General features: G+C 39.8%; 1 protein-coding gene across 9 annotated transcripts; it reads left to right on the top strand.

Annotated features, from left to right (window-relative positions):
* The first annotated feature begins 4,232 nt into the window (after positions 1-4,232).
* Positions 4,233-80,673, top strand: IL15 (interleukin 15). Of its 9 annotated transcripts, none has more exons than XM_048212115.2 (8): positions 4,263-4,449; positions 4,528-5,399; positions 66,752-66,850; positions 67,932-68,029; positions 69,368-69,452; positions 74,796-74,840; positions 76,846-76,983; positions 79,674-80,673. In XM_048212115.2, the coding sequence occupies exons 3-8, from the start codon at positions 66,839-66,841 to the stop codon at positions 79,779-79,781; spliced, it is 486 nt and encodes a 161-aa protein (XP_048068072.1). In that variant the 5' UTR covers positions 4,263-4,449; positions 4,528-5,399; positions 66,752-66,838; the 3' UTR covers positions 79,782-80,673. The 9 variants fall into 9 exon arrangements, with proteins under 9 accessions (XP_026355177.2, XP_048068072.1, XP_044240272.2 ...); XM_026499393.4 differs by lacking the exons at positions 4,263-4,449; positions 4,528-5,399 and adding exons at positions 38,764-48,850; positions 65,042-65,105; XM_044384338.3 differs by lacking the exons at positions 4,263-4,449; positions 4,528-5,399 and adding exons at positions 38,764-47,246; positions 48,741-48,850.
* The last annotated feature ends 63,506 nt before the right edge of the window (positions 80,674-144,179 follow it).

Genomic DNA, 144,179 nt, shown 5'->3' on the forward strand with positions numbered 1-144,179 from the left:
CGTATGGTTTGTCTCCTTCTCTGCTTTCTTCTTGTTTCATTTTTTCCTCTTTCCCCTATGATCCTCCGACTTGTTTCTCAAATTCCACGTATCAGTGAGATCATATGATAATTATCTTTCTTTAATGGACTTATTTCTCGGCAGACATTTTTATATATCACCTCTAAATTGGCCATTCATTGGTGACATCCAATATAGTCCTATTCCAGCCTCACATGTTCTGTGTCCAAAAAATGTAGGAGGCTAATTGGCAATACACAGCTTCAATCCTATGTCTCTCTAATAGGGTAAACATGTGTTTTGGCCCTAGGTAACTTTCATCTTTGTATCCCATCCTTATTCACACCTCAACTTTGATCTTCATCACTACACCATCATCAGAGAAGGATAATGTGGCAGAGAGAGAAAAAGAGAGAGACAGAGAGAGAGGTTATATGAACGATGTATAACCCAGGATTTGGGGCGTGGGGTCTTCTGCCCATGTACTCTTCCCTAAGTGTATTTAACCTGGTGTCTGGTCTCTCTCTCTCTCTTTTTTTTGCGTCTCACTGTGAGTTTTATATTGATTTGATAAATCATGTTGTTTATGTTAATTTGGTCTGTAAGCGTTTTCATTTTGATTCTTCCAGAATGGTAATTGGAGGCTAGCATTTCATCACAGTCATTTCCTATACAACAATACCTATAATAATGAAACTAATGGTATTTTAACAGATGATTATAACCTTCTATTGGCATAGTTGATATTTGTCATAGTGTTTCTGAAAATTGATTTTGATAAATGTTTTGAAGACAGTTTAGCTAAAAACTCAATAAAAAGTGATTGTAGTATTAAATATACATATAGACCACAGAACTAAGTTATGTAAATTATCAAATCATTTCATAATACTTGCAAAGAACTATTATGTACTTTTATACACATATACATATATAATATGAATGGACCTGTGTATTTTGTATATACGTGTTTATATGCACATACATACCCACATATCTACATGTAGATCTATAAGTTCTCAGATTTTGATTCTAGCAAGAATTTAAAACCGTGAAAAGACAGGTGAAATTATTTCTCACCAAAATAAATTCAACAAACTTTTATTCAGGACCTATTTGCCAACCACAGAATCAAAATCAAAATCGATGTCAGTTTAACTGTTCTTTGCCACATGTGTCGACATGCACTTATCATTGCTATTGACTTTGGTTCACACCTTTTTGTGTGAAGGTGGTTACATGTTGTAAAAAACACATAAATTTAAGAGGAACCAGCTGCTCGCCCCGCTGTGTCTATTCTGCCGACGAGCTCCACTAGCCTTTGGCCACTTAATTCAAATACCCATTTGTAGTGGGGCTGCTACATCCATAGTGGTTTCATTACAGAAGTACAATGAGATCAGGAAGTGGAAATTCATGGAACTGATGAGTTTCCTTCCTAGTGGTGGCTAAAATTACTCTAGAGCAAACAAAATTGGACCAAGAGACACTGCCTGGAAGTCAATAGCTTCTTTCCTCATGAACCCCAACCTCAGAAGCCCTTTGTTTTACAAGAAGTGGAGGGTAGTGGTCAATTCAGAGGTGGCAGAGGGGAGGGGTGTATATTTAAGCCAGACCACCTAAATTCAAATCCTTGCTGGGCAAGTCACTTGTATGGGACCTTAGGCAAGTCGTGTAATTTCTCTGGGCTTTGGTGTCTCCATCTGTAAAATGGAGATAGTTCGTATCTCATGGCATTGCTGTGAGAATTTAATATTTGAGAGCTAATATTTGTGCTTAGCAGGCACTCAGGGAGCAACAGGGACAGTAAGAATATTAGCTAGTATTGCTGCACCTCTGAAAAAGCAGAAATGTAAGAACCTCTTGAAACCTTAAGTAATCCTTCATAGAAAGAGTATTCCTCTATTATCAGGATCACCAAAGAAACAAAAAAACAAAACAAAAAAACACCAAACTAAAAAAGCAAACAAGCCCCCCAAAACAAAAATCAGAGGTGGGGGGCAACCTTGACCTAAAGCTGCATTTCAGGCATGTTTTAATCAAAATGGAAACTTGAGGGGTCTGGGGCCAGGTTTTATAAAGACCAGAAAGTCAACTTAGTTGTTGCCCTGTTGTTTATACATAGGATCGTAAATAAGGTCACAGTCGTGGACTTTGAACACTAACTCAGATGAGCTTTTAACTTCTTCCACGTGGTCTCAAAAGCTATTAGGAAACATTTATTAGTGATTTCTTTTAAAGACAACTGCCCAATGGGCAACCATTGTCTTTGGAATGAAAAATCAGATATTAAAAATGTATTGAACTATGATTTTATTATTAATTCTGTAAATTTGAAGAATGGTTTTTCTAGTCCCTTCTGTGAGGTTTAGTTAATTTTTACATCTTTCTACATTATAATTTTATGAGTTATCTTACAGTGGTTTCAAATTATTTCATCAATCTTTGTCTTTGTTTTTAATTTATACAGTGGAATTTACTTGTTCATTGGTGTGAGTAATTTTCAATATCTTGCCAAACACCCTGTGGCAACTGAAAATACAAGTTGCTTATACGAGACTTTTCTGTTTGAGAGCAGTGCAACAAAAACAAATTATGCTGAAAACCTAACATCATTGAACTGTAGGCATTTATATAACTAAATCAAAAATACTTTTATTTTCTGTAATTAAGAAAACGAATTTGACCTACATCCTTGGGAGGCAGATAATAGGGCAAAGCATATCTCAGGGCTAGCATAATTTTCAATTTCACTGTATTATTACTTATGGTTTTTTTTTTAATCTCCCCAACTTGACCAAATGCTTTATATCCCACTCAGCCCATCTTGTTTTCAGAACACACATGAAACTTAATATTTATAGACCAATATGTATTCTAATGTGTTCAGATTGTACTTCAAAACTCGGGTGTATAAGAATATTCCCACCGGTTTCCCAGAGTGTTGTGAAAACCTCTCCAGTAGCTCATGGTGATCACATGCTCAAAGTGCCCTGTCTGACACCGCTGCTGCTCAGCCCCGTGGGCAGCTGGAGCCCACAGGCTAAGAGCGAAGAGCAGCTTACTCTCGTGCTCCTGGGCAGCCCAAGCACAGCAGGATCTGAGCGGTGATGATGTGTCCTCTGGCGGCAATGATATCTGGCTCTGCTGGTTGATTCTCGGTGTAGCCGATAAGGTGTCTTCCTGTCTGGACATCTATCTGGGCTACCAGCTGCACTGTACACAGCATGCGTAAGGGTGCTGAAGGAGGTGCGGGAGGAGTTCGGGAGTTCACTTTGCGGGAGCCCAAGAAGCTCTGGCACCGTCCAAATTGATAGGACACAGATCCACGTCTCCATTCCTAATCTGTATAATCACGGGTACGCATACCACCCTCCTAGGGCGGCTACCATCTTTGTAACAGAATCCAATCCGGCTGCAGGCCTGCTCTCACAGTGAATGCCCATTCTGCAAATCAGAGCTTCAGCACATTGCTGTGAAAAAGTCTGATGAGATTTGAGATCGTTGGCATTATCACAAGAAAATTTAACATCACATTGTCTTGGACAGAAAAGAATAGTACTGTTTGATTTCTTTAAATATAATTTAAAACTATGGTAAATTTTTGAATTGTAAAAAATGGGTTTTACATTTTTATATATCACCTTGTTTGTTGACCGTGACTATCTAGAGATCAACTTTTTCATAAAAATATGAAATTATTTTAGGTGGATTTTTATGCATATTTAATATTTAAATCACTTCTATTATTTTTCTGTTTTTTTCTTAACACATAGTAATTGTAAAGAAAATGTAGTTAAATGTTTACTAAACGCCAGGGAGCCATATCATTTTTTCTGTGACATAACTGGAAAATTTGGGGAAGTACCTTCCATGAGGGATTTTCGGTGATTCACATGTGTTCAAGGTTCTTCAAAGTGTTTTCAAAACCGGGCACAAGGACTTCTTTGCTGACTCTGTGTGGCATAAGGATCGCTCAGCTTCAAAGAATTTAGTCCTTTCTTTCAATTGTAAAATACTCTAATAACATTTCACAGGGTCCTATTTCATGGGGCCGTGTTCAGTGTTTACACTCCAGATGCACTCCACTGGAAAGGTGAGCGGCTCATTTCTGCCAGTTCACCCTCCGCGCTAGCTGCCTTGGACAAAGTAGTCAACCAGGCGTCTTAATCCGTCTTCTCCAGTAAGACTTCACCTGAGCCTGCCTTCTTCCAGCCTGCGCTGCGGGCAGGGGGAGGGGTGGGGGTTGGTGTGGAGTAGCCGCCCAGCCCAGCCCAGCCCGATCCTACTACACTTTTTTTCCCTTGGCTCTGGGCCCCTTGGATGCGCAACCACGCGCCCAGATCTCCAGGACTCTCCGGGGAAGTCTCCCGCCTCAAGCCAGACTAGGGGGGTGCGGGGGGGTGGTCTCCGAGACTTCTCGCGCTTTCCCTGCAGGTGCCCTGGAAGGTACAGGCACAGGCCGAAGCCGCGGTCCGGCGTTCCTGCGCGGCGGGCCGGCGCTCCCTGACCTCCTCCTCCCTCTAGGTTCTGCGCCCCCGGACTTGGCAGTGGCAGAAACCTGCGGAGCGTCCCAGCCCAGGGGCGGGGAGCTGCGACACCTGGGGCAGTCCTTCAGGGTCTGCTGCCACCTCCCCCTCCCCCAGCCTCCGCTGGTGATGTTTATCTTGCCCTCTGCTCCTTGCTCTTTTCTCTTTCACTTTTCTTTTCGCTGGGGGTTGGGACTCCCTGGGTTCAGGGCGCCCGGGGGAACCCCGGCTGACTGGCTCTTTGCAGTCGAAGCCCATCTCCGGGGAAGGGAGCCGGGTGGCAGCGCCTGTCCGGCTGCGCCGCTTGCCGCCCCCAGCCCTGCAGCCCGGACTCGATGGAGGTAGAGTTCTGCTTCTCCGCTCTGGGAGGGGAGGTGGTGGTGGTTGAAAAGGCGATGGAATTTTCCCCGAAAGCCTACGCCTCGGGCCTCTCCCAGCTTCGGGCGGACCCACCCGTTTCCCGCCACCGGCTGCGGGTCGCGCCGCCCCGCCCTCTCACGGGGAACACTCGACCGCGACTTCAGTTTTCGGTTGCACTACGCACAGAGGTTTTTCCCCTTCTGACCCTTTATTCCTCCCGTGCGCTCCGCTCGCCATCCTCGGCTCCCAGAGGTGCGCAGCTTGCTCGTCCGCGGGCGGGTCCCGCGCGGCTCCTCCGCGCGCTCGGTCTTTCGGTGTTGCAGGCAGCGGAGCGGCGGGAGGCAGCGCCCGGCGCCGGGCTCTCCTCTTCGCTGACTCTGCAGCTGACCCGCGGAGAGCGAGGGACGTGCGTGTCTGGCCGCCCCTGCCAAGCGGCCGGTTTCCGAGAAGACGCGGTCTGGCAGCACGGAGCGCTGTTTTGCACCTCACCGAGCTCAGAGTTCAAGAAAGGTACCGCAGCACCGGGCTGCTTCCCCGCCCCCTCCCAAACTCCCTGTCAGTCGGCGCAAAGGTGTGTAGGACCCTGCGCGTCTGTCGCTACCTTTGTTTGCAAAAATCCAGTTACCCTCCCCTTCTTTGATGAGGACCCTTGTCCTCCTAGGGAGAGGAACTTGCAGAAATGGTTACTGCTGGGCAATCAGGCCTGGGTCTGTATTCTTAGTTCCAACCCTGGACAAGTCACTCATCTCTTTAAAAAGCAGTATTGGAAGCTTGGAAGAGATGCAGGGGACTTTAATTGCAGTAAAATCTTTATCCAAGGTGGATTTAAATGAAAATCCGGTTGATGTTTTCCAATGTTATTGAGATTGCATTTTGCGAATGTTTACAATTCATTTAATTTAAGATTTTGATAGCTTCAACGGATCCATAAAGCAAGGTTGTTCTTAACCGATGCGTATAACAGATTCCTAAACAGGGTGAGTCAGAAGTTTCAAAACTGGAAGTAAAGTGGTTGTCGCTAGCTTTTTTTCCATTGTGTTCTTTAAAGCTACTTTCTAATGTTATGACACGGGTGATGACATCTACTTGTAACTGATAGGCATCCTCATCTTGTCAGTGTGCCTAAAGAGGTTTATTGACTCGATTGAATGAACAGGTTAGACCTGGATGGTTTGTGGCATCCTGCAGTGGGATGGCTGTGAGGTGGACTGTTCGTTCTCCTGAAAACAGCAAGGCGCAATATGGATTCAGTTTTTAAACTCCTGTTGCTTTATTGAAAAGCAGTGTGGTGGGCATTGTAGACAGAGGAAGGAGATGCAAAGGAAAGAACCTGAAGATACATAAAGGAAGGGACTAAAGAAAAAAGCAATAGCCTTCTTAGTTTAAAAAGTGATGAAGAATATAAAATTTTATGTAATTAAGTTAAGAAATCTCAAAGTTGTAAAGGTTTCTTACGGATTGTGTTTCAAGGTCACATTCTTCCATCTCTCCCTGTGTTTTCTCCTCTCAAAGTTTTAGTCATACCTAGAATGGCCTTTCCTACAGTATCGTCTACTATGACAGTGACACAGACGAGTTAGGTCGGTCGCCGGTCCTGAACCTCTAGTAGGCAGTGCTTCCGTACTTTGCTTTTTAATTTATTATTAATCTATTAATCTGTTTATTCATTTTTATTAAGTAAGCTCTACACCCAGCGTGGGGCTCGAAGTCACTTCCCTGAGATCGAGAGTCACATGCTGTACTGATTGAACCAGCCAGGTGCCCCTTGTCATACTTTGGATTCCTTGTCCCCTGACAGTGTGGAGTGGGAACTCCAGAACCCACTTTGAAGTTGTAGTCCTGAAATTCGGAATTTTACTGCAGAGTTTGGTGGGCTTAAGTAAGAAAACGATTTGATGCTTTTCGTTTTCACCGGTGAGATTCAGATATAAATGTCAGCAGCTATATTGCAAGACATACTAGTTGTGAATGAAATACTTGTTTGTCCACTAAAATCAGTGATTTAAAGTTTGTTGAAACAGAGTTTGATAGTTTAAGGATTTTAAACCCCCAAGAGGTTCTCCATCTCAGGCTGGCTGGCTCTGAGTAGATTTCAGGAAGGCGAGGATAGAAGCCCTGAAATGTTGTGTGTAAGTGGATTTTTCTTAGGAAAATATCCACAACTCTACTTAGGTTTTTAAGTGGGTCTTGAACCCAGAATAGTTTTTAGAACATTTTAAAACTTAGAAAACTGTCCTTTTCTTCATTTAGCTCTTAGAGTTTACTGTTAAGTTTGTTCATTAGGTAACTATTCTTTCGAAGGTTAGTTAATGATAATACAGAGAGTTCTGTCTTTCCGCCAGCAACTTGAATTATGGGAAATAATATGAATCATAGCTAATATTTGTTGAGTTCTTATTATGTACTGGACATTGTTCCAAGTATGTATTTTTTAAAATCATCATAATAAACTTATGTGGTGGTAGAGACTGTATTATAACTGCTAAGAAAATTGAAGCATAGGGTTATTAAATAACTTTCCCAAAGTTCCAGAGCTAGTTAAGTGGTAGAACTGGGATTTGAACCCAGACAGATTTAAGATCACAGGTGTTTATGAAGAATGTTATTTCCTCCGTATAAGTATTTCCCACAATTTGGCAGTGACAACTAACCACGACTTCATTTTGACGCAGTGTTTTAATGATTGAATGTTGGTTTTCAATACTATTGCTTATATGGTACTTGCATGATTGACATCAATCATTAATTATATATTTAAAGATTAGCTCTATGATCAACTAATATTCACAGGAGTGCCCATATGTGTTGGTTCCTTGGAGAGATTTCTTTCATGGTTCCTGCATGAAAACATTTGTCTAATTTGCATCAGTTTTTGCTGATAGAGCTTGACATGTGGATTGGAACATGTGGATTGATTTATATGGTGAATTTATCCATCTACCCATCCATTCATCCATCCAAGTAGGAAGCTGGGGTTCATGGAGAGATCAGAACAGAAGCCTTTCCCATTATATCACACTGAAGTGGTGTAGTCAACTATTTGAAAAGCTTTTTCAGAGGCTTTATGGTATGAGGGTTGGCAAGAAGCCAACTGCTTTCCTTAGTTCAATATTAGCTCTTTGGTTTACTTACACAGCGATTGTAGATTACTACATGAGGCTATTTAGATTGAATAATGCTTAAGTGCTTGCTGCTATCCTATTTGAATGGATTGAGTGGAAAAATTCCACAGGGGAGTTGAAAGAACCTTTGTGGTTTTAGCTAGTACTGCGGTATACTCACTACTAGCTATTTAATGGTGAATTTTACTAATTATTATTAATTATATTATTTTTATTTATTATTTTGCTTTATTTTTTTTTTTTCCCAAGTTACTCAGTACTGGAGTCAAATGTAGGAAATAAGAGGCTCTTGGATCTCATTTCAGTTCAGCAATGTTATTTGTACTCATTTTATATCTGGAGGCATGGTATATGTATACATGTCTTTTTCAGTGTTTTATCCCACTGTGACTCTAGTAGTGGCTTGCGGGTCATTTTTGGAAGGACCAAAATATACATATACATTTATGCATATATATGTGTGTGTGTGTGTGTACAAAATGTATATTTTGTGTATAGACCATATACAAATAGATAAAAATGTCTGAATGCCTATTAGCTCATCATGTTCTAACAACACATAGTTGCTTCTTCTCCTGATGCTAAGGTTTCTGTAAGTGCTTACAAACTGCAGAGGCGATCAGGAGAGTGACAGAAAGTATTTTGTTAAATAAAGGAATTGAAACTGAAAATGATCCTACAAGAAGAAAATATGATGGTTGTAAGTTTGGTGGGGGGAAGCTCTACTCATCACAGCGACATGGGAAAGAAGCCCTGTGACACATTCAATAATCCCTTGTAATCATTTCATTCGCACTAAGCATTTTGCTCATACGCCTTCTAATAGAAATTCGAGAAATGGAATACCCCTTGTGCACTGTTAGCTCTGACCCCTAAAATTTTCAATTTTTCTTTAATTGAACATTTTATAGTTAGAAATTTTGCAATATATTTTTTCAACTTCTGTGCTCTTCTTACGCCTCAGCAACAAAAAAGTATATACATTTAAATTTAATTTTTAAAATAATTTTGTTAAAAATTATTCTTTATGTTATTTTAAATATTAGTACACAGGTAACCAAAATAATTCATTAACTTTTGATAAGTAATTATGAGGCATAAAACTAAACTATTATTGGAAATGTATATCATAAGTGTAGGTATGGGTAGTGTTGACATCAATGCTTACCTGAAAGAAGGTTTCTCTAATACCAGTTTTTCAAATCGCCCCTTTATTTGGCACCCTGGGGAGGCAAGGCATATGGTAAGATTCTGAATGGGAGAGAGATGTGCCTTTCTTTGGTAAAATGGGTGAAGGGTAATTATGAAAGGGGAAGCGGGAAAGGAGAACTTGCCAGAAAATGCTTGCTGTTCGCACATTTCAGGCATATCACTTGTAAAAAAGAGTTCCTATGGAAATAGTGGATCTGGAAACTGGTTCCTTTAGAACTCTGTGTCCATACAGATCTTGGAAAGCTGTGGGGTTCCCCAGGGGTGCCTCTTGTTCACTTTGAAGATCTCTGATCTGGCTCAACCTGTTGCCCGCCCCCTAAGGTTGATTTGTAGATTGCCATGCCTCCTTGGGCTTAAAAGAGAGAGAGAGAGAGAGAGAGAGAGAGAGAGTGTGTGTGTGTGTGTGTGTGTGTGTGTGTGTGTGTGTGTTTGAAGAACTGGCAGCAGCAGAGACTTCCCACTGAGAGCAGATGGGATACAGTTTCCAGCCAGGCTTGGGTGCTTGGATAGCCTTCCCAGCCTGGGCTGCTCTTCCGTGCTAGTCCCAGTCATACTTCCCTGTGCTCTAGACACACTTGTTATTTCTGCTCACTCCTTGCCATCCTTCCTGAGCCCAGCTGAGAAAGCATTCGACCTTCATAACTTTTGCTACCCCCTTCTATTGCCCAGGTAGAATTATTTTCTCCCTTACATGAATTTATTTGGTGCTGTGATGGTTTTTGTCTCTGTAAATTTACCTTATTATGTGTGTTTCTATAGTCACATTTTGAATATAGACAGCGTGAGCCCAGCCAAGGGTTGGTTCCATGGTTGATTTGTGTTGACTTCAGTGACAGTCAGGACACTCAGCAGTTTGACAACTAAGCAGAGGAGTGTAAAACAGGTAGGAAACCATAGAGCGAAAACGATGGTGGACTGTTATCCAAAAACCAGTATTTTGGGGAAATCAGTCTGGGGTAGGAGTTATTGAAGAAAAAACAAATTGAAGATAAGGAACCCAGCCAGAAACCCACTGCAGTCCTTCAGACTTGCAGTCTCATTCCTGTTATCTGCTCAAGAACAGAGCTCTAGTAATTCATTCTATCAATGGGTCTTTCCCATCACTATAATTTCTCCCATAAATAACAACAAAAACAACAAACGGCTGTCTTTGGCCTCACGTTGCTCTCCAGCCACCACCTGATTTTTTGGTCCCCATTTTATAGGAAAACTTTCACAGTCAGTTCTACTTTCTGTCTCCAGTTCCTCTCTTCTCATGGTCTCTTGAACGAGGCAGGCTGTCCTCCCCACTGCTCCACTAAAACTGTCCTTGCCAGAGGTACCAACCCCCCCCCCCCCCCTTACATCCAGCGGTTTGGGCTTGATTCTCTTCCGGTGTGCTCTTTCAGCAGAGTTTTTTTCAGAGTTTTTCATTTGGCTTCCAGGCAGTCCCCCCATCTCCTGCCTGTCCTTCTGCCTCACCATCACCCATTTCAGTCTCTTCCTGGTTCCGTTTCCCTAACCTGTAAACAGAGGAGTCAGAGGGCTCAGTCCCTAGGTCCTTTCTCTGTGTCACCCACTCCCTTGGTGACCTCATCCAGCCTCGTGGTTGTTGATGCCTTCCTAGAGCGGCGGTTTCTATGTCCAGTCGTGAGCTCCCCCTGAATTCCAGACTCGTATGTACAATAGTCTACTTCGTATTCCTGAGGAGCTGTCTGGGACCCACTGGATTCCTGGCTTACCCCCCAAACTGCTTTTTCCACTGTCTCCGTCCTCTCACGTGGTGGCAGTTGCATTCTTCAAGTCGCATAGATAGTCCCTTAGTCCATCTCAGCAGTGTCTTTGCTTTTTTTTTCATACCCCACATTTTAATCTGCCACCAAATCGTTGAGCCGTCCCTTCAGAGTACATCCCACAGCTGACTTCTCGCCAGCTTCACTGCTGCCACATGGCTCCAAGCCACTTGTGTCATGCCTCGTGGTATCACTGCAACATTGGTCTCCCTGCTGCTCTGCTTGCCACCCCGCGCCCCCAGTCCGTTTTCAATGGGACACAGCAGCCAGAAAGCTTCCGTTATCTGCCCTGCCTGCATTAAACAAACAAACAAACCCACAAAACAAAAAAGCAAATTCTTAAAACAAACAAACAGAAACACCCAGAAACCACTGGGTTAACAAACAGTAATTTGTTACTTGTCATGATTCTGGCGTCTGGGCTCCATTCAGCTCCTTAGCTCTTCCTAGGCTGCTGGGGAGGGAACATTCCGGAAGGTTTCTTCATTCCTACGTCTGGCACCTCATCTGGGCGGGCTGGAAAGTTAAAGGCCCCCTCCTTTGAGTCTTTCTTTCTTTTCCATAAGAACTAGCTCTTCTCAGCAGCTCAGTAGGCCACTCCCTGCTCTGAATTTGGGATCTAGGGACCTTTGCTTCCTTCCTTTTGTTACCTGGCGATGGGTGTGTGTGTGTGTGTGTGTGTGTGTGTGTGTGTTAAGTATAATTTTCTTTTAAATCTTGAAGGCTTCCTATACATTTTATTGAGGTTCACTCTGTTAGAGAAAGATGTACCCACAAGACTCTCATGACACAGCCTCTTTACTTGGGCTGTGAGTCAGAATGCTGTAGGAGAAACCCTTCAGGTTTCTCGAAGCATTTTTGTCCTGCTGCCTGGGTCTATGAGGCACAGCCCTCACCTGAGGTCTTCATGATCCATCTTCCAGCCACGCACTTGATTTGATCTTTAACCTGAGATCACATTGTACAAATAGACCTTGGATTTGAACTTTGTCCTAGACTGCTTCTTTCTTGGAGAATCTTCTGCTGTCTGGAGAGGCAAAAATGACAAAAAGTTTTGTTTTCTAACCTGGCAGGTCCTGGGTTGAACAATTTCCTCTAAATTCCATTTGAACACTTTAGTTCATCTTTCTCTTCATGTAATGAATCCTAGGCAGCTAAATGAAGCCAGTTATCACACTCAGAAATCTTAACCAGGTCCACAAGTTCATTAGATCTATTTTCTTTCTTCCATATTACTGCAGTGTTGCCAAGCATTTGGCCACAACATAGTGTCAGTTGCCCTCTTTCCAGCTTCCCGTAAGAAGTTCATCATTGCCTTTCTGACTTTCACTAAAAAGAGTAGCCTTGCTGCTGGGCAGGTGTCTACCCACCACCTGGTCTCATTTTCAATTTTAGTATCAGTTTCTCTAATTGCTGTGTAATAAACTCCTCCAAAATTTCATGGTATGAAACAAAAACCATTTTATTGGTTCAAGGTTTGGAGGTTGAGAATTTGGATGGTACATGGTGGCAATGACTTATCTCCATTGCACAATGTCTGTGGTCTCAGCTGACTCTGGTTGTCCAAGGACTGTCTGAGATGGCTCAAGACATTGGGTCAGGCTGTTGGCTGGATTCTTTCATTCTCTTCCACTTGGCCTTTCCACTTGGCTAGGTTGGGCTTTCCTATAGCATGGTGGTCTCAGGGTTGTCAGACTGCTTACATAGTATCCAGCTGCCGTAAAAGAGGAAGCGGGAGCCGCAAATCCTCTCAAGGCCTGGGTATAGAATTCCCAGACTTTACATTTGTTTCATTCTATTGGAAAAAAGCAAGTTAGAAGGCCATCCCAGAGTCAGTGGGAGAGGACATAAGTCATGGTCCTCCTCTATTCAAAACCCTCCTTTGCCTTCTCATCTCACTCTAAAAGCCAAATTCCATTACAAAGATCAGTGAGGCCCTAAGTGATTTTTATCTATATTATCTTACCTACTGTTCTTCCTTTATCTCACTGTTGCAGTCACACTGACAGCCTTTCTCCTCATCACACAGACTGCTGCGTTCTTATCTGAGAGTCTTTGAACTTGCTCTTCCCCTACTTCGAGTGCTCTTCCCTCAGACCTCCCCACTCCCTTACCTCATTGGCTTGGTTCAATATCCCATTGGTGGTGAGTTTTTCCGAAGCCATGTACTTCCTCTTCCACTCACACCAGCACTGTGTTTAAACTCTCCTCCATACACCTGTAACTCTCCGACATACTACTAGGTTTATAGTACCCTATCCAAAACTCTCAGGGTCAGATATGTTTGGAGTTCAGATTTTTTTCCGTTCTTGGAAAGGTAACAGTTATGGACTGAATGGTGTGTCCCTCCCTATCCTGCCCAGAAGCCCCCATGCAAGAGAGGCTTACTCTTTTAGAAACTTTCAAACATGCGGTACAGTATTAATTATCGCCACCATGCTGTACATCACATTCCCATGACTTATTTCTTTTATAACTGGAAGTTTGTACCTTTTGACTCCGTTTACCCATTTCGCCCCCTCCTCAACCCCCTGCCTCTGGCAACCACCCATCTATTTTCTGTATCTATGAGTTCATTTTTTTTTTTTTTAATAATACCAGTCTTTAAAGAGTCACTTCCTCTGTGAAGTTTTCCAGGTAAAGCTCCAGCGTTACCACTTCTCAAGCCCCGTGGAAATATTGACATTTCTCCTTTGTTCTGTCCCCTCCCGATGGATACCTCTCTAATAGTAACTGCAGTATTTTATTATATTGACTTGTGTTCATATTGACTCTCCCCTGGAGTGAATGACAAAAGTGGTACCAAGGATGATAAGAACTGTGATGATGGAGTTGGAGTTGAAAGGGCTGGCTTTTGGGAAAGACCACATCCTTGTGTGCCTCGCACCTTGCCTGGCACATTAATAGACCTTTAATAATGTTATTTTTGTTGTCAGTAACCTATCACATATGGCTGAGGGGTGAAGTGATATAGGGTTTTGAGAAAAAGAGTGTGACCAGATTTGACTGGAAATAAATCATCAGTGATCAAGTAGCTATTGGAAAACCATTCCCAGGAAATGGAAACCATTTCCCAGCGTTGGAAAACCAATACCAGCATATTGTCAGGGTCAGGAAGGGAAATAGAATTTCCCGAGGATTTAATTTGGGCCAGGCTACTGATAGACTCTTTACATTCATTTTTAGGATGATGCATATGAGCTTGTTAGCTTAGCATGAGCCTATTGAAACTAAAAAAAAAAGGAGGGGTGCTGTTTAATATTTTGTGCCAGTTTTTATTGAGGGGATAATTTATAAATTGCGAAGTAAATCCTTCAGTAAATGAAAGGAAATAGAAACAAGAAACTCCCTATTCTCTAAATTTCTTCAAGTAGAAATTTTTTCATTTTCTTAATTCTATTTGCCAAGTATTTTGAAAAAAAATTCAAAATACAAAAAAGATGAAAAAACATTTGTAAAAATGGTAGTACTGTTAATATTTTATTTAGTGCTCCTTCTCCTGGGAATCCAAGGAAACAAATACATAGACATAACAACTTTATTTTGTCACTTTAAAATTTGAGGTAACCCCAAATGTCAGATTTTTAAGACTCTATATTTTATATCATTAGACTTTACCCCCCGGGAAGCAAGATACTCTTCTCACTGTCTTGTGAAGGACCTCTAAAACTTCAGACGTATGGCTTTATGATGGCTGATTTAGATTTGCTCTTGAGGTATCTCTCGTCTAAACCTTGACCTCTCTTAATTCAAGACACATTACTCTTAGCCTCTGCAGTTTGTGAAGTACTAGCTCCCAGGCTATGCTTTTGAATCAAGTAGGGTTACAAGGGACCGGAAACCTTCCTAAAAATAGCAGGTCTTTATTGAGCACTTTTTCAGTGCATGGCTCTTTGCCAAGTGCTCTGAGGGACAAACAGCTGAACCAAACATCACTCCTTTCACAAGCTCGTTATCTACTGGAGCAATCAGTAGGGGTACCCAAGAGCTGAGTCATCCTGTATACTTACACTGAACAGCTGTCCATTCTCTAAACATGCTGCGCTTTCTGTCATTGCGGAGCATGTGGACACGCACGTCCCTCCTCGGGAATGCATGATTGCGGCCAATAGTTTTTCCTCTCCGCTTTCTTCTGACTCATCCACCTGGTCCAGGGGTTTCAGTTTCATATTGTTTTCTCGGGGAGATTTTCCCAAACTTCCAAGATTGGATCCTTGTACTTGTTTTTTTTTTTTTTTAATTTTATTCTATTTGAATTCAATTAATTAACAGTGTATTGTTAGTTACAGAGGTAGAGTTCAGTGATTCGTCAGTTGCATATTAACACCCAGTGCTCGTGACATCACGTGCCCTCTGGGATCCCCTATTCCTAACTTTATTTAGTAAATATTTCAATAGTTAACATTTATTGTTGGCCACGTGCCAAGCATTTCAACTTGTGGAATCCTCGTCAACTCCTTGAGGTGCTTTTCTCACTACTTTTCAGGTGACTCAGACACACCGAGACCTTGTGCCCAGGGTCCACAGCTAAGTCTCTCCCCAAAGCCTGTGGGCTTCACCCACATGCTACCTCGCTAGAAAAACTGAGAGGCATAAAGATTAAAAGGGTGGAGATAAAATTATCATTATTTATAAGTGAAAGCCATGACAATTAACAAACTATGAAAACTAATGTGAGTTCAGCAAGACAGCCAGACGGAGTAACAAAAACTCAGTAGCATTTTTTAATACTCAATAAAACATTAGCTAACGTAACAATAAAACGCATGGCACAACCGCCCCCACCAGGAAGACATGTATCATAATCAGATGGGATTTACTTGAGCCTTGTATGGATAGTCCAATATTAGAAAATCTACAATATAATGCTAATGGATGCATACTGGAAAAGTTATTATCAAGCTTTTGGATAAGAGCTTCGTAAGATTAAAGGGGATCTTCCAAATGCGTGAATGAATGAATGATATCTGCTAAATAATCTCTAGTAAATGTCATTCTTTAATGATTTTATTTATTTATTTGAGAGAGAGAACACGAGTGAGAGAGAGAGAGAGAGAGATCATGAGCAGGGGAGAGGGACAGAGGGAGAAGCAGGCTCTCTGCTGAGCAGGGAGCCCGACTCTGGGCTCGATTCCAGGACCCTGAGATCATGACCTGAGCCAAAGTCAGACGCTTAACCGGCTGAGCCACCCAGGCACCCCTAATAAATGTTATTCATAATAAAGAACTTTAAAAAGCATTTCCTTCGGTTTGGGAGAATGATGAGGATGTCAGGATCCGTGCAACTATTTAACGGAGTACTGAAAACAAAGGTAATGGCTGCTCATTTTTCCTGAGTACTTACTATGTGCATCAAGCAGTATTCTAAGTGCTTCGTAGGTTTTGCTTATTTAAACGACAGTAAACGTTAAATTCTTCACTTATCTTTGCTTCCTATATCTTTTCGCTTTCTCCAAAAATTACTTCAAATGGGGCTTAAAGGGTGAATTTTTCTGACGTCTTATATGCCTGTGAATATATTAATTTTGCCTTCACATGTAAATAAGGGTTCACCCAGATATTTAATTCTAGGTACAAAGTTATGTTTTCTTCAACATTGTGGGGACTCTGCTCCATTATCTTGCATCTGTTGTTTCTTTCAAGAAGTGTGATGTCATTCTGACCCTGTCTGCTTTCACTCTAATGAATACGGTTGAAGTTTCTCTTTGGCTTGTATTTTTTTTTAACATTCCAGTATACTTACCATACAGTTTTAATATGAGTTTCAGGTGTACAATATAGTGATTCTGCAGTTCTATACGTTACTCAGTGCTCATCATGGTAAGTGTACTCTTAATCCCCTTCTCTTGTTTGCACCCCTCTCTGTTCGTTCTCTATAATTAAGAGTCTGGTTTTTTTGTTTGTTTGTTTCTCTTTCTTCTTTGTTCATTTGTTTTATTTCTTAAATTCCACGTATGCGTGAGATCATAGGGTGTTTGTCTTTCTCTGACGGACGTATTTCACTTAGCATAATACTCTCTAGCTCCATCCATGTTGTTGCAAATGGCAAGATTTCATTCATTTTTATGGCTGAATAATATTCCATTCTATAAATATGCCATGTCTTCTTTATGCAGTCATCTATCAATGGACACTGCATTGCTTCCATAATTTGGCTATTCTAAATAATGCTGCAATAAACATTGGGGGTGCATCTATCTTTTCAAATTAGTGTTTTTGTATTGGAATTACTGGATCGTATGGTAATTCTAGTTTTAATTTTTTGAAGAACCTCCGTACTGTTTTCCACAGTGGCTGCACCACTTTGCATTCCCACCAACGGTGCAAGAAGGTTCCTTTTTCTCCACACCCTCACCAGCACTTGTTGTTTCTTGTGTTTTTTATTTTAGTCATTCGGAAAGGTGTGAGGTGATAGCTCACTGTGGTTTTGATTTGCATTTCCCCGATGATGAGTGATGTTGAGCATCTTTTCACGTGTCTGTTGGCCATCTGTATGTCTTCTTTGGAGGGCTTGAATCTTTTTGGATGCCACTAAAAAATGCCTGGCTGTGAGTGGGCTGTGTTTTTAATTTACTTTCTTTGCTACTCTTACGTTCCTTATTTTGAGGTCTTATGTTTAGAATTTTGGAAGAATCTTGATTGTTATCTTTTCATCTATTGTCTAATTTTTTTTCTCAGACTGCAAGTAGACAGAGTTATAATTCCTACTTTCATCTTCCATCTATGCTTCATTCTTCCTTTATTCTCCCCCACCTAATTTTTAGTTTCTAATGCCTTGCAGGATATTGCCTGATCTAACAGTGCAGCTCATTCTGCCACTTTCCAGCAGTATTCATTCTGACATTTAGGCTATCTACTTAAATCTTTACTTTTATCACTTGTGGGTTTTTTAATATTTATTATACCCAGCTATTTCTTCATATTTCTTGCTCCTGATTCATATTTCTAAAAGTCCTTCTTACATTCTATCAAGTATTTTTTAGTTTTTTAAATTCTTGTTTTATCTGTTCCATTTGGCTTTTCCCATCTGGCTTACTTTTTTTTTTTTTTTTTCAGTTTTGTGTCTCTGTTATAGAGATCCCACTATATATTCTTCCCTGTAAACTTCTCTTTCTTAAGTTAAGATTATCATTGGCTAACATTATCAGCCAAGAGACAAAACCCTTGACTCTAGCTTATGTCCTCCGACTGTCTGGGTGTGGGGTACGTTTCAGGTGGAAGAGCCTATGCTGTTGAACAACTGCAGAACTCTCCCACCAGTCTAATACCTTGTTCTCCAAGGCTCTCTCCCAGTCCCGTGTTCTAGGTACCCCCTCTGTCTTGCAGCAGTGATGGGAAGAGCACTTAGTTGGATCCAGGGTATGGGCTTAGGCAGCCATGTTGCTGACTTTCCAGGTTCTGAATGCCCCGCAAGCCAGGCCCAACCAGAAAGTGCCAGTCAGGTTAACACATGCAGTAAAACAAGCATCTCCTAACGGTACTTTTCAGGGAAAATAAGGGAGGAAACAGGGTACAGCAACTAGAACCTTCTTCCTCATGTCATCCTTTACTTCTGGCCCAGGCTGTCCAACTCTGGTCTGCCAAACTGAGATACAATTTCCTCCTCTCTCCCAAGGGAGTTTTTACAGTTTGGGCATTAGCTCCTGAGCATGGGTTGACATTCCACAAACCATCGTGTTTCTCTGGAACCTAGAGGGCAGATTCCTAAAGAAAAAACTAGTTGTTCTTACCAGTTCTTTATTTAATTTGGAACTGTCTGGGATTAATTATTTTCCCTTCTCCCAAGTGATTCATCCAAGAAACAGTAGGTATGTGAATATATGGTGATATTTACCATTATTATCATCCAGCCACATTGGACAAAGATCTCAAAGATCCCAGTGTAGAAACAAGAGGGGGATTGATGGTGTAGCCACAGGGTAAAGGAGATTATGAAATTTCTGTCTCCCCTTCCTCCAAGGTAGAAAGGTGTCAGGTGGGCTACTGTGGGTTAGGATGACACAGAGTTGTCATGGGTGACATGTTTACTTTAGTTGTTCTGACCCAGAAAGTAGCAATTTGGAAATAAGTAAATTGAATAATTGCAGGATTTTGCTGATGGTGCCGGTGCTGTTACAGGATAGTTGGATCTAAGGTATGAAATTAAAACAATTCAAATTCCACTAATATTGCCCTTTAGTTATGATCAATACATATCAGATTGTAAGCTCCAAGCATTTTATAACCCTTGATTTTAAGGATAAGTAGACCTGTTTTGAAATCGAAACTAATATGGAGAGGCAGCCCAAGGCATGTGCTCCCTGTAAACTGAATGAACTACTAGTGAAGATTTAAGCCGGGAAGCCAAGACAACACATGGGAAGCCCCAATTTTACCTCTTTGTGTAAAACTGGACAATGCATTTAGTTTCTCTGCACTTCTTTTCTCTTCTGGAAAATTAAGATGATTAGAGTAGAGGAATTTCCTCAGGTGTCAAATCTGATGATACTGATGATTAATATAATGTGGATAGATTTGACCATATGCTGATAAGCTACCTGTGACCTTAATAGATGTACTTAGACACTGGGAAGGACTTTGGACACCTTCCAGTCTAGTTTCTTTATTTTAAAGATAAAGACATTGAGGTTAAGAGACACAATGTACCTTGCTAAGGTCACATAGCTGTCTAAGGACAGAACCAAGACCAGGGCTGGGTTCTCTAGGCTTTTAGTCGATTCTGTGGTTTTGGTAAGATTAGGGAGGCTCCCACATTTTTATCAAGGAGACTTCAGTCTAATGTTGTGTAAACCGTAGTTTTGGAAATTGCAACATTTTAATGATGAATAGTTTGTCAAGACAGTAGTCTGCATGGCGTCTGGTAAAAGAAAAGATAGTGAACACCACTGCTGTTGTTTACACAAGTCCAAAGAGAGAAATTCTGTGTCTATAGAAATGAATGTCTGTGGTCCCAGCACATCGTCGTGTCACTTTTAATGGCGGTTGCCTAGAAGGCTGTGTTCTGTCTGAATGGAGATTATTTTCTATGCTGTTTTCTATTCCTGATGATATATCCTACAAGGCTTGTGGTTTCGTTTGCTCCCATTCCACGTTGTTCAAAAATCTTCTCGTTAGTAATTTGGTCACTGAAGTTAATAGGACAGCCTCTGTTAGGTGGGGATGGGATGGCTCTGGCGCAAAAAGCGGCCCCTTACTCTGTCTCTCTATAAGCCCCACTGAGGGGGATAAAAGAGAAACAAACAAACAAAACAAAACAAAAGCTTCAAAAGAAATGTGACATTTTAGGCCACAAAAAGGCAGCCACTTGGGGGTATTCTGTACAAACTCCGCCAACAGAAAGGGTTGGAATTTGAAATGCTGTTGACAAGTGTGTAAGCCCATAGAAGGAATGGGGCACACTACGTTTTTGAGGAGGTCTGTATTACCATTTTTCTCTGCACACAAGCTGAGGAGCATGAAAGAGTTGATAAAAAGCAGAGAAAAAGGAAAAGCAAAGGTTAGAAAAGAATGAAGGAATGGCCATCTATTCACAGTAGTAGTTTTGGTAACTAGTATTTAAATAAGAATATTTTGTGAGACCCGGGAAAGAGGAGATAAAGAACTGCAACAGCTGATGAATGTCCTAATCTAGGGTCAGGCATTCTGTTAGCTGTGTCCCAGGTGACTGCACGCAGGCCTGGTGCAGAGGGAAGGGCCAGCAGTGCCGTCAAAGGTAGACAAGTGCTGCGTCCAGCCCAGGGATAAGGAGGCCAGCAGCCACATGGGCCACCCTAGAGCTCAAGGGTCCGAGCACTCTGCCCATTGCAAGTACATTTTATGAATGGAGACAGTCTGCCTCTTACCAGTTTTTTTTTTCCCCCAAAGATTTTATTTATGTATTTGAGAGACAGAACGAGAGAGCACCCTCTGGGTGAATAGCAGAGGGAGAAGCAGGCTCCCTGCTGAGCTTGGAGCCCGATGTGGGACTCCATCCCTGGACTCCAGGATCAAGATCTAAGCTGAAGGCAGACTCTTCACCGACTGAGCCATCCAGGCGCCCAACCTCTCAGTTTTCTTTTTCTTTTTTTAAGATTTTATTTTATTTATGTGACAGAGAGACAGCCAGAGAGAGAGGGAACACAAGCAGGGGGAGTGGGAGGGGAGGAAACAGGCTTCTAGCGGAGGAGCCTGATGTGGGGCTCGATCCCGGAACGCTGGGATCACGCCCTGAGCCGAAGGCAGACGCTAACGACTGCGCCACCCAGGCGCCCCCTCTTAACAGTTTTCTAAGCACTACTGCTTTGCTATGGAGACTTGAGAAGTTCAGGTTACTCTTGAGGAAGGAGCCCAGCAATGCTTTAGAAACAAGACGTTTGGGACGACTACAGCAAATTTGTGACCACATTCTGGTGTTCAGAATAAATTACTTGATGCAGCTCATAACCAGCTGGGTATTTGGAATGGGAGAGACCAAAGGCCTAATCAGCCAGAAAAAAATGAAACATTAGAGGAGCGAGAGCCAGCTCTGGTGAGACTGCCTGGAGACGGGGCTGAGAGACTATGGGCCTGGAGTGCATCTGTATTTAATATACAAGATCTACTTTGCCTTAGACTCTTTTACTTAATGATCAGTGTTATTTCTGGGGACTGTGGTCATCTTACCTCTTTGCTTCTGTAAGGGATTGGTGAGAAGCCATAGGAACGTTTGAATCCAGGCCACCAGGAGATGTGCTGTATAATTAAGCTGTCTTTTCCCTGATAGGTCACTATCGGCAGGTAATAAGAAGTGTGCGTCATTGTAAGTTGTCATGCGGCATTTCATTCTGCAAGCAGATAAGCTGTCTTCTGTGCCAGCACTGAGCAGTCACGTGGTGCGATCATGGCCGCTATAAATCACAACATACACTTTAATAGTTAAACAATTACCTGTACTGACAGTCCTGGAAAATTGGCTAGTAATAATTGGCTGAGTTTTATGGTGAAGAATACTTTTTATATAGGTCTTTTTATATAAATACCCAAAGACTTCAAAAGAAGAACCCTCATTTAACACACACACATGAGCAATTTTTGGTTTTTTGGCTCGTTTATCTTTAACTGCAAATGTTTGAAGGGTCAGAAAGTCACCAGAATAGCTTTCCTATATATATGTTTCGAGTTCAAAGTGATATATATTTAATATTCCTATTATAATATATGAAGATATACCACACAGTAGCACTGAAGAGACCAAAACTGGCTACTAGTAAATTCAGGTCTATCTGGCTTTCTGTTGTTGGAAGCCACAGACTAGCGAGGGAATGGCTTGGCCTCTGGGATTAAAGGAAAATATTCCTTGATTTTTGAAGGGCTAAAGCTACGAGTCTTCTTTCACTTCTTTTTCCTTTCCCTTGGTATTGTTCCTTGGCCATTCTTCTCCATTTCTCTCTCTCCTCTCATCATGATTTATGTTCTTCAAAATTTAATTCACATTTACCAGCTATAAAAACCTCACCGTGACTGACCCAGCTGCCTCTTCCCCTTCGGTTTTGCTGGACTAGACTTTGGTCTTTATGTGGCAAAGTATGACAGATGCCTTCTTTGTGAGAATTTCAAAATCATATCCCACTAGGCCATTGCAGTCCAAAGTATGAAAATATTTGTTTCCAGGATTTGACCCAATAAAGAGCTCACACCAGAATGCAAATTCACCACACCACTAGCACACGTCTTTACTTCACCCAACATTGTTTCTTCACAAGTCTTTCCTGAAGAAGGAATTCGTGTAAGCTTTATTCTCTGGAGACTGGTACTTTAATAACTGATAGTGAGGGTGATGATGACCGGTTCGTGGTGAGGTGTCACATTCACGGTTGATAATCACAGAGAAGTAACAGCTTCAAGTGCTCACTGTGTGCCTGGGCCTGTTCTGTGTAGTTTTCATGAATGAACTCACTTGACCCTTACAATGACCCGGTGAGGGGAGGCACTATCATTTTCCCCATTGTACAGATGAAGAAACTGAGGCCTGGAGAGATTGGTTAATCTCCACTAAAGCTTATTGTCAGTTATAGTGGCTCAATTGGAACTCAGCCAGACAGGACCGAAACCACAGTCTCTGCTATGCCTGCATCAGTGCTGTCCAAAAGAAGTTTTTGCAGTGGTGAGAATGTTCTCCGTCTGCTGTGTCCACTGAAGTAACCCCAAACCGTATGTGGCTTTTGAGCCCTGGAAACGTGGCTAGCTCAACTGAGAAAGTGAATTTTTAATTTAATTTTATTGTAATTAATTTACATTTATATTTAAATAGCCACATATGGCTAGTGGCTGCTGTATTGGACAGCCTAGCTCCGGACACTTTTCAGGTGTTGCTGACTGAAGGCTAATAACAGAAAAACCAAACCAGGAAAATACATTAAAAGAATGTGCTATTCTTCCTCCATTTCTAGCGATTCCCTGGTTCTACATTAATTTTTTTTCATTTAATATTAAAAAAGAAAGAAAGGAAAAAAGGGCTATTTTAAATCTGTTGCTGTATGGAGGCAATAGAATTCAATGAAAAAACACATTATTGACTGCCTCCCCCGGCTCGGGCAGGCTGCTAGGCTTTTGGCACTATATCAAATAAATGAATAGGAAGACATAGTTCCTGTCTTCAAGGAGCTCATAATCTAAGGAACTTTGTAGAGATGTTACACATTTGTTTTCCGGAGTCTCTTCAGATATAACTAGACAAAGTACTGAAGTATCTGCTATTTAATACTTTGCATGTTTTGTTTCTAATATTTAATATTTTAATTTTTTCAAAAGGTAATCTATTCAGGTTTAAAATTCAGAGGGGACCAAGTTGCTTTTAATTCCCTTTTATGGAAACAACCACTGTTATCATTTCCTAGTTCATACTTTATAAATATTTCGTGCATGCACAAGGACACATAAACATATGTTCAATCCTTTTTTTAAAAAACAAATATGCACTATGGAGTAACCTTGCTTCTTGCACTTAAAAATATATATCTTGGATACTTTTGCATACTGGTGCTTAAAGACCTTCTCATTTTTTCCTATGGTTGCATAATATTCCATTCTATGGCTCTGTCATAATTTGTTTAAGCAGTCCTCTGTGGAGATTTAAGTTATTTCCCATCTTCTGCTATTACAGGACATAGAGACATGAGTAACTTTAGCAATTATATTCTAATGTGAGCTAGAGGGAAGAGCATTCATGTTTCCCAGAGCACATTCCACCAACAGTCTCAGAAGGTGTTCAATATAAAAAGAGGGTTCTCTGGCTAAATAACTTTCTGTAACTCCTGGATATTCACTGGGGATTCATAGTGCACCTTGTTAAATTAAAAGAAATCCTGCAATAATCTATGTCAATGTAGGCCAAGTGTTTCCCAGCGTTCCATTTTCTCAAGTACTAGAATAGACTGTTTTTGTAGCTTGAGTTCCTCGGGAAGCAGACTTTGATCTAGAAACTCATGCAGGAGGTGTACTAGGGCGTATTCCCTGGGAGGACACCTGATGGAAGTAAGCCATCTTCCTAAGGTAGGCAGAGGGAGCAGGTGCAGAGGGATGCAGTTGGCCAGTGGGCCCCGTGGAGAGTGAGTGCTCTGCAGCCCAGATGGCACTTCCGGGACATTCCAACTCCTGCGAAGGAGGCCAGGCCCCCACAAGGAAGTGGTGTGATCTTGCTAGCCAGCCGCTTCCACTGGGGCGTGTCTGGGGAGAGAACCCACCCTGAGCTGTCAGCTGGCATAGTGAGGGCCTTGGTATTCACTACAACTCTGAATAGCACCTTCACATCTTAATGGGAATGCGTTTCAATTCCTTCATAGCCTTGCTGTTCAGAGCAAGTCACTTAATTTCTTCATGACACAATTTCTTTCTCTATGATATATGGACACCCAGCTGCAAGTTCTTGGGAGTATCTAACATTCTTTGTTTCTAGTTCCATTTAAATAGGTGCTCATTAAAGTCCAAGGGAAGAGAGAAATTTTTCCAAACATGTATTTGTCCACATAGTGGCCCACGACCTAGCTAGGTCAGCCCTCATCTTCTGGTACTACTGCTGTGCCTTTATGGAGAAGGCACCTTGTTACAGCGTTTTTAAGAGGATGTCACTTAACCTGGGGCAGATTCTTGGGGCAAAATGGCAGAAGAACTGAGTTCGAGTTTCTTCTGTTTTTTAAAATATTTTTGTTGCCTCTTCTTAGGTGTTTCTGGAAGAAGCTACCCTCCGATCTCCCCGGGCTAGGAAACATGAGTCTGCCTTGCTACTAGGTGAAGGATTAGAAGGTCCTGAGTCCAACCAGCTTTAAACCACAGTCTTAGGTGCTCTTATTCATCCTCCCCTTTGAAGCTCAGGGGTAAACAGCTGTAGCCAAAAAGCCATAGATGTTTCTCAGGGACATTGTTTGAAAATCGGAGGGGTCTGAGTGCCCGTCCTGTGGCTTTCCATGTGTTTGCTAATTTTATTCCCCTGCCTATGCAGAATTCATCAGTTGCTCTGGCTGTCAAGGAAGCTTGTTTCCTGATAGGAGAGGGAAAAGGGTCCAAGGAATGGGCCTCGCTTAGGTGTGCCTGATAAAGTTGATGGAGCTTTATAGAGAGGATAGAAAAGTATCCAAGAAGAATCTCAAAGAAGTTCTTAGGAGATGATGGAGGAGACCAGGGAAGTGGGAAGCAAAACCAGGATTAAGGGCTTGGCTGTTACATGAGTACAATGCACAGGTGGAGATGAAAAAGAAAAAAACATGCTAAGATTGATGGCTACATCCAAGACCAACTTTGAAATTGAACATTTTTCTCAAAAACCTTAATCTTTTCTGTCAACACAAAGCTTAATAAGAATTCTTGTTATTCTTATTGTATAATAGTAATGCATCAGGTGAGAGATTGTTAAAAAGGGGGATTTGAAAGGGAATAAACTTGGAAAAGATATTGTTAGAGGATGGGAGAAAATGATGAAAATAGGAATTTGCCTTAAATAGATCCAAAGCAAATTAGTCTTTTCTGACCTATCATTGACTCTTTCCTTTTCCTCCATAACAGATGGTATCTGAGATATATTTTTGGTAACTCTGAAATGTTTCTGGAACCAGTGCCCTCATAATCCATTTGCAATGATTCATTTGCAAACTGTCAAATCCTACAGCATGCTGGTTACTTCCAATGATTTAACCGTGGAGTCCATTTAAAATCCCAGTCTCACCTTCATGCATTCTTCCAGTTCAAGTTAGACCTGTGGGACCAGTAGGGGGAAGACGGTGTGGTTCACAATTTTCATGCCTTCTAGCCTCCCGGTTGTCACTGATGGAAGCTGGGACTGAGAAGGGACATAGGGCAGAAGGACCAGAGAGCTTCTGATTTGAGGTCATTCTCTGTTGGTTGTTGCTTCTCTTCCTGGCTAACAGTAACTCATGTTGAAACCTTCTGTGGGGGAGGGTTCCAAAGTTGGGCATTTCTGTGGGACATGTGTGAATTCTTCCTCACACCGGCCCTCTCTGTGTGATTAGTCTTAACCTCTTCCTTCCCTCTCAGATCCCTCCACGAGTGGGATAGCCCACCAGGTCTGATGATCTGAGTCCCTTTGCAGAGGACAGCTTTGATCCATAGCTTTGCTGAATCAAACACTGGAAATAAAATCTGATGCTTTTTTCCATTATTATTATATTTTTCCTTTGGTCAGGTAAGTTTAACAGCAAATCAGCAATCCCTTGAGCTGATATGATGTCTACCCAGGAGATGAGATGCCAGTCTGTATAGTCAGCTCAGACTACCATTAACAAAATATCACACCTGGGCTTCTGGAGGCTGGGCACTCCAAGATCAAGGTGGCAGCTATTCACTTCTCTGGTGAGGACTCTTCTTGGCTTGCAGATGGCTCTCTTCTTGCTCTGTCCTTAGTGGTGGAGAGAGAGGGAGGAAATAAGGTCTCTGGTGTCTCTTCTTCTAGGGACACTAATCCCATCATGAGGACCCCACCCTTATGACCTCATTCAACCCTAATCATATCTCCAAATACCACCACAATGGGGTTAGGGCTGTGACATAAGAATTTGGGGGGAAACAATTCAGTCTGTAGCACAGTCTCTTTTATGTGTAGTCCCATAGCGTTTCTCATCATTCCCTTGGCTGATGATTCTAACCATTGCCTTTCTCTTCCTTCCTGGTATTTTAATGTTCTGTGTATGGACTCGGGAATGGTTCTTGGGGTGAACTTGGTGATCTGGAGGAGATAAAAGTAATAAGGGCTTGCTTATCTCTGCGTTAGCACTGGAGCAGGCGTCTGGACCTAGCTTAAAACTCTCTTTAGAATGTGGGGCAACTTAATGCTTCTTTATCCCCCAGCACTGGGTTCTATTCACCAAATCCAGGGCAAGAGTAAAGCCACATTCAAAATCCTCTTAAAACATCATTCCTCATCCACCTTCTTGAATTCTGAGCCTCTGCGGGCAGCATTCGCTTTACTAGAGTAACACTGCTCATCCTTAAAGGCCCGCTCCAATGTCACCTTCTCCCTGAAGCCTTTCCTAATCCCTCATCTTCTTCGTCTCTAGAATTAATTGTCTCACACTGTGTTTTGACATGGGCCTTTCTTTATTTTTCTATTCAAACACTAAGTGCATTAGTTAGTTGTTTGCAGTTTTCCCCCACTGGTTGGCAAGTTCCTTAAGGATCAGAACCAGTTACTAGGTTCTTATACACGATAAGTTTTGAATAAATATTTTAAATAATTCAGGAAGGTTCTGAATATAGGCATGTATATTGAATAGCTACACTTTTGGACTTAGAATTATATGGAACTTTTTAAAGATTTGTTTTTTTATTTGATAAACATAGAGATAGAGCACAAGAAGGGGCAGCTGCAGAAGGAGAGGGGGAAGCAGACTCCCTGCTGAGCAGGGAGCCCCATGCGGGCCTCGATTCCAGGGCCCCGGGATCATGACCTGCATCGAAGGCGGATGGTTAACTGACTGAGCCACCCAGGCACCCCAAAACTTTTATTAAATCAGTAAGATTTATAAGATTATATAGGTAATTTTGTTATTATTATTAACATAAATATCCTGTATATCATGGGACATACTGAATTTTGGTTAAAATGATTCTTATTTTAGAAAATAGGAATTATACTGCTTAACTTTTAAAAATGTTTTAAGTTTGACTACCTTTTTTAAAAATAGGAAATATCCGACTTTCGGGTTTTCTAATGGTGTAATCTGTTGGCATAGTCAAACCCCTTCAAAATTACATATTCCATGAAAATATGTTATAATGTTGTGTTTCACCATTGAGCGTCTGAGTGGAGACTGTGCTACTCCACTCTTAGAATAGATATTTGTAACTTATTTTCAGCGTCTTCCTTGGAGTTGGTCAGTATCTTGGTTTCAAGTCCACAAATACATTTGAGGACATCACATTTGCTTTGTGCTATTTTTGGGGAAATGAAAAACATTTTACTAGAGAACTGTGTGAAACATTATAGTATATTTAAAATGTTGTGTGATTATTTGTCTTCCAAAATGAAGTGGTGTAGTCAACATGGATGTGAGTTAAATTATGGGGAAGTCTGAAGATTTTAGGAAAGATTAATCCAAAAAAATTCCCATGGACTTCTTCTGAAGCTTTCTCCATATGAGTCTCCCTGTCTTTTCTAGCATGATCAGGTGTGGAAATAATCATAAATCTAAAGAAGGGAGTATTATTCTATACATAATTATAAATCTTTTAATCCCTACCTTTGACTCCTACAGAATGCATTCCTATAGACTGCCATCTGGTTCTTGAAAGCAGTAGCCCTTCACGTGCCATGCTGGTATTATCACAGAAAGCATAGAAGTCAGTGTTAGCATAGAGCCAGCCCACAGCAGGTTGTACCAGTAAGTTTTTAAGAATTATATCATGTAGTAAGACCCTTTTATGTAATAATGTAACTAATAATAAGGAAGATGTGGAAAACCAGTTGAAGTTTTATATATACATAAACATACTCAGAAATTTAAACATGAGTATCTTGGTTATAAAAGAAAATGCTATTTGTCATAAAATGTTTAATGCATTTTCTGAGGCTAGAGAACACCGTACATAATAGAGGTAGGCAGGGGTTTTTTTCCCTGAAAAGAGTCAAATAGTAAATATTTTAGCCTTTATGAGCCAAATCATCTACTGAAACTACTCCACTCTGCCTTTATTCCTGCCATAGACGTGGATAGGTGTGACTCTGTCCCAATAAAACTTTATTTACAAAACAGGTGGTGGGTGAAGTTTGGCCTGTGGGTCATGGTTTGCCTGCCCAACGCATATAAGATGAAGAAATTCTGTCTCACTTTCTTCTATATTACTAGTTTAATTTTAAAGGAACTGAGATGTTAAAGCCAAACAATATATGTAATCCAACCACTCAGTTTCTGAATGATTTCACCAGTGTAAGGAAATTAGAGAATAATGTAGGTCAGATTTTTTGAATGACTCATTGAAACTTTTGAAAAATATTGAGAACAAGGTGAAATTAAGTTCAGTCTCAAGAATGGAACAAAAAGTCACAGATAGGGAAATTCAAAGAACTGACTTCTTTTTGCTAAAGTGAAAACACGCATTTTATTTTTACTTTGTTATAATTTGCATTTATCCCTTCAGAAAAAAATTCCGTAGCATGTGTGTAGATCAGGATAAACAAAAGAGTAAGTAAAGGTGTTTATGAAAATTGAAAACTGTAAGCATCCTTGGAGGAAAAAGGTAATTCCTCTCTTGTGCAATCATTTCCGGCATCAAAAAATAATAAAGGAAATATAAATTGAAAGAAAAAGTATGAAGAGCATGTGTCATATGCTTCCCTGAAACTGCTCTGTTTCCTGGAATTTTTATTAAGAATTCCCCAAACTCAAGAAACAACTCACTGACAGTCTTAGGGTAGACACATATTAGAAGTAGTGACCACTGAGAACTCAGGGAAGAAGCAGGAGGGCATTATGGATATTGAGGGATAGAACTTGTGACATTCTTACAATAGCAACGTAGCTCTGAGTTGTCTTGTCACTATGGGAGATTTATGAAAATGAATAAACACATTATTTTTTTAAAAAACCATTACGGTCAACTCTGGGGGCAAGAAATGGGAATTTTCTTTAAATGAAATCATACTTGCAATATGCAAGTTAAACAGGCACCTCCCTTCAGTTGTTTTGAGGTCATAAGCAAAGTGTCATGTGCTTTCTGTTTTTCTCATTCTCCTTGATTCTAGATTTTTAGTTATGGCTTCCTTTGGGGTACTTCCAGACAGAGGCATTTTGATGTGGTGGTTTTGTGCAGGCCTGTGATAGTTGTTCTTGTCTCATGTGAGAGAGGGTTGAGAAGAATGGTGGCTGGGTAGAATTAAAGATATATCTCTTACAATTTGCATAGTCAAAGCAGACCATCAATTGTAAGATGCTTCGTAATGAGCACGGGGGTTACCGTAAGGAGGGTCCAGAAAGCTGCTATTCCTATAGGATGTTCCTTTGAAGGTAGCTTTTATTTTGGGGAATCCGTTGGGAAGCATGCTAGACTCTGTGCCCAAGAAATTTTGGCCACATTGACGTTTGTGCTAACTGAATGTCACTTGCAGTATTTATCATTATCTTTGTTTTCTTTTTTTAGATTCTGAGAATAAATGCATTTAGAAAGCTGAATTTGGGTGTAGAATAAGTTATGTAGGATCTCATTTGTACATGCTTTCACTCAAAGCCTTCTCTTCCTTTTATTTTGGCCGGGACTTCAACCTGCAGGCGTGGGTGGCCTTGACTCACCATCTTTAACTCAATTTATATCAAGTTTTTAATTTTTTTCTTACTGTTTTTCTGATTATCAAAGTAATATGTGCTCATTATAATAGTAAGTGAAACTATAGGAAACCGTAACGTGGGGAAAATATCAGATCCTGCAGTGCAATTACTAAGAGACAACTCGTTGCATCGTTATTTTTTCTGCATAATGGGTATAAAAAAGTTTGAACATTTACCTTGTAGTTTTGTTTTCTTAACAGCAGACGGTGACATTTCCCTGTGACATTACATAAGTAAATATTATTTTTAATGTGAGTATAATACTCTGATTTAAAATGTATTACAATCCATTATGATTGTTTAAATTCGTGGTTATTAAAAATAATACTTATGAGGGTGCGTGGGTGGCTTAGTCGGTTAAGTGTCTGCCTTCTGCTCAGGTCATGATCCTGGGGTCCTGGGATCCACTCCCACATCGGGCTCCCTGCTCGGTGGCGGGTCTGCTTCTCCCTGTCCCCCTCATCCCACTCTCGTGCTCTTTCTCTCTCTCTCTCAAATAAATAAATCTTAAAAAAATAAAGCATCTTCTTTAAAAAAAATAATACTTATGTGAATATATCTTTGAATAAATCTCCGTCCAGATTTCTGACAATTTTGTTAAGAACAATTTCCTAGGGGGAGAATTAAGATGTCTGACATTTTAAATATTTTAATGGTGCTCAACACATATTCCAGAAAATATGTATAAATTAATACCTTTGGCACCATTCTGTGAACTTGGTGACACCGCATCCTCACTAGTGCTGACATCAGAGAGGTTTTAAAACAATTCTTCCTGGTGCCGTGACAAAGAGGGCAGTAGTTTGGTCCCAGTGTAATTTCCCTCCGGGAAATCATATAGCATGGGATTGCAGGGTGACTCACAAACCGAGTCCATGACAAACCCCAGAGACAGTGAAAAGCCATAAAATCCAAACTGGTGTCCGTGTAGGCAAAAGCAGCTGAGGCCAGCAGAATTTGTGCGAGAAGCCCTACTGAGTGACACAGAGGAACGGCAAGACGGGAGGGCCCTGTGACGGCAGATGCCCCCAGTCGCCAGGAGGTCAGTAGTCCAAGAAGTGGGAAAGAAGTTCCAAGAGGAAGTCATTGCTGTAAGAAATGGAGAAAGATTCTCTGTTCCCACTGGTGTCAGATCTCAGAGAGCACGTTCCGAAAGGAGGGGAATGCACTGGAAGGAAGGGGTTGTGTTCCTTGGGGGCAGCTCCCAGGGGTGAAGGTGGAGGGGCTCAGAACAGAGGCCTACGCCGCCTCTTGGGAACCCCGAGGGACTTCACATGGGCTTCTTGCCTGGGCTTTCCTTCTGATGTGGAGATGGGAATGAGCTGGCTCTGTGGCTCATCGTTGACCAGAATGATGCAGGAGTTGGTAGCACATTCTTGACCTTTTCTCTGGCGGGGAGTGACCCCTTATGGTGCAGTTATGCCCTGTGCACCCTTAGCAACAGCCAGCCCCACAGTCCTCCCTTCTGTGGGCTCTCTCCCCTCTCCTGCTTCTTGCCCATTTTCACTTCCTGCTGCTTGCCTGGAATCGCACTCCTTGATGGAATACTTCTTCTGTGTCTAATGATGATGTCATATCTTTATTGTTTATCTGATTTCCACTGGGATTTCTCCTCTGATTCATTGGTTATTCAAAAACGTATTGCCTGATTTTCAAGCAATTAAGAATTCCCTAGTTATCTTTGTTGTTATTGATTTCGCAGCCAGAATTCTGTCAGAGGATAAGCATTGAATAATTTCAGTCCTTTTAATTTTGTAATGACTCGCTTGATGGCCCAGCATATGGTCAACTTTGGCAAACATCCCCGTAGAACTTGAAAACAGTGTGAATTTTGCCGTTGTTGGTGCAGTGCGGTGTTCAAGTCAGGCAGGTCGGGTGTACTGGTTTTTTTTCAGACCTACTCTTTGTTCCTGAATTTATATTTTATTGTTATTCTATGAACTTGTGAGAATTCACCACTATAATGGTGAATTTGCCTATTTTTTCATCTAGTTCTATTCATTTTCTTGATAACATTTAAAGCTGTGGTTTTAGAAGGTTATCTTTTGGATTGTGATATCCCGGGTGGACGGACCTTTTCATGGGTATGAAGTGCCCTCCTGTCTTGCTAGTACAGTTATTTGGCTTACTGTGTTCTTTTTCCAAAATTAGTATAGCTACCCCAGATTATTTCATGTAATGTTTGCATGATACATAGTTTCCCTTCCCTTACTTTCAACCTGTCTTTGTCCGTATGTTATAGGCATGTCTCTTGTAAACAACATGTGGCTGTTTTACATTTTTGTTTTTAATTTCACCTGGCAATCTTAGTCCATTTTCATTTAATATAATTACTGATATAGTTATGTTTCTATCTACCATCCAGCTATGGTTTTCTATATGACCTATCTCTTTATGTAGCTTTTTCTTCCTTTCTTGCTTTTGTGTGGGTTAATCAACTTTTTATTATCCCCTTTTCCTCTGTAATTTGTTAATTAATATTATTTTACACTTATGTGTTACCTTAAATATTACAACATATATCTTTTTAAAGTTGTTACTCTGGGTATTAGTTCTCTAGATATGATGATATTCATCATTTGTATATTACATTCTAACTGGTGATTTTTTTTTTTAAAAGAGATGGTTTCAGTGTGATTTAACCCCTTTCAGAGTAATACAAACTTTAAATAATTTTCATGAGGTCATAGTATCCTTGACCACCTAAGCTTGGTCAAAATTTCACAAGAAGAAAACTATCCATGATTTCATTTATGAATATCAATGCAAAACTCCTCAGAAAATTATCAGGAGAAAGAATCCAGCAACTGATTGAAGGAGTAATGTATCATGACGAAGTAGAATTCATTCCAGGAATGAAAAATTATGAACTCTGTTAAAAAGAATTCATCATATTAATTGATCTGAGAGAAAAATTATATGCTAATCTCTATAGATGCTGAGTGTTCGTTTGACAAAATTCAACAGCCATTTTGGATTTTTTTTTTTTAAAAAAGAGACAACCCAATAAAGTAAGAGTTAAACATTTTGTAACCATAACAAACTATGCATTCACACATACATACACACACCAACTCAGCCCAAAGACAGTATAATAATTAATGGCAAAATGCTAGAGGCACTTCTGCTCTTTCTGCCAAAAGACAGACAAGGTAAGGGTGCCCAGCTCTCACACCTACCAGTGATGCTTTACCGGAGTTGTTAGTCAACAAACACAGACAAGAGAAATTGTTATTGTAGACGACTTAATACTTAGAAAACCCAAAAGAATGTAACTGAAAAGATTTCTAACTATGATTCAATTCTAACTTCTAAAAGAGAGAGAGGAGAAAAAGACAAATCTGACTCATTAAATCCCTTGGTTTGGCAACAAAACAAAACAAAAAAACAGCTACTCTGGAGAAATTCTAAAGAATGATAAACGGGGAAAAAGTATTTACCTCTGAAATCACCAAGAGTTTTCTAATATGTTTTAGAAATCGTGGGGTTGGGGAGAACTAAAAAGCAGTAGAACAATGGACAAAGATGATGAATAGACAGTTTGCATCACAAGAAATGCAAGTAGTCTTTCAATTCATAAAAATTCAACCTCATGCAAAATGCTAGTCGTTTTTTAAATTTTATTTATGGAATGTGGGAATATAAGTATATATTTCTCAATTTGCTTGCATTTCGTCAGGAAACTTGTCAAAGATTTACAGGAGCTAATAAAAATGGTTGTTTCGTAAAGAGAAGAGGGTGGAGGGAATAGAGGGCGGACAGGGAAAAGAATCGGGGCATGATTTCTAAATGAACACCTTTTCATATTGTTTTGTTTCTCAACCATGTGAATATATTACCTGTACAGAAAAAATACAATAAAATGTAATTTTTTGCAAATTTGTTAAATGGGAAATTTTATCTCATTTTATCTTGCATTCTTGATTACTGTAGATACTGAATTCCTCAAAGTGCTCATTTGTTGTATTTTCACTCTTTGACTTATCTATTCATTTCTCGTGTTTAGAGATGTTTTTTCTTACCAAATTTTAATATATAAGGAACCAGTACATTTTAAATTTTTATTTCCACATTTTAGTCTGTTTATCTTATTATTTTATTCATTATACATTAATTTATAGAACTTAATCATTTTTATTTTGTTAAATCTATCAAAAATTGCCTTACGCCTATCCAGAAATCAGAAGCTTGCATAACATATTTTTTTTCTAGATGTCTTTCTTTAAAAGCTGGAATTTGTCATATGAAGTGAGAGGAGAATATAATTTTTCTCAATAGCTAACCAGTAGCTTCACAGAATCTTTGTTAAATAGTAACCGTTCTCTTACCTGCTGCTTCAAGATTCTTTCATAGAGACATCTGTCAATATGTCAATCGCTCATTTTCATTTTGTGGTAAATTTTAACATCTACTAGGACTGGTTTTTATTTTTTTTTCAATCTTTCTATTTCAAAATTATTTACACCAGTGGATTTTAACACATGAACTTAAAATCATAGTGTCAATTTCACTTCCTGTATCAATTTTTATGTCAATTTCACTTCCAATTTCATTTCTTATGAAATAATTTGGAAAAATTGTACCTCTGTAATATATAGTGTTACCATTCAGGGATAAAATATGCTTCTCAAATTATCTGATTGTCCTTTTTGCTTTTCAATCTAGTTTTATTGATTTTTTACATCGTTCTAGTATATTCCTTATCATATTCATTCCTAAGTATCGTATAATTTTGTCAGTAATGTGAATTAGATAATTTCCTCTACATATTGCTAAGATACAGAATGATGAACATGAAAATAAGTGGTTATTTAATTTTTATTTCTCATTCATTTTGTTACAAACTATCTCATAGAACTTGCTATTTTAGTTCATATGATGTCTCAGGTAATTTGCTTATTAGCTTTGTTAAATAATTGTAGAATCAAAAAAATAATTGTAGAATCTAAAAGTAATGGTTTTATGTTTTTGAATAGTCATAACTGTATATTTTTACGCCTTATTTTTATTAATCAGAAATTCCAGGGGCTCCTGGGTGGCTCAGTTGGCTAAGCGTCTGCCTTCGTCTCAGGTCATGATCCCAGGGTCCTGGGATGGAGTCCCGCATCAGGCTCCCTGCTCAGTGGGAAGCTTGCTTCTCCCTCTGCCCGCTGTTCCCCCTGCTTGTGTGCGCTCTCTCTCTCATAACTAAATAAAATCTTAAAAAAAAAAAAAAGAAAAGAAATTCCAGAAATTTCTTCCAGGTGCCAAAGAATAGCCACCCGAGTATCCTTTCTTATTCTTGAGTACAGTGGGGATACTTAGAGTGATTTGCTAGTAGGTTTGAAGTTGGAATTAGTTTAAGGAAGATTTGATTGTATTAAGAAATTATCATCCTATTCCTATTATTAACAATTTATTATTTTAAAAAAATGTGTAGCGAATTTTGCCAAAGGTATTTTTTAGGTCAAGACTGGTGCAGTGTTGATGAGATTGGACTGACTGGAATTTGAAGCCCAGTTCTGCCACCTAGCATTGCATCACAACCTCGGGCTAGCTGCTTACGCTCTGCTCTCAGTTTCATCTTTTATAAAGTGCAGATAGCAATCATAGGCATTCTGTAAATGGCACATGAGCTAAAGCCTGTAATGTGTTTGGCATTGCCCTTGGAATATAGCTGGAATTCAGTAAGCGATGACTATTGTTGCCATCTGTTGAGACGATGGTATGATTTTTCTGTGGGATAACTTAAGATGAAAGGATTCGAGCAGAGCAAGTCTGGGATCTGAGATGGCATGGCCCATCTTCGTAAGAGCACACATCTGTCCATCCTGTGTTTGAGCATCTGTGGTTTAATTCTTACCCTTTTTTTCCGCTCTCCTTATGCCAATCACCTCAAAAAAAATATGTACTTGCTTTGTCCAGTCAACAGGATTAAGAAACAAGTTCGTCTTCTACTTTTCAGAGCTCTATTTATTCATTTATCAGCAGGAAGAGTGGAGTTGAATCAAATACTAATTTTTCAAACAGTGTTTTTTTCTTCTAGTTCTCTTACAGTGGGTGATATTGGGAAGGGTGTTTGTTTTTGTCTTGGTATTGTAATGCACATAATATTTAACGAGTTGTCTGAACACTCTGAGGGTTAGCCATAGGCACATACACACCGAGGGTTGGTCATGTATGTACACAAGCATCAACCTCACTTTCATCATCTACTGAAGTAAGCTTACTTAATTCTCCATCTAAATTTTAATTTTCTGATGCAATCGTTTATTTAAATATTCTGTGGAAAAAGCTAACCTGACATTAACATTTTTTTGGGGACACTAGGCTTTGTCTGCCATCACTGTTATTAGTAAAGCTCATTTTACAGAGATGGAATTTGTGCATTAAAAAAGTATGCATGATGTGTGATTCTCTTTTCTCAATATGTATTTTACAATTGTGGTTAAACCATTTTGGAATTTTATTAAAATTTGGTAAATGGTAAATGATTTCGTGATAAGGATAATACTTAGTGCCACATATGCTAGAAAATATATGCATATCCTTGCTGAGATTTTCTTTAAAGTGGAAGTCCTTTGAAAAGATAGATGCTGCAGATGATCTGAGCCTCAGTTTACCTTACTGGGCCATGCTTTTAAGCCCTCTTTGTTCTACTGTGGTCGGCTTCCTTCATGCCACCTCCCCGCTGCTCTCTCATGCATGCTGCTGGCTCTTTCTCTGCCAACTTTTATGTTCTCTTGTGGGTTTAGGCAGAAACTTCTGAATTCCTTCCAGAGAGGAGGCTTCGTTATGTTAACTCAGTCCTCTTCTCTGCGTACCTAATCCTCACCTTTGTTTTTCTATCACATTTCACTGCCTCTAGAATGGGGCTACCCTTCCCATTGGTATCCATTAAGAATTTCAAAGCAGAGAGGCAGGACCAAGCTTTCCCCCAAGTGTACTCTCCACTCACTTTCCCAAAGATATCAACCCCCGGAAGGAGAATTTATTGCTCGCATGTCTTCTTCTCGCTCTGTTTCTCTTAGCCTTCTTACCCTCCTCGCTGAAACACCTACTTGCATCATGTCTTTCTGACCCCAAGGGTAACCTGTTGTCTAGTGCTTATACCTAGATCGTGTTTCTAGTTTCTCCAGAACGTAGGAGCCTCTGGAATGCTAGGTAGTAGGGATCTTCCAAACAGGAGTAAACATTGGTATAATTGAGAAGAGCGTAGTATAGCAGTAAAAACTCGGATGCAAGCCAGGCTGCCCAGTTTCCTGCTGTGGTGCTGCCATCTATTAGCTGGGTGACTTTGGGCAAATTATGTAATTTTTCTGTTCCTCAGATTTCTCATCTTTACAATGATGATAATAGTATTACCTTCCTTATAAAGTTGGCATAATAAAAAAGTTAGTTAAAAATATATATATAGCTTAGAACAGTCACTGGTAAGTAGTACTTGATTATTTGTTAGCAATTATTCTTTTAATATTATTAATCAGTAAAAAATTATCCTTCTTTTAGATATTCGAAGGCATGGAACATAAGTAGAATGTGGTAAAGTGATCGACCTAACTGGAGGGAAATAAGAAACTTGCTATTGTCAACTAAATGGAAAATTTGGAAATCCAGGTGCCTGAGTTAAGTGGGACTTTGAAAGTGCCATAGTATGTATGTATGTATGTATACATGTATTTATTTATTAAAAGTGCCATAGTATTTAGACGTATAATAGTAAGCAGTAGGAAGACTTGATAAAATTTGAGTGACAGCAATGATGTTGTTATAAATGAACCCACAAGGAATACAAAGAGTAGAATCAAAGAGAGAAAGATTGTAGTTAAGACAGTTCAACCTTAAGGACACACAAGCCCAGGTTAAGTTGTTGCAAATAGCAGCAGGGATCCAGGAATACATAGAGATGGCTGGCTGGGGTCACAGAGAGGCTCTGGACAATGTTGAATTGGAGAGAAATGGAGAGTTGTCAGAAGGTGGTGTTGTCTAGAGAGAATTTTTTTTTTTTTTTTTTTTTTTTTTGGGAGAAGGGGAGTGTGTGCTGGGAGGTATTCTTTTCTCTCCTATAGTCTGTAAGAGTTTTTATAGGTCTGGGCAGAAAAACTTTGGTTTTAGGTTAAGTTTGAGATAGTGATGGGTACAGGTAGCAACATCCATTGGTCAGGAATTGACAAATGTTTTGTGTTAAGGGCATGAAGGTAAATATTTTAGTCTTTGTGGGCCAAATATGGAATCTGTTATAGAATCTTCTTTTTAAATGTTTTAAACTCTTCTTTTAATTATTTTAAAAAGGTAAAATTATAGAACAAAAACAAGCTGCAACCGATTTGCCCTCTAAAGACATAGTTTGCCAAGCCCTGTGTAATTTATTGCAAAAGAGCAGAACCTTGGCAGAGTTGTTGAAGTTAGAGATTTCGATTTTGATTTCTTCATCGTCAGCATCTATATGATTTGAGAAATCATTAGTGAGCATGGATACATGTATATACAGTATTCTAACTAAAATTGAATAGTGTCATGAACATAAAATTATATAAATATTTAAAGTAAAAGAATTTTTGCCTAGAAATAGATTTTATAAAATTATGTTTTTCTTCTTGTGAGTCCTATAAAGTTACTTTGTAAGAACTTCTCTTTCAACTGGCTACGGAAGTCAGTTCAATAAAATTAATATAGGTATGTTTTTAACATACTGATGAGAACAGATATGTTTTTAAAATACTGATGAGACCTTAACCATTTCAGGGATTTCGTGATTTCATAGTTCCATGGAGATTAACGCAGAATTATGTTTGACTGGGTGTGGCAGAGATAAAAAGTGATACTTTTGGTCTGTGATGCTCCCATTATGATAAATGATAGAATACAACAGGACATAAGAGTTTTAGCCAGCTGTGCTTGACTTTAAGACATTGAGACTATTTATGTTGTTGTATTCTTTTAAAACTGACCGAAGTAAATGTGCAATAGAAAGAATTTAATAAAACAATTTGAGTTCTTTACTTCTATCCAAATTAACCAGAATCGATGGTACAATTTCAAGAAGGCCCTTAAGCAAGCCAAAATTAATGAGTCCATTTATTCCCTCGATTCAAGTAGATTACTACAGAGTCAGTACATTTTCCTCACTGAATTTTATTGACTGTAAATTTAGCCAAGGCATTTTGGTTTTACAACAGATTTCTAGAGTGATTCGATCTTTTCGTGTTAAAACCTAGAAATTATTTTTGTTTTATTTAAGGTGATGCTTTATTTCAGACGAACTTTTGAAATCCACAAAGAATATTACTTTCTTAAAGATGCAGAGTTCAGATTACAGAGAGTAGTTTTAGATAAACTCACTATTATGTTCAGTTTCAAGTTCTCAGTTTTAAGAGAAACATTGAGAAATAGAATTTGACTTCGGAGAAGACAACCAAGAATAGAAAATATCTAGGTACTAACTCAAGTGAAAAACAGCTAAAACAACAAGCATGGAAAAGAAAGACCTTGGAGGTGCTGGGCCTGGGGGAGGGCTACGTGTGTATTAGTTTTCTTAAATATTTAAAATAGCAAAGAAAGTGCCAGTTGATTCATTCATCCGGCTGTCTATCCATGCATTCATCCATTCAGCCTTTGAAAAATACCTTCTTTATTTTGGTCACCGTGCGTGTGCTGGAGATGCAAAGTGTTAGTTAGATAAGCCTTCTCTAAAGAAGCTCACAGACTAATGGGGAGGCTCCGTTTTGTGGGCACACTTACTAGCTGGGTCAACGAATCAGCCTTTGTTTCCTCCTCTTTAAATCTGGATAGTAATAATAATTAGCTCATAGGTTATGTTAGGAAAAAATGAGGTTGTGAAAAGTACTTCAGAGTGCTATGGAAGGTTAGCTGATTTCATGTTACAGAGGGCTATATTGACAAGGAATTATGAACTCATATTTTCTAAATCTTGTGATTGAAAAATTTATATATAGTGACTCAGTTATCTGTTGCTATGTAACGAAACATCCAAAATGTAGTAGCTTAAAGCCACCACACTTGGTTATTTCTCGTGATTCTCTCTGTTGGCTGGGCAGCTTTTCTGCTGGTCTTGTCTGGTCTTATTCAAGGTCTCCTCACTCACATGTCTGGGAACTTGGACTGGCTGTGGTCTGAATTTTTCTCTCCATGTAGTTTCTTAGTTAGTAGTTTCTCTGGATTTTCTTTCATGGCTGCAGAAGCATTCCAAGCTGGAGAAAACACAGTGGCAAGGCCTCCTAGGACCTAGTTTTCAGATTGTTCATTGTTTCTGTCACATCCTCTCAGTCATAGCAAGTTCTAGGGACGGGGCCAGCCCAGATTAGTGGGAGGGGAAATAGACTCCACATCTTAATGGGAGGAGTGGGGAAGTCACATTGTATAAGGGCACAGGGATGGCAAGGGTTGTTATGGCCAGCTTCGTAACAGGTGGGTTTTTATTTCACATTTGATAAAATGTAAATATTTTTCTGGATACAAGGGTTAACAGTTGTATATATTTTTTCTGTACTTCAGCAATCATTGCTAGCAAATAATAATATGAAATAAGATGTGGTTTAAGTTCTATACAGCTCATAGTAATTGTTTATAATTAAAGAAAAATTGTAGCTACTTCTAACTGTTGTGTTGAATGAAGGATATGTTTGTATCTATGAGGAAATCTACTAGTTTGAGAATTTTAAAGTCTTGTTAGTTGAGCATTACACTATCTTCAGTGGTTTAGCAATAGGAAATAAATTCTTAATAGCTGTCAATTTTATTCCTCGATGACAAAAAGATAAATATATTTTAGTTCAGTTTTTTTTTTTTCTCTGTGTATAACCAAGGCTTAGAGAGCATAGACTAGGGATAAGGACTTTAGTTTTTTGTTTGATGTTTTAATCTGTTAGTTTCAATGTCATTTCGATTGGTTAGAATTTCCTTACTTTTTAAATGACTTCACAACAAAATATTTTGTTGCTTGTATCTTTGTTGTTTCGTAGTCTCGGTGACTTTATAATTTATATACTTCAATATCTCGTGGGTATGTATGACAAAATGGAAATACAAACTTGCCCCTTTTGCTAAGAACAAGGGTTTTCAAACATTTGGGTGTAGCAAGAATTTTTCCATCGAAAAATGTTCACAGGATCTAGACTGAGCAGTAGATTTCATACATAAGAGCAGACTTCATACATAAAATCAGGGAGAGCTCCTAACCACTTCTACTTTGGCACTGCCCAATTTAAAAACCTACATAAAAGCAGTAATAACAAAGTAAAAGTATTCCAGTTTATAGGCAAGTATATATGTTGAGTATAGCCCTAGCTTTAGGGAATGTCTTCATTTTCTCAAAAACACAACTCAGTTTCTTACCTTCTAGCTTTTCGGTATGTGGCCCCCTCCACTTGGAACGGTCCCATCCCCTTCTCACTTAAGGAATGTCTGCTTGCCCTGCAGGTCCCAGCTTCCATGTTACTTCCTTCAGAAGGTCTTTTTCAGGCTAGACACCTCTCTCATATGTTTTCGTAGTGTCCTCTTCTAGTAATTCCCACTATTATATAATAGCTGTGGGTTTGTCTTCCTCACTGGATGGTGAGTTCAGCGAGGACAGGTATGACATTGACCTTGATCACCGTTGTATCTTTACATCATAGCCAGGACTTACAGCATTGTAGTGGGCGATCGATATTTGTTGAATGGGTTACTTTGGGGTAAACCGATGAAATTTCCTTCTTTCCTTTACGTATTTTTCATCCAATTACAAATACAATAGAAGCCCTGTTTTCTGGATCAGGACCCATAGTTGTTTGGCATTGAAAAAGAAAAAGCATACAACGATCCATCTCTTCGTTGTGTGCAAAAGGTCAGACATTCAGCCCAATGACACACGTGGTCTCTTGTTAAATGGTAGCGTTATGTGATCCAGGATATGATTTTATTTGATTGACTTTGTGTTTTTGGCAATTCCCGTAGCACATTGCTCTGGGAATTATGGTCACCCAAATCAAATACCCCAACTTCGCCTTACCTCCTCACCATATTTCCTATGTGGACGACGTTTCTCTGCTCCCAACAGCTTCCTACAGCTTCTTTGCACTCTTTGGATGGATAATAACCTCCTGGGACCGCTGTCCACAGAGCTCCCCACTATTAGATGGCAGTTCTCTGAACACACCTGCCTCTTATGACATATAAGAGGTAATGTTTTTATTTCCTTCTCACCGTGTGTTTCCACTCACATTCTGTAATTTGCTACCTGTTCCTAACTGTTGTCCATTACCCTGTCATCCTGACAAAAGCCTCATGGATTCACTCCTTTTCAATTTTATGATATGGTTTCTCTCTCTCAGAACAAACACCGTAGTTTCTTATTCCATTCCGAATAGTCCAGCCTAATTAACTATCTGCCCTTCTCTCTCAACACACATTTGTACTTTGGTAACTGCACAGTATTTGGAGCAGTTTCACAACTCAACAAATTGAACATTCACAAAGCACTTGATCTTTCTGCTTGGGGGCCAATATTTAATATGTTTCACTAAAGTTGATACCAGATTTACGTAGGTTTCAGGTCATTCTTCAGGTGCTCTTTGTTGTAGTAGAAAGCCACAACCTAGAGCACTTGGGACCTTTGTTTAAGGATTAGGATGAGGATCCTTTTTGTTCTGGGTACTTAATGGTCACCCGAGGGCGCATAGAAATTAACAAGACTGCTTTTCACGTGTGCTTTGTAGAATCATCTGATTATTTTATTGTGATAGCTCATATAAAACTTCACTTTAATTTCACAAACCTGTAAATCTGTTCAGTTTATAGGGGAACAGAGGCAGAAGTATTACCCAAACAAGTTTGCAGAGGGTCTCAGAAAGGTTGACTTACAAAATGTGTCAGAAATCTCTGAAGTGTCGTAAAATGAAGTGTTTAAAGGTACAGTAATCGCATCTTAAATTCTCCCTGCACGTCAAATACTGTGCCAGGCACATAGTGTGCCTTCTCATTAAAACCATTAAGGATTTGTGTTATTATGTTTTTCAGAAGCTCGGGAAGTTCAATAAATTTCCTTCTATATTATGCTGTATAACAAATGTTTACAAACTTAGTGACTTAACACCCATTAACTATATCACAGTTTTGGAGATCAAAAGTCCAACAGGCTCAACTAGATAGTCTGCTCAGGGTCTGAGGGTAGAAATTACGTTTTCTGCCAGGCTAGGCTGTTATCTGGAGGCTCTGGAAAGAATCCATGCCAAACTCATTCAGCTCGTTGGCAGAACTTAGTGGTTGTAGGAGTAAGGTGCTTATTTCCTTGCTGGTTCTCAGCAGGGGTCATGCACCACTCCTAGAGGCCACCAGGATTGCTTCTTACTCCCTCCAAGGCCTGTGTAGTCCTCCTTATGATTTGAGACTCCCTGGCTTCCCCTTCTGCCACCAGACAGGAAAAATTCTCTCTTTTAAAGCCTCGTGTGATTAGATTTGCCACCTGCTCCACCCCCTTCAATAATTTCTCTCTTAAGGTCAGCTGTGCCCATATAACATAACACAACCCCAGGGGTGATCCTTCATCATATGCACATTTAGGGTGGGATTTTTGGGGTGATGTGGAGTGTATAATTCCACTTGCCACATCCTATTACTCAAAACAGTAATTCACAGGCTTGGAGGTCAAGCCCGGGTTTTAGTTGAATGATAGACCTTTGTGCCTGCGTCACATTGATCAGAGGGTTGGATGTTGTTATCCATGGGCGTTTTGGAGCCTAGTCTTATTGCTATGTAGCCAGACTGTGCTGGTGCCACATAGTGCTGTAAAAAGTACTGCCTCAGAGGGTTCCAACACAAGCTTTCCATGCACACTGGTCCTGTAGAACAGGAGACCCAGATGGCCCAGAATCACATACATTAGGTTTTGTTAGCTCTCCACATTTCTGTGATTCACACTACTGTTGGTTTAGTCTGCCCCGTTTGACCTCAAGCTTTGGTTTCTCCTTTGCACCCTGCTTATCTTATAAACACACTTTAAAGAGTCGGTTAACTAAGAGTCATGCTCATTTCCGTTTCTTTTGGAAGTTTGAGTGCAATCGTGGTTTTTATTTATATACTTTTAAGAAGCAATTGAGTTGGGTGACTATCATTCCTATAGCAATGTGCTAAAGATTGCTGCAAACTGCAGAAGATAGAAAGTCAGTTAAGAAAAATCCCATTCTTAATCAAATGAAGCTGCCATTGACTGGAGACCACATGGATTTTTATGAAGCAGAATACTTGAAGTGGTGCACACTGTGACAAAGGAAAACAGATAAGTGTTATTTTGTTGATTTTAAGTAACACAAACCGTTATATGGCATATATTTCTTGGGCTGTTGAGGGCAACTTTTTTTTTTTTTTAAAGATTTTATTTATTTATTTGACACAGATAGAGACAGCCAGTGTGAGAGGGAACACAAGCAGGGGGAGTGGGAGAGGAAGAAGCAGGCTTCCAACGGAGGAGCCTGATGTGGGGCTCAATCCCGTAACGCCGGGATCACGCCCTGAGCCGAAGGCAGAGGCTTAATGACTGAGCCACCCAGGCGCCCCGAGGGCAACTTTTTTTTTGAGAGAACCATTGATTTCTTTATTGGCATCTTTGAATCTTCTTATTTTCCTCTTCATTAAGACGATAACAGGCATCTGCTTTTTTCCCCATGACTTAACCAGGTCAGACAGAGCCTTATCGGCTATAACCTGCTCCCTTGTATTAGGAACAGTGTAGTTTGTGTGTGAAACAAAGTCCAGTACTGGTTTTTCTCAATAACTATGTAATTTGGGATAAGTCATAGACATCTCTGAACTTTATCGTCCCCAGCTATTAAATGAGCAGTTCTACGTTTCTATTATTTTAATCACATCTATGATATATTTTGGTCAGTTTCCTCATTGCTGGAAATATTTAATTTATTTTGGTTTGATTGCTTAGAAATTTGTTTGCTGGATCTCATAAAGACACATGAAAAATTTTATAGTTGAACGTGCTTGAATATTATAGTAAAATTCATTGGAATGTGTATGGAACTTGTCATACTTAAGTTATAGGATTGTTTTTCTTTTCTTCACACAAGAAAACTTCCCTGGATTTCAACTTTTATGCACACTTTGCTCTTCTCAAATAAGTGTTCCATTTTTTTTCTTGTTTCTCTTTATTTCACCAAAATATCTTTTATTTGGCATGTTATGAGTCACAATATATGCGTGATTGTTCTTTAATGAGAAATTCCTATATCTGCTCTTGAGGGTAAAGTACGGAATATTGAAAACACAGACATCGCGATGGCAGACCATTGCCAGAGTTGTTATGTGTTGTCTTGGCAAAGTTGATTTTGCCTTTCTTTGTGAAATATGTCGTATGAAGCACTGGTATTGCCATTCTTATGGGTTCTCCTCCAACTTGATGGCCCGGTTGTGACAAGTCAAAGCATCCAGTTGATATGTTAAAGTGTTAAAGAAAATTAAATGAACAGTTAAATTAGAAATGGGGTCTGAGCTATAACTTCTCTCCCTGGAAGGGAGGATATTATGGGCAACATGCACATAGGGAATGATTTTTTCTGGTAATAAAGTTTGGGAAATAGCAGCCCAAACAGAACAAGACTATTCATGCTGTCATTCAGTATGTAGAGAACAAAAAGAGTTTTCACTGTGGAAGAACCTATACTCCTATATGTTTGCAGCGATGCCTCAGTGCAAGAGAAAACAGCTGTTTGTCTGTTTTTCTTTCGGTTTTATTTTCTTTTTACACAGCCATTCCGTCAGTACGTGGCTTCATAAAGCTGTAGGATTCTGATAGGAAAACGACTGAGTCCATGTGCTTCGGAAGCCAATGTGTTGATTTTCTAGCTGGGTAGCAATATTTTATTATAGCTGGAGGGAGAGTGTGACTCTGAGTGTTCAAGGCAGGAAGCCGAATGCCACCAGCACCATGTCCACAAGTGAGCTATCTCCTGTGTTTTATGTGCTTCATTCCACTGAATGAATATTGTATCACTGTTTTTATTTTTTTGTTGTTCTTTGGCTATCAGAGACTTGTCGGTTGGTTCTGTGTCTGTCAAACACTTGATGGAAAGTTTTGTTGTAAAGCTTCCTTTATGGAGATGGCTTTATGTCTTGGCTGTAAAGGAAAGTCTTATAAAATGTGATCGGAAATTATCTTTATAAGTTGCCGCCCTGGGTGCCATTAAAAACTCAGAACCTGAGTGTTAGTTTTAACTCAGAGCTGTGTTTGCCCAGTGTATTTGGACACATCCTTCATCTGACCACTGTCTTCCTTACAGAACTCCTCTCCCACCAGCCTTCCTCAGGGGCCCCATAGTCTTGTTGGACCCATCCGTGCTGTACATTAGACCCACGCTTTCTGGGTGTCTTCCTTGGATATTTACTCTGCCAAAGACCAAATATCATTTATGGTCAGTAATTCACCTCTTTTGTTACTCTAGGCATAGCTCCCAAGGACTGCTTCGCACCAGGGTGTCCTTAGTGAGTATTAATCAAACATTTTGGGGGAGATTTCTTAACTGAAATTAGCATCTTTTAATGCCAATTCTTCTGTATTAAAACTTCTTCTTCTCCACCTACATTCTGTGGCCATGGCACCCTGTCTTTGTGGGCTGACATCTACAATATTCAGCTCAGCCAGGGCGCACCTAAATTCTCCCTGTAATTCTGTAACGTATTCGTGGTTGTACGTTGCCTTCCTTAAGCAGAGCCTGAGAGACGGCTTGTTTTCCATTAGTGTATATTTTTCTTCTTTCCCCAAAACACCTTTTGATTTTTCTCTGAACTCTTCCATGAGATGCACTGTGAAACATGGTTTCTTTCCCTCTCTCTTTTTCGTATGAGTTGGTGTGTTTAATCAACATAAGTAAAAAAGGAGGAGAAGACATCTTTTTTAAAGGGGAATAGAATCCTCTGGACTGCTTTGCCTGGCAACAGCTTGCTCAGCAGCCAAAGGGAGTCTAAACTATACAGGTATTTCTTCACATTTTCCCTTAAAAATAAATAAAGGGTACGTGGCAGTCCAGGCAGGCTGCTCCATTGTGCTTTAATGGCCCATGGTAGCCCAGCTGTTGAAATGCTCTAAGTGGGAAAAGAATTTTCTGTCATCTTCTTTGCTGCTAATGGTGTTTATTTTATGTAAATATTCAGTTCTAGCATGATAATGGGTGCCCAGGGGAATCAAAGTGAAATAACGGGCTTCTTAACATATTTCTCATTCCCATATAATTTATGTTTCCTATATGTCTAGTGGAAAGTGAGAAAACATTTTTTTTTCCTAAGGCAATTACTCTGCGTGGCCTTTTTACCCTATTATAGAGCCTGCTTTCTTTTCAGATAACAGAATCTCTTTGGGTGCTCCAGTGGAGTCATTAATTGGCTTGATAGGGGTTGTTAGTCACAGAAAGTCTATTCTCTCCGTTTGTTGTATGTAACTCCCAGACTTGAAGTGACCCATTTTGTTGTTCCTGAGACCAAGACTCATTATTTTCCTTTGGCACCATACAGACTGTGGGTTTCAATTTAATCCACAGATTTAGAGCTCATGGCGAAGTAATTTCTGCTGAGAAGTGATTTTTCTAGACAATTGTTGAAAATTTTTGATGAGGAGTCAACATTAGATACAACATTTGAATGCGTGTGCTCTACTATGGAGATTGTTAATGCAAGACTTCTAGTGTACCTTTCCTCCTTCAAAAATAGTTTCTGCTGAACTGTGGAGTTTTTTTTCTGAGTGTTTTTTCAGAGTTAATAGCAAAGGCAAGTTTAACTATTAGCTCCCCGTATAAATTATTAATACATTAATATCCAGCTTTGTTCGCCCTCTTCTTAAATTAAGATCCATATTTGTTGAAAGAAAACATGAGCAGTAGGAAAACTTTACTTACTGGTGATTAACTCTGAATTTTCTTTACTGAGTCTAATCTTGGAATATATTGGTAATTGAATTCCACAAATAAAATTAATGTTATCAAGTTACAGATTTTTCCCCATCAAACTTCTGAAACTGAACCAAATGAGAGTTCGTCCACTCAACGCACAGCAAGCCAGTGCAAACTGACACCGCGCTCTCACAGTGAACAAAGGTAGACTATTTTATTGGTGTGGCCCCACCCAGGAAAATGGGGAGCCAATGCTCAAAAATCCCAAATTCTCTGATGCCTTGCAAGTGAGGGTTTTTTGGTTTTTGTTTTTTTAAGATTTTATTGGGGCACCTGGGTGGCTCAGTCATTAAGCGTCTGTCTTCAGCTCAGGGTGTGATCCCAGAGTCCTGGGATCAAGCCCCGCATTGGGCTCCCTGCTCAGCTGGAAGCCTGCTTCTCCCTCTGCCACTCCCCCTGCTGGTGTTCCCTCTCTCACTGTGTCTCTCTTTGTCCAATAAATAAATAAAATCTTAAAAAAAAAAGATTTTATTTATTTGTTTGTCAGAGAGGAAGAGAACAGGAGCACAAGCAGGGGCAGCAGCAGGCAGAGGGAGAAGCAGGTGCCCCACCGAGCAAGGAGCCCGATGCGGGACTTGATCCCAGGACCCCAGTATCATGACCGGAGTCAAAGGCAGATGCTTAACCGACTGAGCCACCCAGGTGTCCCCAAGTGAGGGTTCGTCAGGGCAAAATCTCCCAAGGAAGGTGGACACTGCTGATCAGAGGCCCTGAGGGTCATGTTAGCAGAGGCTACTTATTCACTTTTGATGTCGCTCGATCTGGTCCTTTGGAGGTGTGTTTCGTTTCAGGAGACTTGGAATCTGAGAAATATCTTTGTCTGTATGTCAGAGATTTCATTAGTGCTGATTAACTACTTGTCCTATAGGTTACTTTGAGTGATGAGTAAGCATTCCTATCCCTTGAGTCTAGGCCTCTGTGTTCCTTGGCTGGTCTGGCTGTGCCTTGGCGGGTGATATGACCTCTAGTTGTTCATTCTTTCATTTGAACGAACAACATGAATGCCAGCTTCCTAGGTAGAGTATTACAGGGGCTATCCCTCAATCATACTGTGAGTGGAGTTGTGGAGAGATTGAATAATGATGAGCTTTACTAGCCAGGTCAAAATACAGAAACAGTACGAACGCTTGAGAAAGCAAATTAAAAAAAACTACACTTAAGGAAGCAACAGTAACAAAGAGGGCCACAATCCAGAAGTGAGCTCCTATTAGGCATATGTGCTGAGGAACTGGAAAATTTCATATAGGATCTGAACTAATTATGACCCAACACTGTACTTATCCAGCTAATAATTAACACATGGGCTCAGCATTAAATCAATTACAAATTCTCACTGTTGAAAAATCAAGTCTTTTCTTTCCCGTAAAAAGGATGACTGCCGAATTACCAGGAATCACAAACTTGTTATTCAAGTAGAAGGACTATTTATCAGATGAGGGCAATAGTCTGATTAATAGATGAATGAATGGTCTGAGTTGTTTATACAGGCTGATGTTAAAACATGATATGTGACTTTTTTCTCTTCAGTTTTGCATTTAATGATTAATTTCTGTCAAGGACAACTGTCAGGTAACATTACTGTCTAAGAATCTGGAAAATCAAATCAGATTCCTCAGCTTCACTTACAGGTCACATGTAATCCTACTCCAGCCTGACTACTCAGATGTATTATATTGGTGAAAAACTTTCCTCTACCCTTCACGATTCTTGAGGCTGGTCTAAGAATTAAATTGACACGAGACAGATTAACAGGAGAAAATTAAATTGAATTCTGTATGTAGGGGGGCTCCCTAAGAAGCTGAGGCCGACAAGCAGTCAGGCAGTTGAGGCTTAGAGGCCATCCAGAGCTAAGGAGAAGGGGATGGGGTCCGGGACTTCAAAGGGAGGGAAGACGATTCACAGGAAGATGAAAAAGACTACATATTTGTTTTGGGAGGGGGTACTGAACAGGTGGGGGCTCCCTTTATTTATTTATTTATTTATTTATTTATTTATTATTTATTTATTTATTTTCTTCAAATTTTTATTTAGATTCTAGATGTTTAACATATAGTGTAATGATGGTTTCAGGAGTAGAATTCAGTGATTCCTCCCCTTCGTGTCATACCCAGTGCTCATCATAACAAGTGCCTGCAGAAGCACTGGTTTTGTTAGGTTCCTCCCCGTCTACCACCAGAGCTCATATTAGACTTGTTATCCATGCTGATAGCTTCCTTCCCAAGGCAGGTCCTCTAAATTCTTTTAGGTGGTTGGAGGGAAGGCCAAAGGTGTTTCCCTGGAACCTTCTGTTTCTTAAAAATAATCAACTTAAAATAATCCAGTGCCGAAGAGACACATTTTGGGGTGACACATTTTGCTTCCCTACAGTTTCCTCTGACCCCCTCCAATACTTTCTATTCAGTGGAAGCTGTTGGGTTTTCTCCTAATCAGATGGTATTATTTATGCTGGGTCTATATTAGCTGGAATATCCTACTTCCTATTCAAATTTTATTCACTTTTTTTTAAAAGTTTTTATTTAAATTTCGGTTAGTTAACATACAGTGTAATATTAGTTTAAGGTGTACAGTATAGTGATTCAGCACTTCATACGACACCTGGTGCTCACCACAACTCACTCTTCAATACCGACCGCATTTGCCACCCCATCCAGAAGCCTTCTCCTTTTGCAGCAGCCTACATTCATCTTTTATTATTCATGTATTCACAATCACCCTACAGATATTTATTGAGTATTTTCTGTTACAGGTGCTGTCCTTTCCTAAATGTGAATTTTTATTGCATGTATAGTCCTATCCAAGTGGTTATACTGAGTTTGTGTTTGAATGCTTATTTTACCTCCACTGTAAAACTGAGCCCACAATGGTAATGATTGTGTCCTTTTTTTTTTTTAAAGGTTTTATTTTTTTATTTGAGAGAGAGTGAGAGAGAGATAGCATGAGCTAGGGGGAGGGGCAGAGGCAGAGGGAAAAGCAAACTAACTGCTGAGCAGGGAGCCTGACAATGGGGCCTGAAATCATGACCTGAGCCAAAGGCAGCCACTTAACCAACTGAGCCACCCAGGTGCATTCCCCCCCCCCCCCCGCCCCGCCGTTTTTGTTTTTAAGAGAAATCATGAAATAGTGTAAGACATGACCAGGCAGAGAGTGATGAGGCTGTTTCTCTGTCTTTAGTTGGTTGCAACTTTATTCTTGGATAACTCAAATCAGTGGACATTTACTAAGCTTCTGCCATATTTATTGCAATGTTAAGCACTATAGGAAATACACAGATAAATGTAATTTATGCATGTATTGTGGGCATCTATAAGAAAAAATCATTTCATGAAGCCAACAATCTAGAAGAAAGATCCTTAACCTGGGAGCCTGAGACCTTTAGAGGGCTGAATGTTTAATCTTAAGATGATTTTATTTAAAATTTTGGATATGTGCTTATGTGCATTTTTCTGAGGAAAGAGTCCATAGCTTTTACATGTTAAAGGTATCATTGATCATTAAAAAAAAAAGAGTTAAAAAGCTCATGACCTCAATATGTATAAAACAAGTACCCAACCAAAGAACAAGAGCTACAGACCGAAGCCTAAGTGGAATTTAGAAACAGGCAAAATGGTGTGTGACTGTGGTCATTTAGGGAAAGGCTTCCTGAAAGAGATGACTCTTGGAACATATGCGACATATCCTTTTGCCCTCAGCTTCCTCGTTACAAAAGAGGGTAGATTCTAGCATCTCTGACGAAATTTTTTTCTCAATGTGATCAACAAATACCTATCAAAATGCCAGTCACATCATAGGTACTCAAAACATCTGTTAATTCATCCTGAAATGAAACTTTAAAAATGTGTTATCCCAAACATATCCACTATCTTGAGTTGAAATTTTAAGATATTGTAACATTAGCTATCCAATGTTCCATGAATGAAAGGAAGACTTAGCCTATGTTTATACGCCATTGCTCACGGTCTCACTTGGCAGATGCGAATGTTTAATTCATTATTTCTCCTTTATTTATTTGTGGCACCTTTTAATACCTTTGATTTTATTATGCTTACCATTGTATTTTTGGGTCTCCTTATTAGTCCGTATGGTTTGTGGGGGCTAGGAGCTTTATAGTATCCGCCTGATATTATCCAGCACCTAGCACATTCCCTGAACCAAAAAAGGGACTCAGTGAGTGTTGAATGATGAATGAAAGGCTGCATATCAAAGTGCATCAAAAGAGTCTATAAATTGCTTATTTCAGTATAGTGTAGAGTTGAAAGAACATGAGCTCAGGAGCAGGACGTGTTCAAATCTTGACGCTGCCTTGTCCCCCATGAGTCACTGTTGGCAAGTTCCTTGAAGTCTTTGTCCTCAACTTTCTCATCTAATGAAAGTATCTGCCTCATACATTTACATGATTAAACCAATCGAGTGCTTGGAAGAAGTGTCTAGCACATCGTAAATAAGAACGAATCCAGGTTTGTCAGGCCTCAAGCATTTACAGTGTCCGAGCCCTCTTTGAGAGAAAGAGTACTAAATTATGAACACAGAATTAGTCAGCTAGCACATTTGGGGGGTATTATTTAGAGTGGGAAGAGCAATCGCAAATTACAGATACTAAAGGAACTGAAAAATGCCACAAACATCACAAAATGTTAATTTTGTAATAAATTTCCTAACTCATCTTTATATACTTTATTTCCTACAAATCTTTGTCTGTGTAGACTCAGGTGTCCTCTTTTAGATGATCACGATTTTTAATATTTTTTTATAGAGCAACTAGAGAGAAAATTTATTTTTTCCTATAGCAAAGTGGGTTGGGGTTTGTTTCTTTCTTTCTTTTTTTTTTTTTTTTTAAGATTTTATTTATTTATTTAACAGACAGAGAGACAGCCAGCGAGAGAGGGAACACAAGCAGGGGGAGTGGGAGAGGAAGAAGCAGGCTCCCAGCGGAGGAGCCTGATGCGGGGCTCGATCCCAGAATGCTGGGACCACACCCTGAGCTGAAGGCAGATGCTTAACAACTGAGCCACCCAGGCGCCCCAATGAGGATGAGGTTTGTTTCTTATTGATGGTTTAGGAAGTATTTGTTTACCTTGATAAGGCATTACTGGAAATATGGTATTTCTGATTACCCCACAAATTCCCGTCAGGCAGTCCTTGTTTAGAGGGAAGCGTCAGAGAAATGCAGCTTTTGGGTTTCACTTGACCCAATATTGGACAGGCCAGTGCCTCCACAGCTCGGCCAGGTCCTTCCTGCTGCTTCTTGACTCCCTATCCCTACCCTGTGGGCAGGTCTTGCTGTGAGAGATGCAGGGAGGGAGTGTAAAGTGGCTGACAACCTGGGACATCATGGCCCCGATGCGTTGTATTGACATCCTTAAAGTCACTGATAAGGTCCGATTCCTCATGAGGTCTGCTGAAGTTAGATTGTCAATTGGAGTCCAAATGGATGGAAGGAAGTGTTGGCAGCCTGCCTAGCAAGCAGTTAGTCCCTGCTTGCTTACCCAGTATGACCTCTAGAAGGTAGGTGACCAAAAGCTGGGGCCACCCACCCTCGGTGCCCCCGCGACAGGGCTAGGACTGTCGCTTCCCCATCATTGGCAATGCAAGACAGAGGTGTTGGAGCTCTGCTGATTTTATGGTAAATCTGCCAAGATCTCATTCTGAGCGCTCAGTAACTTAGCACTTGCCATTATTATTTTACTCTTTCATTGCCAAATAATTTTCAGTAAATCCCTAGGAATTTTGTAGTGAATGTCTTTTTTGATCGTACATAATTTTTTTTTTTTAATTTTCAGAAATAACTCTTTATCTACTTTATCCCAAATAGGGTAGGATTTCATATGACCTGTACTTTTACTAAAAATAGATCTTAAAATAAGTTGTGCCAGAGAAAATTTATGTTTAATACTTCATGATCATAGTAAGATAAAATGATATTGACATAAAAATGCTGCACTTCCTTCATTCATAAATGTCATTTGTAATGGCTGCCATGCTACGGCCATATTCTCCGTAAGGGATGAAGAAAGATTTGGTTACCACCACAGCCCGGAGTGCTGCTCGCTAGAGTCTCGGGACATTTGTCTCTGGGAGAAACTCTCCTTGTCCAAGGTCATGCCCACAACCCAGAGGCAGCCTGCATCCAGTGTTTTGGGAGGAGGGGAGTGTTTTAAGGCCTTTTGCCAACTTGGTACCACTCCAGGGAGCCATCCCAGCTTTCGAGCTCCTCGAAGCCCAGTTGGTGAGGCGCAGTGGCCTCTGCCCAAGTGCTCTTTCTTCCCCTCCCTCACAGATACTGATCCTAAAGACATTTCTCTATATACGTCCTGCCCATAAATCTGTCAGAGCCTCCTTCCCAGAGAACCCGCGGTGAAACACCATCAATTTTTTAAGAAGCACAATCTTTTTAATAACAGCTTTTCTGAGGATGAGGATAGAGATCATTTCTAAGACACGACCCTATTTCAGAAACGTTCACATTGAAAAAATGTGCTTCTTGCATTCAAGGAGATGCGCCGTCAGAGTGCATGAGAGCGCTGTAATTGCTTGCTGTGTGATCACGTTAGCTGTGACCAATAACCTGAAGCAATTAGAATCCTTTCACTGAAGCCATTATCTGAAGAAAGGTTAAGGATGGCTGTTCTCTCTTTCCTCACTGCAGTTTTCTCTTTACATGCTCTCCGAGCTTGATCTTCTCTGAACTCACGGTTTTAAGCCAATGCAGTCTGTCTCCAGCCCTGCCATCTCTTAAGCTTTAATTTGCATAAAATGTTCAGGTCTGCCTGAACATTTTCTTTGGTATCCCACCAGCCTTCCGAAGTCAGCATTTGCAACACGGAGTGAGTCATCTTCCCCTCCCATGAGCCCTGCCTGTGTCCAATCTCAATTAGTGACCTCACGACCCTGACATCAAAGCATACAACCGGTTCGGCGTCCTAGACTCTTCCTCCTCCCTCACCCAGCATTCCCAGAGGGCCAACCAGCCCTGCCAATTTTGCTGGGCAGTATTACTACGATAACTAATATTGTGGCTACTTTTCAATTCCTATTGCTTCTTCCTCAGGTTAGGTCGTTATGTTGACAACTGTAATAATAACTGACCTGTTTTCCGGTCTTGCTTTGCTCACATACACCCTCCGCACATTGGTCAAGATGATCTGTATCCAGTGCAGATTTAATCACGCCCCGGCCCTCACGGACACAGTGAACAGCACATTCTCCCGTCAGACAGGGCTCCCCAGGACTCATCCTGGTCATCCTTCACGCTACCACTACCACTCCCTTTCTCTTTCTGACTTGTGCTGGGAAAGTTGCATGCTGGAGTTTCCCTTCCTATTGTTCTGTGCCTCTGCCTTTGCCCATCATCTTCCCTGTGCCTGGAAAGTCCTTTTCTCCTTCCCTGGATTGGCTAATTTTATTCATCCTCTCAGGTAATCTATTTTAGTCGTATCCTCGAGGATGTTTTCTCTCAACCTCTTAGTATTTATAATATTCTAATGAAAGTGTGCGTGTGTTTCTATAATTTCCTGAAGAACGGGGGCTATGGTTATTCCCCTTTGTAACCCTTAGTGCCGCGCACACAGGGGATACCCAGTAAATGTTGTACAGGACTGAAGAGTGAAGCCCAATAGGCCTCTGGTTCCCTTCGCCTTCACTGATCTGTTGCTTATTCAGTATATTATCAATATTCCCATAATTCTTTCTGGGATCTCTGTGTTGAAATCCAACTCTCCTCCCAACATCTTGACAAAATTGAATGTTTAATAATCATGAAACTTAATCTTTTCGAAACCGAGCTCCTGACTGTTTTCTCAGACCTCTTCCTTTCTGTTTCAATCAACGGCAACCCTGCTCTTCCCATTTCAGGCCAAAACCTTCAGAGTCATCCTTCGCTCTGTTCGTCGGTTTGTTGGGATATACACCTCTCTCCATCTCTGTTACTAGTACCCTGGGTTACTGTAGCAACCCCCCGGCTTGTCTCCCTGTGCCCACAGTCTTCCTCAATATGGCAGCCAGTGTGTGGCTTTTAAAGTCTAAGCCAATTCCCATTTTCCCTGTGCTCAACATGCTTCAGACAAGTTTTCCAGTTAAACCCGAGTCCTTACCTGATGACATACTTCCCCGCCACCCTCCCTTACTTGACCCTGTCCCCTTACCTCCTGGATATCTGTCTGAATGAGCCTCCTTGCTCTTCGAGCACGCTTCTTCCAAGGCGTCTTTGTATTTCTTTCTCTTTTTTTGGTCTTTGTATTTCTTGTTGCCTCTGCCTGGAAAGCTATTTCCTCAGATACTGTTTGCAGACTCTAGGGCTCTACTTCAATATCATGTCACCTTTTGTGAGGTCTTTCTTGCCATCCTACGCAAAATTTCACACATGCTGTATTTGCTCTTCTCTGTGGTGACTGAGGACACTGTCCGTGGTACTTCAGAATTACTCATTTTCACCTTTTTTTTTTTCAGAGCTGTGTCCTTAGAAGAAGAGTTACTGACACATAGTAGGGACTCAGAAAATATTTGATAAATGTGTACATGAATGAAGGAACCAAGACTGAACTAAGATGTGTTCCTTGTCAGCATGTGTGATGTTGGGCAAATTACTTACCTTCTGAGTTTTACTTTCTCTATTTGTAATTTGAGGCTGATAATAATGGTGCCGCCATATTTTCTCAGAGGTTCCTGATGAGTTGCCAAGGTAGTATTAGTAGATGGTATTATGAATCGTTCCCATCTTGTGCAAGGTCTAAAGTGCTTTCCATGTAAAATTGCACTTAATCTTCACAGTAATCATAGGAGGTATGTTCTGTGCTCATCTCCATTTTACTGACTTTAAAAATGACTAAGGTATAGACATGTTTTAAGATAGTGAGAGAGCAGGCTTTGAACCCGGATAGCTGTGACTGCATATCGGTGTTCACAAGAGATTCCCATATGATTTTTCTTTTGGGGGATATCATTACACAGTATTGATATCAGATTTTGGTGCCCCCAGTTTTTTTTAATGAAGTGTAATTTTCATATTAATTTTGTCTTTTATACTAGTATTTAAAAGTATCGTTTTACTGCAGATTTTACAATTTTTCTCCTTTTATTATGATTTTAATCCAAAATTTTTAACATTATTGTAGCTCAATATGATTCTTTTCAGTAATCCAACATTACTGATTTGTGATCACATAACGTGGCAGGTATTATTTCAGATTTTTATAATTTTTGAGACTTATTTTAGGTCTGGCACATAGACATTTTAGATCTAGGTCATAGACAACTTTTATGATTGTTCTATGTGCTGCTGTGTAGGGCAGAATGTTTTCATCTATCTATATCTATTTAATATAAATACATACTACATAAAACATTATTCATTGTGTTTTTTAAATTTACCATAGGCAGTGGTATGCTGGAGAGCTCTAATTGGCTTGTGAAAGCCTTTCAGGCATTTAGTGAAGTTCTTAAACCACTGGTGCCTTGAAATGTGAAACATGCTCATGATGATTGATTGCAAAAAAATCAACATAAAAGTTTACTACAGAAAAAAAAAAACGAAATATAGCATTATTATAATTTCCAAACCAGAAAAAAAAAAAAGGAAAATAAGGCAAAGAAAATTAAGAAAACTTGAGCAATCTAACAGAAGGCAGTGGAGGCAGAAAAGGAAAAAAATTCGGTAAAGGAAGCACAGTAAAAAATACAAACTAAAGTGGCATGGTAAGCCTAAACATACAAACAAGTCCCTGTGCACATGCAAAGATGTGATAAAAACTATCTGGTTACTAAAAGAAAAGACACTTAGATTGAGTTTAAAAAGTAGAGAGGCAGAAAGGCAGACAAATTTTAAAATAGGCTATGTATAACAAATGTAAATAAAATGGTACAGAAAGCGTCAAAATGAAAGAACAGAAAATGATATGCTAAGCAAATATGAGTATAGTAATGATAATTCCAGGAAAATCAGATTTCAAGTGACAAGTACTAAGCAATACAAAGGATAATGCACATGGGTAAAGTTACAGTCTACGGAAAGATAAGATAATGACAAAACTTCACGCACCTAACAATTTAGTGATAAATTGAATAAAGGAAAAACTAATAGGAAAACAAGGAGTTATTAAAGATTTTAGAACATTTTTGAGAAATTTAAATACAAAAATGAGTAAGGCTATGGTCCATGGTAAGCAAAGCAGCTGGTTCTTAAAAAAAAAAAGCAGTGATATGTAGCATTGCCAGTTTGAGTTGTGTAAATACCCATGCCGTATGCTTAAAATGGGTATAATTTATTAATGCTGAAATTATTCCTCAATAAGCTGATTTTAAAAGTGTGGAGAATGTCAGAGAGCAAGAAATTATTAGCAAGATGTAAAGAAGGTCCATTGGCAGTTATGTCTCAAGAAGTTATAATGGCAAATTTTTTCCAGCAGTACTTTGTAACTTGTAATTTGAATTTAGCAAAATTAAAGTAGCCGAATGATAAAATGCAGAAAGAACTTAGGGTGCTAGTTAGGGTAGTTTTACAGTGACTCACTGCGACACCTGCTGGATGGGGAAGCAAGTGTAGCTAAGAGGTTGATGGTTGCAAGAAGGAGAACACTAATGACAAACAAATGAAAAACCAAGTCCAACAAACATGGAATATGTGGTTATTATATTAAGCTAGTATGCTTTATGTGTTGGAGGTACAGTAATGGACAAGACAAACAGGGTTTCTAATCACAAGGTCTTACGTTTTTGCAAAATAAATCAATGAATGAAGCAGGTAAATACTTTGTACTTTAGAAGAACAGTGCCTTTATTTAGACCCAAATATAAATGTTATTTGTTATATGCTTCATATTTTTATATCCCACATCTTTTTCTATTTTTTTGACATTTTTACTTTTCCAAAATTCATTTTCATACTATTATTTCACATTCTGTGGATCTTATATTTTTGAAAGTCTGGTATGAAAGAATTATTTTTTGCCCTCTTTCTTGAATACTAAAATCTTTCTAGGTTCAAATTAATTTTCCCTTAAACTTTGAACATTACCTCTATTGTCTTTTAAGTACCATGATCAGATTCATTCTGATTCTTGTTTTTAAGTAACCTGGTTTTACTCCATGAATTAGCATGGTTTACTTTATCATGGAATTAGAGAATTTAAGTTAAAAAATACCATGTTTTTCATCTGTACTTTTTATGCCCCTTCAATGTGAAAGCTAGTGTCTTTTTCCAACTCTATAGAATTCTTAAAAATCACTTTGTAATTATTTCCTCCTCTTCATTCTCTTTGCTCTTTCTGGAGTTCTGTTTCAATCCTATATTGGAATTTCTAGATCTATCTCATAATTTCCAACTTTTTGTCCTTTTGTGCTCTGGTTTGGGAAATTTTCTTCATCTTTCCTAAGTGTTCTGAGTACAGTACTTTTGGAAAGTGGGCTAGAAGAACAGATCTCATTAACTATTCCTAGACAGTAGGTGAAATATTAGAGCTGTGCTATTCTGGGCTAGCTGTCCATTGTATCTGCCCTAGAGAATTATACTAGCTAGCATTTTTCAAAAACACTTACAGAGCACATTTTTCAAGAACCTTTGCACCAAATGATTAAAAAAAGCACATGCACGTATTACTACATGGAACTGTGGCCAGAGCACATATGCCCTCCAGGTACATGTATGCATCATTGAGTTTCTTAGATGATAAACTTCCTGAAGTGTTTCTATATTCATTTTTTATAATACCAGCTATTTAATTAATGCTTTTTGAACAGTCATCATAACTAAGTGTTCAAATTTTATCACTGCCTTTGTCTTTGGTAGTATAAACATTTTTTAAAAAGATTTATTTATTTTAGAGAGAGGGGGTGCGCATAGATGTGCACGTGAGCAGAGAGAGAGGCAGGAGGAGAGAGAGAGAGAATCTTACGCGGGCTCCATGCCCAGCATGGAGCCAAATGTGGGGCTTGATCTCCCCACCCTGAGATCACGACCTGAGCTGAAGTCAAGAGTTGGATTCTTAACGGACTGAGCCACCCAGGCGCCCCCTTGGTAGCATAGACATTTAAATGGTTATGATTTGTCTAGGAGCATTTCAATATAATTAAGCAGTTTGTCTTTACTGTTCTCCCAAACTTAAACATTGGTTTTATTAATATATATATATATATATATAAAATAAGTACTTTGTAAGCCTTATAAAAGTATTTTCAAAAGAAGAAACATCTTACTTAATCATTTTTTTTGTTGCTTTGATAAATTGTGAGATTTATAGGCCCTGTTAACATGTGTGGCCTTATGAGAGAATTAAATACCAACTTCAGATCTTATGTGAATTAATTTTTTTTAAATCAAAGTAGTACCCATGGTAACATACATACATAGTATGAGGTAACATACATAGTCCATATTGGGTTTTTTGTTTGGTTGTTTTTCGTTTTTTGTTTTTTTGTTTTAATACTGAACACAGATTGTGTTTAATGCAATTTTGTATTTGAAAATTTCATAATATTACTGTCAATTGAAAACAGCTTAAAAGCGATTACTGAAAAAAATGCCAGTACCCTTACTAATAGGACAGTTTGAGACATTTAAACGTATCACTTTCTCAACTATATTCCAGTTGGGACTAATTAAGAGATCCCCAGGAGTCCTAGCCCGTGGGTCAAATTCACCAACTGTCTGTTGCGAATGCATTCGCTGATGCGTTGTCTACGACTGTTCAGGGTTGAGTAGCTGTGGCTGAGAACACAAGACGGAGGCTGCCAATTCTTACTCTCGGGCCCTGTAGAGACTGTTTGCCAGTCCGTGCTTCATACACCCACGACGGTGTTGTCCACTCCTACCCACCCCTGCTTTCACACCGTTAGCCAATGACACACTTTCATCTGAGTGCACACTGCACTTGTTTCGTATGTCCTTGCTCGGGCTCTTTCCTCCACCTAGAGTGTTGTCTCTCTCTTAACATCTAACATCTATGCGTTCTTTATGATATGATTCGAGGAACATTTCCTCCGTGAAGTTTTGTAATAAACACAGAAAATCAGATTTCCTGGACGTCTCTCCATCGTGCCCCCTTACATAGACTCCGAAGTCCCTTGCCTCTCTCTCGCTTGTGCGTGCCGGCATACACAACCCCAGTTAAATACGGTTCTCCACCTGTGCCGGGCCTGCCTCTTCCTCGCAGTTTCATGCGGCTGGAGAAAGCGCACACGTGCCGACGAATCTTCCTTTCTGACCATTCGCGACCCCGGCCTTCCGATGGGCATGGCTCTCACACTGTACTTACATTTGTCCTTCTCCGACGTACCTCAATGGCTATTTCATATATTTTCCTCTGTCCTCAACCCCCTAACACTCCCTCCCTGTCCTCACTCTTTGTCGATGACTTTTTGTCCTAATTCACTGAGAAAATAGAAGCAACAGTCGAGGACATACACCACCACGGCTCCGTACCCCCCAGACACTGCATCTTCCCTGACCCTCAGCCTTCCTCCCATGACCGTGGGTGACCCAGCCACCAGCCCAGTCGTGCATGAAATGCCATTCTCCTCCCTTGCCTATTCAAGAACATCAGCGGGCAATGGTCCTTTCTCCCTCTAACATCCTCAGAGGTACAGACCTGCTCGGCACCAGACATGCTGTTGTCCCCCCCACCTGCTAGTACCACTCTCCTTCTCCCTTTTGGAGCAGTATTCTGCAAAATCTTGCCTGCGTGAACATTTTTAAATTCTTTCCTCCCGTTTTTTTCCTCAATCCATTTTGGGCAGTCTTCTGTCTCCATCTCTCCCTTGAAAATGCTCTTGTGAGAGTCACCCCACACCCCCATGTTACTAAGCCCACTTCAGGGCTCAATCTGTGTCTTCTTCCACCTGTCAGCACCTTTGACGTGATCATCATTTCTTTTCCTGGATATAATTTTCATTGATTTCTAGACCATCACACTCTCTTCATTTTTCCCCTTTTCACTGGTCTTTCCTTTGAGTTTTTCTTTGCTGGTCCTTTTTTGTCTCTCTGACTAGTTAATATTGAAATACCTTGGCTCAGGTTTGGTCCTTTTTTCCACCTTTTTGTGGGTGATCTCAACCAGTGTCCTGAATCCCATGTGGATTTCAGGCTCAAACCACTTTCCTGAACTCAAGATTCTTGCGTCTATCTGCCTATTTGACATTTCCATGTGGATATGTACTAGACGTCTCAGACTCCACACGCCCAGATCAAAACTCCTGATCTGCCCCCTCCCTTCAAAGTATCTGTTCCGCCCACAGCCTGTCTTGTTTCAGCTGATGGCCGTGCCATTTCTCAGGTGCTCAGGGCAAAAGACTTGGGGGCATTTCTTTCTCAGATGCCCCACATCCGGTCTGTCAGGAAATCCTGTTGGTTCTGTCATAACAGTGTTTCCAGACTCCAACCGCGTGTTCCCGTCTCCACTGCCATCCCCCACATGGCCGGCACCGCCGTGTGTCACCTGCTTGGCTGTAGTCACAGGACCCCTGCTTCCAGCCTTGCCCTCCTGGCCCCGCCCTGCCCAGCCTGTCCTTAACACAGGAGCCGAGACAGATTCTTAACAAGGTCGTTCAGACGGTATCAGTTACCTGCTTCGACGAAGTGCTGCAGTGATTTCTCATTTTAGATGTTTCCAGTGGCCTAAAGGACCCAGTCTGACCCAAGCCTCCCTGTCTACCTTTCTGATCTCGTCTCCCACTACTTTCTCGTGCTCGCTCCCTCGGCCTCTTTTCCGAACCTCAGACTCACAGGCTTGCCGCTGCCTTTGTGCCTTTGCTCCTGCTCTTCCCTCCGCTTCAAATGCTCTTTACTCAGGTACCCTTGGGGCGCATTCCCTTGCTGTCTGTCCATCTTTGATCTGATTTTGTTCTCACTGAACTCGACCTACTCCAGATCGCAACTGCATCCTTAATGCCTTATTCTATATTTTCTTTCTCTTCTATCATTTATCTCTCTCTAATAAAACATTAAATTAACCAGTTTATGTATATTATAAATGGTCTGTCTTTCCCTCTCAAATCAAGGTGGTTTGTCCTCTTCATTCATTGATGTGTATCCCAAGGTCATAGAGAAATACCTAGCGCATAGTAAATACTCAATAAATATTTGCTAAATGAGTATAGGGCAGCAATGCTGTCTTCCATTCTTTTTTAAAAATATCTTATTTATTTATTTATTTGAGAGAGAGAAATCACAAACAGGGGTAGGAAAAGAGACAGAGGGAGAAGCAGACTCCCCTCTGAGCAGGGAACCTGATGTGGGGCTCCATTCCAGGACCCTGGGATCATGACCTGAGCTGAAGGCAGACGCTTAACCGATTGAGCCACCCAGGGGCCTGCTGTCCTCCATTCTTTATAGTCACATAAGCATGCGACATTGGGTTGCCTTCATTTTTCGTTTTTGTGTGTGTGAATAGATGAATGTGTTTACCAAACTGAACAACACTTATAACTCTTTTTCCCTGCTAGACCTTTTAAAATTTACTCTAAACGTGTGACTAGGCGAGTAAATAATTAAACAGAATAAAACAACACAAAACAGCCCTGTGCTAGATTATATTTCCTCGCCAGGAAGGACTACAGTATTGGTTTGGAATGCAAGATGTGTACAATTATTTTCACAAGTCACTCCAGAATTAGAGCTCTTAGAGCTGCCCAGCTGTGTTGATTTGTCAACTCCTCCCGATGTCTTACCCCTGGGCGGCGACATCCTGCTAGCGTAGGGGTGTTGCCATAAGGTCAACAGCCATCCTGCAGTGACACCCAATCACAAGATCGGGGGGGGGGGGGATATCCCTGCTTAAACTTTGTCAGCAACTTGAGCATAAGGCTGGGATTCAGTCTTTTTTGTGCCTGGATCCAGGCCCGCAGATGAACGAAGGACAAACCAGAGGTGCTGATGGCCAGCGCATTTCATGACCACACACAATTAGTATGCCAGGATTAAACCCTGCTTCCCTGGGTCTCCAAAAATATGACCTAAAAGGAAATAGATAATTTATTTCATCCCTAGATTTGCCTTCTCAGAAAGTAATTAACCTGGTTTCAGCCACTTCTCTCTAACAGGTATTTTGTGAAAATCAAATGAGCTAATGGATGTGAAAGAGCTTGAGTTCTGTTTCATGCAAGGACTTTGAAAGACCGTTTTTAAAGCGTCAGTAGAGCAGTGGCTTTTTCTTATTTGCAAGGGATGGGTCAGCTACTTCCTGGAGGAAGGGGCCTGCACGTGTCAGTTTCTGGTAGCTCTCTTCCCTCTGCCCCCCTTGGATGGTGAGGTCAATTTTCATGGCCACACATGAGACATTTACCTGAAGCAAGTCACTTAACCTCTCAGAACCTCCATTTCTTCGCTGTAAAATAAGAGTAAATCTTCCACAGGAAGAAAGTGCCAGGATTGAATGGGGTCATTATAGGAAGTACTTTGGAAACCTGAAAGCACCAGGTAAACAATACTTATTTATAATGTTCTCATTATTAATGCTAATTAATTATATGAATTGTTAACCTTGAGTTCCGGCTAAAGAGACAAGAATATTTTCCCTTTTCAGGTTTCTTTGACCCACGCTGAGTTTTGACCCCCACACACGTGCACGCGCGCCCACCTACACACATTTCTAGTCAATTACTGGTCCACAAAACTAGTAAGTGGCAGGTTGAATGCTTCCAAAGCTGCTATAAAAATCGGATTCTTTGCTGTTGGCCCAGGAAATCGCATCAGTTCTTCTGTCAGTGGCAAAGCTGTAAAAGTTCCCTTTTTCGGCTACCCTGGCCTTCGGGATCCTCGCTTTGCCTGCAGCTTCCGAGGCGGGCTCCTGCTGCATTCCTCTGTGCTTGGCAGGGGCCTTCTGGGCACGGCGCTAGTCGTCCCTGCCGGGCGCCCGCGGGGGTGGGTGGGCAGGGCGGTGAGCAGCAACCCGCTGCGTGTGCGGAGACTCGCTGCGCAGTCCTTGCTGCTGATGCAAGTAGCTCCCTGACGGCCTTACTGACGCCCACAGCACCCGTAGTATGGCTCGGGCTCAAGTCAGTAAGTACTTCTGTTTGAACAATGTGGAGTTTGGGGTACAACTCAAAAGGATGTAGGGAATTTAAGAGGCTTTGGCTAATTATGATAAGGAAATTGTGAAGTTTTGTAAAAATTTGAGGCCCTGCGATAATATAGACAGGATGATTCTAAGATGAGAGTAATGAGGGTTTGCTGTAATTTAAATCGTGTGCATGAGTCAGATCGTATGTAATAGGATTCGATTTCATATAGTGTTGCTAAAAAAAGGCATTCCTGTTGAATATACTCTCATAGTGTCTTGTTTAATGCTTAGATAAATGCTAGTTTTTTTTTCTTTTAAAGATTTATCCATCATATATCATAAAGCAGTCATCTGCAAAATAAAATAATTGCATTTACAGAACTTAATTGCAGTGAATATTTATGCCAAGGCCATGGCAGATTTTGATTTTTTGGGGAGGTCAGTAAACACATACTATTTTAAAAGGATGGCACCAATAACTTTACCTTTTATGTATCTTGGTTTTAATTTTTGCTTTAATAAATGGAGTTGAAACTGGGAGTGTGTGATCTTCACATTCGGCATTGCCTTGAATTAGAAAAAAATAGGATTTGTTACTTATGAAATTCTCAAATAGTGTTTTAATACACAGTGATCCATTTCAAAGACTGAAGACAGCTGTTCAGTGTCTATGGACGTAGCTAGTTCTGTTGTGAATTACATGAACGGTCAGTAGTTTATATGAAGCCATGTGTTTGGTTGCTTCTGCTGTTTACTAATGGAATTTTGGAATTTGCCAATTCAGGAATATACTATAGTGGAGAGTCTTTAGGCTTGGTCATCAGACGGGCCTGGTCTCAAATCCTGGCTGTCGTGTACTTGCTGTGGGGCCAGGGCAGCTTACCCAAGTGCTGCTAACCCTGCCCCGTAAGACCCTTGTGAGGATGGAGTGTGATATATATATTGAGTGACTAATAGCCCATGAAAAATAAGTGCTCAGTGAATATTAATTTCCTCCTTTCCTTTCCCCCGCTAGTCCACTCGTGTTTTTAATGGATCATTCCTACCCTGGATTGTATTGTAGGAAGCATTCTGGATGGACAGCTGCTGGAAACCCATTGCCGTAGCCAGCTCTTCTTCAATACTTAAGGATTTTCCCTGGCATTGAGTAATGAGAATTTCGGTAAGAAAAATTAGATAAAGATAGTAGATGGACTTTTCATAAAAGATCGCTTGAATCTCAGATACTTCATAATAACTTATATGACTCTTCTCCAAAGACCTTGAGATGTCACAGATCTCTGTTCACATATGGATTATTCTTATTTTGAGAGTAAATACAAGTAGGTCTTTTAACTCTACTAACACCCTGATGTGCTCTTCATGTCATTGTAAATGTATTATTTCACTTATCTTACCTTATTTTGTTCTTGAATTTTCATCTAGTCTTTGATGACAATGTCTGGGTATTATTCATCTCTTCGGTGTAGACTACATGAAGCACAGATTTTTAGTGGGTAGGGTACTTTCTGTAAAGGTTTTGACAGTATGAGAGAGGCAGGCGAAAGTATCAAAACTGAGAAATTCTATGGTAAGTATGTTCCTAAATCACCAAGAAAAATTATTATATATTACTTGTTAAGATGGCATAGAGTATCTTTAGTTGGGTCTATTTTTATCCATTTTTTCCCTCCAAATGATATCAATATATAATTAATTTTCAGATAGTTACATGAAATTAATATATAACTAGTACACCTGTATTAGTAACTCATGGTATTCATCTGTGCTATATAAAATGTGTTGAACTACTATTGTCAACCACACCCAAATAAAAAAATAAAAAATGAACATGCCATAGAGAATTAAGGGCAATCAAACAAACATTTGCTGAACTATTAAAAAGGAAAAAAAAAAAAGATGAGAGGGAGGATAAGGATAATAGAAACAGAGTAAGTGGTGATATGAGTATATATGTGTAAATTAGTAAATATGTGAATTTTCTTAAAATTATCATTACTGAAATGCACCCGGAAAAATACATATTAAAGAATTTTGCACAGAGGAGACAGAGCTGGAGGTGGGGAGAAAGCAAGAAGGATAAATTCTAGCTTCATTAATTCTAATAATTATAATAATAATCAGCATTCTGAAATTGTGATAAACTTACCTTTTAGAATCTAAAAATATGATAACATTATTTTAAGTATGATTTTTTTAACTAGAAAAGCTTTGACCACTTTGCCTGTGATTCTGTTTTTCAGAAACCACATCTGAGAAGTACTTCCATCCAGTGCTACTTGTGTTTGCTTTTGAACAGTCATTTTCTAACCGAGGCCGGCATTCATGTCTTCATTTTGGGGTAAGTTTCTCTTGCAACAGAAAGGTCATCATGCTAATGGCCATGACCATGGTTCTTCAGTATCTTCTCTGTTAAACTGGCTTATGTTCGGTTTGCTTAAATCCTTAGGAACTAAGTATTGGGGGTACAGTAGAGGGCAGATGATGGGGAGTCCGAGGAGGTTTGGTAAACACCCAAATGAACATTTCTACATTTGGGCATATTCCAAATGAGTGTTATAGCCTTCCGATGAATTAGACCTCTTGGTATTTAAGTGAACGTGGAAGTCCATTCCTTATTAATAGCTTACATGATTTCACAGCAACAAAATATAGATATTTAGGGCTTGTCTGTGTTGCATTTTTATCTGTCCCTGGCACTGACATCTCCCATCCTCTGAACGCTATCCTACATCAGTTGGAAATGTTTCTTTATTTAGGGCTTTCGTTTTTCCTCCTAATAGATATTCAGATACATACCCATGCTTATTACTTTTTTCTTCTCTCTTAGATGTAGCTAATTCACTGCACACAGCTGGCCCAGAGCACCCAGCCTGTAGTTACGTAGTGTGACCCTCAGCTCCGTTTTCCTTACTGATGCCTTCACGGCGTGGGGATCCATAGATGGGTGCAGGTACCTCTCCTCCCAGGGAAGATTAATGTCGGTCCTCTTGCTTCCATACGATATCCATCAGGGAGCAACTATTTTTCCTCAAGCTTGAGGAATCCTTCCACAGTCACTTGGTCAGTGTATGAGTCTTTTGTCCTGATGTTAAATGTCAGTTTTACGGAAATGAGTAAATATATGATCATTCAGACTAGATCGGTCTCGAGTCTGTAATATTTCTGAAGAAAGCCGCTGCAGGCATAGTCACAGTACGAGTGGTGTGCCAAGGGGTGTGTTTAAGCTATGGTAAAGAATACTTACTATCAAAGTCTGTACCTGAAAATGATTATTGCTTATTTTAAGAATTTTACCTATTGGACTTAAAAGCCATATAAAGAAAGAAAACTAGCAATTCATTCAAAAATATTTACTGGGCACTGCCACACATCAGGTGATGTTTATTCCATTTGGGAAATTACACCAGGTAGTTTATAAGTTATCCTTCCAAATTAGGTATTTCTCTAATCCCAGTAGGTCAGGCCTTAAGTTAGCTTCAAGTGTCAGGGGGTCAGACTATATGTTTGGTGTTTATATTCATCTACAAGTCTGTTGAATGTACAAAAGCAAGGATAACACTTATCTTTTCACGGATTAAAATTTAAAAATTCTTGATTGCTCTTTTGCCTGTAATATTCATCAAGTCAGTATTATTATGCTCATTCAAAATGTTTTGCTGTTTGGTTTTGCTTTCAGCTGTATCAGTGCAGGTCTTCCTAAAACAGAGGCAAACTGGCAGTTTGTAATACGTGATTTGGAAAAAATTGACAATATTATTCAAGTGAGTACTCATTTTTCCATAAACCGTCTGGTATGATTGCTATGGAGTATGCCTCTCCCTACGTTCTGCTGTCAGTCTTAATGAAATCCCACTTGAAACAATATTTTTGTAGAAATTCATGAGCCTGGCAAAGCCTTAAATGAAATCTTTTCCTTACAATTTTCAGATCCTAATTATCTTTAAAACTCAATTTATAAGTGGACTGGTATGAAGAGCTCTCTGTCACCACAGTCCAGAGACTCCCGTCTCCAGCAAAGAAACTGGGCAGCTTGGCGGCTCTTGTAGGGAACATGACCTGACCCAGGGAGGAGCGCTCTGTCCTGTGGCTAGGAAACCGCCTCTCTCCCTGGTGGTGAGACCACTGGCAGAACTTGCAAGGAGAAAGAGAGCAGGAGCCCCACTGAGGACTACGGCCAGGGGGCCAGGGAATTGCCTTCTACCGCAGGGGGTGACACAGCAGGAGCCAGTGGGAGTCCCAGTGGCACCAGGTGAACCAAGCAATTCAAATTAGCACCACAAAGATTCTGAAAGCCATACTGTCATTTGGAACCGCAGCTTACAAACAGAAGTCTGAACCTAAACTAAACAGGGTGGCTGCGTGCCGATGCAGAAGATTTAAGTGGAACCAGGGTCTCTAACATAAAGCTGCAATACCAGAATACAGCCGACACTCACTCATTAGACCAAGAAGCAAGCACATCACAACGTGACTGAGAAACGACTCTGAAATAGACTTTGACAGGGAGATGGGTTAGATGTTGGAATTATTTGACAAGGATTTTAAAGCAGCCGTCGTAAAAATGTGCCAGCAAGCAATCACAGGTACCCTTGAAACAACTGGATAAAACAAAGTCTCAGCAAAGAAATATAATATAGAAAAAGAACCAAGTGGAAATGACAGAACTGAAAAATACAGTAACTGAAATACAAAACAAACTGGAGAGATTCTCAAGCAGAATGAATATGACAGAGGAAAGATGGTGAACTTGAAGATAGGATAATAGAACACACACTGAAAAAACAAGCCTCGGGGATCTTCAGTATAATAAAAGATCCAGCATTTAAAAAAATTTTTTTTTAAATTTATTTATTAGAGATAGGAAGGGCGAGGGGGGGGGGAGGAGCAGAGGTAGAGGGACAAGCAGACTTTCTGTTGAGCATGGAGCCTGATGCGGGGCTGGATCTCATGACCCTGAGATCATGACCTGAGCCAAAATCAAGAGTCTGACTTTTAACTGACTGAGCCACCTGGGTGCCCAAGATCCAGCATTCTTAGCCTTAGCATCTCAGAAGGAGAGGGGAAAGAGAATACAAGTAAAAGACAGAGATTGACCAAATTGATAACAAAACACAAACCAGTGTTTTGCTGTCTACAAGAAATTCACTTCAAATACAGTGATATAAGTAGGTTGAAATTGAAAAGAGAAAAGAATATATCATATCGTAATGGGTTGTGGAATAGTGCCCCCCCCCCAAAAAATCGTGTCTACTCGGAACCTCCAAACGTGACATTCTTTGGAAATAGGGTCTTTGCAAATGTAATTAGTTAAGATGAGGTCCTACTTCAGTGGGGTGGACCCTAACTCCATGACTAGCTCTCCTCCTAAGAAGAGGACAGACCACAGAGAGAGTGACAGGGAAGAAAGCCAAGTGAAATTGGAGGCAGCTACCATTGGAGGCCATGTGAATTGGAGGCAAAGGACACTAGGATGACGCAACTAGAAGCCACAGAAGGCCCAGGATTGCCCGAGTTATGAGGGATGTGGGAGAAGTAAAGAAGGATTGTCCTAGAGCCTTCAGAGGGATCATGGCCCTCCTGACATCTTGATTTTGGACCTCCAGCTTCCAGAGTTGTAAGAGAATAAGTTGTTGTTTTAAGCCCTCATTTTGATATTTTGTTACTGCAGCTCTAGGAAGCTGATACACATACACACAATAATTTTTAAAATCTGAAGTAGCTCTCTTAATATCCGATAAAGTAGACTTTACAGCAAGTAAAATTACTAGACTCATGAGATACATTACAAAATGGCGAGAGGTGAATCCACCAGGAAAACGTGATCTGTATACACACCACACAGCGGAACCTCAAAATACAAGATGCAAAAACTAGCCAAACTGAAAGGTTATAGGCAGATTCACAATTACAGTTGAGGACTTCACCACCTCCTAAGGAGCAAACCGAACGACAAGCGAGAAAATCAGAATGGGCATAGAAGCACCGGACAACACAGTCAGCCAGCAACATCTGATTTACATCGATGAAACATTTCACCCACTGACAAGGAATTAACATTTTTTTCAGGCCCCATTCACTAAGACTAACCAATCATGGGCCATAAAACAAACGTTAACAAATTTATCAGAATTGGAATCATGCAGGGTGTATTCTGTGACCTCAGTGGAATCATGTAGAAGTCAATGATATAAAGATAGCAGGAAAATCTCCAAACTTTTGGAAATTAAATAATATACTTCTAAATATTTCATGGGTCAAAGAGTAAATCTCAAAGGATATAAAAACGTACATAGACCTGAATGAAAATGAAAATACAACACATCAAGATCTGTGGGACTGAGAGGGAAATTTATAAAACTAAATGATGATATTAGGAAAGAGGAACGATCTCAGATCAACAATCTAAGTTCCCACCTCAAAAAACTGGAAAGAGAAGAGCAAAATAAACCTAACACAAGCAGAAGGAAGGAAAAGTAAAGACAAGGGCAGAAATTAATGAAATTGAAATCAGAAAAATAATAGAGAAATTTAGTGAAACATAATGCTCATTATTTGGGGGGAAAATCAATAAAATTGATAAACCTCCAAAAAACTGTCAAAGATTAAGAAAGATGACATAAACCATTAATATCAGAACTGAAATTAGAGACTCACTACAGAATCCACAGGCATTGAAAGGATAATAAAGAAAAACTGTAAACAACTTTCTTCTCTGAATTTGACAACTTGGAGGAAATGGACCAATTTCTCAAAAACCACAAACTCCCAAAATGTAACGAAGATGAAATAAACAATCCCCAAACTACTATAACCATTAAAGAAACTGAATTCACCATAAATTAGCTCCCCAGAACAAATCCCCAGGCCCACCTGCTTTCACTGGAGCATTCTACCAAACACAGAAAAATTAACACCAGTTTTACAGTCTCTTCCAAAAATAGAAAAGGGAAAACTTTCTAACTCGCTTAGGCGAAGTATTACCCTGATGCTAAAACCAGGCAAAGATGATACCAAAAGAGAAAGCAACAGATACCTCTAATGAACTTCGATGCAGAAATTCTCAATGAAATGGTAGCAAATAAATTCACCAATGTATTAGAAAAATTATATACCATGACCAATGGGATTTATTCCAGGTATGCAAGACCTGCTTACTATTGGGAAATCAGTCTCTGTAATCCACCTTACCAACAGGTAAAGTAGATTATCATATGATCGGATCGATTGATGGAGAAACAGCATTTTAAGAATATACTTATTCCTAGTAATATTTCTTAGCAACCAAGGAAAGAGGGGTAACTTTTTCAACTTGATCTAGAGTATGTACAAAAAACCTAGAGCCAACATCATACTTAATGGGGAAAGAATGTTTTTCCCCAAAGCTTAGAAACGAGATAAATATGTCATCTTTCACCACTCTTACTCAACTCTGTATTGGAATTTTAGCTGAATTGACAAGGCAAGAAAAGGAACTAAAAGTATGCAGATTAGAAAGGAAGAAATTATAAACCACCGCAAGTCTTTTTCTGGGAGAAAGTGCCAATAAATGGCTGTACATTATTTAGAAAATGCAAATTAAAACCACAGTGACATCACCATGCACTTATAAGATATGTAAATTAAAAAATAGTAATAATGCTGAGCGCTGGCAAGGATTGGAGGAACTGCATCACACATATTTTTGATGAGAATATGAGATTTTACAGCTACTCTAAAATAGTTTGGCTGCTTTTTATAAAACAAAACATGCATTCACCATATGATCCAACAGTTGCGCTCGGCAACATTTCTATCAGAGAAATGAAAACTCATGTCCACACAAAAACAGGCACATGAATGTTCATAGACCTTTATTGGTAATAGCTAAGAACTGAAAACAATCCCAGTTCCCTTCAAGGGATGAATGAACTGTGGTACGTTACATCATAGAACAACACTGAGCGAATATAAGGAAAGAATTACTGATACAACAAGTTGGATGGATCTCCAGAGTATTCTTATGCTGGGTGAAAAAAAGCCAGTCTGAATAGGCTAACTGTGGTACATCCATACAATAGAATATTCTCCAGCAGTAAAAGCAAATGAGCTGCTAGATGTGAAAAGACACGGAGAAACCTTAAAAGCATAGCCACTAAGTGAGAGAAGCCAATCTAAAAAGGCTACATGCTGTGGTTCCAACTCTATGACATTCTGGAAAAGGTTCAACCATGGATACAGCAGAAGCATCAGTGGGAAATTTCCAGGGGTCACGGGGGGAAGGAGAGATGAGTAGATGGAACACAGGTGATCTTTATGGTAAAAAAACCATTTTGTATGATACCGTAATGGCTGATACATGTCATTATGTATTTGTTAAAACTCAGAATGTACAGTGCCAAGACTGAATCCCAATGCAGTCTATGGACTTTTGTTACAAATGTATCAATACTGACTCATCAATTGTAATAGATGTACCATGCTAATGCAAGATAGTAATAAATAATAGGAGAAACTGGGGCAGGGGGACTTCTGTACTTTCTGCTCATGTTCTGTAAACCTACAACCACTCAAAAAATAGTGTATTCAAAAGGCCAATCTCAAAAGATTACATACTATAGGAGTCCACTTATATAACATTCTCGAAATGATATAGGAATGGAGAGAAGTGGTTGCAAGGGATTAGAAAGGTGGGGGGGTGGAATGTGTGTTAAGAAAGGTGGTTTGGGCTATAAAATAGGAGGAGGAGGATTTTAATGGTGATGTTCTGTATTGTAACTGTGGAGGTGGTCACATGAATTTACACATCTGGTAAAATGGAGTAGAACTGCACACACCCATTAGTGCACATGGAAGTGGTGAAATCTGAACAAGGGGAGTGGATTGTATCAATGTCAGTTTCCTGGTTGTGATATTGTACTGCGGTTATGCACGATATTACCGCTGGGGGAGTGGTGAAGGGGACACAGGATCTCTATTTTTTCTTACAATTGCATATGAATCTGAAATTATCTCAAAATAAAAAAAATTAATTTAAAAAGCTTAATTTAATGTTTTCAGTAGGTTGTTCTCACTATACCTAAAGCAGGGCATAGTTTTTCATATTATCTAATTTTGTTTCCTTTCAGTCTATACATATTGATACCACTTTATATACTGAAAGTGATGCTCATGTGAGTATAGTTTATTTTTTTGAAAATTGCTATATTTTCCAGTTTTCAAAAGTTGGAGAAGTATATTTTCATAAATTTACTGAAGGATGTGTAGTTTTTAAATCTAACTTTTGGTGTGTTCTGACAACATATGATCAATGAATTTTGTAAGTAATTGTTGAGGTTGTGGGACTTGGGGACAAAGAGCTACATAGATGCTATTTTCACAATGGTACCAAGTCAAAGTATAAAACAGCCTTTTTCATCAATGTCAAGCAAAATCTAATACATATTTTGTGATACAATTAGATCATGATGCAATTAAATGCAAAAATCAGGTTAACTGATTCAATTTAAAACTATCTGCCATATCTGTTATTTCCAGTGCTGGTAGTGTATTACCACCCTTAATCAAATTTTCTACAAATCGCTTAAATGCATCCATGTTCTACATTTTGCATGAATCTCTACAGTTGTCAGAAAAGGATTCTGGCTGGTTACCCTCCATGTGAGAAAAGAAATAAACACAACTCATAAAACCTCTCAGAATTCAAAAATCATCTTGAACCTGTTTCATTAATACCCTGACACTGCTGAAGGCATGTTATGATTTTAGCCATGTTGCTGGTCCTTCCCTCTGGACTGGCTACTAAAAAGCAAGAAACAAATCCCTGACTTCTTCACCTCGTGGAAAACAAACTCTATGTTGTGTGGGTGGAGAACTGTGAGTCTGCTCTCAATTAGTGCTCAGTTGGGACTTCTCGGACATAGAAGCTTTTGCTCCTATGCAGACTTTCTGAGCTTTGGGAGGAAGGATTCACCATAAACTAGAAAAAAACAGATAGTCATCAACCACGTGGCTAGTGCTGCTACACCTGGAAATCGTCTGCCTCTTTGGCTTCAGCACCTCTTCCATTTTTCCAAAGTACAGAGCAGTCAATTAACCACCAAAAGTCAGCATCCTGAGATTGCTTTTCTTGCAAGAAGAAACTTTGTAACTCAGGGGTTGTAGAAAGAAGCTGAGGTTGAAATTTACATTTAAACTCTGATTCACCTACTTCCAAGCTGTGTTACCTTAGAAGTCACTCAACATTTCTGAGCCTGTTTTATTTATTTATTTATTTATTTATTTATTTATTTATTTATTTATTTATTATTCCTGTCTATCATCTATCTATCTATCTATCTATCTATCTATCTATCTATCTATCTTTGTGGGGACAGTATTCACCCTTCCATCCTGAGCAGCTGCTGTGTGACATAAGGCATATTCCCAGTGCCAGACACATGCGTGGATTCCTTCCTTCCTTCGTCCACGCACTAAGCATCTGTGAAGTGCCTGCAGGGTCCCAGGCGCTGTGCAGGCAATGAGAACAGAAAGTCAAACAGGTCGTGCTCAAATCTCCAGATATTCATCAATGCTTCTTTTACATTTAGGCTTTTGTTCAAGTGACCATTGTGGGAAACGTACTTCTGTGGTATCTGAAAGGTACCTCTGTGATTTGGCCAGCCCGTGAGTGGGCAGTACTGCTACGCTGATTTTTCTGATACATTTCTTGGAATCACTTCTGCCTCTGGAACTTTGGAACTTGCAGAAACAGCACGATCAGCAGCCATCACTGTTTAAAATGTTAACAACACAATCTGATTCTAAAAGTTCTTTCTGTGCACTATCCATACTAATGTTTTGAGAGTCTCAGGCTGGTATTATCACCGTTTTACAAAGAGGAAATGTTCTCAGTGAGAAAAAGTGGCCTATTATTTCCATGTTTTCTAGATTTATGTTCGTTCTTCTGTATAATATTACCATCCCCTTAGATTGTTTTGTCGTTTGGGTTTTGATTTCAAAGCCAAAAAAAAAAAAAAAGCTGTCTTTTATGTAAAACTTCTTAGGGGTATTGTGTTTCTTTATAAAATATTTGCATTGACTTTTTAAAAAAAAATCAAAATTATTTCTATGTTAACAGGCATAATGGAAAGATCTTTTTTTTTTTTTCAAAATGATTTTCTGTAACTCTATTTTTAGCCCAGTTGCAAAGTAACAGCGATGAAGTGCTTTCTCCTGGAGTTACGTGTTATCTCGCTGGAGTTCAAACATGATGTCCTTAATGAAACGGTGGAGAACCTTATCTTCCTAGCAAATGATCGTTTGTCTGCTAATGGGGTGAGTTTTCCAATAGTCGGACGGAGCTTTGATGCTTTGGGCGTGGGTTGGGAGCAGTCATTAGCTGGTTATAAGGAACAAGCCGATCCTCGGGAGAGAGAATTGATGCTGGCTCAGTGGCCGCCATCAGCAGCGTGAGCACAGTCCTAAATTGGTTTATCAGTTTATTCATTCAACAAACATTTACTGCCTGACGCCAGGCGGTGCATTCTGGTGCTGGAGTGACAGTGGTGAGCCAGTGAGGTCATTGCCCTCAAGGCGTTTCTCCCCAGGTGCAGTGGATAGACATGAATCTAATTACATAGTTAAGTGTTTGGCATCAGGAATAGCAATTCGCATTTATTTGGTTGTTACTCTGTACCAGACACTGTTCTTCAGCGGTGACATGGTAGTCCATTGCGTCCCCACAATAAATCTGTGAGATAGTTATCCTTGTGTCTGTTTAAGGTTGAAGCACTAAGGGCTTGAAAATCAGTCACTTCCTCCAATTCGCACAGCTGGTAAAATGGGGAGCCAGGATTCATACCCAAGCAGTTTCACTTTGGGGGACGTCTTCTTCATATCCACCAGCAGGACAAATGCTGCAAAAAGAAAATAGTAAAAATATTAATAATTCAAGTAGAATTGGGGCCATGCCAGGCACCACGAGCAGTGCGGTTCCGGGAGAGGAAATTGGAGGGATGCCCACAGCAGGCGTGGGGGTGAGCTGCTCAGAGGCCCTCAAAGAAAAGCATGATGGCTTTCCTGGCACAACACTAGTAGCCAAAGTAGAGTGGAGAGAAAGAAGTTTTATAAACAAAGAAGACATAAGAATAATTCATTAATTTAACAGATACTTTTTGGGCCTCATGGCAGGCCCTCAGGATAACAGACGTGAAAAAACACACCTGGTCTCTGCTCGTAAGGGACTTAAATAATCCATAAAGCATAAATAAAGCAATCAGAAGGAAATGAATAATAACCCAGGTATTTATTAATTCCAGTGGCCAAAGAGAAGGCAGGTGAGAGGGCTGGGACCCCACTTTAGAGGCTTATCTACTAAGCCAAGAGGAGAGGGACTGGGCCTTGTCTCTGGGGAAGGACGTTTAGGCAACTGAAAGTGCCAAGCCCCTGAGCTGGGGTGGCTGGACACCGTGGACTTGCCCAAAAAATGCCAGGTTGCTTTAGGTCTTTGCTGAAATGTCACCTTCTCAGTGATGTCCACTCTTCACAATTGCGATCCGTCCCCACGCCCCGTCCCCTTGTCTGCATGCCCCACTAGCTGGCATCTTCCTTAATGGCTGTTGTCTGCTTTTCCCTACTCGAATGCCGGTTTCAAAGGGGCAGTTATTTTTGTGTTTTGTTTTGTTTTGTTTTGTTTTCTTCAGTGCCATATCCCAACTCCCCGAACATTGCCTGGCATATTCTAGACACTTATGTATTTATGAAATGAACACACTGATATTTAAAATACTCTGGTGATATGTTACTTCTGTGGAATCGGTAGAGAGGCTGAGCTGGGCAACAGATAACTCCTAACGACATCGCTGGTGAGCTCTTGATGCCCGTGGTCACGGCTCCTGTGACCGCGATGTGGTGTGTTCAGCACATGTAGTGGAAGGAGCGGGCAGGCCGCACAGTCAGAACATTTCACTGATTATGTCAGCTGAGATGGATCGTGCAGTACCACTGCCTCGCTGGCTGACGTGATTATTTTCAAGGAGGACAGCGCTCTATGGAATATGACAGTGCCTGGCATAGAGTACGTGCTTGATCGATGTTGGTGAATCTGAATTTCAAGTGCTTAATGGATGTAAAATCTCATTTTGATGTTTGCTGGTACGGCTTTCATGGTTCGGATGATCTCTAAATAATTTATCTGTGATGACTACATTTGGAAGATTCTAGTTATCCAGGAAACTTTGAATTACAACTTGTGGTCTTTATCTCATAGTTTAATTCAACCAGTAACGACTGGGTGAATACTGTGCGCTGGCCCCTATGCTAAGTGCTAGGGAAACAAAAATATGTGGCTTTGCGCTCCTGGAAAAGCCTAGAGAATAGTAGCTTAAAAAGCATGAAACTCCCTCCTATCAATATAATACAGGGTGTGATAGGAAGGAGGGTCTGAGAATGTAGAGATGGAACGTTTAGCCCAGCCCGGGGAGCTCTTCAGTTCAGGAACGCCTTCGCGGTGGAGACAGCACCTGACTCATCTTAACCTGAGTCGTGGTAACTAAAATAGCAATGAGGAACATGAAGGAAAAAAGCCAGCACAGTGGGGTAGCCAATAGCATGACGTGTGCATGCGGGTCAAGGCAGGGACTCAGTGTACTTAGGCCACGTCCTTTGAGGTGGTGGGGACAGGTGAAAGAAACAGGTGAGGAACACCACAGGGCCCCTGGTGCCGTGCGGGGAGGCATGGACTTGTCGCTAGGGTTGGTGACCAGAAAGCCACCCAAGGGCGCTAAGCAGGAAGTCCATGGTTTGATAGACATGGCTTATTTTTCCAATATCTTTAACCCATGATAGGAAAAATAAGCCTAAATCAAATCTCCCAGTTCTCTTTTCCAGTGGTTCTTCCTACTATGATACCAATTCGCCAGAGTTTTCGTGTCTCAAGACCTCACGCTATGGCTCAAATGATGTGATATGCCAAGAAAAGAGGTCTAGTAGACTTTCCAATCTCATCCTTTCTTTTTATTTGGCAGAACATAACTGAAACGGGATGCAAAGAATGTGAGGAATTGGAGGAAAAAAATATTAAAGAATTTTTGCAGAGTTTTGTCCATATTGTACAAATGTTCATCAACTCTTGATTGTAATCGATCCTCTTCAGCATTTCTGCCATTAACAAGCATCTTCCCGTGGCTTAAAGGCAATGAAACTCTCCGCAGTTCACATGGGCTGCCCAAACCAATTTTTCTAACACAAGGATGATCCGGAATCTTGGATCGGATGAACTCTTGGAAATGAAGGCAGAAAAATGGCATTGAGTAGCATGATGTCTATGAACTGTCCTCCTACTAATTTTGTTCACTTATTCTTAATTTATTATTGAAGTTGTACATATTTGTAGCATAACATAAAGTATTGAATAAAATTGTGTGCCTTCTTTATCCGTTGAAATTACACTGATACTTACCCCTTTTAAGGAAATAGGGGACATTCCTTCAAGGGCAGGAGTTGAATTACACAGCTGGTGGGACTGAGCACCACTGGGGCGGGTAAACTGTGCTCCAGCCAGCGAGGAACTGCTAACCACCAGCCTTCACTCACTTCTCCAGTGGGTGTCGCACAAGGAGGAAGAATTGACTCCCAATGAGAAAGGAGAAAGAGGTGTGAAATGGGTGCTTGACTCTGTAACGTAGTTATTGGTCTAGAAAGCACCTGTTATCAAAGATAGTGCTTGAACCTGGCCTGTACTGTGCAGCAGTAAATCTTAGGTGGGAGTGGCAATAATAAACCTTCACCGATAGGTAGAATCGTGTATAGAGAACTCTTAGTTGTAATGATGTTAATACTTCATGCTTTTCTGAGTGCAGGTGTTTTATATTTTCACATTTTTTTGCCATGTTTGTATATAAAAAAGAAAACTGCTGATTTGTTAGAGCCAACATTATCTGATAAAAAATAATTGTTTATATATTTTTGCACTATACTGTCCGAAATTTTCAAGCTCTTTTTTAATAAAACTATGACTGAAATGAACTATTTTTGTCTCCTCACGATTTCTTTCACCCCGTTCACTTCTGGAGTTCTTCACCGAGGGGCTACAGGGTAGGAATTGATGTCCTACGGATTCGATTTCGCTCCGTTCCACAGTACGAACCAGTTCTCTATCGAAACATTCTTGCATCCCTCAGTACCCCGTCCATGCCATGTATCTCGTTGCTGTAGTCAATGTATGCTTGAACATTTCTTTCGAGATAGTTTTGGAGAAATCTATATCTTACCTGACTTTTGAAGAGTCATGTGTCAGCTATCAGTTTGTTCCAGACAAATAGTATTTGGCAGCTATATTTTAAAGTTTAGGGATTGAGACTGTGGTGTTTTGTTTGCTTGTTTAATTTCCTTTGAAATGGATTTTTAAAAACCTACCTTTCATTTTTTCCCCCTAGCTTTTCTATTGATGGAGAATAGGAAAAATGCATCATTTTTAACTGCAAGTTGCCAATCCAGTCCTTAGACAAAAGTTAGCCTCCTTCCGGTGTTTGTTGGGATGGGAAAGGAAAATCATAATGGCAGTCACATCACCAATACTATTTTATAGTGACCAAGGATTTCTTCTGGTTATATAAGCACACAAATGGGTTTAAAATTTGGCATTTCCAGTGCTCAGAATTGGAATTCCTCCCCCAGTACTTCCTTAGTATGGGTCACTTCAGTTAATCTTAAGGAAAAGGGGCTCAAGGCATCGAGGGACAGCTCTTAAAACATTCTTAGCTAGCTTGAGAAAAGAACTAATTATGTAAAACCACCTAAGTTTTATTGTTCAGGCCTGAATTCTTAACAAGATCAGTTTTTCGTTTGTGTTTCCAAGTTTTTCCTTCTCAAACTCTCCTCCTTGATTAGCCAGCCTAATGTTATTTGTGTAGACTAGAATACGTTGTTTTTATCTCACCTATTGCCCTAAATGCTGAAAGCTTTTGCCTTATGTTACATACAAGAAAGCAAGCACGAATCCATAGACTTAGAACGTCCAATAGTCAAGGCAAGCCTAATAAAAATTAGGTTTACAGTCTGGAGTCATTTTGATGGATTACATTCTTACCTCTTTACAATTTCAAATGAAGAAAAAGATATATGAGAAACTATCATTTCTACACTCTCCCTGGCAATAAGCAAAAAAAGGGTTAGAAGGCAGAGGACATGGAAATGCAAACTGAACCAATACATAATTTGTGAGCTCAGAGATTGTTAAAACCCAATCACAAGCCTAGCTTTACATACTCTCATTTTTTACCCTAGAACAGAGAATCAATGGAATTCTTTTCTTTTGCTGCTATTACTCTCGTTGTGAGAAGGGCTTATTATGTGTTTCAATGTGTTACTCTTTCTGTCCGTCAAATTCAAGGGCTCATAAAGTCAAGCCGACATATATAATATGAGAACCAATTATGTGATCGATCTCTTTCCCCCCACCCAGAAATACTAGAGAATACATTTTTGTTCCTTCATCTGTGTTATCTCAGGCTTAATGTGAGTTCTCTGCATGCCTATGTGAGTCGCAGGTAACATATGCGTGTCATGTATAAATATTTTGCCCAGAGGAAATCCCATTTCCATAGAGATTTAGTTCAATGCTTCTGCATGTGCCTGATTGAATTTTATTTTCACTAAGGAATTTATTATGCAAGGCAAACTTCAGCTTCATTGAAAAGTCCCCTAATTGTATAATCTGTCTGATGCAACATAGAAGAAAAATTAATGAATCGTTCATAAAGAGTCGTGATTTTGTCCCTGTGAAAAAAACAAACGGAGACCAGCCTTGAAAATTCCCTGAGCAGACAAAATCCGTCTCATCATACAAACAAACCCTAATTTAGCTTATTTTGCAAGACTTACCTGACTGGGTCATTTCTTGCTTATTCGTCTGAAAGCCATAAGCAAAACCTAATCTGTTTCCCAAGATTGATGGGTGGTCACCATTAACCAATTCCCTATCATTTAAGAAAATTCTTAACATAAGCCATCACTGTGAAGCCTCAGTCGTCACTGCTCTCTCACCTTTAAAGCAGCTGCCCCGTAACAAGGTACCGTGAGCCGCCGTCCATGTTTTGATTTGGATTCTTCTGGTTTGCAGACTTTTGGTGTGTGCACAATACACTCTCACTAATTACTACTTCAGTGATTGACTGGTTTTATTGCCGGTATTTCTGAACTTCTGACAGTCCTATATTTTACCTCTTTAATCCCGGATTTCAAAATCAGTTAACCACCAGAAGAATTGAAGAGGACCTTGTTCCACAGATGTCAAATTGAAAATTGTGCCTTTAGTTTTTAGAAGCTGTGTCAACACTTTCGGAATATTGTCAGAGAATCCAGTGTTTCTGAAAGTGATAGGTCTTCATCGTCCTCACTCTCATTGAGGAATTCACTCCTTCAGCCATGTCGTAACCTGGTTTGTTGAAAGCCTACTGTGTGCGAACATGGGGGCAGGCGCCGCCTTTATAAGTGTGAGGAAGGCAGCCAGAGGTTCGGCCCTCGTGGGGCTGACATTCCAGGAGGAGAATCCTGTTATCCCAGCAACCACTCGGGTGCTTGTTCGGTTATCGGCTCTATGAAGGGCACCAGGTGAGCGTATAAAAGAAACAGCAGATCCTTTCAAGCTGTCAAAACTTCTTTCAAACACTGGGGTCTGAGCTCTGCTATAAATTAGAAAGACTGATTGCGGGGGGATCCGTCTGAGAAACGTCCGCCAAAATCTTCAGGAAGGAAGGATTAGAGTGAGTTCAAAGAGCGGAAAGAGGGCCAGAGTGGCTAAGGTCAGAAAGCAGCTGGTAAGATAAATATCAGCTGGTCTCACAGGCCAGGTAAGGATATTGGTGGTAAAGATTTTGCTTTATATTCCAACAGAAAGAGGCTCTTACTCTGCGTGTCTGAAAACACAGCAGGCTTGGTTTCTGCTGTTGAGAAAAGAGTTGAAGTCAAAATCCCCTTACCTCCAAATCCTGAGGTAATAATTTTTTTCTAATAACATCATCTTATATGGACCTCAGTATTGGAGTCATTTAATGAATTCCTTGCAACACTTAATGGAGGCCAACTTCGGCAAGTAATTTTTCATTTGCTGTCAAATACAACAAGCCTGTTTGCAGTGTATATGACCTGAGAGGCCAAAGTCCTCAGGATTAACATGTAAATCCAGTTTGGGGTTCTGAGGCCAGCCAGAATTGATCTGTGGTCAGAATCTTGACACCAGGAAGTCTTTTTGAAAATAGGATTTTTCAATCACTTCTTAATGAGAACCATTTGATGTCAGGGAGACCAGTCATCTTCATCAAGAAAACTGGGGTAGAGGAAGCCCCCAGGATGTAATGATGGTACTCTGCTGTCTGGTGCCCAGGCACTGCTAAAACAGGGACTGGAAAGGTGCACGTGGCGTGGTCGGTGGGTGGGTGGTGGGCAGGGAGGAAGCTTTGAAAGCATACTTACACACCTATCCTCAGGGACTCACGGGGTTCAGTTGCACCATGGTTGAGGAAAGACAGATCTGAGATGTTTACGGAGAGGATAAGAAAGAAGCAGCATTTCTGAATAAGCAGCTGAGAGCCTACAGGTGAGATTCTAGAATGTCAGGGCAGTGATGGCTCCCCACGGCAAGTACCATCTTTTCAAGAGTTTTAAAGATCATGGGTCATCAACGAAGTTCACTTTCCTGAGTCGATTTAATAAAGTCAAAGCCCTCAGTGTATCTATGAGTTCTGCTCTCTAAGGACACACCAGGTTGATGAAAATAATATTAATTCTCCTACACTTTTATGGTTCTTTAAAGTTCACAAAGCCCTTTTATCTATATGATTTTATTTGATAAGAGCTTCCGTCCCTCGTGGGTGTAGATGAGAAAAGATGCAGACCTATGAAACATTTCGCTTATGTTGCTGATGTGTGAAAAACAAAGACAGAAAAGAAATCACCTGAAATTTTTGTCCGCGTTCGGCTATGTCTTTTTAAATGCCCTATTGCCTTTTAAATTTCCTTTCAAATAAGCATGAGCACAATACCTGGGGTGGAAAATTATTTGTTGTTAAAGAAATCAAAACAGAGCTTAAGCATGTATTTTTATTCCATATTTTGATTATTTTTTTCTTCACACAATTCTATTCTGGTATTTTGTTTGCTTTGCCCAGATGGCAAATGCACCATTAAGTTTATTCAGCCTGAATTAATTATCTTTTTATAGTAAAAGAAAATCCTCTCCTTGTGACAAGTAAGATGTTTGTGCTGTATTTATGAATAAATAAAGGCAGCTGTTATACACAGCATTATTAATAGCATCGCTTTACACATCTCATGTGATAAGACATCCACTCTTTTCAGAATCACAAAAGCTCTTGGTGCCCCAGAGTTTATGAAAATCATAGACCTGTTATCCACACCGCAGCGTAAGAAAAACATCATGCTTTCCGTGGCGGAAGGATTTAATTCAAATTGCAGACATAAGGAGTGCTCTTTTAGACGGTTATGGTCTTTGCTGGTCATTTGGCTCTGATTCTTGAGCGCTCCACAGGTGAAGCGTCTGGAGATCAGCGAAGCCCCTCTCCTTGCAAACAGGAAGTTAACAGGCAGCCACAGTCCGTCTAAATGGCCACGATGATGCTATTTCCGGCTTTGCAGTTGAATGTCTTCTTGATGCGTGATATGGCCAATGCAGAAGGGATTTCTTCCTTTGGTAGAGTAGGGTAGGTTTGCAAAGCAGAGGAACTCTTTCCCCTTACAGAGAGATCTTCTGAACTCGGAGCCAGAAAAGATAAGAGGAGGCATAACCCCTTGTCCACACGATGAGATCATAAGCCTGCAAGGCATCGGACTGGGCTTAGACTTGCCCTGTTTGAAGGAACTTGGTTTCCCATGAGGCCATGCTATTTCTTAGCCAAGCTGACTTGTCCCTAAAGATTTATTTCATTCTTAGTCATCTTTATCTTATTTCAAACAACAAACGTAAAATGCTCTTGGAGGAATAAATATTTGCAAGCACTGGTGTACCTAGGGCTGACCGTGGAAGCGCTCGGTGTAGGCTTCACAGGGGTGCATGGGCTGTAGAGAATTGTCTGCAGAGAATAATAAAACTGACTGAAAGTCTGTCCGCTTTTGTGATCCCTGTGTGTCAGTGATTCTAAGTGATGCCAGTGGTAAAATACCCTTCCCTGAAAAATATTTTTGGAAGTCCACGTTGTTGTTTTTTTTTTTAAGATTTTATTTATTTATTTGACAGAGATAGATACAGCCAGCAAGAGAGGGAACACAAGCAGGGGGAGTGGGAGAGGAAGAAGCAGGCTCATAGCGGAGGAGCCTGACGTGGGGCTCGATCCCATAACTCCGGGATCATGCCCTGAGCTGAAGGCAGACACTTAACCGCTGTGCCACCCAGGCGCCCCTGGAAGTCCAAGTTTTAAACACATTGCTCAGGTGACATTGTTTTTAGTAATAAACGTGATCTGCAAGTTGGCATATATTTATGACTTACCTTTAATAAACATTATATTCTTTTTTCTAAGATTTTATTTATTTATTGGTCAGAGAGAGAGAGTGCAAGATGGGGGAGCTGGAGAGGGAGAAGCAGACTCTCCGCTGAGCAGGGAGCCCCATGTGAGGCTCCATCCCAGAACCCTGGGATCATGACCTGAGCCAAAGGCAGACGCTTCACCGACTGAGCCAACGAGGCGTCCAGTGAACATCCTATTCTATGTGGAAGTTCACTTGGAGACCTTGGTGACATGGTTGGCCATCAGCTCTAGTGGATTCAGTTGAGAGTCGGTTCTAAAGTGTTCAGGCTTATTCACACCGGCTTCGAGTGCCGTTGGTATTTTCACTGCTCTGGTCTGGTACATTCTTCAAGCAGATTGAAATAAACAAGGATAACCCAGTAATTGCGAAGGGTAAGAAACCAAAACCTCAATTTTGATTTGTGTTTAGCATTTAAAACTTAGAAAGAGACCAAACCATGCGATGTAATAGTTTAGTAAATTCAGATTTTAATTGTCTCATGAAATAGATTCCTGGAGGCGCCTGGGTGGCTCAGTCGGTTAAGCGTCTGCCATCTTCTCAGGTCATGACCCCAGGGTCCTGGGATGGAGCCCCACATCGGGCTCCCTGCCCAGCGGAGAGTCTGCTTCTCCCTCTCCCTCTGCCCCTCCACCTGCTTGTTCTTGCTTTCTCTCTCAAATAAATAAATAAAATCTGTAAAAAAAAGAAGAAAAAAAGAAAGAATAAACCTTTTTCTTTTGGGTATGGTTTTTCATGTTCTAAACTCTTCATACTGCACTGATTTCCCTATTACCTTAATCACCTCTGAAAGGCATTTTTTTTTTTTAAAGATTTTATTTATTTATTTGACAGAGAGAGACAGCCAGTGAGAGAGGGAACACAAGCAGGGGGAGTGGGAGAGGAAGAAGCAGGCTCCCAGCGGAGGAGCCTGATGTGGGGCTCGATCCCATAACGCCGGGATCGAGCCGAAGGCAGGCGCTTAACCGCTGTGCCACCCAGGCGCCCCTCTGAAAGGCATTTTTAACCTAGAGTCTACAGACACGTAGATTGTACATGCATGAGTTTCAGGGAGTCCCTAACCCTCAGGAGGTAAGTGAAAGTGTGTTTATCAGTCGCATATACTGTTTTTCCAGAGAAGTTGCACAGTTTTCATCAGCTTCATCAGTGTTCTGTGAATCTAAAGGAATCCCTTTTCCCTCCATTAAGTCGAAGGGTCAGGCAGTGCCGTGTCTTGTAAAGCTTGCGGTGTACTTTACTGCCATCTCAGGATCTTATTAAAATGCAGATTATGATTCATTAGTTGTGAGGAAGTGCCACGTTGGTGTCCAAGGATCACACTTGGGATAACAAGGGTATAGTACTCATAAAGTTTGACATAGGAGAGCTTTTGCCCCTGAGCTCTTCAAGAGGCCACCATTCCGGGAGCCATTACCGAGTGGGCACCACCCAGAGAGCCAAGGAACGAGATGTGGTCTCAGTTACCTGATGCTGGGTAAGTTGCCTAACCACTCTGAGCCTATTTTCTTGTCTCTAAAAAGGTGCTAACAATATTATCTGACAGGATCGTTGTGAATTAAGTTAGATGCTGACTACAGGTCCTGGTACGGAGTAAATACTAGATAACTTTGTTCCGTATCTCCTCCCCTGAGCACTTCGTGGTTTCCTGTTACTCTAGTGAGGTGATTACTCAGGAGTTATAATCAGCAAAACTGAAGATAGCCTCCAGATAAAAACAAGTACAGTACTGCATATGTCCAGAATTTGCTTGAAAGAGTTCTAATTTAATACCTCCTGGACTTGAGCAGAATTAGAGTTCCAGTCTTTTCCACCTAGCAAAGTTCATCAGTAAAGTGTCAAAATAAATTGCCTATTTGCGAGGCTTTTCGGCTTAGCACCTGCTTGCCCTGGGGAATGCTGCCTTTAACCTAATTTGACCGTTGTCCTCTCTCACCTCTATTTCAACTTCAACACTTATTTGTGCAAATTGTATCGGTTAATTGTCACCTACTACAGGGAATACTGTGATATTTCAAAATTCTTATCCTTTCTCCCAACTCGTTTCAAGCTCGTCTACCTGCTAGCTCTCCCTACCATAAACCCTGCAATGCTGACCCCCTTACTGCTGCTGACTGTAATTGCTCACATTATTTATATTAATTTTTGGTCTGATGTATTACCTTGGTTACTCATCTGATTTTTTTGTCCTCAGATTGCCGAGAAGCAAATATGTGTAGGTTGCATTGTATCAACACTCCCAAGCGTCAGGTGAGGCTGGGGGCTTAAATGGTTTTGAGTAGGTCATGGTTACTCTTTCTTGGAGTTTATTTCACTGCCCTTGCTAATGAATGATTTCATGCTTTCATTAAGCTACAAAAGGCAGGACAATTTCGTCGGTACTTTTATTATTATTATTATTGTTACCTAGGTATCAAGGTCATGATTAACATGGAACTTACACTAATTTGACCTACTATCAAATCCTCATTATTGAGGAAGTCTCTGAGCAGATGGTAGTAAACAAGTGTGATGGAAAACATAGGTCCTAATCTATCATTTTTCAATTCTTGAAGTCGCCACTTGTAAAGGGAGATCACAGTATACAAAATGGAGAGAAAGAAAGACTTTTGGGTTATTCTTGAAGACCATTAGTCTCAAGGTTACCAGCCAAGCGTAATTCTTGTTTAATTCTCCCATTGCTACCTAATCCTGTTTATGTCAGGAACACCTTTAATAGAATGTCACTTCAAATCACTGAAATACAAAGACAGGCACTGTAATTTACATTAGCTACAAAATGAGCACCCTTTCCATGGGGACCCCTGAGCTAGCAAGTACATCAGTGACAATGCATGTTGCCTCTGAGATCTTTCCGGAAGATGTAGCCATTAACTTGATTGATACCATCCAAAAAAAAAAAAAAAAAAGAAGAAGAAGAAGAAGAAGGAAATAAAGGTAATTTCCTTTTTTCTAGAACATAGGTCTGAGTGTTCTCCCTTTTCCTGAAGGAGATTCTGGGTGCTTATGCAGAGGGGAAGAGAAAGGTTTGTTGTTTCTAGTACTATTGTTTGATTTTAGTAATTCTGTCTAAAAAGAGGGGTTTTGACTTATCTACCCAATTTCTGGGTGTTAGTTTTGCTGTCCAGGGTGTTCTGATGTTCCCAAGTGACTTTGGCTATCTTCAGTGGGTAGTGTGACCCCATGAGAGGAACTCCCCAAAGGCCCGACTACTCATATATATTAAAGAGATCAGCACCAGCATCTTTACCTCTGCTTTGGTCCTGATGCACATGCGAAGGCCATGTATGTGGCTGGCCATTGGTAGCTAGAGACAAGAAAATACAATATAGTAGAATTCATTGATAGAACCTCAAAAAGACTATTTTAAGAACAAAACCCCTTCTAGAAGTACCATATAATTTTTCAGTAACTCAGTTTTCACATGGTTAAGGCAAGGATATAAACTGTTGACTATGCCAATCGGTGAAAAGAATGAACCTGATGATTGCTCTTAGCCATGAATTGGGGAAGTGGAATATTTTTTGATTCTAGAAGTAATTAAAGTTTATGGACACCAGTGTTAGGATGGCTAATACAATTTGTTGCATGGCCAACAAATGGGTAACTTACCATTGGACATACTTTGCAAGTGCAAAACCACAAAGCATTTTACCTTTGTCTCTATCATATGTAGTACAGAATTTTGGGTGTCATAACTGAGTTTTCTACCTTTCACAGCTAAATTGCCCAGACCTCAAAGAGGATGAGGTGGGGCGAAAGGAGGCAGAGTCACACTTCTGTCTATCTCTCCCTCAAGAGAGTACTAAGTGGAAACACATTGTTAGATATATTCTTGGGAGTGTTACAGGAACCCAAGCGTCCTGAAAGGAGCCTGACAGGGGTTAAATTGTGTCTCTTAAAGGAGGTAAATAAAACATTTAAAAGATGAGTAGAAGCTGACCAATAAAGATGTGTGGAGAAGGGCATCCAAATACTGTGACCCTGACCTCAGGATTATTGCTCTTGTCACTGGGCTCTCATTCCTCTCACCTCCTGGATGCTCTCTCTCTGCCCCTGTGACCATCTCAATCTTCCTCCCTCTTCCAGAAGAGTGGAATAGGCAAGTGCCTTGTTCAGTGCGTGCGTGTCTCATTCCAGGTTCATATTAAAGATTTTGTGATTTCTTTGTCCTTAAGCGCTGCACAGTGTTCTCTGTTAGATCAAAGACGAAATAATTTTTCATTTTCTCCCCACATCTTTCCCCCCAAAGACTAATAATTTCACCTTTTCTGTACAATTGTTTCCCCAAATAACTTAAGAAAAAATTGTTATACTGGGTGATCTTGCTTTCATGTCCTAGGAATCACCTACAAAAAATTAATCAAACTGAAATGGTGATTGGTATTTGAAAAAGAAGGCAGGGTCTCCAGAGAGACTGGTCCTAGACAGTCGCCAGGGAATTCTGGTGGCTCACCCAACACAGAGGCTGTAATATTTTGGAAAGAATTATCAAGAATGCACGATCCCTGGGGCGCCTGGGTGGCACAGCGGTTGAGCGTCTGCCTTCGGCTCAGGGCGTGATCCCAGCGTTCTGGGATCGAGCCCCACATCAGGCTCTTCTGATGGGAGCCTGCTTCTTCCTCTCCCACTCCCCCTGCTTGTGTTCCCTCTCTCGCTGGCTGTCTCTATCTCTGTCGAATAAATAAATAAAATCTTTAAAAAAAAAAAAAAAAAGAATGCACGATCCCTGGCTTTTCTGGTCATCTCCGAGATTGGCTTAGGTTCTTTTGTATCCTTGACATCTCAGACGTTTCTGAGAGATTTTGGTGACTATTTGAAGTCACTTTATAGTTTTATAAAACAGCTCAATCCGATGTTTCTGACATCATTGGGATAGGCTCTTTTTAGTCATAGGCCCCACACGCCTGCCTGGTTTTTACCTCAGTGTAACTCCTTGGGGTCTGTAGCCATTTGATGATACGTGCAACCACTGGCGAATCCTGGCATTTATATCTTATATTATGGGGTCATCTTAGAAACCATGGTGTCTTAACACAAATCTTGGCTGCTAGAGCCACCTTTTCCTGAGAGATTTCTGAGACAGATGTATGTACAGAAAAAGAAGGCACACACAACTTGTATTAGCGACTATCACTAGTTTGGGTCTGGCAACTCCAAGTCCCAGTAGGGAATTTTGTTGAGCTGTGGTACAGGGTGGCGATGGTGGGGCCGCCCGCCTTTGACACTGTAAGCCCGTCCCCTGAATCTCAAAGCTCAGCACCAAGGCCAAGAGAGTAAAAATAAACTATCAGGAAAAACAAATAAAGAATAGAATATTTCCTTAATCCTTAAATAGAGGAGAGTCAGGCTACTTTTAGGCATAGAATTCTCACTAACACTACCAGTTCCATGAGAAGAAAGCAAGCCTAGAGGAAAAAGAAAGCCAAAAAGACACCCCCACCCCCGCCACCAACATATACACTGACTTAGATCTTTAATCACTCCCTAGTAACTAGTCCTATTCAGCACAATGGGCTAACATCACATCTTTGAGCCTCATTCTTCTATATCTCGGGGTTTCCAGGGTGTTTCTGTGTGGCTGGGGAAACGTGCTTAGCGCTCGGCTTGCGCAGTGATCCTGGACAGGCTCTTGTTGGGTGGGTAGGATATTCCCTGGAATTGGCTCCATAGAAAAATTTGGAGAGAATTATAGTAACTTGAATTATGGAGATCAGTTGTTGTTGGTTTTTTTTAATTATGCTTTTTTTTTTTTTAAAGATTTTATTTATTTATTTGTCAGAGAAAGAGAGAGCACAAGCAGGGGGAGTGGCAGAGGAAGAGGGAGAAGCAGACTCCCGGCTGAGCAGGGAGCCCAATGGGGACCCGATCCCACGACGCTGGGATCATGACCTGGGCTGAAGGCAGACGCTTAACCAACTGAGCCACCCTGGTGCCCCCTTTTTTTAAATTTCTTAATTTTTGAGAACAAATAAAAATTCCTGCATCTGGATTCTGAAACTTTCCATCAAATGGGCCCACTTTAGTTTTCCAACCCCATCTCTCTAGTTCCCTAAAACTTCCTCTTGCCCTAACCTCATCAGTTATGACATCCTAGACTAATGAAATCCTCCTTTCTGCAAAGTAAAATCCCATGTACTCTGTAAGGTTCAAGGTAAGCTGATTCTTCCCCAAGAATCTTTTATTATGGCACCCTAAGACATCTGGATCTGTCCCACTCTTCACAGTCCTCAGTAAAAATCTCCGCATCGAGCTGGGTTACCTATCTTGTGAGCGTAATCAGGTCATTTTGAGCAGGTATGATTTGTTTCCCAGAATAGGCATCAAGTTTGCAGCAAGTTTCTCTCAGAGAAATTATTATCTTTTTGCATCTCCGGAAAACTAGTAAATCATGCATTCATTCCATTTGCAAATATGTGTGAGTCGATGGATAGATGAATGAACTTGCAGATCTCCAAATTAGTTCAACTGCAGGTGAGAGTGAATAATGTCAGGTCAAATAGGCAAGACAAAGCCAGGTAACATTTATTTTAGAAGAAACCCATGTAAGACACCCATAGCAATTTCCAATAGGCGGCCCAAAATGAGTTTTTTGAATCAATTCTTCAGTTGTTGGGAAGTGGTTCCTGCATAAACCAGATATTTCTATTCTTCCCAGATTCCTGACACCACTGTGTCTTTCATCGTGATTGACCCTATCAACTCTTCATTTATTAATTTTTGTCTTACATGTTTTTTATGGGAAGAGCAGACAGACAATTCAGGTTTTAATAAAGAAAAAAGTAAAATCACACGTAGTACTACCACTAAGAGATAATCACTTTGAACAACTTGTCATTCTTGTGTATGTACACTTCTTCAATATAAAAATAAAATTACATTTCATATGAGTTATTGTCATAACTTGATTTCAATGGCCATATGGAAGTCTACTGTAGTAATGGAATGTATTTTCTTACTGAAAGCTTTTTTTTTTTCTATTTTTGGATGTTGTTTACTTTATACTCTTTCATTGTTATAAACTATCTCTTCAATGAGTATCTTTGAGATAGATCTTTTTGCGTACTTTTAATCATTCTGTTAAGATATACACCTCTTGGTCCAAGGATCTGGATAAATTTAAGGACACAGTGCTGTTGAATGGGACCCATCTCCCCTCCGCACATTTTTCTCCTGCCCAGAAGAGAGACTGAACGTGCCCCCAGCTTCTTCATTTAGGGAAGTGTGAGAGAAGGTACATCTGACCTTTCTGCATCCATTCTCCGCCCTCTCCCAGGAGGAAGGTAGCTAATCTAATTGACCAGAGGGCTCCTTCCACCGGCAGTTAAGATTTTTAAATTAAAAGTCAGATTTGTATGCATCGTGCCTCCTGCCTTGTCTCGTACTTCCAGCATCTTGTACTTCGGTCTGGGCCTGACTGTTCAGCTAGCTCTCTCTGGCCCAGCCGTGCTCTCTTAGTTCTGGGACTGAGTGGTGGGTGAATTGAGAGCATAGTTTTCTCTCATGGTTCCAGGTCCTTGAGGCTGAGTGGATAGAGTCAGGTTCAAAGGCTAGGAATTAGGAAATAAGAAACCTTACTTAAGACTCCTGACCTAAGCCACGTTTTGGGCTTGTTCCAGTGTGTCAGTGTATGTGAAAGGGGTGGAGGCAGGGGTGGTATTCAGCACTGGCCAATATGAAATAGACCAGCACTTGATTTCTCCATCTTTCTTTTGTGCATCCTCTCTCATCAGTAAAACCTAGAACAGAGAGTAGGTAAGGACTGAAATAAAAAAAAAAATCTATGCCTAGTTCCTTCAATGGACATGTCCACTGTGGGCACGAGAAAGACTCAGATAATAGTATCAAGTACATTTCTCATGTTTTTGGCAGGAAGTTTTTAAGGCCCATGTACTTATGGTTAAATCGGTTAATACTTTCTTTGTGGTTTCAGCCCTTGGTATCGGTTTGGAAAGGCTTTCCTTAGCCCAAACAAAAGTCCAGGAATCTTCCCTCCAGGTAGGTTTGGGTTTCATTTTGGTTTTGAAATAATTTGCCCCTATATTTTGGTTCAAGGTATGAAGCCGGGGGGGTCTCAGTTCATTATGTCCCCCAAAGATTAACCAATCACATTTTATTAAATGATTATTCTTCTGCATATATACTTAGATCCCTTTCTGGACTCTCTGTTCTTTCTTCATCTGTCTGTTATTAGCTGAGCTGACCGTGAAACTTTCAGCTGGTCTTAAGTGATATTAACAAGCAAATATGTGGAAAAATAATAAATTTAAGGAAATACAATAAAAATTTAAGGAAAAGTTTTACCCTGCACAGCATGGTGAATTCAGAGTTTTGCAAAGTCTTATTTAAAAGAGGAAATGAGTGGCATGCAAATGTATGGGTAGAGCTAATATAACCGAAAAAGGAGTGTGTCCGTGATAAGGAGCTTTGGCCATACATGGACTAAGGGAGGGCCTCAAAGACAGGCAAATGCAGGGGAAGGTCATGTTTTTGCTCCCTGGAAAAGGGGTTCTGTAGCTCAAGACTTGACTAATCGTTGCCAGAGATAACTATTCTCCTCTCGTAGTGACACATGGGCCAGCCTCAGAGCCAGAGCTGTCACTAAATATTTACATTTTACTTTCTCCCCTTGCTCTGACTTTGCTGTTCGATAAGCGAATCTCTGAATAAAAGCTGGCTTCCTATTGGCTTGCTGCCAGAGAGAGGAAGCCCTGGTCGGAGGACGCATGCCCCTGGTCCTTGGCAATCACACGTCTGGTAGTACATTTTTTAACTGCCGTCCTCTAGGGAGCTCATTTGTGTTGGTGTCATTGAGATTTGGGGTGACACATGTAAAAGCAACACAATGACTCAGGAGTTTTCTCTGAGCAGAGCTAATAGAAGTCACGTAATAGTAATCGGATATGCAACGCCGGTGGTCTCCACTGAACCGGACAAACTAGATTTCCAAAAGTACTCTTCCTCTCCTTCCATCAGTTAGAGCTCATTCCCACCTTTTTGTGGGATCCTGTTGAGAACAGGATCACCGGGAGGCCCATTTAATAATACCAAATGATCTTAAAACAGATTTAAAATAAGAAAACACATGTTAAATATTGTGCATTCTCAATTTAACAATGTGTTAACTCCTCTTAGAAAAAGAAAAAAAATCCCAAGAAAATCATACGTGCTCATGGCCATTTGCATTGCATCAGCTTCAAGAGGTCCTTCAAGATGTGTAAGTAAAAATTGGTGAACGACTCGAAGAAGGAAAAGTTGGAGTCGATATGCGGAGGAATCCTATTCAATTTGTTTTTCAAATCATGAAAAACAAACAAGCGGATCTAATTGCTTAGCAATTCTCCATCCACCAGGTAGGAAGAGATGGGGGGGGGGGAGGAAATTTCATTGCAAATCTGTTTCTTTTCTCCCTGAGACAGTCTCATTGGAGGTGATGGCTCAAAGAGCACTTGTCTTCTCTCAAACTCTTTTCTCTGTGATCCAATAAAAGTGGAAATTATTTTTAAAGACTTGTTCTGAGGGTAAAGAAATATGGTGTATTTCCTGTGGTTTTAAATTTTGAGGAGGGTGGGGGTGGTGCTTTATAACAAGTTAGCAGTTCTAGAAGATACCAAAAAGTCTCTCACTAGGTAATCAACTATCCCACCTTCTCCTTTCTTTTCTCATTCTCTCCATTCCACTTAATTTCCTTCCTCACTACGTCAGAGGGGAGTGGACTACCCCTCCTTCCTTGTGTGCCTTTCCAGCTAACGTCGTGACTTATTTTCCCCTCCAGTGTTGCCTTTAATGTGCTTTTACCTTACAAAAATATTCAAAAGAGCGGATCATTTATTTGGAGTGATATGTTATTTGTGATTATCTACACTTGGGAGTTGGTATTACAAAATTAAGTACATTTCAGCCTGTTCAGGAAATTGTTTTCCTGCAGGTAATTTTTTTCTCCTTACTTAAAAATAAAAGTACTAAAATCTCATTAATATTCCAAGTTGATAAATTATGTTTTGGTACAAAATGTATCAGGGAGAAAAGATAACTTTGTACTGGCTTGTCTGCAACACTCATGAGCCTGACCATTCTGCCCTATTAAATTTGGTTTTCTCCCTCTCTCTCTAACAAAAATAATTTATGGACATGTTTTTTCACAAGCCAACAAAAGCCATTCCATGTCCCATGCCTGAGTCCTGCTCAGGTCACATCCACTATCAATAATTGTAACACCTCCATGTTTCTCCTCAAATTTCTAAATGCTAAGTGTATACTTAATTTCTAAATAGAATAGCATTTTTAACTCTAGATATTAGCAGGTGACTCTTCTCTTTGCAAATGGATTTTTCATTTTCACTTTCCCCTGTTCCCACCATACACTTACCCTCATACCAATACAGCAATACCAAAATCTTTGCTTCAATTAATACTAAGGGTTTAACTATTATGAGAATATAGATACTATTCACTGAGGAGACACTGGTGCGATCTATTTTGCTAAAGAGCATGTTTTGGTTGTTGTTTTAAAGAGAATTCATTCAAATAGCATTGGTAACATCGGAATGATGTCTGTACAGCTCATAAGTCACACTGATTCCTACGATATTTGTCACAAAATATTAATTTCTTGAGACCATTAGGGGAAACAAGTGATCTCACAATTCAAACAAATCTGCTAGGGATGCCTGGGTGGCTCAGTTGATTAAGCGTCTACCTTCGGCTCAGGTCAGGATTCCAGGGTCCTGGGATTGAGTCCCCATCGGTCTCCCTGCTCAGCGGGGAGCCTGCTTCTCCCTCTGCTGCTTCTCCTGCTTGTGCTCTCTCTCTCTTTCTGTCAAATAAACAAATTTTTAAAAATCTAAAATAAAACCTCAACATTATGCAAGTATTTTACAAAACTGCTGAAAATCCTTTAAATACCCTTTTTTTGGAGCAAGAAGTTGCAGGTTTAGTGGGTACAAGAACTACTAAATTTTCAACAATTTTTAAACAAAATTATGTTAAGTATTTTGGAAGCTAACTGCAGAAGACATTCCCTCTGGTATTAAAAAATTATTGATGGAGAAGTCTACCTCTGTATCATATTTTTAATTTTGATGAAATTGATCACTCACAAAATGAGAATAAGCCAGATAATCCTAAAAACAAAAAACAAACAAAATACAACAAAAACCAAAAAAAAGAACTTTATTTTTTAAAACTCTCAAAGACCTAAGGTCTGAAGGTCACATAATCAATTAAAATAGGAGACATGTCAAGTTCTGTTAGGGAAGTTGGAACCCATGGATATTTCATCCTCAGCAGAGTAGAGGAGAAAACTGCCATAAAAATGGTAGGAAGAAAACAGGTGAACCTACATTGATTTTTAAATACTGAGTGTAGGTGAGTGTAAGAGTTTGGTGTACATGGGTGAGTGACTCCAAACTACCCAGCTAACGTCTTAGCACAGGCCTTCACTGGGCGCTCAGCAGAGGGATTGGTGATATGGCAGGAGAATGGAGAGACCCTTCTGTGGTACAAGTGCAATCTGAGGACAAAGCAAAAGAACTGAGAGACACCCTCCCACACTCTAGGCCTTGTACTGAATATGAGATGGTAGCAGTCTACTGACAAAGACCCTTCTGAGGTACACACATACAGAGCCTTCCTAATTATGATGGCAGGAAGAAGAAACTTCACGGGAACTCCAAGCCTTCCACCAAGTGCTAAGGAATGACAGTCAACCATTGGAGGAAGACCAAGGGCTAAGGGAGACCACCCACCCGCCCCGCCCACGCACACACACCCTACAGAGGCACGATGGTGAAGGAGGAAACTGAAGGGAACCCCAGCGCCCCAGATCTGACACTGGAGATCAAGCAGTGGCTTCTACCACAGACGAGGTTGGAAACAGACCTGCATATAGATCAAATGGTTTCAGACAAAGAGACCAAAGCCATTCAACACAGAAATTGAAATTTTTCAGCATAGTGCTTGAGGAACTGGATATCCACGTAGAAAAAAAGAACATCTCACATCATAAAGGAAAAATAACTTGTGATGGATTATACACTTAGACCTAAAGCTAAAACTATAAAATTTCTAGAAGATAACATAGGAGGACCTTCACTACTTTGATTTAAGCAAAGCTTTCTTAGAGCTGATTCACTAAGCATCAACCATAAAAGAAAATATCGATAAGATTCATGTCATCAAAACTAAAACCTATTTTCATGAAAACTGACCATTAAGAAAATAAATAAGCACGTCACAGATTGGGATTAAGAGTCAGACACTTAGCCAACTAAGCCACCCAGGCACCCCTGGAGAAAGTATTCTTTTGTAAATATCTGAGAAAGAATTTTTTCCCCAGAATATATAAAGAACTTTTACAACTTTATAATAAAAAGACAAAAAATCCAATGTGTAAAAGATTTGACAGATACTTCACCAGAGAAGATATATAAATGGCCAATAAACACATGAAAAGTTACTTGATACCATTAGTCATTGGGGAAATGCAATTTAAAATCACAATGAGAATCTACTGCCTACCATCTAGAATGGTTACACTGAAAAAGATCGCTAACGCCAAATGTTAGAAAGGATGCAGGAACAACTAGAACTCTTATTGCTCTGAATGTGTTAAATAGTATAACAACTTTAGAAAACGGTTTGGCAATTGCTTATGAAGCCCAGCATATACTTATCAAACAATTCAGCAATTGTACTTAAGTACAATAATTTTTATAGCAGTTTTATTCATAATAGCCCCAAACTGGGAACAAACCAGTTGTCTACCAATAAAAGAATAGTTCAACAAGACTTGGTATAGACATACAATTAAGTACTACTCAGTAATAAAAAAGAACGAATTGCTGAAACATGCTACAATATGAGTAAATCTAGAGATTCATTATTATAAAATTCACCAAAACCATTATGCTAAAATGAAAGAAGAGAGACCCAGCACCATATTTATTATAAGAATCTAGTTATGTAAGCTTTCTAGGACAAGCAAAACAAATCTATGGTATTTGTTTCAGGTGGGGCTTTAATTGAGGGGAATTTCTGTGGTGATAAAAATATTCTGTGCCTTGTTAGAGGTGTGGATTATACTAATTTATGTATTTGTCAAAATCGTTGACATGAACGCTTACGATTTCTGTGTTTCTCTGTATGTAAATTATATTCAACAACAACAACACATTTTTTTTTAAGCTTTCCAATCTTCTATTTTATCAAATGGACGTGACCTGATACATTTTCCCTTCTATGGAGTTAACTTAATGTAGCCAGATTTGAGTTATCTTTTAAAGAACTTTAAAGAATGTCTTTTCCACCCCCAAAGACTTCGGGGATTTAAATAATTCATGTTAACAGATATGAACCAACTTTAAATTGAACTAAGCCCACTTGGTGAGTGAAGTTCATTCACCAGCAGGTGTAAGGCAGCTGTCCAGTGGGGAAGTGTCTGAACATTACAAGAAGCCTGGCTAATGCATTCATTATCTCATGAAGCATGATTTCACAGTGTTGCGAATGTGTTAAATTTTTTAATCCAGAGGACTTAATCCCTGTTTTGCTGTGATGCCTCAAACAATGGAATATTCCTAAATATTTAGTCAATATATGTTTACCAAGAACTCACAGAGGACATAACCCTACCCAGGGCTGCTTTGCAAACACCAATGGAGTGCCGAGACTAATTTGTTAACACACATATCAATGTCATTTATCTAAGTCAGCATTTTCCTTGCAAGTCCTTGGATCTAGGTTCCCATTTAAAATTGTATGTTTTTTGCTTAAAACTTTGAGTACTAATTTTAAAAATCACGTTAAAAAAAAATCTGGTAAACACTGGTTTGCAATAAACACACACATACACACACACACTTGAAAAACACGTGAAAAAATAGTTATTATGGATTTTTAAAAACAGGCTTAACTATGTGCTTTATCCTAATATAGTTCCAAATTATACTTGATTATTATTTTTAAAAATAATACCCTTCAAAGATAGTGATTTGCTACTATTGAGAACATTTAAGAGCTCCATTTGTAGGTCCTGGTGTTATTTCTAAGAACTACATCTTTAATTTAGTTGAAAATATTAAATAAGTAGTTCCAAGGTAATTGGCACTACGGTGAGAACTAGGGAAATAATATAAAAAATATACAACTTCTACCTACAACTGCTCCAACCCTCAAGAGACTCAGAAACACTCCACGATAATAGAACTTTATAAGTCAATGCTAGAATTATGTAGAAGCTGCTATGTGATGGTCAGTGAAGGAGTAAATAATTTCATCTGGATAGCTTCGCAGAGTCAGTTAACAAAGAAGGACTTGGAGTTTGGTAGGCAAAAAGGCAGGGAATGTTATCCTTCATAGAAAGTACAGCATATCTGATGGCACAAAGGCAAAGAGCCAAGAAAGGTATGCTATATTTAGGGATTTGCAGACTCCAATGTCTGAAGCCCAGAGGTAGAGAAAGGTAGCTAGGGTATCAGATGATGAAACTGGTCTTATAAGACAAGTTAGGAGTTTCAGTCTTATTCTTTATGAGAACAAGAAGCAAAAAAGGGCTTCAGTGTCCTACTTATATTTTAGAAACATCTCTCTACTGCCAGTGTCCAAGATGGACTTCAAGTTCCCTTCAGCTTGACTAGACTTTAGATGGATTTCTTTCTGTCTATAGGCCCCTGACCTCCCTTTTCTTAGAGCACTTACTTTAGAAAACTTGTAATTGCAACTTCTTTCTCTGTCCCCTTGAAATGTATGTAAATCTCCTTAAAAGCCTCTTGCCAGTTTTACAATCCAGAGAATGTCTTTCTCAAGGACCTGGGAGTGATTTGAGAAGTAATCATCACGGAAGATTCCTCCCCTATCTGCCAGTCTCTGGGGAGGTAAGAGCCTGACTTCCACGGGCTCCTTGTTCCAAGTTGAGTTGGAAGACCACCTCCTATCATGAAGATAGGAGAAAGTTTACTTTTTGGGGGGTGAGGCCAATTAGCAAACACAGGTGGCAGGGCGACATATACTTCCTCCCATCCAAGTTCTTCAAAAATCGCCAGCCTTTTGTTTTAGCAGAGCTGTGTTCAGTCTCTCTTCCTTCTTGAAATAGTCTTGAATAAAATCCTCCTTTCCTGTTGACTTTATCTAGCACAGTTTTTTTACTTTGATACCAGCTTGGAAAATGTTTTTATAAATAATGGATGAAGGGGAGGGGGCACTGGGTGCGAGTGATTCACTAGGAATCCATAAAATAATCCAGGCAGAGACATTGAGACTCCCTGAAGAAATTAGCAGAGGAAGAGACAGAAATAAGAAATATTTAGGGGGTAGAGTCTATAGGACTTGGGGACCATGGATTTGTAAAGATGTGATTGGAGACTGATTCTTGGAAAATGTGGAGTGAAGAGAATCAAACTTCTGACTGGGGGAATGGTACTAAAACTCACTGATGGAGAGAATAAAAAAACCTCGTGTATGAAAACGGAGATGGGTAACTACATTTTTTCTCCTTCTGTCTTTCTGGGCTGACATTTGGAGGCCTGCACCTGCTATCGACCTCAAAGTTCCCCTTTCTTTCCCACGGAAGAAAGAACATGGTCATAGGTAATGGGGGCCAACCTCATCCTGAGAAAAATGGGAGTTCTCTCATATAGTTCTTCCCTTCAGAGCTGCCCAGAAGTTCTAGTAAACACAGTGCCGGCTGCTGAGAAGTCTGAGGGGATAAGCAACTTGCATCTCATCTCTGCATCGATCAAGGCAATCCCATCACTTCCATCATTTGATTAGATTTAATGCTGGAACCACAAGTCCATCTGAGAGATACTGGCAAATAATAGCATTGAGCAGATTCAGATTTCTGCATATTTCCGACCAGAACATAAAACTCTGTCTCCAGGGCCACTCTCTACATCTCACCAACAGACGGTGTCACAGTCGATTGCTGTGCTCTTGTACCAGCATATAAAATCTAAAGCAGCTATCCAAGGGTGCATTAAATAAAAAACGCCTGAGTCATTCTGTCTTACACCGAAACATATGGGAATCTTTGCTTCCTAATAAAGAAAACAATGGGGGTGGAAGCAGTCACCACGGGATTAATCTGAATCACAAAGCTTCCAGACTCAGCAAACAGCTTGAAATGTGCAACAGTTTTAGGCTGTTAACTTTCAAGTATAATGGAAATTTGGAGGGGCAGTATTTATTTCCCCCAAATTTCCAATCAGCTCAATTCCTCTTTGGCCCAAGAAGCCCAGATGAACTCCTCAGCTTAATATTAAGCTTCTTTAGACAGTACCTTAGTAATCCCTTCCGGCACACGCTTTATCTCTCTGAATACCAATCCCAGTTTATGCCTACATGTTAGTCATCCTCCCACCACGGAAAATCCAGAGTGAAGATGCTTTATCTCATCGTCCCATTTGAAACTTTTGAATCACCTTGATGTGGGTAAGGCTGTTGGGCTCAATCAACTGAAATAAACTGTACTTGGAATGGGGACAGGAGTTCCAGAACACAGAGCAAGTGCTGGCGTGATTCTTAAATTCCAGAGGTTCTCTCTTTGTCTTAGAGACAGTTGAACTGGTGGCATTGTATTCATGGAATTGGATTGGAGCAGCTGCGTGATGAGATATGCTGCTCCCACGTGGAAAAGTGCAGAGAAGAGAAAGAATGCTTTTGCCCTTCCAGATGTAAACTCAATGCAAGTTTATCCTCTATGAATGTATGCAAGCTCAATAGTAATCCTGTAGGTTAGAGAATGGAGCTGCTTCGTACATGTTGACCTTCTTTCCTTCCTTGCTTCCTTCCTTTTGTCTATTTTTCCTTCCCTTTCCTTCCTTCCTTCCTTCCGTTTGTCCTTCCTTCTGTCCTTCCTTCCAGAGTGGTGAGAGACCACTAAGATGTTCTATGGCTGCTTGACGCTGTTAGGAGATTACTGAGGACTTGAAAATAGCTCCAACCTAATTGTCTAAAAAATTCATTTCTTACTAAAATCAAGATAAAACTTTAAGGCTTCTAGTAGAAATCTTCTACCTTTGAAGGACTAGACATAAATTGCATTGAAGGTATGATTTTTATTGTTCTAGTTCTAAAGTATTGAGGAGTTTATTTTCATGTCAGTAGTCACAGAACTAGGGCCCTCTAATGAAATAGAAAATTCTTATTCCTTTCTTCGCTGTTCAGTATCATAACTCAAAATAATAGAACTCCAAACAATTGAGTCTCAGGAACATAGTTACATAGAAAGAATGTGCAGTTCTAAGTTGGGGTATGGAAATGTTGGCTAAAGTTGAAATAGTCACCACATACCATTTAATTATCACTTAGGAACTGACTTACAGCAGACGTTTTACTGCCCCCAAAGGCTTATCCATCTCATTCTACACAGTCATCAACCACCTGCATTTCCCAGGTCATCCACGCCAGTCCTTGATGACAATCCCAACGGGGTTATTTCCATTAATAGGAATTCAACGGATGGTAGCGCTGGAGGTTCAAACTAAAAACAATGGAAGGATTGAACAAAACCCTACAGATAATGCATTTTTATGACATGGGTCTGATGCATCTTGCTGACCTAAAAATAGTTTTCTTTTATGCATCTGAGTCTTACTATCCAGTCACCAGAAGTTTGTTTCAGTCTCCACTTTAGGTAGGTAAATGCCAAAGAAACTTCTTGAAGAAGGATATATAAACCATCAGTCTCTTGCGAATGACTTTAAGGGGGTAAAATAAGTATTTTACAGCCTCCTTGGGCCCGTTAACCATCAGGGGAACAGATTGACTGAATAGTTAGTGGACTTCAGCAAAGTAACAAGTCCATCTGCATGACAGTCCTACATATCTGCTCTGGAGTGAAGAGTAAAATGACTTATACCTAAATTAATGTTTTGATAAGATGCTTTGATAGTTTATAGTCTAAATTAACCACAAACCAATCTTTAATAATGACATGTGCATCTCTGTTAGTGTAAGAAGCTTAAAAATTGCCAAAGCACATTCTTTCAGAGATTTTTGTTTTTTAAAGGTATAGAAAATTCCAATAACCAGTGAATCTCAAGAAAAGAATTAATATTCATAATTATTCAGTCCCATGTGTGCAAGTCACATTTTTCTGGGAAGGAGATTGAAATGAAGAAGGACAATATGTGAATCAGCATTTCTAAGAGAGTAGATAGTACTTGTGTATTTGAAACCACGCGAAGCAATGGAAATTTTATCTGTATGAGAAATACGCTATGTTAAAAATAGATTTTCAGCTTCCAAACGTAGAGAGCGCAGTCATTGCTGAAAACTTCAAAGGACTCTAATACTACCAATGCAGGTTTCACAATGACTACTCTCCATCGGGAAAGCAATATTTTCTGTTAAAAAATCTTCTATATAAGTGCATATTTTAAAGTCATGCTCTAGTATTTCTGAGATTTTATAATTCCAAAGTCTTGAAGAAAGTATTCTAGGTCAAAAGGAGATTACAAATGTTCCAAGATACGAGCAATGTTCTCAAGGAAATAGCTGAATGTGTAAAGGTGAGCATGTTACGCAAACTACCGCAATAACTTTAAGTACAAGATAGAAAAGAGACTTTAGAAACAAACAATACAGTGGCTAGTCTGTAGGGAGGATAAAAGAGGAAATTGTGCCAATCTAACTATAAAAGTAATCCTGGTTTTTCCTACTGTAGAAATGTAGACATATTACACAGTAAGGATCTTTTTCTACTTCTTTCTGTGCATTAAAAAAAGGGTCAGGTATAACGAGGAGAACATACAGTATGAAAAATGTTCCTTTTCTTACTGTTTAAAAGGGCTAAGACAGGCATTATAGAAAGTCCCCAATTTTTCCTGTGTCTCCTTCCTTCCTGCCTTCCTCCTTCCTTCCCTCCCCGCCTTCTTTCCTTCCTTCCACTCTCCCTTTCTCTCTCCCTTGTTTGCTTGCTTTTTGCTCCGTCCATACACTCCCCAGCATAGTGCTTAACCACCATACGGAAAGGCTTTGTTTGCAAAAACAGGTCTCAGAAAGTCCTGTTAGGACTGACATGGGGATGGCGTTGCACTAATAATCTTGAGCAAGAGCCACAAAACCCAGAAAATCTCCAACTGCAAGTTTCACAGCATTTAATGAGGAAACTGTGACCCCAGTCCAACTGCAAGGACACGTGTCCTCCTCTTCTCGCCTTCTGAAACTCTAACCTGCTTCTACTCAGGAGTCACCTGTCCTGATGCTTATCAGCTGAATGAAGCCTTCAACCTTGCCTTGAGTCACCGTTTTCTTTCTGCAAGAGTCCATTTGTGTCTCTAAGAAATGGAAGTCAATGAAAAATTATAAAATTGCTGTCTGAAAAGAATTTGATACCAGAAAGTCTCTGAACAATCAAAAAAGATTGTCTTAAAAATGTTTTCAATAGGGGCGCTTGAGGGCCACAGACAGTTAAGCCTCTGGCTCTTGGTTTTGGCTCAGGCTGTGATTTCAGAGTCGTAAGATGGAGCCCCATGTTGGGCTCTGTGCTCAGCATGGAGTCAGCTTGGGGTTCTCTCTCCCTCTTCCTCTGTTCCCCCCACCCCAAATTTCTGTCTCTCTAAAAATAAATGAATAAATCTTTAAAAAATTGTTTTGAATATAAACTAAAAGATTTAAGGAGTGTGGTTTTTCTTAAGCCTGGGGACATAAATTGAATAAATAAGCTCCCTAATTATAAATAAACACACCCTAACAATTATGTTTGACCTAATGTAAATAGTATCAAAGAGTTTTATTTGTATAAAATAATACATTAGTGAGTGGAAAGACACAGTGTTCTCTCTTACTCTGTTAAACATACCTAGAAGCACCAACTCAATTAAGACAGCATCTTTCAACACCTGCCAGATAACTCTATTTAGAGGCAACAAACTTAGCAAGGCATAGAGACTGTTATCAAACTATCCAAATATTTTTCTTCACTGTCGCTTGATTAGAACATCCTCTAGAGCTCTTCATTATAAAAACATTTAAGGTCTTTTAAAAATACATAAGATTATTTAGAATCATAGCACCATAATATTGGCCCTATTTATACCCTTCCGATCCTCATTCCAAGACTCTATGAAGCTCTCAAGAGTTTGCGAAGAGCTTGGACACTTTCAGGGTAAATATTTTGTTAGAAATAAAATCTCTACTCTTCATAACAAAATGTGTATGTATACTTTAGGTACTCAGATCTACTTCTAATCAGTTTAATTGACATTATCTAGAGAAATCAAAGGAAAGTTACATGATACACCAAGACATATATACTTAGGAATTCATTTGGAAAGTAGCTATGAGAATGAAGTTTGTCTGTGCATTCAGTTGTAAGTCACCATTGATTAAGCAATTCCAAATGGCTACTTACAATTAAGGATTCCAATTTGGCTGTGCTCTAAGAGGCCCTGGAGAATAAATAGGAAATGAAAGAACATCCAAATGAAATATACTTTATTAAGATATGGATTTTTTTTCCATTTGTAGGTTTACACTTCATTTATTTTAGAAAATTAAAGTTTTAAACTAATTTAGCTAAGATAGGGAACTACAAAGAACTAATAGAGATAGATTCGTGATTCACTACAAATTTTGGAAAAACATTGGAGGCATTGATTCCATATCAAACCACACCAGGGCATCATGAATGAAGAAATGTTTTTGTTCTTTTTTTACTCTGATATTTTTGGTCCCAGATGATTTTATAGCAACATCCAAAGCTGTAAGAGGGAAGGAACATACATTGAGGAACTAATCTGTGCCAGGCACTGCTAAAAGAGACCTTTTCCTATAATCCTTAAATAGCATTAAGAAATAAGCATTATAGTCTTGAAAACATTTTTAGTTAGGCACTTGTTTGACAATGCAAAGATTAGATATTGTGGTATGTGGATTTGAGATTTCCTGAAATTTTTGAGTTTTTTTATTTAGCTGCCATTTATTTGTGCGTGTGTATGTATATATAAATACATATATAAGCAAAATCATAATATGTGTAATTATAGTTATACCATATATTTATATGTATTAAGATTACAATTATAATTTCCCCCAATGATAAAAAATTATTTCTTGTGTCTAATCTGTAACAGCTAGCCTTAACTATTGGGTAGTTCTCCCTACATCTTCTTATTCCACCATCTTTAGCACTTGGCTTCTGTTAGTTGCTTCAAGATGGCAGAGAGAGAAAGAGCATGAGAGGTGTTTCCTTTTTTTTTTTAAGTTGGTCCAGTTTTTATTAACCATTTTTAAGTGTGCAATTTGCTGGCATTAATTATATTCACAATGTTTTACAATCATCATTGCTATTTCCAAAAGGTTGTTACATTTTTAAAGAGCTGTAAGAACAAAACAAAACAAAACAAAAAGAATATGCAACAGACTACATATTGCCCTCAAAGCCTGAAATATTTACTACCTGGCACTTTACATAAAAAGCTTGCTGTTATTTGCTCTAGATACAAAAAACTGCCAAAAGCAAATGCTCCTATGGCAAAAAGACTCCAATATTCACAAAATAACTTGCTTGAATTTTGATTGGAATTCCACTGAATTTATAGATCTTGAAAATACTGAGTTTTCCTATCCAGGGACATAGAATATCTCCATTCATTTATTTCTTTGACTTCATTCATCCGAGTTTTATAGTTTTTCTCATAAATATCTTGTCCATATGTTTTTAGATTTATACCTTAGTATTTCATTCTTGGGGCGCTAATGTAAGTTGCATTTTGTTTTTAATGTCAAATTCTGCTTGTTCATTGCTGGTGTATAGGAAAGCAATTGACTTTTGTATATTTTATATTTTGTTTATTTATATATTGACCTCGTATCCTGCAACCTTGCTGTACTTGTTTGTTAGACCCAGGAGTTTTTGTTGGGTCTTTCCGATTTTCTCTATAGATAATCATGTCATCTGCAAGTAAAGACAGTTTCATCTCTTCCTTCCCCATCCGTGTACCTTTGTTTCCTTTCCCTCTCTTATTGCATTAGCCAGAACTTCCAGTATGATGCTGAAAAGGAATGGTAAGAAAAAACATCCTGGCTTTGCACCTGATCTTAACTGAAAAGTTTTAGGCTTCTCACAATTAAGTATGTTAGCTTTTTCTATATCACACAATTTTTCTTTATCACATGAGTTTTTTAAGCACTAGGATTAAAAGAGGTTCACACAACTGCCCCTCAGATTCCACTGGCTAGAAATTAGTTCTTGGTAACATCAAACTGGGATCTGGAAAATGTCATCTATCTATGTCCCTAGGAATAAAAGAAAATAGATCTATTAAATAATATGCATTTATTGAATAATACATTCTTAGATAATTCAAAGAAACATTTTCCATTTGAATCGCAGACTAAATGTTATTGCCAAAATGGTGCTGAATACACATGAAATGTCAACAAAGGACAAAAATATAATCATGAGGAAAAAGAATGCTATGTGGCCATCACAAAAAAAAGAAAAAAAAAAAGAAAGAGGTTTAATCTCAGATCTGACATGTACAGTCTATAGCACCTCTCTCAATCAGGACTGTCCAATGGGAATAGTAACAGCTTTCCCTCATTTCAATTACAAAGAAAATACAGATGAAGAGATTTAGTAAAATATAAGCTTTTTCTTAACCTATTATCCACATTGCTGATAGGAAATCATTTCCTAAAAGAAAAATATTGATAATGTTACTCACATGCTTAAAACCTTTCATTGGTTCTCTGGTGCCTATAGACTATAGTATTTTAGCCTGTGGATACAGACTTTACTGTCTTCAATTATATCTAATTAATTCTAAACTCTTCAGTACTTAGCATTGGGCCTTACGATATGGCTCAATTAATGTGTTTTAGAAAATGTTCTTCTGTTTTTCTTTGATAAATATATTTTCTCCATTTTTTGTTGTTGTTTTTTCTTCTAGAATACTTACTATTTGGATATTGGCCTAACAACACATGTCCTCTGTCTCTAATGTTCTTTCTCAGATGTTGCGTGTTTAAAGTTTCCTTCTAATTCTCTAGAATATCTTTGACTTTATCTTTTAGCTAATGTGGTATCTTTCAGCTGTTCTATTTTAGCAATTTTATTTTTAACTTTTTGTACATTGCAATATCTCCCCAAATTTCTCTCAGGATAATAATTAGAAGATTTAAGTTGTCTTGTCTTTCCTGTATTATGTGTGGACCCTTTCTTTATCTTTTTTTTCATGACGCTGTTTTCCTTATGTATCAGCTTATCCTTGGTTGTCCTTCCATATTTAAGAGTTGTGGGCTAGACTTCTTTCTCTTGATAGCTACTTCCCTGTTAAATGGATAGTATGGTTTCCCCATTTTTCTTCCCTTTAAATGGGAAAAATCTCTTGGGAGATTTGTGTACCTGTCCTTACTGCCTGATTCACTTCATTTTGAGGTAGTTAGACAAGAATCTGTTAGACTTCAATTAAAATAGCTTAATGCTGGAGGAGATTATAGTAATATGAGAAATCCTAGTCCCCCCCCCAAGCCATTTATTTAATTTCTTTATTTAATTTTCTTTAAATACGCTTAGAACTAGTACAGTTTCAGCACAAATATTTCTTAGCTACATTTTCAATTAATTCCTATATTATAGATTTTATTTATTTATTTGACAGAGAGAGGAAGACAGAGAGAGAAAGAGCACAAGCAGGGGGAGAAGCAGAGGCAGAGGGAGAAAGGGCTTCCTGCTGAGCAGGGAGCCAATGAGGGGATCGATCTCTCGACCTGGAGATCATGACCTGAGCCGAAGGCAGATGCTTTACCGACTGAGCTACCCAGGAGCCCCAATTCCTATTTTAAAATATATGTAAGTTTACAAAGTCTGATGATAGTAGACATCTTAAAAACATCTTTTAATATCTTTCTGAGAACTTGTTAAAACCCAAAAATGTTAAGGAAGGGAGGATTTGAATAACATAACTGATGAGCTATACCTAAGAACTTTTTTCTTCTTCCTGGAATGTTCTTCCCCAAGATCTCCACAAGGTCAGTCGATAACTGCATACAAGTCTTCTCAATGTCTGGTTTGAAGAAAACTTGCCCTGGCTACTCTGTTGAAGCTGGCTACTCCGTTGAAACTAGCACCTCTGCCACTCTCCATTCCCTTACATTGCTTTATTTTGTTTTCATAGACATTATCACTAAAAATACCTTTATTTATTTATTGGTTGATTCCTCCCCCAAAGCATCATTTATATTGAGGACAGCAATTTGTCAGTTTTTTTGACTCTTTGGTCCTCATAGCCTCTGATAGAGCTTAGCACATGATAGAAGTCAATGAATACCTGTAGGATAAACTAATATAAGGAAACATAAACCTACCCTTAACCCCAGAAGAGGGAAACCTTTTCAGCATATACAGTCAGTTGAAATACAGAAAGGGAATAATGAAGGGGGGGTAAATGGGGAAATGAACCATGAGAGACTATGGACTCTGGGAAACAAACTGAGGGCTTTGGGGGCGGGGGGAATGGGCTAGCCCAGTGATGGGTATTAAGGAGGGCACGTATCGCATGGAACACTGGGTGTTATACGCAAACAATGAACCATGGAACACTACATCAAAAACTAATGATGTACTGTAGCAGTTCAATAAAGTCTCAAAGGATTTAAATAAATAAATAAATAAATAAATAAATAAATAAATAAATACAAGTAACAGAAAAATTGTTCAGGTATTAGGTAAAGAGTAATATAATTTATGACTCGTAAAAACCATATGTCATATGGTTTATGATTGATAACACAAAATAATATAAATAAAGAATTAATAAGTTGGAGGTGGGCCCAAAAATTTAATCAATGATGTCTTAAAAAATAAAACTCTTTTTAATAACTTCTAGATTAAAAAGTTATTAAATTACTATTTAAAATTAATTATATATCCAAACCATTGGATGCAGCCAAACAAGTACTCAGAGAAAGAACCATGCTCCTAAATACATTCTAGGAAGAAAAACCTGAGAATTTTAATCTCACAAAACTCGAAAAAGAGCAGAAAATCACCACCTTCTCCCAAATAGAATGAATGGTAAGATTAATAAAGATAGAAGCAAAGTGCTTTCGGCTAAGGAAATAGAAAACTAAGTTATTCTGTCACACTTTATGCTCTTACAAGTGAGAGTACTGAATAAACTATTTTAAGCATCTTCTTGAAAAGTGTGGAAGAGTTGACAAAACCTAGTAAGAAATTAGCAGGACGAAGTGGGAGGGAAAACAAGGCAAGGATTCCAGAAAGATGAACAGAGCCCAGAAGTCATTTTGCCTTAAGAACGTTTGCCATTCCAAAAAACTTAAACTTTCTTTTTAGTTCTGTGAAGGATAAGGGAGGTTAAATACACATCACAGCCTAGAGTCTGCTCAAAACGGGGAGTGTCAGGTACATTCTAGCGGACATGTTCCCCGCAATAAATTGTCACACAGAAAAAAACAAAACAGACCTCAAAAGTAAGCCAATGATCCTATTCTGTGGGGAACGGAAAACTCAAACCTTGAACCTGGTTTAAGATCGCCCTGGACTAGTAGCACCTTCAGGGCACCTTGTAACACAAATGTAAATCCTCTTTGGATAAAGGCTCCTTCTTCTAGTTTTCAAATAATTTTTCCATATAATTTTTAAAGTACACTGAGCAGCACAAAGTCAGAGATATCTCAGTACTACAGAGCACAAGACAGCATGACCAACGGCCAACAGACAAATAGAATGGAAAATATATGTAGCACACAGAACAGACAAGAAGTTAAGGCTTAGAATAGAAACCCACAAACCGATAAGGAAAAGATGTTTTTAAAAAAAAGAGGAAGAAAAATAAAGACTATAATTAAGTCATTCACAAAAAGGATACCAAACTCTAATATAAGCATGTGAAAAAATATTCAATATCAACTGTAATTATGAAAATGCAAATTAAAACACAATATTTTTTCTTCATGAGCTTGGGAAAAGTCTTAAAATGTTGAAGATAGATTGGTAAAAGTGTTGGGAAAATTAGCACTTTCAGACTCTATTTTTGTAATGAATATTGTATTAAAAGTGCATTTGTCAATACCTATCAATATTTAAAGTGCATGTATATACATGTCATCTGACAAAAATTTCATTTCTAAAAATATATTCTCTATATACAAATGCCAAAGTATGCCAGGGTAATTACACAAACGTACTTTGCACTATTTTATATAAAAGACAAAAAGAGAAAAACCCAAATGTCTATCAATAAGAGAGTAGTCAAATATTTCATCAAAAATCTGTTCAATTATGGGGGCGCCTGGGTGGCTCAGTTGGTTAAGCGTCTGCCTTCAGCTCAAGTCATGATCTCAGGGTCCTTGGATCGAGCCCCACATTGGGCTCCCTGCTCAGTGCGGAGCTTGCTTCTCCCTCTCCCACTCCTCCTGCTTGTGCTGTCTCCTTCTCTCACTTGCTCTGTCAAATAAATAAATAAAATCTTGAAAAAAATCTGTCCAATTATGTTTTAAGCAGCCATAAGAATGCAGTGGATCTGAATGTCTTGCTATGCAAGGAAATCAAAGTTCTTTTAATATGAAGAAAAGGTGAGGAGCAAAACAGTATTGATTACAGTGTGATATAAAAATTCGTCTAAAATTTTAAGCTATAGTATATATTGTTTTATGGATGAATACATGAAAAAATGTTTACTGTGGTCATCTTTGAGGAGAAGAGCCAGGATTCTGAGTGGGAAGAAAAACTTTTACTTATTGTTTTATGCTGTTCTGTTTGGTTTTAATTAAAACAATTTATTCTAAACAATTGTTTTTAAATTTGTTTCTTTAACTTATAATTCAATAATTCAGCACATTATTTTAAATAAAATTTAAAATAATTTTATTTATTTAGAACAATTTATTTAAAAGAATTAGACTTTAGTGAAGTAATGGTTGAGGATTTTTCTTTCACACCTGAACTTTTTGTCTCCCATCCCCCCACTTCTGAAGCACCCCTCAGCATCTTGATGGTCACTTTCTCTCTCAGCAGTTCCCAGTAAGGAGGTCAGGCTCCAACCTAACTAGGCCAGTGAAGATAAACCCAACCCGGTGCCCCTCCATCCTTCACAGTCTTTGTGCTCCTTAAGGCAGTGATACAAGAACTGAGAGTCTATGATGTTTCTTGAACTTCTTTCTTCCGCAGCAAACTTATGGGCATTCCATTTACAGAAATCCCAGGTTAGCAAAACGCTTGTTTTTCCTCAGGAAACAATAGCAGAGTTTTTCAGTTGTTCAGCCAGTGGAAAGGACACAGTGTGCTTATTCAAAATTTTTGCATTCTCTCCAATGACTATGTTTTCAGTCTGTTCTCTATTAATTATTACTTGCTCCTCATTTGAATTTTATCTGTTTTTTTTTGAGGTCATATTTTATTTTCTTTAATCAAGAAAAACATACAAATATTCCTAAACTGAGCTGGATACTAATTTTTGTGATTTATGAAAAATTACTAAGATGTTTTCTCCTTTTAGATTTTTATTTAATGTGAGGGTTTTTTTCCCCTCTAAAATCTACTATTGCAAATTCAGTGTTTATCTTTGTTCTGACTGAGTGAAGTCATATGGTGAATCTAATTTGAGTTGATTCCAGTAAGCAAGAAAAAGATTACCATATACCCAAATCAGCAATCTGGTCCTGTCTTATAGCTCGTCCCCACCAAATAACTCCCTTTCCAGCCTTATGCCTCTGGGTGTGGGATTCCGATTTCATCGTTACCACTTACAGCATTGGGCTCCAGTGGTGCAAAACCATTTTCCCAAATGATTTCCAAACTCAATCCATCCTTCAGTAATTACATTTGTAGATAATGGAAAAGAAACCATTAACGCAGACTGCTTTTAAATCATAATTAATTGCACATGCAAATGCACTGCTAAATTTGGATGCTCAATTAGACAGCTAATTGCATTGAAAATGAAAGTGTGCCCTTAGATTACCAACCATGGGCCATGGCCCACCTGTGTGCTTCCTTGCACTTAAGCAAGTCTCCTTTCTTGATACGATTGTAGGTATGGAAAGGAAAAAAAAGGCACCACCTGCAGAGTGGAAGATGTGGCCAATCATAATTGTCATGCAATTTACATCTGTAATAAAGATGGTCTATTTTAAATCAGAGCCTCTGAAGATGAGGCACCCCGGGGATTCCATGAGTTTTAGGGCTCTCTAAAAACACTTTACTCATGAAGGAAATGCTGTGCTTATACAATAGTTCGTTCTTTGAAAATGTAGGAGATATTTTCCCATGGGCCTTTAACCAATTCTTGTTAACATTTAGTATCTTGAAGCTCTGAGATAAGGAACTGGTAGTGGAATTGGAACATTTAAATGACCATAACTCAAATTATTGCTAATAGATAAATTGTCTCATATTTGTATAGCAGCGACAATGTAGTATTTTAACATATATTTGCTCATCTCATCATCACTCCATGAGATAAGTAGGAAATGTACAATTATCCACATGTTATGAGCTGGAAATTACAATTCACAGAAGGATTTGTCCTAGAAAGTCAATAGCAGAAAAGAAACTATTCCATTTTAAAACTCAATCTGATGGTCTTTCATGAAACCAACGGTGAGTGTTAAAAATATGCTTTGCAAAATAAGTGAGCCTAACATCTCTAGCACTCTAAAATAATATTGAAAATTTTGAGCTGATTTTGAAATTAAATAATACAACATCGTAAGAGCAAAAGTAGAGTGTTGGGCAGAATAATATGCCCCTTCCCCTGACAGATACCTACGTCCAATCCCTGAACCTCTGAATATGTTAGGTTACATCAAAAAGGGGAATTAAGGGGCACCTGGGTGGCTCAGTCGGTTAAGCATTGACCTTCAGCTCAAGTTATGATCTCAGGGTCCTGGAATCGAGCCCCATATCGGGCTCTCTGATCAGCAGGGAGTCTGCTTCTTCCTCTCCCTCTGTGCTCTCTCTCTCACCCTCCCTCAAGTAAAATAATGAAATCTTTCTCTTTTAAAAAAGGGGGGAATTAAGGTTGCTAATCAGCTCATCTGAATATAGGACCTTAAAATAGGTCCTGGATTATGCAGGCAGCTCCAAAGTAATTTGTAAAAGTGGAAGAGTGAGATGGAAGAAGAGGCAGATGGCGATTGCCTAGGGGGAAAAGGCACAGACGGATGCACCAGTGTTGGTTTTGAGGGTGGAGAAAGGAAGTTATGAGCCCAGGACCATGGGCAACCTCTAGAAGCTGGAAAGGCAAACATGTCAATTCTCCCCTAGAGCCACCAGAGAGGAACATAGCCCTGCTGACACCCTTGATGCTAGCCCACTGACATCTGGGCCAGACTTCCGACCTCCAGAATTATAACATGTGTATTTGTGTTATTTTAAGCCACTTAGCTTGTGGCAATTAGTTACGGCAGCAAACCAGAAACTAATACAAGTTGTGTCTAAAATGTACACAGCTGAGCTGGAAACAAATGTTTGTAGAAAAAATGAAAGACGTCTCCTGAATGTTGGGACTCTCTCAGGGTGATATAACTACATACGGCATTTGCCTCTCCACCTGTCTCACTCCGTTAGTTCTCAGAAACCATTCCTGACACTTTCTGGAGAATTTACTCACGTTTATTGAAATTGCTGGTTAGAGTAGACTCACAAGTTCTTGCTTTGCAAAGGCAATTGTTCCTATTTTTCCTTCAACCCAAATAAGGCTTGTCAGGCTCTGTCAGTGGAGGTCCACTGCATGTCGATCTAAACTGCTCTGAGGGGCGACTCTCTAACTCGCTTTTGGACATCAGACTTCATGTTTTGAATTGATTTCTCACTTATTCCTGAGAGGTCCTAAATATAACATAAAAGTTGCTTGAGGGTAAAATAAGTGAGTGAAAGAGGCCCGGTTTGGTTTTAACTAGGTTGACTTGCACCTTGAAATTAACCACGCTGGGTCCCACACAACCATTGTTAGAGTAAATCTTGGACAATAATAGAAGTTCACTGATTCAAAGACAGGCTTTTATATTTTGACATATTAGAAATCAACCTTTATCATAGAATCAATGGCATTTTACCATTCTTCCCAGTCTAGTGGGTGTGCACGACTTGTTCATAATTGTTCTTATTTGTCATCATTTCCATGAACTTACTGACACGTGCATTGTTCCTACTGCAGGTAAAATTTAATTGGCATCAAAGGAAAAGTTGGTATGTAAACAAAAAGGCACAAAAACAGCGCAGCAGGACACACATTTGCTCTTATCAAATAGTCATTGATGATGGAATAACGAAAATTACACCTTTCTTTCTTTCTTTCTTTCTTTCTTTCTTTCTTTCTTTCTTTCTTTCTTTCTTTCTTTCTTCTTTCTTTTTTCTTTCTTTCTTTCTTTCTTTCTTTCTTTCTTTCTTGGCAAAGCAGCAACCAAGAATTTAAGAAAAAAATACTGACATAATGAAGCCATATTGTTTTCTTAATGGAATATATGGAAAAAGATTGTTAGATTCCAAGCAATGTATTTGAGGGCAAGAGAAATTAACATGCCTCTTAGAAGAGATGAAAGAGATTTCAAGACAATGAGAGGCAAGTGTGACTAATTCACGAATTGTGCAGGACATTCATTAAAGCACTGACTCATAATTTAATCTGCACAATTCTTTCTTTCTGGGTAGTATAAGCATTGATATCTCAGATTAGGAAAAAAATAACATAGAAGTGGAGGAACGAGATGAATGATTTTGTTCACGTGTTGCTCCCGTAGCACGACACAGAGGCTATTTAGAAGAGGATATGGATCGGGGCGCCTGGGTAGCACAGCGGTTAAGTGTCTGCCTTCAGCTCAGGGCATGATCCCGGCGTTCTGGGATCGAGCCCCGCATCAGGGTCCTCCGCTATGAGCCTGCTTCTTCCTCTCCCACTCCACCTACTTGTGTTCCCTCTCTCGCTGGCTGTCTCTATCTCTGTCAAATAAATAAATAAATAATCTTTAAAAAAAAAAGAAGAGGATATGGATCTATTAGAAATCCTTATAGACTAGCTTCTCTTCATCATCCTTATTACATAAGTAGAAAAAGGTAACTCTTCTGAACCTCTATTCTCATGTATTAGATGAGATAATAATATTTACTTAGAGCTGTGATTCAAAGCTTAAATTCACTTTTCACCAACTTCACTTTCGAGTCAAAGGGAATGTTTGTAATTAAGTCGGGTCAGTTATGGGAGAACTTGCAAGGAATTTGGAGCCTGGAGATGAGAGTTCCTCTTCTGGCTCTGCCTGTCTCCTGACCGTTCCCTTGTAAGCTAACTTCTTGGTTCCTGTGGCGGTGAACCTGCAAGATGGTGTCGGGGAGCCTTTGTGTGTACCCTCCCTCACTGACAAGGTTTTATCTGTGTGACCAATGCTGTATGGCGGAAATGCTGTTAAGTCACTTCTGAGATTGGGTTACAAAGACTGTGGCTTCTGTCCTAGGCAGCACGTGCTTTGGGATAAGCCAAGGGCTATGTCTCGAGGCTACCCAGGCAACCTTGTACAGAGGCCTCCATGGCAAGAAACTGAGATTTGTAGACAATAGCCAGCAGGGAAATGAGGGCTCCAGCTAATAGCCATTGGGTGAGTCTTCTCAGAGGCTGAGCCTGGAATCCAGTCAAGGGTTTACAATATAATACAACCCCAGGTAACTGAAGCCCTGCGAGAGACCCTGAACCAAAATCATCCAGCTGAGCTGCTCTCGGATTCCTGACTCTCAGAAATGATGAGCTAATACTCATTGTTGTTTTAATCCAGTAAACTTGAGTTTTGGGTTTTGTTTTATTTTTTGTTTGTTTGTTTGTTTGTTTGTTTTTACACAAACAAATGACAAAATAAGAATAATACCTACTTCACAGAGTTTTGGAAAGAGTCTCAAAAGAGAGCATGTTGTAAACCATAAAGTATCAATACAAATGCTAGTTACTATGATTATTTCACACGTCCATTTACCACCCTTCAGGTAACCTCTTAGACTTTTCCTTAATCCTAAATAAGCCACCAAGAGGTATTGTGTCAGGGATCCCCAAGATCATGCCCAGATTTAATGATTTGCTAGAAGGACGTACAAAACTCTGGTAAGGGATTATACTCATGGTTATGGCTTCTCACAGTGAAAGAATACAGATCAAAATCAGCAGAGATAGAAGGTCCACAAGGCAGAGTCTGGGAGAGACTAGATGCAAACTTCCAGTTGTCCTCTCCCCGTGGAGTCGGACAGAGGGCACTTAATATTCCCAGTAATGTACGTAATAAGACATACAGAGTATTGTCAACTAGGGAAGCTCACCTCAGTCCTAGTGTTCAGCATTTTAATTGGGAACAGTCACGTAGGCATAGAACACCTCCGTGGCTGACATTAGCTACTCTCCAGCTTCTCCAGAGGTCAAATCTGTACGGTAGGGCTCAAGGCCTCTGCCATATATGACATTGCTGGCACACTGTCTGGCACGGCCCAAGTTCTCAGGCATATAAAGACACTCTTAGGCAGGATATTCCAAGGACTTTGAGGTTATCTTCCAGGAGCTGGGAAAAGCCAGTCATTATTTGGAATGTTCAGGCTTTGGGCTCCCCAGACTTGCTGAACTAACCCTTTCCTGCATAAGTATGGTTCCATAGATTCATAGGCTTTCCTTTTTTCCTTTATCTGTGGAACATCCTCACCATGTACTCTGGCCTACTCTTATTTCTAATTATGACGAAGGTATCTTGGGATTTTGCTATTCTCATGCCTTAAGGGGACCTTAAGGTGATGGAATTATACTGCAAAGAATTCTATCTTCCTCCAGACAACCAATGGAAAAACCCCAGATGTCATAAATGTAACTGTGTGTCCTAGTAATGCTGGGGATGGTAGCCTCGTGTCGGTAGCCTAACAGGTAAGAAAGGAGCATATTCTAGTGAGAAAATTGCAAGTATCAAAGTCAGGGCTTGGTGTTCTTGTTTTCTTTTTCCTTTGACTAGTTGTGCATCTTTCTCTGTGTCTCTCTCAGAGTCCTCTTTAATAAAATATAAACAAAGAGGTAGTAATGCTTTCACACACAGGATTGGCTTTGTTTGAAAATTACTCATGGCTACAAATTAAAAAGTAAAAAATTGCTAAAAATATATTGGATTTAGTGTGCTGTGCTATGCTTTTGGAAGGGAAAAAAAGGTGAATGCTTTAAATATTATTAGAAACTGTAGAAATTTCTATAGATTTCTGAGCCAGACACTGGCATAATTATAGTGGATGTTTGAATGGAATAATGTATAAAATGGATTGAAGGTGGGACAAAGTGAATAAACCAAACTGTTAGGTCAGTGTGATCCTTGGTGAGATTGTGCCATCAGGGAAAAAGGTGGGAATAGATTTTGGGTGGGCAACTCTGCATTGCCCCACATCAAACTTTTTATAGAGGTGAATTGCTTCCCACCTTCTGGATTCCTGTCCCAGCAGCATAACCTTTATATCATACATTTCAGCCTTGAGCCACAAAAATCCCTTTTAGCAGCTATGCAAAGAACACAGGGTTATCTCCAGGCTTACATATGAATGTAGGAAGAGATGAAGCAGAGACATGGGTGCAGCCCAAATCCAGCCTGAATGAAACATCAAGAGCAGCCGCATGGCTCAGGGTTGTAGGGTGGACCAGCTGTCTTCCTGAGAGAGGAGTTCGATGTCCACGGTGCAGAGTGCCCGTCAGAAGTCCACCTTCCACCATTCGTTCCAACAGCGTCTCCTTGTCTGGGCAAAAGTGAATTCCTTCTGGTGTTTTGGTTCAAGAGAATTTGAAACAACTATGGTGGTAGATGAGTGATCACAATATCAGGGGTTTCGGGTTCCTTAAAATGAAGTACACCACCATCTGTTGTAAAGGCATAGCCACTTTGAGTTTCTAGAGATCCCTTGAGTATCAACCTTCAAGAGATCAGCTCACCTTCCTTGACCATATGCTTCATCTTAAGTTACCCCCTTAGCAGCTGGATCACTGTTTCAGACATGGCCATGCTTTCTCTCTCTGATAAGATTCCCTGTCATACTTTTAATGTTTTTAGTAGGCAATCTTTAAAATTCCATGATTAATACTTGATTTGGGGTGCAACAAAGAAACAGGGTACTGGGATGAATAGACTCTACTCCTTACCTAATCTCAGCAGAATGCAACTTCAAGAAATAAATGGCAAAGCTAAAGCACCACAGCTAGACCAAAAAAGCTCTGGATTTTGGAGAAGAAAGAGAATACTTGACAGAAAGATGGTTTAAGGACTTGATTAGAGTAAGCATATGTCATGATTTGCTTGGGGCGTAATCTATTTACAACTATTGCCTTGGAATGATTATTAAAACACCTCTTTTGCCTTAAAAAGTATCCTGGGTTGATGATAAATTATATGGTGAACCCTAAGCTTAACTGGCAGGTGGCCCATATGGTCATCCTCAGAGAACCAAAAAGCAGGTAGAGAGCTCCAAAGAGATGCAGAAGTGTGTACTTTAGAAGTCTCCTGATTGCCCCAGGAAGGGGAGTGGCCAAGCATGGTCAATACTGCAAAAAAAGCAAGAATTCCGATGTAGAAGACACAATTAAATAGAGTCATTTGGAGGTCATTGGTGACTTCAGGGAGCAACTTCTGAGCATTTTTGAGCCAGAGATTGCAATTTCAATAGGAAAGGGAAGTGAGTGGTTCTGTACTGGCCACCTACACTTTAGAAAAAAGTGTGAGTATAAACAAAGGAAAAGACTAAAAAATGGGGCAAGTAACTGAGTGAATTGATCCTAAAAAAAAAGAAAAGGAAATACAGAAGTCTCTTAAAATATGGGAAAATGCTTAACATAAATAGGTAATTAAAATTAGAACTGGGCTGCAATATAATTTTTTGCCCATCATGTTAGAAATGGTGAGATAAAGAGGCACTTTCATCTCACTGTTGCTAGTGAGTAAATTATTATAATCTGAATGGAAGGTGGCTTGGCAGTATGTATGAATATATAAAATGCATACTTCATTTGACCTAGAAATGTCCATGTTCAGAAATCATCCTGCAGACATACTTGCATAAGTACAAAATGGCTTTATATGAGGAAGTTTGTTATAGAATTACTTATAACATCAAAATATTTGAAATAACCTGATGCCTTTCAATAGGAAACTCAATAAATGCTAACAGAAAATAATGTTGAGTGTTTACTCTGAGTTAGACACCATTTTAATTGACTATGTTATTTCTTCTCAATTAAACCATGAGGCACAGATGACTATTATCCTTCTCTTTTTCTTTTTAAAGATTTATTTATTTATTTGAGAGAGAGAGATAGAGAAAGAGGAGGGGGGGGAGGCTGGAGGGAAAGGGAGAGAGAGAATCTCAAGCAGACTCCATGCCAAGGGTGAAGCCCCACACAGGACCCTGAGATCATGACCTGAGCCAAAATCAAGAGTCCCACTTAATTGACTGAGCCACCCAGGCACCGCTATTATCCTTCTCTTATAGATGAGGGAACTGAGGCCCAGAGAGATACATAACTTGCCCAGGGTAATGGCTAGTAAGTGGTAGATCTGAGATTTGAACTCAGAGCTTAGTTTTGTAACCATTAATATAGACATGTCTTGTTCTATAAAACAATGGGGTCTTCTAGTGCTGCTCTGAAAAAGAACGAGGTAGACTTATACGTACTTACATGGAACGATTACTAAGGCCCAGTTTTAAGGGAAAAGAAGAGGGTGCAAAACATGGTGTTTAATATACTATCATTTGTGTGAAAAATGTATTTATGTCTGTCTATGCATAATTTCCATCTGGAAAACTATGCAGGAAATAGGAGTTCTCTCTGAGAAGACAGTTGGTGGCTGCAAGATGGAGCACAGAGGTAACAGACAGGTTCTACTCTGCACCTTTTGCATCTTTTGGATTTTATAGCCCGTGTTTCTATTTTTTCTTCAAATTATTCTTTAAAATAAAAAGAAAATAAAGGTGATACAAAAAAAAAAAGAAAAGAAAATGTAGATAATAATGATAAAATGTAGGAGATAAGTGAAAAATTCTGGGCTGGAAGGAGGTAAGAAGGCTTGGATGGGCATGTGTAGGAATAGGACATGGGCTTAAAGAAAAGGAAAACACTGGCCAGCATGAGGCTTTATGGAAATACAACTACTTTTTTCTTTTCTTTTTTAAGATTTTATTTATTTATTTATTTATTTATTTATTTATTTGAGAGAGAGAGCACAAGCAGGGAGAGGGGCAGATGGAGAGGGAGAAGCAGACTCCCTCCTGAGAAGGGAGCCCGATGTGGGGCTGGATCCCAGGACCCTGGGATCATGACCTGAGCCAAAGGCAGATGCTTAACTGACTGAGCCACCCAGGCACCCACAACTACTTTTTTCTTAATTGGGTAAAAAAACATATGAGATGAGCTCTACCCTCCCAACAAATGTTTAAGTATACAGTACAGTATTGTTAACTAAGTGCACATTTTCACATAGCATAGCAGATTTCTAGAACTTGTTAACCTTGGGTGACTAAAACCCTACACCCTGCTTCTATTAGTCCGCTCAGGCTCCCATAACAAAATCCATGAGATGGCTGGCTTAAACAGCAGACATTTGTTTTCTCACAGTGGTAAAGACTGGAAATCTGAGATTAGGGGATAAGCGTTGTGGGTTTCTGATGATGTCTCTCTCCCCGGCTTTTAGGTGGCAATACCTTGCTGTGTGTTCACATAACTTCTTCTCATGGGTGGGGGCAACGAGGGAGTGAGAACTCCTTGGTGTCTCTTCTGATAAGGACACTAATCCCATCACACCAGGGCTCTACTCTATGATTTCATTTAACTTTAATCACATCCTTAAAGGCCCCGTTTCTGCTAGTCGCAGAGGGGATTAGGGCTTCTATATATGAATTGGAGACAGACACAATTCAGTCCATAGCTCCATTGAACAACAAATCTCCATTTCACACTCCACTCAGCCCCTGCAAACCACCATTCTACTCTTTGCTTGCATGAGTTTGACTACTAGAGACACTTCACATGAGTGGACTCGTGCAGCATTTGTCCTGCGTTTGGTTTATGTCACTCCGTTTAATGTGCTCCTCATCCATGTCGCAGTGTACAAGACCTCTTTCTTAAGACTGAATAATATTCAACCGTCTATGTATACCATGTTTCATCTATCCATTCATCTGTCTATGAATGTCTAGGTTGTTTCTGTGTCTTGGGTATTTTGAATAGTGTCTCAGTGAAAATAAATGTGCTTTCTGTGGACTTGCATATGTACATTTTCAGCATTTTCAGTTTAGAGGGGTTTGCAGATATTTTTCAGGAGCTCATAATCTCTTCCTTCTGGTGTCTGTCTGTCTATAGCACTGCGGTCACCGTATTGCACATTTGTCTCTGTTTTACCTTTAATGCAGGTGTCCCGGAGCTGCTACTAGCCGTCCGGCTCCCTTAGGTTCACAGTGGCCACTGGGCTTCTATGTAGGCTGGGTCCCATCAGTTCTCTGAGTTGTGAGAGACAGAAATTTGTCCCTCAGGCTGTCCCCCCAAAAGCTGTAACATTGAACTCAACGTTCAACTCTTTCCCTCCCCAGGGAGAAGCTGGAAGTTGGGTTTTTTCTCCTGATGCTCCACAATGAACCAGTGAGCGAGTGTGTGTGAGTCCAAACCTTTGCCTCTGTTCTCAGCAGCTCCCAGCCTGATGCCCCTTCCTGTCAGCATGGAGAATCGGGCAAGACCGAAACCAGTTCCTTAGTCAACTGCCTGAAAGGTCTGCATGTTGAACTTATGTTTTAGTTCTCTGTTTCCTTTCCCATGGAAAAGTTAAGAACTGAGAGGGTTTTTTTCCCCAATCATACTGCACTGAACTTGGGGGAACGACTTTGGCAAGTGGGTGCCATGAATTTTCCTACTGGAATCAATGTGGTTTGTTTCCTGCTCATGTAGGGGTACCTGAGCCTCTTACCTGTTTTCTGAATTTCTCCCAAAGGGAATTGGTCTATGTATCATTACTGAATTGTTATCTCTGTGGGAGGACCTAGGCCATTCTGCTATCTTGCTGACGTCACCCCCAAATACCACCATGCTTTGATTTAATGAGTAAAAGTTGCTGTGCTGCAATGAGTATGTATCCTAACGTAGGTGACGCAAAATTTTGAACTGTTCATTCCATGAGACCTGCTACAAAAAATAGTTTGGCAAAGGCCCAGTGTGATATCAGATGGTCACCAATGGAAGGTCTTGTTTTCTGGGAAATTTTACAATTTTACCATCTCACACAGAGGGAAAGAGCGGAGCCTGGGAAGAAACACTCTGTTCGGACACCGATCCAGCCCTGAAGAGTGATCAAGGAAATGGGCCATTGTCAGTGGATGCTTTTGTAAAGATTGGAAATGCGGTGGCTCTGTAGTGGCGATTGCTCTATAAAACACACGTATTCTTTTTTAACTGTTGTTTTAAGTGCTATAATTCCTTTTTAAGTCTGCTGCCAAAAATTCTCAGAAGAATGAAATAAGGGCAAGTCGAGACTGACTGAGAAGGACTGACTGTCCTCATTCGGCCTTTTGCACCAGGAAGATCCCTAACAGTGAGAAGGATGGTTCAAAGTTGAAGAGAAATGTTGTAAGTCAAAAAAAAAAAAAAAACAAACAAACAGAAGGAACAAGTGGAAACAGCAGGTGGGAGCGAGGGCTCTCTCCCTTCTCACAGGTTTTTGATGCCTAAGAACTGGGGGTGGGGAGATGTCCACTTCGGAAAGGTTTTAGAGGTTAAGGACAAGTGAATTTCTCAAATTTTTTTCAAGTAAATGTGTTCCAGGAGCTGGGGTTTCAGAGAGCTCAGGGCAGGTGGCCATGGCGTATACTTAAGAGAGCAAGGGTTACTGACACTGAACGAAGAAGGGGGCAGTAGTTGGGAGTGAGATCACAAAAAGCAAAAGCGACATAGGGAAGCTAGCTCCTTGGGGCTAGTAATTGTGGACCATGAGTTGATGGAGGTCAGAGGTTGGGAGGAGGCTGAAGGGGGAGGACTGCTGAGTAGTGAAGATTATTGAGATATATGTGTGAAATTAAGGTACCCACTTGAAATATTGCTGCTCAAAGATTTACAACCCAGGTGCTGACTTCTAAGTACTTAAGATTTCTGGGCTTTGCTAATGGTAATGCGGATGGGGCAAGGGGACAGAAATTTAAAAAAAAAATTTTTTTTTTTCACAAATGTAGAGAGAATATGAAAGAACTCTTCTGACTTGGACTTCGTGTCTCAGAATTGAAGTTTAATCTCACTCTCAGCCTTTCCAGAGAAGGCCACCTTGATGTTAAAGCTGCCTCCACTCTAGAAATCTCCAGTGCTGTAAAGCCAGCTCAGAGAACTTCCTCCTTTCAGCATTCCAGACTTCCAGACCTCAAACAATGATGATAAGTTTCCTGGTACAATTTTTATTTATAAAAGAAATATGACCACATTATAGAAATTATGAAAAGCAGAACAATACTCTGATTCACAGAAGTGAATCTACCATTTTGAAAGAATCAATGATATAATTTTGAAATTTTTATTTTTTAATTTTTATTATTTTTTGAAAATTTTATTTATTTATTTGACAGAGAGAGAGACAGTGAGAGAGGAAACACAAGCAGGGGGAGTGGGAGAGGGAGAAGCAGGCTCCCTGCTGAGCAGGAAGCCCTATGAGGGGCTGGATTCCAGAACCCTGGCATCATGACCTGAGCCAAAGGCAGACACTTAACGACTGAGCCATTCAGGTGCCCCTAATTTTGGAATTAAAAAAAAAAAATTGTTTATTCATTCTGGAGAGAGAGAGAGAGCGTTCACAAGTGGGAGGAGCAGAGGGAGAGGGAGAGAGAATCTCAAGGAGACTCCACACTGAGCATGGAGCCCAACGTGGGGTTCTATCTCACAACCCTGAGATCACGACCTGATCAAAACCAAGAGTTGGACGCTTAACGGATTCTGCCACCCAGGTGCCCCTTATTTTGGTGGGTTGTTTTTTTTTTCTGGACATTCATGTTCTTACAGAGTTTTGATGGTACAATAAATTTAGTTTTTCACTTCACCTATTTATATATTAATTTACGGTTATAATTTTTGATGATTGCATAAAATCACCTTTATTTATCAATCTTTAACAGTTCTCTGGCATTATGCATTGTTACCAATTTTTTTACTTCTGAGGCAGGAGGGAAGGCCGACCCGGGAGACAAGTTGACCAAGGTAAAGCTGTTTTGGTTTTAGGCTGACTCTTAACCTAAAAGTCAGCGGGTCATAAAAAGAGTCACAAGATCTGATTCATGGAAAACCACAAGGCCCCACTCCCTTCGATATTAAGAGCCACAAAGGCTGTACATTTTTAACATTGCTCCCTGTGGGTCATTCCACAACCCTAAGACAATGGAAAAACTAACCACCCAAAGTCAATGATAAACCCCAAGTTAAAGAACAAGCCCCTCCTTATGCAATTAGCTGATTTTTAAACAAACTTATAAAACCCTTCATTAGAGGCAAAGGGGGATCCTCTTCCTCATCCCAGAGGAGAGATTACCACTTTGTCTGTGAAGTAGTTCCTTTCTTCTATATTTAATAAATCTTTGTTCCTTTCTCTAAGTGGCTTGCTCTTAAATTCTTTCTCAAGCAAAACCAAGAAACCTCTTGGCAATGGGCCCGAGGCCCTCTCTCTAGGGGCCTTGGCCTGTCCAGCGTCACTTCCATTATCACCCCTGAACATCTTTCTACATGACGTTTTCTATGTGTTAGATTATTTCTTGAAGGCATTATCTCAAATTTGAATTATTGTGTTTAAAAAGTATAAACATAATGCTCTTTTTTATTCTTGTTAGTGACTTGGCTAAACACTGTAGTAATATTTTAAAAATATTCTAAAAATACTCACTATCTGTCCATCTGAGGTGGACATCTAACATAAATGGGGGTCTTACACTTAGGGAGGCGGACTAGCTTACTCACACGCATACAGCTGGGACATGGATGAACCTGGATATGAACCCAAAGTACAGACCCAGAAATGAGACACTAAAATCCTGTGTGAGTTGCAACCCACCAAAAAAGACGGACATGGAGTTTGCTGTTGAGATCTGCAGTTTCCATGTTCTGTAAAGAAAAGAAAAAAGTCAGCCTTTGACCTTAGTGCGATCCTGGTCAGTTAAAGAGAAAACTCATAGACTCTACGTGTCCCTGGCAACTAAAGTGTAGTATCAGTGCTTTCACTTTATCCTTCATTCCTTTGAACTAAGAAAAGGTGGTGCATAATGTCAACAGCTGAAATGCACACATTAGGCGGTAAGGTACCTTTAATCACTAGTTTAATGAATGGCCACATAAGTCAAAACAAAAGCTATAAAGACTGCCTCTCGGACTCACTTAATTCACTGATATCCTTTTAATCTTAGATAGCAGAGAGATGTAGCTCTCTCTAGAATTAAACTTCTGTCGATAAATTGAACTAAATAATAAGCATAGAGGTCAACAATGGATCCCAACCATATTAAAACTTAAACCGTCATGGTTAAAGTTAAGTAAAAATGTTCAATGATATGGTCTAAAAAATAATGTATCTATCCTTAAATAGGGGCCTCATCAAATGACTATGAACAGAGAAACTGAAATTCTGGCTGTGCATTATGACTAGTGAACAAAACCCAGGATTTTTTCTACAGAAACTATTATTCGTACTTTAGTTACAAAGCAGAGTCAACTCTTGCCCAAGAATCTGTTCGGTTCTTTTTCATCTCTAAGCAGTATTCCTTAAATTAGAGATGGGCCCAAAAATACAATCTGAAACCAAGACTATATAGATTTCCTTTTTTTTTTCTAATTTCTCAGAGGGATTCACCAGAAGCAGAATGAAATTCTAACCCATGAAAAGAATTTTAGAAGCATCTACAGTGAACAGAAATAATATAGGAAGAATGAAAAAAAAATTCTTTGGGGAGAAAGAAAAAAAAAATTCATTCACCAGAAAAAGAAAGATCAGTCTTTTAAAATCCTACTAGGAAACTATCTTGCTGCCATCTAAGAAATGGATCGTCAAGCCATGTCCCACTCACTATGTGGTGAAGTTATTCCTTCTACTTTCTGTAACACATGACAGATTTTTTTTTCTTTAGCATATCTGATGTACATCCGTTCAAGTCTAGAAGAGACTAAGCTTTCTCTCTCAGTACTATTTGCTAGCTTCTTCCTTAGGGCGCTTCTCCTTCAATTTCCTTCCTTGAGATTTTTACAAGATTATAAATGTAAACATTGAGGAACAAAGTTTAAAGAGAGGGAACTCATAATGCTCCTGAATATTTAAATAGAAAGATATATCCTATATCAAATACAATAAAAAGTCTTTGCCATTTAAAGTGGGCACACAGCAAATGTCCCTTTATAAAATAAATGTGTTCTACAAAAAGCTTTTCCAATACCTTGAATTAGTTAGTTATCAGAACTGACTGAACACTATGGGTTTCATATTGTCATTTCATGATCATACTTGTAAGTATAGAAATATAGCTGGTAGTGATATCAGAACAGATCACATGGGTTTATTTGTTAAATGAGTCAGTGGCAAGCCTGGAGTGGGAAGAGTAGGAATCAAGCTGACTACTGGCCAAGCCCAAGAAGCCATATCACAGTGGGAAAAATAATCCACTTGGGAAGTTCTCTCCTGTCATTAGATAGCCTGATGTATACAAGGCCAGGACTGGAGAAACGTGGGCCTAGGAAATAAAGGAGGAATGACAACTTCTGTGTCATCCACTCAGTTAATGTTATATTGTTTATTTGGGGTTGATTTGACTTCTTGATGCAATGCCTTGATTTTTAGTGATTACAAGAACTGGGTTCATATAATATATATATCCAGGTATAAACCGTGTTAAAAAATGCAAAATACGGGGTGCCTGGGTGGCTCAGTCAGTTAAGCGGTTGCCTTTGGCTCGGGTCATGGTCGCAAGGTCCTGGGATCGAGCCCCGTGCCAGGCTCCCTGCTCAGCAGGGAATCTGCTTCTCCTTTTCCCTCCGCCTCTGCCTCTCCCCCTGGCTTGTGCTCTCTCTCAAATAAATAAATAAAATCTTTAAAAACATGTAGGTTACTTTATCAGATTAAAAAATGAGTCACTCTGAGCCAACAATAAGAGATATAGAAATCATTTCTGCCATAGTAAACGTAGGTAAAATTCAAAGCTTAATGTCAGGAACCACATGTGTGTGTGAAGGATAGATCCTTTTCTTTCTCTGCACTCAGTCTAATCATCGGAGTATCTTCACCACCTATAAACAATGAGGTTGGGCGAAGTTTATACAAATCCATGGTCCTCAAACCCAAAGTCGTCCCACACAACTGGACTACTAGTGGTGGATGCCGATGGTACATTATTGCCTACATACATAGCTTTGCTCATTTCTATGAAAATTTTATATAGAGGAGCTTCTTTGTTAACCTAAGGATCAATTAATATTTATATTACATAAATTTTACTAAAACGAAAAAGGAAAGAAGAAAATAAATGTTATTTTGTTGAGATACTCCACCAAGGGTAGGGTTCACTTTTATCCTGTGTGTCTATTATTTTCTTCCAGGAATCAGATGCTTCTAACAGAATTAGAAGTTTGAGTGATTGATTGAGAAAACACCTGTGAAGGCTATAGCAGAGAAAGAGAGAGAAGAGAGAGAGAACAGAATTAAGCAGAGAGCCCTCAGTTGACATTTGGGCATGATGCTTGTCAAAAGAGAGAAGAAAGGAAGAAAGACTGGGTAGGAAGAGTTTCAAAGTACAGTACGTCTCTGAGAAATTCTAGAGCAGACCTGGAACCCCAGGGCAAAGATAATTCCTTAGAAGAGACTCAGGTCAAGTAGAAACTACCTGGCTCTAGTACCCCAACCACGCTCACTCATTAGCTGGGAGCAGCCCGGTAGCTCATAGCTCAGTGTGAGGACCACAGTGGATCCCAAAGGGGTGGCGGTGTGGCCACTTGTGAAGGGAAATCATACACCTCCATGACCGCTACGCCATTTCCATCAGCCATGAACTATAAATCTACCCTCCTCCATCGATTTCCCCAACCTTGGTCAAGTCCAGAACAGAGATGGAAAACTTAAAGTTTTCCTTTGTACGCCACGGTAGACATCACTAATCCATCCGTGTGATCTTCCCTGCTGGTCTCAGACAGACACATGATCGTTCTCATCACAGCTCTTGAGGAAGCCGCTGTAGATGTGCCCTGTGCAGTAAAACTTAGCTGCTCCTTCCGGTTAGGTCTCTGACCTTTCTCTGTGAAGAGGAGCAGGAATATAGATCAGCACAGAGTGGTACAGAAGTGAAATTTGGGCTTTTCATATGTGGATGCTCTGCTGGACAGCAGCACGTTGCCAGTGACTCTATATATGATTTCTCTCAAAGAATATATACGCTCTGCTGAAAATTACATGTGCATATACGTATATGTGTCTATCTACACCTGTATCTACTTGTATATTTATATCCGTATGTATGAGATACGGCTTTTTTTTTCAATCAAGGAAGTCAAATTTATAATCATTTCATACCTTTAGCATACCCATACCCATTCAGCAAACTCTTCAACCTCTAAATGATACTTTTTTCTCTTATATAATGAGTTTCTGTATTTTGAGGGTGGGACTCAGTGGCCTCCTTCTTCCATCTGCCGGCCCCAAATGCTTTGCTGACACCGCGCTTCTTGGCATATCTTTGTGTGTGTGTCATTTTAAGCACAATTGGAAGCCAGTCAGAGATGACTGCCTCAAGGTTTGTATCCTTTTATAGAGTACTTGGCATAATCTTCACATTATGGATATTAGTCTTTAATGCAAAAATCAAATAATACCATTAGAGTGGAGATCAAATTGGGTTTTGCCCAGCCACTCCTAACATCTCTCGGAAATTTTTCATTTCCTCAAGTTCCCCCTATTGGGGGAAGAAAAAAAAAAGTCCTTGGAGCAAAAGCTCTCTAAAGAGTTATGCTTATGTATGAAATTCCTGCCACTGGGCAAATCTCCTGACCCAGAGAGATTTATTCTAAAACTTTTATAAATAATCCCATCCCTTTTCATATACTTCTCCCTGCATTCTAATTATGTTTTTGAGAGAGGTGAGAACAAATTTGATTGCCACCATTCTTATGAGATGAAGCTGGTTTAACCTGAGCTGAGGACAGCCCCACTGCCCGTCTCAATATTTTCCCCCCACAATCTTTATCAATGTGTCAAGAAGAATTTATTTGTCCTGATTTGATTGGATTTTTGAAAGGAAGAGAAGCTGGAAATCCTGAGTTACTCATTTAGGACTCCACGTAGGGGTATTGTGAAACTAACTATACTCCCGCAGCCCCCCAGATCCAGGGGTGCGGGCTAAGCACCAATTTCAACTGGGTTGTCTGAAAAGGGAATTGGGCCCCAGTGGCCATGATCAGAGGCACTTAAAATCTGCATATGAATTAAGCCCTGACCAAGTTATCAGGCAGAAAAGAGGGAGTAGAAAATGCTATGAACTGATAGGAGGGAGCGGACGTGCTGGGTTGAAGCACATCTCCTTGACATAAAGACACAGAAAAGCACAGTCAATGTGATATTTGCTCTATTCATTGCATCCAGACTTACTAGATCGCTGTGTATCACAAGCAAGTTTGCCGCAGAGGAGCCAAATACGTGCCCAGGCACGCGCAGCAGGTGTAAGAGAGAACTAGGGAAGGGGGGGAGGGGTTATATTACTGAGAGGAGTTAGATGACTCATTAGGGGTTCCCGTAGTCCTGCTCTGGAGTTGAGTACAGCCCATTTCCCTTCCCACCCACTTGCAGTCATGGATTACTTAGAAGATAGAGGGGGTCCTATAATTAGAAAACAAACAAAAATCCGGATGTTGATTTAGACTAGGCTTTAAACACACAGACATCCCTTAAAAGTTTGGCTCCACGACATCTTTGTCCAATAATAACTAGATTACAGAAGAGGCCGTAGAGGACTCTGAGAAAAAGACCTCCGTAAGAGGAGAGGGAACTTTTCCTTGCAGACCTGGAGCCTATCACCGCCCCAGGCTGGAGTTGGAAGGCCGGCTCCGGAGAAGTGTGGCTGCTGGCGTAACCACGGCTGGCTTCTTGCACACGTAAATCTGCGCGGTCACACAGGGACCCACGCTCCGGGGAGCCCCACACTTTGGTTAGTGCTCTGCTGTCTTGAATTTCTTAACAGTTGAGCAAGAGGCTCTGCGTTTTCCTTTTGCAACTGAGCCCCGCAATTTATGTGGCCGGTTCTGACGGCACCCCTTCTTCTCGTCCCTCCCCAGACCCCATCTACTTGAAATAGGCCTTCCCTTAACTGGTTCCCTCCCTTGTAACAATAATGTGTGGGGAGGGGAGGGATAGAGATGGACCCTTATCGGTTGATTTCTTCCTAAAACCTGGTCAGAAAAAGGGTAATTGTTCAGAGGTTGAGAAAGAAGTGACTGAATTACTATTGGATTACCTTCTTGATCTTTCATAAGTAAAATGACAAGCTAAAACAAATAACCATTTTCTGGCCAGAGGGCATTGATCGCTAGAGATGGAGCCACTTTTCATTGTAAATTAAATCCTCTGAAATACCTTCTCCAATACAAGGACTTCTCCCTTCTCACGCTGAGCCTCAGCTTGTCAGTATGTCTTCTTGACTTGCATTTCTAAGGGAGAAAAATGTAATAATCTGCTAATACAGAGTAAGAAAGCAGGTTGGAGAATTCTAGATTGGACCTCAGTTTGGACAAAGTATGAAATGAAATCTGATTTTCAGATCCCCAGAAGGAGGCAGGGCTGGTAGAAGACTGTTAAGTAAACGTCTAAAGAGCCAGCACCTCACGAACATGTCAGGCCTGAAGTTTTCGTTTCTATAGATACAGTCTGAGCCAGGCTTAGCTCACGTCTGGTCGACATCTGTACATAATGCTGCAGTTTGCCCTGTCACCCAGCTGTCCCTCTTGGTTTTTCAGTATTCTTTGTTTAGCTTTACTAAGGCAACGGCTGTCAAAATTGCTTAGTTTTATACACGTGTTCCAACACCACAGATTAAGCTGAAGTGACCTGAATCCACATTCCTTCTCACTTTGGGTTTTACTTTTATCATTTACAGGACCAGTTATAAAAAGAATAAATATACATTTTTTTTATCAAATTGAAAATATTCTTGTATTATGTCTTTGTAAAAATGAAGCCAGAGAAATATGGGTTCTTTTTAAGATTTTATTTATTTATTTGACAGAGAGAGAGACAGCCAGCAAGAGAGGGAACACAGGCAGGGGGAGTGGGAGAGGGAGAAGCAGGCTCCCAGCGGAGGAGCCTTATGTGGGGCTCGATCCCAGGACTCTGGGATCACGCCCTGAGCCGACGGTAGACGCTTAACGACTGAGCTACCCAGGCGCCCCAAAGAAGTATTTTTCTGACAGTTTTCAGTGGAAGGATTTTACCCACAAAGGGTACCGAGTGCTATAATCAGAAAATGAACTCTTCCTTTTGGAGGAAAGACATGTTGAGAACATGGGACAGCATCAACCATGGCATCAGGCTCTGAGAAAAATTGCAGTAGCAGCTCTGAAATGAGAAGCACCCACATGGTTAGTCATACGGATAATGATCCTTTGCAGGAATTCCATCTTTAAAATCACAAAACAACGTAAACATAAAATTCCTCTAACATTGCTTGATGAACACATATTCTTTGAATATTTCAGACTTCGGGTGAATGCGCGAGCCTGAGAAATTTTGAAATTGCAGGAGCACGGTATAAAATGTTGTGTTTTTTCCTTTTTATTGCTTGAGATGAAAGACAAAGAAAGTAATAGACTTTGAATATAAATCAGAACCTTATCGAAAACAGCAAAATTAAAGTCTCTATAAAGTACTTGTAAAAGTATCTACAGATGTATGTTTTAATTTTTCGCTTTTTCAAAGCCTATGAGGCAGACATGGAGATTATAAGAACAATTTGCAAAAACTCTTTCTTCAATCCTTTCTTCTGGCTTCCTGTGCTCCCCAGGGAGACGTTCTTGTGTTGGAGAGGATATTTCAGAGAATTTAATTGTGTTCTTAGCACAAAATCAGACCTGTCTGAAACACTTGAGAACAATTAGCCAATTGTCATCCGTTTCTTCTTATGCGCTGGCCCCCAGGGAAAATGGAGGACTGTCACAGTGGTGATTGCAACACTCTTTTTCCTTTACCTTTTCCTGCTGACTCCTAATCCAAACCTCATGCAAATACAGTTTTAAGGTTTCTAGAAAAAGAGCAAAATTTAGCCGCAAAGCACCAAACTTATTTTCCGGTTCCATGGTTTCCTCCCTCTTGGTATTTCACATGGGAGCTGATTTCCATTTCATACCCCTGGGAAGGAGCATTATCATATCATCATGAAGAACTGAATTAGCTCCTATTATCCCTGAGCCCAGAGTCTGAGGTCAGCCGATTGGAATTTATCCTTCTGATTTGAGAGCTGCTGGGGAGCACGGAAGCCAGGCAGTGAACCAGGAGGTGCCTGGCCTCCCTCCCGAGGACTGAAGAAAAAGGCCTATCGCTCAGGTCTGAGGAGGAGAAGAATCGTTGCGTGCCAAAGGACGTTAGCAGTGTGATCTGAACCTGTTAAAATTAATGATTATTTCTAAGAGCAAATGCACTTGAAAAAGGTCAGCGCCCCTCACTTTTAAGCTCTCATCATCAGGTGTGGCTCTAGACACCCAAGGCCGTGTGAAATGGCACAAGCTTAGCGGCGGCTCAAGCCAATCTCTGGGGAAATAGCTCAGTAATCATTGCCTCCAGATGTTGCTTTGGGGAGCCTGCTTCTCTTCTTCCCTCTTTCTCTACCAATCTCAGTTGTTTCTGTCTCCATTCTGTTTGGGCCGGTGAGCGATTCCCCGGGGCTGAAAATGGTGCTTGCAAGCAAGGTGTGTCGAAAGAGTTAACACAGCAGGGCCAAACCTGCTGCCTTCGACAGGACAGCGCATGAGACCTGCTTACGTGGTTGGCCCTTGGCTGACACCTGGGACCTTGGGTTTCCAAGGAGGGTTCTCACCATTCCCAGAACTGGTAAGAGTGACTCACGGTGCCTAAAGTATTTGTACAAATAATGTGATTTATGCAGAATACCTCCTTTCCTTCGGGGAATCTGGAAATTTGGCAGGCGCTAGGCCGAGGGCGCTTATGTGACCAGCTCCCCAGTAAAAGCCTTGTGCCCTGAGTTTCTAATGAGTGTCACTGGTGGACAACATTTCACCCCTGTTGCTGGAGGAATTGAGTGTATCCTATGTTAGTCTCCTGGGAGAGGACTTTTGGAAGCATCTGTCTGGTTTCTTCCAGATGTCACCCCATGTGCCTTATCCTTTGCTGATTCTGCTTTGTATCCTTTTGCTCTAAAAAAATCACAGCCAAGAGTATAAGCATAGGCTGCGTCCTGGGGATCCTTCTAATAAATCATCAAACCTGGGGGTGGTCTTGGGGGCCCCACAACACACAAGTTATAACAAAAAAATATTCACTCCACGTCTCACCTAGACTTTTAAAATTAAAGCCTTAGGATGTATCTCTATTATCTGGTGTCACTTTAGATAAGCCCTAGAAGAACTCACCTTAGCATTATGATTTCTGCGAAAGCTTCAACGCAAGCTGTAATCTCGGAAATCGACATCACTGTTGATTCTATATTTAAATCAGTTATTGCCATAGAAGTGCACTGTTTTCTGCTCAAATTAGATATTGTGGCAGCTTTTTTTTTTTTTTTTAAAGAAGTTATCTTCTGAAACACTTATTCCCTCAGTAACACCGCTAGTTTCTGGAGTACACACTAAAAAGACCTGGGGTTTGACTGAATTATTTTCCCCGGAGGAGAACTTTGAGTTGACTTTTCTAAGAAGTAGAAATAAATATCTTATATCTGAGAAAATATAGTAGAGACCAGAAGCCATCACACTCCCAGGATATTTTTTCTGTTGTCTGACAGGCATAGCTTCAGGTGACTGTATTAAACATTACACTAGATTGTGTCCAAATCCTTGAGAAATTCTTTATTTTTTTTCCAAAGATTTTATTTATTTATTTGACAGAGAGAGACAGCCAGCGAGAGAGGGAACACAAACAGGGGGAGTGGGAGAGGAAGAGGCAGGCTCCCAGCGCTCCTGGTGGAGCAGGGAGCCCGATGTGGGGCTCGATCCCAGGACCCTGGGATCACGCCCTGAGCCGAAGGCAGATGCTTAACGACTGAGCCACCCAGGCGCCCCTTGAGAAATTCTTTAGGTGGACGCAGATATTATTTAAGTTTTAGTAAAATTTAAGGTCAGTAGGGTGAGGGAGGGAATGTGACAGTGAGTAGGTTATACAGCAAGTGAGGGGCAAAGGCGGGAAAACGAGGCTTCTCCTGAGAGCAGCCCACTCTCCGATTTTTATTCACTCGTGCGCATCTTGCATTCAATGGCGCAGGACTATCGACGGTCGTCTGAGAGGCAGAGACTCTTGTGTGGGTGAATGAAAACCCAGCATTCTGCTAACTCATAGAGCCAGAATCAAAAAACAAACTGAGGGCCTCAGAGGGGAGGGGGGGTGGGGGAATGGGATAGGCTGGTGATGGGTAGTAAGGAGGGCACGTATTGCATGGTGCACTGGGTGTTATACACAAGTAATGAATCACAGAACATTACATCAGAAACTAGGGATGTACTGTATGGTGACTAACATAATGTAATAAAAAATTATATATTAAAAAAAAAAAACAAACCAAAGTCCTATTTCCACAACACTGACTTCGGAGTCAGAATGGATTGTTTCTACTAAACAGTATATGCTTCAACCTTTCTAAACAGAACACTCTCTAGCTCACTAACTAGAATCAATGTGGTTATAAGCTTGGGATTTGGAGCCAGATACCAATCTGATTATTAACCACATGGTGTAACTTGTTTATCTCTTCCTGTCTCGTTACTGCAATCTATGACATGGGAATGGCACCGCCCAACACAAAGGGCTCTAGAACTCTCTCACTAAAACCTGGTATATAAGTGTTGCTGGTTGGACTGGGGAGACCGCCAAGCCCTGAGTCCTCTGCCCAGCCTGTCACCAGGACATCTGCAGAGACTCTTGTTCTCTTCACAAGAAAATAATTCAAGGACGGACCAGACAGTGGTTGAGTGGTGCAAGTGAGGAGTTTATTAGAGAGGGTGAACTCTCAAGGCGTGAGAGGGGGCGACTCAAGGGAGAGCTGCACCTGGGGTTTGGGTTTCTATCTTTTATTGACAGTTGGTAACTAGGGGGTGGGATATTATTTTGGAGGGGATTTATTGGAGAGCAGAGTTTCATGCCTTTTTCTCCCTGACTTGGTCAGGGTCCCTGGCTGTCTCTGTCTTGGGCCTTTCTGGTGTGATCTGGCTTCTCCTGGCCTTGCTTGTGGAATGCTGCCAGGGCAGCTGGCTCAAGTCATGATCCCAGAGTCCTGGGATCGAGTCCCACGTCTGGCTCCCTGTTCAGTGGGGAGTCTGCTTCTCTGCCCTTCCCCTGGCTCATGCGTGCACTCTCTCTCTTTCTCTCATTCACTCTCTCTCTCTCTCAAATGAATAAATAAATGGTAAAAATTCTGGCTTATCTGTTGTTATTTGGCAGAACCATAACCTTTGACAGATGGTGAAGGTAGCATAAATAAATAAGTAAAATACATTTCTACTCGACTCACTCTAAAGCAGTTAATTCCCATGCGAGAGGTAGTTTGATTGAAAAACTGCAGTTTGGGATTGAAAGCATCTCCTCTCATGACTTATGATTTGAAGCTTGTTTCTTTCCCCCGCACCCTTTAACACTATGATGGGTTTCTCCTGATTAATAATCACAGAGGCCCACACTAACCCTCATTTCAGTGAGAAGAGAAAAGCCTGCTTCTTTGTGATTTCTCCCCCATGGGTGATGTCATGACACCTTGTATTGCATATTTTAGGTCTGACCAAATTTGGTGAAAACCCATGCAGTCTTTTTCTGGGAATGTGGTGGTAGATAAATAGGTAGATGTAAACTTCTTTTCATTTATATTGGAGATAATAACAATGATGCTTGCTCTTCTTCATGTCTCCAACTAATATATTGCCAATACCAAGGTGTGCTTTATGTAACTGGTACTCCAGAACAGTGCCGTCCAGAGTATTGATTTTATAGATGTTTGGGATAGAAAATTTACAAAACAAAGCCATCTTTAGATAGTAGAATTAGAGACAGTAAAGTTTAAAAAGTGAAGGGAATGGTGTTGTGAGCAATCAGGGGAGTTAGCTGAAAGTCAGAACAAACATTTCATAGCGCTATCATGGGAATATTTTTAAAAAGACTAGAGGGACCTGAAACCAAAGGGCAAAGGGAAGTTTGCTTCTGAGAGCAATGAGGAGGATTTCATCAGACCGCGAGTAATCCCCACTATCCTCTGTCATAGTCCTGCTGCATCAGTGCCTCGCCCACTGATACATGGTGTCCTTGATGCATCGTGTTGATATTGCCGAGATATTGATCACCTTGTGTCCTCAACTCAGAATGATCTTTACCTATTGGTCCGCTTCCCAAATGTGTTCAATGTTGAAGTTCAACTCATGGATCACTCTTTCTACGAAGACTTTCTGACCCCAAGCCAGGTAAAACTGAAGGGTAATTCCTATGGATCTCCTCTGTACTCAGTAATTACTTAGGTCAGCGTACCCATAACACATTCCTGCATTTGTTTCTTTATGTGGCTCTTTTCTTCTTGTAGATGGTAATCTTCTTACGGTCTAGGAACCTAATTCATCTTTGTATGTGCCCGACATGAAAATATATTTTTGATTAATAGCCATTCCCATGAATGAATGCAACACGAAGAGAAAGAAACAGGAATGAAAGGAGGAATGCCAAGGATCTGATACATTTAATGAAATGGTAGAAAAGTAGTGTTTTTCTCACTGAGGTTTACTTAAGCTATGGGGACAAAAGTTTCTCCTTTCAAGCCAGTGTTCAAAGATGACTGATTGCAAACAGATTCAAAAAAACAAAGCAAAACAAAATATGAAATTTTTGGTCACTAAGTTGTTTATAAAGAAATTGCGGGGGCTCCTGGGTAACTTAGTCGAGTAACGTCTGCCTTAGGCTCAGATCATGATCCCGGGGTCCTGGGATTGATTCCTATGTCGGGCTCCCTGTTCAGCAGGAGCCTACTTCTCCCTCTCCCTCTATGCTTTCCCTCTCTCTCTCTCTCTATATATATATATATCTCAAACAAATAAATAAAATCTTGAAAAAAATTGCAGCCAAGTGGTGGGTAACACAGACCAAAGAAAAGGGAAACTCCAATCCTGCCATTCATATTTTCTTTTAACAACAGAAACTTTCAAACTGAAGTTAGATGTCAGACATTTCAGCTGAAAAGATCCTAAAGCCAGGTGGACACATACACTAACATTTGGCAAGAGGTTAAAGACACTTTGATTTCCTCGAGGCCACAATTAGCCCTTAGAGTATTATCTTAGTGTTGGTTACCTCTTTTACCTGTTTATTTTTCACCGTGAGGTTACATTTCAGGCATCAGTGATTTTCCAAGATATTAAAGAATGGGCTTGGCAATCATGTTTCCTAAGGTCATCAGACCTCTGCATTCCAGCATCAATCACATTAGAAGTTTATTGGCACGAAGATACTTTCTCATCATGAAACACCCAAAAGAACATACTTCTTAATGAATTTGAACCAGAGCTGGCATTGTTAGTCTTGAAGCAAACGCAACAAACTTTCAGCAGCCTCGTTATGTGTAATTATCAATTTTGAAGCTGCGGCATTAAGGGCTGTCATTGGGAGTACCCAGACATACGGATTCGCTAGCCGCTGAGACTCTGGAGATTTTGATGCCCAGCTGTCACCTGCTTTCATTAGATAGTCCTCATGTTCAGACTTGGTATTTCAAACTTCGGTTTGCTAAAGTAAAACTGGAACAAATATCTCATAGTTATTCTGTCCCTTTCTCCATGTACCACTCCGTATAGAAATTCTACATAACTCAACTAGAAAAGAGAGATTAAATGTATATTCATTCAATTCGAATGTACTCATATTAAATAACTATTAAGTGTCAGAAAGTGCACTGAAAACTTAAAGCAATATAAAAAAATGACAATTTCCCTCTTTCTACTTTCAAAAACATGCAACCAGGGGCTAAGGAAGAAAAAGTTAACAGCGACACAAATACCCAAAGCAAGAAAGAAAATGACCATTTTAGAGTTATAACTATTTTTATAGGCGTTCAAAGAAACAGAGATTCTTACCAATCTGGGGATGAAGGAAAAGGGATGGGAAGTAAGGAAACAGTCCGCGGGAAAATGTGGGGTGGCTGCTGAGGGAGAAGAGAGATTTGAAAAGCCAAAGGAGACCTTCAAAAAATAGAACAGAGTGAGCATGGATGCTGGGAATCTGCAGCAGTTCACTTTGGAGAACCACGGGAAATTGAGAACTGAAGGAAGAAAAGAGAAGACATACAGGCTTAATCACCTTGTGAAGGACACCAAGTTCAAAACAGCGGAAGCTGCATTTACTTTGGTTCAAAAGGGATTTATTGATGTCTTTTGAGACAGCTAATAACATGCAATAACATGAGAAGAGTTCCATTTAGAAAGATTAATTTAAAATTAAGATCACTGGGGCTCAGTTGGTTAAGGGTCGGTGTCTTGATTTCAGCTCAGGTCGTGATCTCAGGGTGCTGGGATCAAGGTCCGTTTAACGCTCAGTGGGGAGTCTGCTTGAGGATTCTCTCTCTCTCCTTCTCTCCACCCCCCTGCTCACGCTCTCTCTCTCTCCCAAATAAATAAACAAATCTTTTTTTAAAAAATGAAATTGGGATCACCGGAGGTGAGAAACCAGTTGTAAAAATCAAAGTAAAACCTAATGAAAGCCTGAAATTGATCCTTGAAAGTAAAATTGGGAAGGAAGAAATTCTTCTACATAGCGGTAGTATTTGTCAAATTATTGGATATAGATATTGAGGATAAGAAAGAATCAAAGATTAACTTAAGATGCAAGGGAAAGTCTGGAATGGGGACTGGGGTAGACTTGGAACCAGATTACGTTTTTGATGTGTTGACTTTAAGATAATGTAGGATCATTCAGGTGAGAGTGTATAAATTTTATCAGGTAAAAATACTATTTATGCCTACAAACTTCATAACCATCATCATCATCATCATCAAATAAGTTATGAAATGCAAACTTGAACATATGACTATTACGTGTAGATGATTCTCTGGTGCTTTTATAAGTGATGTGGTTCCCCTACCCCCTTGGACTTCCCTTAGGCACCTTTCACAGCAAAGAGTTGGGTATAAACCTATGAGGCATATGCAAATATGTGGGTATTCTGATCTTCTCTATGTTCCTCTGTGAAGTCACTACCATGTTTTTCTTCTGCTGTTGCTTTGAGACCTGCTATTTCTAATAGGATGGAGAAAACCACATACAATACAATAAGCTTCAGGTTGGGTTAAAATATCAAGGGACAAAAGTACCCTTCTGACAGTAATACAAGGTGATGTGAATTTTTGCTTGAATTTTCTCTCTCCACTCTCAGACAGGAACAAAGCTTAAAAGGACATCTTTTATCCAGGGCATGATAGCTCTTCTCCAAAGATGAGCTATTTGTGTGACATCCTTTTCCAGTTGTCACTTTCCTTTGTGTCAGCCTGGCACAAGCTGACAGAATCACTTAAACCATCCAATTCAAACATTCATACATTGAATTAGGTAACTTTTTTCTTTTTTTTTTTTTTTTTTGAATTAGGTAACTTTAAGTTGCCTTCTAATTCTGAGATTCTAAGATTTTGAGGGTCTATTAAATTTTATATTCTTGTGATAGTAACTGGCATTGTTTCTCAGACAAGGATAGTGTCACAATTAAGAAAACAAATTCTTATATCCATTAATGATAGGGTCTAATATTCTGAGGTATCATTAGCATTTTCTTTTTAGATTAATGACTTTTATAAATATAAGAGAAATAGTTGATGCTTCAAGGAGAAAGATTTTTGGAGGGCAGTTGGTAATTTTGAAGGTTTCAATACAAAATATAAATACCTATTTGTATATGCATATAAACATGTATTAGATTAAGGTGGAAAAACGGCAGTAATAAATTTATGAATAATCATTAACAATCTTAAGATGAGAATAATGGTCAGTTGTTCCTCAATGAGTCGAAGACAAGGGGAAATAATTATTAACAAGCCATTGGAGATTTCCGTTTAGAATCTGAAAAAAAAATATTCTGGAAGACTAATGACATTGAAGTGAGTGTCAATGTAGAGAAAATTTTCTGTAGAGATAATCTGAAATTGGAATGAATGTCTTGCTGGGTGGTCAGATGAGAGGTTAGAGATGGGTCAATTGTCCCACCCACGATGTAAGATTTATTCAAATACCTGTCAACCTCCAAACTGAAACAGCTATTATATGCCCTTTGCAAACTGAAGCAGATAAAAATAAGCATAGTCTATATTAAACACAATGATACATGTGAATATATCATAAGTTTTCATGGCTTCTCTATTTTCCACTATCACCATATCTGTATGGTTTGGTCCTACGTGGTCTTTTTTAGCTAATTAATTAGAAATCCAATAAGACTTTATTGATCTCTTCTATATGCCAGGTACTTCTTCAGATACTGGAAATATAGCAGTGAAGAAACAGCTCAAATTGCCTTGACTTTAGGGAGATGACATTTTACGGAAGGGATGAGGCTAATAATTTTTTTTTAAAAAAAGTACAACACATAGTATGTTATAGAGTGATAAACACGAATTAAAATTAAAGGAAGGCTTGGAAGGGGAATAAGGAGTGTGTGTATGTTTTGGGAAAGTATTATTACCAGTTTAAGCAAGGTGGTGAAGGAAGGCCTTACTAAGAATGTGGTAAAAACTCAGAAGATGAGGAAGGAAATCATGGCTATGGGCGGGGGTGGGGGGGTAGGGGGGTGGGGAGTGGGCAGGGAGAACATTCCAGGCAAAGGGAGCAGTAAGTGCAATTGCCCTGAGGTGAAGGTAGGTGTTGGAAAAGAGAGTGACATGATCTAATTTATTTTTAAAAGGTTGCTGTGCGTGCTGTGGGTTGAGAATGTGACAAGAAAGAAAGAAAGAAAGAAAGAAAGAAAGAAAGAACGAACGAACAGGGAGAGGGAAGGAGGGAGTGAGGGAGGGAGGAAGGAAGGAAGGAGAGATATTTATGAGCAATTTAAAAAGTTGTGTTCTACTCAAAAATGGGGAAAAATTAGAATTAGTAATGTTTGTGAGACAAAATCAAATTAACAAATATTTATTGAGTATCTACTATTATGAGGGTAATGTAATAATGCCACATAGAATACAGATATCATGCAGTATGTCACAGATTTTGCCCTTAATGACCTTAAAGTTCATTTAAAAAAAGGAGAAAACCCTAAGTGCTAGATAAACGCATGTAATTTAAAAAAATAAAGAAAAAAATTTAATAGCTGTCATGAGGTAGCACATAGGTAATAATATAATCAAGGAGGCTTCTAATATTATAGAATGCTTGAAAAATCAATTTAGTAGGTTTTGTCAAATAGGTCAAATTTGGTTCTGACATTAGACACAGTCACTCTCCTGGTACTCAACATCAAATGGGGAAACACACGAACAAATATTGCAGCAGAAATGCTAACCAAGGATATAAAAGTATATGATTAGAGCTGTATGACAAATAACTTTATTAAAAGGATTAAGAAATGGTTTCATAGATCCAGAGTTTTGAACTGAGTTTTGAAGGATAGATAATATGTAGAAAGGTAAAACAAAGACAAAAATAGCCCCAAATTTCTTTTTTAGGACTCTATGCAATAGCAAGTATTTGTAGAAAACAATTATTCATTGGAAGGAGATGATAAAATTAACATTGTAGAATTATTTTTTATAATGGTATTGCCATCAATAAACCAAAAAGAGAAGAGACTTGTAATAGGACATGAGAATAACACTTAGTATTTGTCTTTATTTAAATATTGC

The sequence above is a fragment of the Ursus arctos genome, unplaced genomic scaffold, assembly GCF_023065955.2.
Source record: "Ursus arctos isolate Adak ecotype North America unplaced genomic scaffold, UrsArc2.0 scaffold_11, whole genome shotgun sequence".
Taxonomy (NCBI): Eukaryota; Metazoa; Chordata; class Mammalia; order Carnivora; family Ursidae; genus Ursus; species Ursus arctos.

Bases quoted from the DNA above. Each gene is read 5' to 3' on its own strand.
- IL15 (XM_026499392.4), top strand. The intron at 68,030-69,367 runs GTAAGTTTCTCT...TTTTGCTTTCAG, and splicing joins ATTCATGTCTTCATTTTGGG to CTGTATCAGTGCAGGTCTTC. The intron at 76,984-79,673 runs GTGAGTTTTCCA...TTTATTTGGCAG, and splicing joins ATCGTTTGTCTGCTAATGGG to AACATAACTGAAACGGGATG.